We start from the raw sequence: 144,179 nt of genomic DNA on the forward strand, positions 1-144,179 counted from the left end.
GCTAGGTAGCTAGCTGCTAATAAGTAACATATAAGTAACACATCAGCAGTAATGAATCAAGTGTACTGATATTAAATGTACTACTAAATGTACTACTAACATGCCATTCTTAAATTAAAGCCAGTGACATGATGGTTAACGATTAACGAGTTAACGATGGATACCGACAATTAGCATACCTAGCTAGGTAGCATTACCATTGGATTTCAATGGCAGTTATGCTAGCTCTGGCTATCCAGTCAAAGGAGCCTTGTTTCTGGACACGTATCACTTGACGAGCGAGGGCAATACAGTCATCTGGAAAGTTTAAAATGATACTAAACGAAGGGAAATCTACTGTATGGAGAATTTTCTGCTCAGTAGACAATGCAGATTCTAATTAGGCTGGTGGATATGTCCAATGTAAGAAGTGTGAAGTTTTAATGAAATATGATTGATGCAACTGTCGTTCTCCATAACAACTTGGATTAACCTGGATGGCTGGATGAAGTTTCAGACCGAACGTCAAAGATCTTCAATGGTAAGACTTGTCGGTTGTGCCTCTGTTGGTGTCTCGTAAAACGTGAATTTTATTAAAGCATAGCGTGTGTATTGTGTAGCTATTTCATTCCGAGATTGCAGGGGAGTGAAATGCTCCGCTCTGCTGCTGGTATACAGACAGCCGGAAAGGTTAACAAACGGAATGAAATAGCTACACATTACACACGCTATGCCTTAATAAAACCCACGTTACTCACATACTGGTTAACACTGTTAGAGCGGGTGTATAAACTGTACCTGAAACTGTTGCCACTACATTCGTTTTAATATTTTGCACTCTCTATCTAACCACTTCTGGCATTTAAGAGAGCTTCTCCTATGTCAACTGATCTAATGTCAGTTGGCTAGAGTGCGTGACGTCACAATGACTCAACCTTCCCCATGTTAGTCAATGAGAGAAAAAGGGGATGAAAAAGAGGGATAAAAAAGGAGTGGCAAAGAGTATCGCCACGAAAAGTCATAGCAACCTGCACCGGATCGGGCCGGACATTTTGGTGTTTGAATGGCGTCTCTAGCTCAAACGGGCGAGGAGGAGTTAGCTGCAAGAAAAACGGGGAGAATAAATAAATAAACTAGAATGCGTTTCGTGAACGAACTGCGAGAGTGTGCTTGCTCTGTTGCGGCCATGACCGAGAGAACAAGTGCCTTGGAATTGGGGCAGGTGTCAGCTCTCCAGCTCTCCCTGCTGGATGAGCATGCACAAATGAGTATGCACAAATGAGTATGCATGAGTGAGTATGCATGAGTGAGTATGCATGAGTGAGTAAACATGAGTGAGTATGCATGAGTGAGTATGCATGAGTGAGTATGCATGAGTGAGTATGCATGAGTGAGTAAACATGAGTGAGTATGCACGAGTGAGTAAACATGAGTGAGTATGCATGAGTGAGTATGCATGAGTGAGTACGCATGAGTGAGTACGCATGAGTGAGTACGTATGAGTGAGTAAACATGAGTGAGTAAACATGAGTGAGTATGCATGAGTAAGTATGCATGAGTGAGTATGCACGAGTGAGTATGCATGAGTGAGTATGCACGAGTGAGTAAACATGAGTGAGTATGCATGAGTGAGTAGAGCCCTGGTATGGAAGGTGTCTCTTAATATTCCTAGTTATACAGTTGAATGGAGAGGGACAGAGAGAGAAGAGGAACCGTGCGCAGGTGTCAGTGAGAGTTGTCAGTGAATCACAGGTGCAAGCCAGTTTAATGAGCCTATTATGATGTCATAATGCCTCAAAGTTCTGCCATGCAAGTCTATGGAGAAAAAAGGTGATGGAAAAAGAGGAATAAAAAAGGAGTGGCAAGGAGTACCGCCACGAAAAGTCATAGCAACCTGCACCGGATCGGGCCGGACGTTTTGGTGTTTGAACGGCGTCTCTATCTCAATCGGGCGAGGAGTAGTTAGCTGCAAGAAAAACTACTAGAATAAAAAAAATAGTAAAAAACGAAGAACAATAGTGTGCTTCCCTTCGGGCAAGCACACTAATAAAGAAAACTTGACGATAACAATACTGTGCTTCCCTTCGGGCAAGCACACTAACTATAATGCGTTTCGTGAACGAACTGCGAGAGTGTGCTTGCTCTGTTTTTCTCTCATGTTTGCTTGTTTATTGTGAAAGGGTTTAGTGTGTTCGTTGGCATAAAAAGTTAGTCTTCTCTTATAAGCCTAGTTAGTACATCTGATTAGAGCTAGCAACCATGAATTGCAGATTAAGGGGTCCCCTATCAGTGTTCATTTTGGCAGCTATTTTAGATTCAGTCTTAAGACAAAAATGCATATTAGTTTTAGTCACATTTAGTCATAATTATCCTTCTTAGTTTCAGTCTAGTTTTCGAAAACTGAGCACACTACAATAGCTACGCTGTGTCCAGGTACATCCTCAAACGTTTTTCAGGTAACCTAATGGTTCAAGGTCTCTCATGAATCATTACTCCCAGGACACGGGTTAATGTTAACTCACGCTATCGGTCCTCTCCAACCACATTAGCAACAAAATAAACTGGTGAGCTAACAAGGTAACCATTCTTTCAGTATAAGCTACTTTTGCATATCTACAACGTATAGGTATTACAGCTGCTTAACACAGCTAGGATAGCTAACGTTACCGTTGTAGGAATACAAGCCTTAACCCACTATATCAATCCACACAACTAAATTCATGAATTACTTCAAAGGTTTACTTCAAAACTTGAATTAAGGAAAAGTATCCCCTGTTACGGCTAGCTGAAACTGCCAGTGGATACTCCCATGGATGGGAGACGTTAGCTGCTACGGCTAACACCATCAGTTTCCATTAAAATTTCAGTCAGTACACTGAAAATGCTGCCATTCAACTCACCTTAACGAAGTGGAAATACGGTAGCTAGGTTAGAAACTGTAGTTACTCTTATTCTTTTTCAAAGTTGAATTGAGAGGGACTGAGAGACGAGGTTCCTTGAATTTGGCGCAGGTGTCAGTGAAGCACAGCTGCAAGCCAGTTTAATGACCCTATTATGATGTCATCATGGCAGAGCGCTCTGCCATGCAAGTCTATGGGGGAAAAAGGTGATGAAAAAAGAGGGATAAAAAAGGAGTGACAAGGAGTACCGCCACGAAAAGTCATAGCAACCTGCACCGGATCGGGCCGGACGTTTTGGTGTTTGAATGGCGTCTCTAGCTCAATCGGGCGAGGAGTAGTTAGCTGCAAGAAAAACGGGGAGAATAAATAAAGAAAACTTGACGATAACAATACTGTGCTTCCCTTCGGGCAAGCACACTAACTAGAATGCGTTTCGTGAACGAACTGCGAGAGTGTGCTTGCTCTGTTGCGGCCATGACCGAGAGAACAAGTGCCTTGGAATTGGGGCAGGTGTCAGCTCTCCAGCTCTCCCTGCTGGATGAGCATGCACAAATGAGTATGCACAAATGAGTATGCATGAGTGAGTATGCATGAGTGAGTAAACATGAGTGAGTATGCACGAGTGAGTATGCATGAGTGAGTATGCATGAGTGAGTATGCATGAGTGAGTAAACATGAGTGAGTATGCACGAGTGAGTAAACATGAGTGAGTATGCATGAGTGAGTATGCATGAGTGAGTAAACATGAGTGAGTACGCATGAGTGAGTACGCATGAGTGAGTAAACATGAGTGAGTAAACATGAGTGAGTATGCATGAGTAAGTATGCATGAGTGAGTATGCACGAGTGAGTATGCATGAGTGAGTATGCACGAGTGAGTAAACATGAGTGAGTATGCATGAGTGAGTAGAGCCCTGGTATGGAAGGTGTCTCTTAATATTCCTAGTTATACAGTTGAATGGAGAGGGACAGAGAGAGAAGAGGAACCGTGCGCTGGTGTCAGTGAGAGTTGTCAGTGAATCACAGGTGCAAGCCAGTTTAATGAGCCTATTATGATGTCATAATGCCTCAAAGTTCTGCCATGCAAGTCTATGGAGAAAAAAGGTGATGGAAAAAGAGGAATAAAAAAGGAGTGGCAAGGAGTACCGCCACGAAAAGTCATAGCAACCTGCACCGGATCGGGCCGGACGTTTTGGTGTTTGAATGGCGTCTCTAGCTCAATCGGGCGAGGAGTAGTTAGCTGCAAGAAAAACTACTAGAATAAAAAAAATAGTAAAAAACGAAGAACAATAGTGTGCTTCCCTTCGGGCAAGCACACTAACTAGAATGCGTTTCGTGAACGAACTGCGAGAGTGTGCTTGCTCTGTGACAGAGAGAACAAGTGCCTATGAATTAATATGTATTTACATCTACTCAATCAGTGTAGTGGGGCCTTCTTCCAATATATTTTAGCAAGCAACCAAGCTCAACCATTATATTTTGGCTCCACTGACGTTTAGACATATGAGGGTATCTCAGAGTTTCGTTATACTGACTTACTGAGCTAAGTGAATTGTTGAAATTGCTATCTTGGTAAAAGGAAACATCTCTGCAACAATATTGGAATGAATGCGGTTACATAGCCAGCTTTACTTAAAGTTTATTGTAAGATAGGCCTATATGTTAGACTTAATGCAGTTAGAGTTAGACTGTAGGTCTAGTATCAAACGTAAGCAACACTTTTACTGTATAGATAGAGAGCACGTGCATCACATTGGTTTATAGTCTGTCAAATTAGTTCTAGTTATTGGTGTTCGTTATAAGCTAGTATAATGCCAGACAGTTGTTGCTTGGTTGGCTGTTTAAATCGGCGAAGAGACAAGCCCGAATTACCTGTGTGAAGTTGGCCCCCCGTCTCATTCAAAATATTAAAATAACACTGCTGTTCGTTTGTGCTGGTTTGTGCCGTAAAAATTATCGTTTGTGCTGGTAAGGATTTTGAGTAATTCAAAATTGCATTTTCTGGCATGTGACGTCACCCAGCCCCCCCGTTCACGCCCAAATCTCATCAAAATAGTCCCAATCGTTAGTGCTATGTTTGTGCTGGTTTGTGCCGTCAAAAGAATTTTTTTGTGCAACTATAGTTTAAAAGGTATTCAAGTTTGATTTTTCTCACGTGACGTCACTCAGCCCCCCTTCCATCTTCAAATCGTGTCAAAATGGTCTCTATGTTTAGTGCTACGTTAGTGCTGGTTTGTGCTGTTAAAATAAATGTTTTTGATACTTTACTTTTTAATTAATTAATAAAACTTTATTTTCCCTTCTTGTTATGTAAACAGACCACTTGTTAAGCAACCAGCACCCCTAGAACGTTCAAATCGTGTCAAAATGGTCTCTATCGTTATTGCTACGTTTGTGCTGGTTTGTGCAGTCAAAAGAAATGTTTGTGCCACTATAGTTTAAAAAATAGCCCTGTTTGATTTTTCTCATGTGACGTCACTCAACCCCTCGACCACCTTCAAATCGCGTCAATATGGTTTGTCTCCCTTGTGTTGTCACGTGTTCTTTCTTCCTGTGTTTGTTTACCTTCGTCTCCTCGTGTCTGACTCCTCACGCCCCTTCCCCTTCATTGTCTGCCCCGCTTTGATTGTTTTCACCTGTCCCTCGTTATCCATGGTGTATAGTCTTGTATTATTGTTTCTCGTTGCGTTTTCGTCATTTCAGGTTATGTTCATTGTATTTCTCCGTGCTCCGTTCATGGTTTAGGCTACTCGTGTTCCCGACCTCGGACTGGACAACGACTATTCTATTGCCTGTGTGCCCTATTTGGATTATGTTTGCTTACCTGTGTACCGTATTCTGCCAGTAAACGTTTGTTCTTTATTCAACTGCTGAGTTCTGAGTCGTGCATTTAAGTTCGGCACATCACCTTCAATTCATAACAACTATAGTTTTTAAGTTAATATTAAAGGGTGAGTTTACACTGTGCAGCCACTTGTTTGTGAGTCATCTCATGATCCTGCTACTGACAGCTGATACTGTGACAAAGTGGCTAATAAAGAATATTACATCCAAATCAACACCAGACTGAAGTGAACCAAACAATCACATTTATTTGAAAATAAACACACACAAAACAAGCACACACTTAATGTAAAACAATTTAAAAAAAAGATGTGGAGGATAACCAATCTGAAAAATCGTATTCCAGAGGGCTACAAGCCTGACGTATGCCTGGCTGATGATATGGGCCAAAGTGGATTGACTGAAACATCCAGCCATTCAGTGACTGAATGCAACACGGATGCAAAATCTTGGGTTGCCGAAATCTGTGCTGAGAGCAGAAGACTTGTATCGCATAGGGGTGACCGGGATAATCTGCATTTCCTTCCTGAGCTGCTTCCTCACTTAATCAGGGTGTGCTCATACCTACCAATATGGACTGGTGTGATGGTCCAATATTTTGCAGGCATAATTGGCGATTGGCGGCCATCTGAACTGGGAGACTCCTCAGGATGTTCCTCCATCTTCCCCAGCTTTTCCCAAATGTCATGCCTATTTAATTTCACATAGGTGTACAGGGCTTTTGGTGTCATTCTGCCTCCAAGCTCCTCACTTAGATTTGCCCAACTTGCATGTGAGGGTGGCACAATGTCCTGGCCGTGCAATATGTCGTCCTTGGCTGCCAACATAACTTTAGTGACCTCATCGTGGCCACAAGATGGGATCCTCGGCATCTAAGGGAAAACCATTACATTTGTAATTAATGTCTTTGGTTGAATTTTTGATCACAGCATGTACGTCTATTACAAGAAGTAATGTTTTGTAATTTCAGTTTTAATGTAATTTATGTACAAGGCTTGCTTGTTATGTTGTTAGTTTGTGTTAATAAATGTGATGACTGTTCAGTTAGATCTGGTTGTCATTGAGATGCAATATAACTCTCTAGATCTTCAGAATGGTTTGACAATGTCTCTTACAAATCTGAGGTGTTAAAGTATTGTATATGGTAAAACGATGTGTAACCAGATATCCAATTTAACATGAGATGCCTACATTGGTTTGTTATAGATATATTATACTAACCATATACAGTAAAAAAATAAATAATAAAAAAAAGTGGTTACAGCTGTTAAAATCTTTGATCCATATCAGCCTATCATATGCTATCAACACCTTTGCATTTGGGCATGTGATGAGGTACAATGTGCCCTCGTACTCCTAGCGCAAAACGTTCAAGCAGCACTAAGGAGTTTTTGGCTCCCCTAGTAAATTCCCTACCGACACCCATGGCAAGGCCGGAGATGCCATTCTCCGTACTAAAAGTAATTGATAGTGGCACAATTTTTTTCAAGTTGTTATTTTAAGGTAGAATTGTTACAATTTGTTATTTTAATTTACTGATATTGGTGCGCTACTATACCACTTACTGGATAAACGGTACCTCCACTGTACATTAGCCATGCCCATCCCCCACTACTCGTGTCAGCTCCAAATTGATACATTGAGTTTTTCTCCCACGATTAGCTGTTAGTTTGCTAATGACTAGCAGCTTTATTTATCATATGCATTTCATTTCTTATATAAAACGAATGTATTTAAAACATAGTTCAATTTGAGTAATTTCTGGTCAAACATTAAGTTTTACTAAAGAAATGTGTAATGTTGGGTGCTATATCTTACCTCTGACAGATGAAGTTCTTTGCAGTAATTTGGGGCTTCTTTTTTTTCAAGAACAATCACCAGAAAGTAGGCTACAGATTGGTGCAATAAGTATATCTCTCAAGTTTATTGTGGTGTTCAGCAGGGATTAGGAACGGTTCAAAGAACGAAAACGAAAACCGGTAAAGAACGAAATTTTGTGATGAACGTAATCGAAAACCGGAACAAAAACAATTTCAGCTGTTCCGGAGTGAAAACAATATTTTCAATTTTATATAACCGGTTAATAACGTTATTTTTCGTTCCAAATAACCTTTCTTGAAATATTGTGGGAATAAAATAATTGTTAAAATAAATCTTGAAATAAAGTTTTATTCCGGAAGTGATGGGCTTGGCTACCTGCCCGCTAAATGTTACCCAGACCGCCTGGCTGAAGTGAAACTACTGCTGACACTAGCGAGCTGCGAGTAGCCTAACAGATCTGCAATGATTGTGCTGCCTGTGCCCGTTACTTAGGTCAGTGCAGAGCGTGCCTGTTCGCCTCTCAAATATATCCTGTCTCCTTTGCGCAGCAATCTGAAGGAGAATGTTTTGGAGGACATACTTTTCCTTAAACTGAATAAGCAATTTGGTATGTAAGCTATCTGTTGTCCATTTCAAATAGGCTAACTCTCGAGTTAATAGAAGAGAGTAGGCATAGGCCTCTCTAGCTATGGACATGAGTTGTGTTTATTTTGCGCGTAATGGAGAACGTTTTGTTGGAGATGCTTTCCGAATTTGAATGTAGGCCTAAATGTGACCGGCTGAGTTTGTTGTCATTTTGTTTTGAATAGCCATGGGTCTAAGCTGCTGCATTTCTTGCTTTCTTTTTTTTGAACGGACTTCAGTTCGAAAGACATGTTTGCGTTTAAATGGTCCTGCAGCCTAATTTCATGTTGCCGACTGGAAACAAATAAAATTGAACTGCAAGGTGATATAATGTTGTTTCATTATTTATTATAAGTTGTAGGCAAACTCCGTTTCCACAACGTTGGAAAAGTGCGCATTGCATTTAGCCTTCAGGCTTCACGCACGCACCCGAATAATGACAAACATTAAGCACGCCCCCCCCCCCCCCCCCCCCCCGCATAATGACAAACATTAGGCACGCGCAGAAGCTGGAGGAGAGCGTCATCATTAGCGTGTTCATCAGTCAAATCATGTTCATCCTGCCATCCATATCTTGAGAGTGTGTGTGTGGAAATACATACCGTTCTTATTTTGTTATTAGGACTTTGACATCATCTGTTCTTAGCGGACAATCGGTGGACTGCATACAAATCCTTTTGGGATTCATTCATTCACATATCCCCCTTATTTTATCACTTCACAATAGTTTATTAACATTTACTAATTGGTACAAATATTAATTTTGACAGCAGACAAAAATCACAAACGTAGGACAAACAATTGAGACTATTTGTATGACATTTTGACGTTGACAGGGGGCTGTTACATAACAAAACAACATAGCAAAATCAAGTTTTAATAATGACTTAAAAAGTATAGTATCAACAACATTTCTTTTAACAGCACAAAAGAGCACTAACGAAGCACTAACGATAGAGACGATATTGACACGATTTGAAGGTGGTTGAGGGGTTGAGTGACGTCCCATGAGAGAATTCAAACGGGAATATATTTAAAAATATAGTGGCACAAACATTTCTTTTGACTGCACAAACCAGCACAAACGTAGTGCTAACGATCGAGACCATTTTGACACGATTTGAACGTTCTAGGGGTGCTGGTTGCATAACAAGTGGTCTGTTTACATAACAAGAAGGGAAAATAAAGTTTTATTAATTACTTAAAAAGTAAAGTATCAAAAACATTTCTTTTAACAGCACAAACCAGCACTAACGTAGCACTAAACATAGAGACCATTTTGACGCGATTTGAAGATGGACAGGGGGGGGCTGAGTGACGTCACGTGAGAAAAATGTAACTGGAATACCTTTCAAACTATAGTTGCACAAATATATCTTTTGACTGCACAAAGCAGCACAAACGTAGCACTAACGATAGAGACCATTTTGACACGATTTGAAGGTGGACGGGGGGCTGAGTGACGTCATGTGTGAAAAATCAAACGGGAATATCTAAGAAACCATAATAGCAAAACAATTTCTTTTGACGGCACAAACCAGCACAAACGTAGCACTAACGATTGGGATTATTTTTATGAGATTTGGGCCTGAACGGGGGGCTGGGTGACGTCACATGCCAGAAAATGCTATTTTGAATTACTCAAAATCCTTACCAGCACAAACGATAATTTTTACGGCACAAACCTAGCACAAACGAACAGCAGTGTTATTTTAATATTTTCAATGAGACGGGGGGCCAACTTCACACAGGTGCCCGAATTTAGTTTTTATCGCACTTATAACCCGCCCACGCTCCTGCCAGTTGTTAAAAAAAATGTTTATTTCGCCGTGGGTGCCAGCTGATTGTACGTAGACGTCTTCTGGGTCAACTTTTCTCGGGCACACAGTAAAGTAGCCTTACTTTTGGAGCTGGAAATAAAAGCAGTCACCCTGTTCTGGTCGCCTAATTTATTAGAATAACTACCTAAAATGGGAATAGATTAAGTAATAAAGACAAGAAACAAAGCATCCACACGATTCAAATTGGATTACCAAGCTGCTGGTCCACCTAAGTACCTAAGCAAGCAAGTAGGCTAGGCTAGTGTATTTTGTTATTCAACTAGTAATACTACAATGTCAGTAGAAAATATATGGGAAGATCATTTAAGTTGTCATTTGCCAGACCAGGTTTTCGTACTTGTTTATACCAGGGAATTGTGTCAAATAATAAAGAACATCATTGGGTAGGCTAACGGCTGCTAGCTTCCAGCAGGTACCTCGCCAGCTGGTACCTAGCTATTAAATGGCACTCATCTTTGCTCTGATTATGAAGATGGTTTTTAGTTTTCACCTTCCAGACGACATCGTTGTGAACCCAACCACTTCTGAAAATTAAATAACTATCTGTGCTTTTGAAGGCTTTCAGTTTTTGAGATGTGTATGGGGACGGATTTTCTATTAGATAGATGTAAATATCTCCACACTGGAGCTTAGACAGGGACTTTGAGGAGGTTAACGAAATAAAAATGCCAGGACACCTGCAGTAAATATATTACAAGTTCCTAATTTGTTTTCCCTTCTGAATATTTCTGTCTGGCTATAGTGGTATGGTCTGTGGTTGATGGCAATCGTATTTGTGTAGGCACTGCTCGAAGTTTTCCACTGTTTCTCGCTGTTTCGCTGTTCTTTTTGCCCGTCAGCTAACAATTGTAGTGACGTCACTGAAAACTATCAATAGCCTGAGAGATGATGAAATGTATCTAAAATGTTTAACACATGTGGGAGAGATTGGGCTGGGTCTGAAATGTATAAAAGTAGGTAATCTGCATATAATGAAACTTTTTTGTTCCTGACCCTCTGTCATAACACCTTTTATCAGTGAAGTCTGGCTCAGAGTAAGTGACAATGGCTCAATGGCTAAAGCAAAGAGCAAGGGCAATAGTGGACAACCCTGTCACGGCCTATCTGAAAATATTTTGAGAAGGTGTTATTGGTACAAACTGAAGAGAGAGGAGAAGTATATAGTAATTTAACCCAAGAAATAAACATCTCGCCAAAACCAATGTCATGATAAAAACTGACCGGGGGCGAAAAAGAGCCTGGGTGATGTAATATCTCAGTTTCTATACCAACGATAGCATTAAGTAACCCGGGCACAACGTAGCCCGGGCTCTTTTTATCAGTCAGAGCCTCAAGTGTCGTTCGAAAGCCATCAGCTACTTTTTAGTTGCTTACTATTATACGGCTCTTCAGAATGTTCCAAAAAGTACCGTTGATTTGAATTGGCCATCCCAACGTTCGCCGGTGAATATTTCCTGATATTCACTGCTGCAAAAAGATAATGATCGCTGTCATTGGCAACGGGTTTTGTGCTTCTAATTCACATCTTTCATATCATTCCGCAAGAAGTCCTGTCATTTAACGTAACAGATTCATGGTAATTTTAAGTCAGCAAGTAATGGGTTGCTACGCAACACCTGAAACTTAAAAGTTCTATTTGCTTGAAGAACTATTTATTTCTAAACGGGAATCATGAAACGGCAACTAAATCATTAAAAAGAGGTATGTTGGAGGAATGTCTTCTATCGTTTTTGGCAAGTAACTGTATAATAAACGGGATAATGTATTGTTCAAAAACATTCAATCCCTTACATATTGTGCCTAAAGGACACTAGTACCCGGACACATTTTGGCTATCAGTCAGAGAGTCTCAAGAGTTGTTTAAAAGCCACCAGGTAATTTTTAGCTGCTTAACCCTTTGGTGCCTGTGTTGAACATTCCGTTTTTTGCTGCTTGATGTCCACCTTTCACAAAAAGGTCTAATTCTCAAGCCTACTACACACCATCAATTAAATAAACATATCATTTTAATTAGAAGAATCAGCTCTATTAAATTAGGTAATATATCTGGTAATTTTGATGAAGTAATGAGTAGTCTTTGAAAATCCTCTCCAAATATTTGTCATAAAATCGGAAAAAAATCACTTATCTGACATTAAAATACATTTTCAGTATATTTGTCTACAAGATAGATAAAAATGTAGAGTGTATGAAATATTCAAAATTTTGTTTGCTATTTGAGCAAAAAAACTGAAGGTAAATATTCTATACTGTTCAAAAGTTATGATGAGTTTAGTGATTAGTGTGAAATACAAATAATATGATTTAGAATGTTTTCCGAATTCTTACTCAAACACATTCTCTCCACGAAGATACAAAGGCATGAAAACTGGCAATGAAGACCAATACAATGTTTGTTTGTTTTTATCTGGTCTATAATAATGAACCACTCCTTTGTTTTAGTATAATTCACTTTGAATATAACTATTATTTACAGAAATAAATACAATATAAATCAACTTACAGTATGGCATTTATTCAAACAACCCTGACTAGGGATGGTCTAGGACTAGGCCTACACCATCAGCCCACCACCCCCAACTACTATAGAAATGTCCCATTCTTATATTAATTTTAATGAATAACAACAAAACAGAAAGTCAATTCAAGCTGCACAGTGACAGAGGAAGAAAGAGAGAGAGAGAGAGGGGAAGAGGGAGAGATAGAGGACATAGGCATACACGAGAACCCATTGCCATGCATGTTTGTCAAAAAATCAATTTACCACATTACATTTCATTTTGATAATGTTTGCTATGCCATATCGCAAAGCAGTTTTTATCTGCGGTGCAATGCAGGTAAGCTAACGTGTTCTTCGCGGTAGAACGTCACCTAATGTCAGCTAACAAGCAAGTGGCTCGCTCCGTCTCTTGCCTGGTTAATACTACGATCATTCACAAAAAGTTAACAGTTCAAATGAATGAAACTAGGCCTATTTTATATTTAACATGCTAGGGATCCTTACGAGCATCGTTTTACATAACCACGGGGGAAAGAAACAAACTGTAGAGGCAAAATGCGAAGTCGTATGAGTCGACAGATGTTAACCACTGCCATGTTCTTCGCGGTAGAACGTCATCGGCTTAGCTGCTCCGTGTCTTGCCTGGGAGGCTACTACGATCATTCACAAAAAGTTTCCTCTGCTTGCCGTTTACAGTTCAAATGAATGGAACTAGGCCTATTTTTAAACTAACATGCTAGGGATCCTTACGAGCATCATTTTACATAACCACGGGGGAAATAAAACAGAGCCAAAATGCGAAGTCGTATGACAGATGTTCACCGCTGTCATGTTCTTCGCCGGCTACTGAAGATTACAATTTGACTCACCTTGTTTCAGACTCAGGATCGCTTTATTGACCTTATAATTCCTGGTCCAAATCCATCTCCTCATCACTGGAAAGACCACCAGTTTCACTGTCGACATTGCTGTCAATTTTGCTGTTGCCATCTAAGATCATTGACCTTACTTGTTCAGCCGTGAACTTTTTACCGAAGGACGCCATCTCGAATCTACCGCTTCCAGATGGGGTGGGCGTTACTCAATCATTTTGACAGATAAAATCAACCAATCACAAATTAAAGTTTTCCTATCCTAGTATTTTAATTGGCTATGGTATGGAGAGGATTTTGCAAGATATATTTGGCTTTTTAAGACGATATTTAGTTGTAAGTAAGAACATATCAACAGGTTTCGCCGCTAGCATCTCTATAGCGATTAATATTTCCTTGTTGTGCGACAATATTAAGCGACTAAAAAGTAGCTGATGGCCTTCGACTCTTGAGACTCTCTGACTGATACGTAGTTTCCATTTAGGCACAATAAAGTATTCCGTTTTAGCTACACCTGCCTGCTGGTATCCTTTAAGTAAACAATGTCAATAAGTTTCGCCGCTAGCACCTCGTCAGCGATTAGCAATCCCCCCGTTGTTCTATAGTAAAAGGTTTTGCAAACAATTCCCTGTTTTGTTAAAATGAAATTGTGGGTGCCGTCAGGTTTGTCTAATAATCACAACACATTAAGGACTTTCTTAATTTAAGCAAAACAACTGAGGAATTGCTGATTGCTTACGATATGCTAGCTGATGAAATGTGCTAACTTTAATACTATAACAAACCAGCGAGTCAACAACTTTCCTTACACAGTCAAACATCAAGCACATGGTTGTTTTGCTTGTTTTATTGAAGGTAAAATACAAGCAAGCTGCTCTCAGGTAGCGTAGTATAATGCAAGATGCTCTGGGACAAATCGCGTTATTGAGGTATTTTTTTTTTAAATGTAAGATTTGTTTTTGGCTTTTTTATGCCTTTATTGGATAGGTAAGTGGAGAGTGGGACAGGAACTGAGAGGGCGAACAAGTGGGTAGTAGACTGGAGAAATGACATCGGGCCGTATTCGAATCCGTGTCCTCCATGGGCATCAAGCCCGAATGTGGTCGAGGCTCCTGTGTGAGCTACAGTGCCCCCCGTTATTGAGGTATTTAATGCAGCGCAAGTCTGACTTCCAAAAAGGGGCCAGGTGACGTAATGCTATCGTTGGTATAGCAACTGTCACTCAAGAGTCGTCACCCGGGCTCTTTTTCGATCCCGGTCACTTTTTACCATGACAGCTCCATTCAAACCTGTCAAAAGCCTTGTAGAACCTGATAATGTAATAATTTCCTGATAACGTAATAAGCCTGATAATGTAATAAAAAATCCCTCATAAGTCCCTAAAAGATGTAATAAAACCTGATAATGTAATAATATCCCAATAATGTAATAAAGTGCATTTCCCAATAATGTAACAATCGCCATACCAATAATGTAATAAAATGTTACATTAATTGGAAGTTATTACATTATCAGGTTAGCCTCAATTTTGCAGAACCTGATAATGTAATAAATTCCTGATATTGTAAAAACTTTGGTCAGTGCTGAAATGTTGGGACACCAGTTATTCAGACCAAGTAGTGATGCTGTGTAGACAACCACCCACTATTGTTTTGCTCATATTTTGATCCCAATGGTATAGGCCTTTAGCCTCGCAAGCCAAACCTGTACAGCAAGAAGCTGTACAAGGGTCTGGCACAACACGATTTTCAGTGTGGGCGGGATTAACGGTTGTCTGTTAAGTTGCCTCTGCACGCAATGCCACGCAATAGGAATGGCGCTACAACCAATCCGAGCGACTGACGAATGACAAAAGACGATTTGATTGGCCTGGTACAGTTTGGATTTTCAGCCGCGCAAAACCACGACAGTTGACCAGATGGTCCCTGGCTGCAAATTAAATTTGCTGCCGCTAGGGGCGTCTAGATTTCTAGGCTAATAGGCCCCCTCATGATTGCTTGCCATTATTGCATGATTTACAGTGCCCAAACAGTGTGACTGTTCGGACCTCTGAAACTGGAGACCTGATGCTACAGCACCAACCAAAGTTATTACAATATCAGGTAATTATTACATTATCAGGTTCTGCAAAATTGAGGCTAACCTGCTCTTTATTACATTACCGGGGTATTATTACATTATCAGGTTTTATTACATGTTTTAGGGACTTATGAAGGAATTTGTATTACATTATCGGGAGTTATTACATTATCGGGAAATTATTACATTATCAGGTTCTACAAGCCTTTTCGGCATCTAAGGACACTACAACTTCTGGAATGGGAGATTCAGATGGGTGGTATATGATGTTGAATAAAAAATGAAAATCTGTTCTTGATGAAGCCTGTTTGGTCAGCTGATAATGTCAGGTAAGATTCTTTCCAGATTCTTTCCTGATGACGGGTAAGGACTTTTGCTAAAATCTTTTCATCCACGGAAATAGGGCGATAGGAACCACAGCAGTGAGGGTCTTTGTTCTTCTTCAGAAGTAACGAAATTTCGGCAGATCGTAACGTTTTGGGAAGAATGCCTGAAGCACGAGACTCAGTGAACATGTTGTGAAGCAGAGGAATGAGCCTCGCAGAAAATCTTTTGAAAAACTCAGCTGAAAATCCTTTGAAAAAATAAAAAGTTTTGAACGCTTCCCATAATGTACTATGATTTGTTTCACCCTGCATTGACCAGTATAACAACTCCATTTGTTTTTCATGTTTCATATTTCCATTTTTTACACGTTTACAATTAAATAAAAGATTTAAAGCTATAACATTGTGTCTTTTTTGGTTTGGCTTAATGGTATTAACTTTGTAAATAATCCCTGGTAGATATCTCTGGTCGTCCGCAGAATTGTAAGATAGAGTGTGAACAGTATTCCAGACAGTATGCACAATAAGTACACCAACCTTTCCAATTAACAAATGTTGTTGCTTACTATATAACTATTACTAGTAGTGACATGTAGAGGCATTTATTACCAGTAGCTATTTCTTTATCAAAATAGCACAGCCTAGACATTGAGAGACAACCCATTGCCCGAGTACTTTTACTTTTAATACTTAAAGTCAACTTAAAAGTAAGTACTTTTTACTTTTACTTAAGTAGGATTGTTATTTTGCTGGGTACTTGTACTTTTACTTAAGTACTAAACTTCAGTACTTCCTCCACCACTGGAAATGACAATACAACATTTGTCTCCTACAATACAGAGTTTTTGCCATGAGTCAGTTTTATTTAGAAGTAACTAACTACAAAGGTTTCATTTGGGGAGCTGCATGTGGGGCGCACACCATGTCATTTGTAGGGGATGTCATGCTGGCTTGTGAATTACATTTTAGTAAGACCTCTCCCACCAAGCTCTCTGTCATCATCTTCCTCACAGATTGAACAATAATGTTCTGTACAAACGGGTCCTGCATATAATAATCTGTCAAACTGATCTGTGGATTAATTCTAAAACACTTCATCAAAGGAGTCAAGTGATGTATGTTGGATTGATCAGCTTTGTGTTCTCTGTTGATTCATCTGTCCATTTATTTTTTTGTCGTAATTACTTGCAGCACATGACAGAATGAAACCCGGCCCTTTGCAGAGAGCGTGCCGTGCGAGCAGTGGGTTCAAGTCTGAGACAATCAAATCCCTTGTTTGTGTTCCGTGTTGAGAGAACCCTGCCAGGGTGACGGATTAAGACAATGACCACATTGAGAATGCATTAAATTATCCATTTGCTTCAGGACCCAATAACTTATCCAGACCCCTTTGGGAATACTGGAGTGAGAAGCAAAGGGGCACGGCAATCTCGAGCTGCAGCAAATGCACAGAATTCTGCTCTAGGGTTTAAAAAAAAGTAATAATAAAACACCCTTTTAGTCCCCAGACTGTGGCGGAATTGTTTCCCAGCATATTTCATGATATGAGAAGCAGGGATTAGAAACGGTTCAAAAAACGAAAACGAAAACCGGTAAAGAACGAAATTTTGTGATGAACGTAATCGAAAACCGGAACAAAAACAATTTCAGCTGTTCCGGAGTGAAAACAATATTTTCAAATTTAAATAACCGGTTAATAACGTTATTTTTCGTTCCAAATAACCTTTCTTGAAATATTGTGGGAGTAAAATAATTGTTAAAATAAATCTTGAAATAAAGTTTTATTCCGGAAGTGATGGGCTTGGCTACCTGCCCGCTAAATGTTACCCAGACCATAGACATGTATACATCTATACATGTCTATGACCCAGACCGCCTGGCTGAAGTGAAACTACTGTTGACACTAGCGAGCCGCGAGTAGCCTAACAGATCTGCAATGATTGTGCTGCCTGTGCCCGTTACCTAGGTCAGTGTAGAGCGTGCCTTTTCGCCTCTCAAATATATCCTGTCTCCTTTGCGCAGCAATCTGAAGGAGAATGTTTTGGAGGACATACTTTTCCTTAAACTGAATAAGCAATTTGGTATGTAAGCTATCTGTTGTCCATTTCAAATAGGCTAACTCTCGAGTTAATAGAAGAGAGTAGGCATAGGCCTCTAGCTATGGACATGAGTTGTGTTTATTTTGCGCGTAATGGAGAACGTTTTGTTGGAGATGCTTTCCGAATTTGAATGTAGGCCTAAATGTGACCGGCTGAGTTTGTTGTCATTTTGTTTTGAATAGCCATGGGTCTAAGCTGCTGCATTTCTTGCTTTCTTTTTTTTGAACGGACTTCAGTTCGAAAGACATGTTTGCGTTTAAATGGTCCTGCAGCCTAATTTCATGTTGCCGACTGGAAACAAATAAAATTGAACTGCAAGGTGATATAATGTTGTTTCATTATTTATTATAAGTTGTAGGCAAACTCCGTTTCCACAACGTTGGAAAAGTGCGCATTGCATTTAGCCTATAGGCTTCACGCACGCACCCGAATAATGACAAACATTAAGCACACGCCCCCCCCATAATGACAAACATTAGGCACGCGCACCCCCCCCCCCCCCCCCATGACATTTTTGAAAAGAACGTTATTAACCGTTCTTTTATAAGGTTCTAACCGGTTAATAACATGAAGAGAAGCATAGGAACACTGGAACGGAACAGAAAAATAACGTTTCTGGTCAGAACGAAACGAAATGAAAAATATTTCGTTTTTAATCCCTGATGAGAAGAAGGTGAGCTGACACTGTAGCGTAGACGTGGGTAGCGTACAGAAGCCCATTTCAAATGACCCATTGATGTGCAATAATAGTATTATTTGCTTCAGTCGTTTGATATCCTTCTCTCCACTGTGAATAACACCTTTGGGAGAGCTGAGCATCACAAGGTAGAGGGTAATCTCATGGTGTAAATGTCCGTCTGAATGGTTCATTAATGCGGTTCATTGATGAAGTTCATTATTAAAGATTGGCACAGATAATGCAGAGGTTTTGTTAATTATATTATGCATTTGCTGCTTATGGAAGAAGGTGAAAATATAGCATTATCTTGCTCCTGATCAGTGGTATCATGCAGGTGTGAGGTTTATGGAAGCACTCCATAGGCTGTGAGTTCTTTTGAAACGATTCTTTGGCCTGATCCCCCTTTTCAGAGGAATATTATATTTTCACCACTGCTGAAAATGTAAAGCCATCTCGAAGGCCCAGAAATGTATGTTGTGTTTAAGCCACAGGCAGTGTCTCCTGGACAAACAATCGTCCGGGGGATACACTGACTCAGAACCTAGAATGGCAGAACGACATCTAGCGAAAGCAAACGTTTCTATTCCGTTATGGCATTAGGATACAAATCACCTGAGACTCTCAGTTCAGTGTGTTTGTATGTTTACCTCCCAAATTTGGTTCTCTCCTGGACATACCTGTGTGGCTACAGGGAAGGAAAAAAAATCCTTTTGTTTGGCCTTAATCTTGAAAGATCCTCTTTGTGTGTGTGTGTGTGTGTGTGTGTGTGTGCGTGCGCACGTGTGTGTGTGTGTGTGTGTGTGTGACCCTTTTCGACAGATGTCTCTGACTGAATAAAAGAATAAACTATCAAAAGCAAATCGCTGTCTGTTCCTCCGTGCCCCTGTCATGCCTGTGAAGAGAAGTAACACAAGCAGGTGCAGAACGGTCCTCAGTGACATCTCACGCGGTCACAAGTCATTCATTAATTATAATAATAATTTGCTCATTTGGGGGGGGGGGCATGTTAAAGAATACTATCTTGTAGTCTATCTTTGCGTGCTGGTTTAAGGAGAAGAGACACCGGACGAAGCTTCTTTTGTAGCAAGATGAGTTTACTTGGTATTCAATAGACACAATACAGCCGTCAATGCAAATGCAGTCACAAGTGATACATTCAACACCGAAGACTGGAGAAGGCCTTCTGTCTAACACCCCAAAAGCTTTGGCTTTTAACCTCTTGTTCTGCCCCTCTTTCTGTGATGTCATCGTCCTTGGTCAGCAACTAAAAAGCCCCCCTCCTCTAATCATGGGATGCAGTTTCATATCAATGTCTGGTGCTCTTTGTAAACAGTAGAACACCTGACAAATGTGGTTTGAGCTTGTGCCCATAAAAGCACATTTGCCCTTAACGGTTTGTAACTGCTGTGCACCTCACATTCTCAAGTGTTTCTTCCTGTCCTATCAATACCATCCTTTTCCTCCTATTCTATCAATACAGCCTTTTTCCTCCCTAGGTCAAGGCCTGTTTGCCTTATCTATCAATACAGCCTCTAGACCCTTTCTTACTCTGTCTTAGTCAGAGAGTTACAGCCTTGTTGTTCTGCTGAGCTGTGTTTTGCAACTGCTAGGTGTTTACCAGCTTCCTGTAAACTTACTTGCCATTTTGTGATGCTATGGATATATGTTTGATTTTATCTTACACGTCCCCCAAGCCCATTTGTCCACCATGGGTTCCAGAGCCTTCAGCCACTCTGCCCCTCACCTCTGGAACTCCCTCCCCCCTGACATCAGGAACATTGACCCTAACTCAATCGCCCTTTTTAAAACTCACATCAAAACACACCTGTTAAGGCAAGCCTATAACCTGTAAAGGTGCTGCCAACTGAAGTTGTTGCTGTTGCTGTATTATGTATTATTCAATGTTTTATTCACTGTTGTAAGGCGACCTTGGGTTTCTTGAAAGGTGCCCTATAAATAAAATGTATTATTATTATTATTATTATTTAACCATGTGTCTACTTGACTATCTCTCTCTCTCTCTCTCTCTCTCTCTCTCGGTACCATTACATGTGTAGCTACTCTGATTCATTCAGCCTCCACCAAATGACTCCTTTTTTCCGACACCATCGCCATTATCGCTGTAATTTAAACTATGGACATCTTGTATTTCCATCCCAGGAGGCCATGTTTGACAATGTTTTCCTGTCATGAAAGAGCAGAGCCTTAAAAATGGTGAATTGTAACCAGACCATGTAATTAAATGGCTGTTAGAGAAGAGGGTGGTGGTAATATGATGATCAGTGTGTGACAGCAGATGTGAGTGAGATAATGGCTTTAATCTTATTAACAGAGATTTTTTTTTTTCAATTTGCATATTCACATTCGACATGCAACAGCAGGTCATTGGCAGGAGACAGTGTATCAGTCACAGCAGCTGATGTTTACATTTCTGAGATGCAGTCTGATCTGGCAAGTATAAAATATTTTATTCATTTTTGACATTAGGCAGATGGCTATATTTGTAATTTGTCCTGATGAAAATGAGCCTGAATGTAGGTCAGACAATGAATATGATGAGTGAATTTGGTGTATCAAAGGTAGACTGCTGTCTGCCCTCCTGCTCTTGTCGTGGCTGTCATTGTTTCTCTCTGTACAATAATAATCTGCAGAAGTTATAAAGCCTACATGTAGAAAATTACAAAATGGATGGCAGTGACTGGAGTAAGCCAAGCGGTATTCTATCAGTATTCAAGGGATGATGTTATTTGTGTGCCTTCCCTAATAGTTTTGATAATTGGAGTCCTGCATGGACTCATGCACAGGCTTTGAATGTGACTAACTTAAAAGACAAACTGTGAACCTGGATTAATGGGGGGGGGGGAATGAGTGAAAGTAAGTCTTTTATTTTAGGCCCATCACAGATCAAATGTTTTGTATAAGATGATTTGAATGTTTCACACAGGTAATGTCTCTTCAAGGGCTTAAATCAGGACCACCCAAATGTTCTATCCCTGTAAAACTTGTCTGAACTTTTGGCCTGAACAGATTGACGCACACATGGATGTGCATACCATCAATCTATCTTTTTCTCTCTCTCACTCTCTGTAACACACACACACATACAAACATACACCATACACACACACTTCTATCTTTTCCTCTTGTGGGGGCGTCCATTTCCCTGTGCTGGCAGATGTTGATGATGGCTGCTGTAGATAATCCCGAATCCTGGGCCTGGTACAAGGCGGAATTAACTCTGGCTATGATCACAACATCTGTCGGCTCCTCGCGCCGAGTGCCTGCACGGAGAGGAGGAGCGGCAGACCCTCGGCACCAGCGTCTCCAGGAGGAGGACGAACTCACGTCTGGCTCTCACCGTCCCACACGGCCGGTAAGTTTGCACACACAGTGGGTTTGGTAGTTGTGCAGACTTGGGAATGGCACGTTTTTAAGTGGTTCTAAATTGGATGTGTGTCAAAACTCTCAGATGGATTGAGCAGGCTGATGAAGGATATTTATCTGACATTTATCTGAGTAGTCTGGCACCTTGGTTTCCAAGTTAATGTTTTTTTATATATTTGAATTAAAAAAGACGAAAAAGACAATAGTTGAATGATTTTAGTATATATTTAAACAGTTCATAGATAGTGCAGCATCGTGCGCTATTGGGGTCAGCTTAAGCATTTGCGTGTTGCATGCTTTCATTTAGCACATCAAGGATTTGGGCCAAAAAGATGTCTGTCCCTGTGCTGTTGTCCTGTCGGTTCTGCCTAGTAATTCCAGAGATCATGCAAAAAGCATCCATTTAGGGATCAGCGAGAGAGGCAGGCCAGTTTTATAATGTTGGCAGCAGAAATTTCAAGGTGCATCTTAAAATGATGGGTCATCGCTCGTAGCATGTTTTTCAGCCTTAGCCGTTTGATGATAGAGGCAATATGACACAGGCTCAATCAACGCATACGCTACAGTCAAGTTCTGTAAAACATAGATATCTTGGAACATGCTTTACAACAACACGCTCCACTGAATCACTCACGGTGACGTAAAGGTCATAGTATCTACTGAATGGCGATGTCAGAACAGATGTCCATAACGCGTTGAGCTTATCTTCCTTAAGACGGCCAGTGCAAGGTGAACATATTCGCAAGAGTAAACATCACATGGGAAATCCACGTGCTTGTCGGGGTGCATAGCGAACAGGCAAGAATAGTGTTAGAGGCGGCGCCATTCAAGCCACCATGTTTGTGATGGATTTACAGAGCAAAAGCTTCTTGCCCAACTGAGGTTTGTTTATTTGTGTTTACCATGGGAGAAGTCAATATCTGAAACGCAGCCACAATTATATGTTTCCAGGAATAACAAAACAAGTGAAACATCAAAATTAAATATGAGGTATAGTGCAGTCTAAACCCTGGCTGCAGAAAGCATTATTCAACTGATGAATGTGTGCCTCATCAAAGCTCGGCTTTCTTTTACAAATGATGCAGTTACGTAGTTACGAAAAGATTTTCGGTAACACTTTATAATAACCCACCATAATAAACCATTTATGAAGCATTTGTTCATAGTTTGTTTATCATTTACAAATCGTTATCCCAACATTTACAAACCTTAGTAATGTATTTGTAAACGAGTAGTAATGTATTTATGAACCTGTTTTCTAATGATCTATAAGAGTTTTTTATAAGGACATTAGTTAGCGATTAATAAATGAGTATTAATGTATTTACAAACATGTTTAAAATGATCTATAATATCATATATAAGGACATTAGTAAGCTATTTTTAAATGAGTATAGATGTATTTATGAACATGTTTCAAATGATTTTCTAACAGTCTAAAAGACCATTTATAAGGACATTAGTTAGCTATTTGTAAACGAGTAGTCATGTTTGTATGGACATTTTTCAAACCATTTTCTATTTATTTATAAGATCATTAATAAGGTATATAATAATGGTCTGCTCACATTTTGTAAATGATTTACAAATGAGTAAGCAAGCAGGTTTCAATGAGTTAGTAATGATTCATAATATCCTTTAAAAGGTATGTGCTGATGGTCTGCTCACCATTTATGGGTCATCATGAATAACCTTTGTCATGCATAAGCTATCATCCAATTCATAAGTCTATACTTTATAAGCATTTACAAATGGCCAGTAACTGAGGAACATACTCTAGAAACCATTTACTTACCATTAGTAAAGTGTTTTGCATGGGTTGATATAAAGTTGGCACTGTCTATACTTTATAAGCATTTACAAATGGCCCGTAATTCAGGAACACACTACTGAAACCATTTACTTATCATTAGTAAAGTGTTTTGTATGGGTTGATATAGACAGTGCCAACTTTATACTTTATAAGCATTTACAAATGGCCCATTACTGGGGAACATACTATAGAAACCATTTACTTATCATTAGTAAAGTGTTTTGCATGGGTTGATATAAAGTAGGAGCTGTCTATACTTTATAAGCATTTACAAATGGCCTGTTACTGAGGGACATACCATTAGTCGACATTTCTGCAGCAACAACTCCAAAAATGACTTCAAACGTTAGGTTGTTAAACATATCAATGGCAAAAACACACAACACAGCATAGAGGGAATGAAGTGAAATTGGAAAACATTTATTTAAGAAACTACACTCACAATAAATTCACATTTAAACATGCATTCTAATATGCTAAACACAACAGCAACAACAACAATGGAACTTTAAATAAGGGGATCAGCTAATTTGCTTTATTTATTGGCAAAAGTTTGCCAGACTCTTTATATGCTTTTAATTTGGTTACAATGCTTTCGTCCCCCTCTATTGCATCCTTACACCTCCGTGTAAAACTAGAGAGCTCCTCCGTGGAGGAAGAGTCGGAAGAAGAGTCGGATGACGCGTCGGAGGAATCAGGCCCTGACTTGGATGAAGCGCTTGAGTCGGTTCTCTGCGACTGACTTTTCTTCGCCTCTGGTGGACTGCCCTTGTCCTTTTTTCTTGCTGCTAAAAACAGACTATGACAGAGGATGATTAGTAGAAAATATAGGCATGTGGGTGGCACACTAGTAAGTGTGATGGTCTTTGGAAGATAGTTTTCTGAGTTCAAAATCATCCCGTTGCTGTTTTTTGTTTTATTATTTACTGTATTAAAAATATCATAATTCATTAGTTATTATTAATTAAAGTTTGGCTTTCTGTAAAATAAAGAAATACAGAATACAGAAAATAAATATACATATGTAGCAACCTGTACCAATATCCTTAATATTTAACAATATACATAATTACATAGTAATTATTCATTATTTATAATATATAATTCACTATTGTGCAATTACATATTAATCATTTTTAATATATAATTCACTATCATGCAATATACAGTTTGCTATGCAAACAACTGAAATAATAATAATTGTTGTAATACCAATCACCTGCACTCAGTGTACTATAAACACTAGAATTACAATGCAGTTACATAAATATACCACAAAATGGCACTCTAAGACCACAAATGGAAAATACATGCATTGCCTGGGAGTCTAAACTCTAGCTACCACCACGATCCGAACACGTGGATCTCCGTGGTACAGTGTAGGAGACAGGCTAGAACAGGTTGGTGCAAACGTACGTGAGGAAATGAATAGTATGAAACCACTACTGTCAATCAACAACACGAAGAGAGTAATGCTAGCAGGAAAATACAATTATGCACTTACATCATCAGTAACGCATACGGCAACACAATGTTAACTTTATGTTAGCATTAGAGATTATAAGCACGTGGTATTAGACCATGAGGGCACGTATGGGCTGGCACGAAAAGGTTTCACGTTCCCAAGTGTATTGTCAAATATGGCAAATTGACTTACTCATAGCCAGTTGTTCCCTCAGGAAGTCCCTCTCAAATAGTTATGTCTTTCAGCATCTCCTGCTGCCAGTCCAATTTCTGCCTGGCCATCTCCAGCTCATGGCGCAGTCTAGTTGACGTCAATTGGGCATTAGGAGCGAGTGTGGTCCTAGCTAAATGTTTGGGGGAAAGAATACAACTTTTCAATAAAAATGTTCACACCACTAATTTCCAATAATGAAGGTTAATCATATGCAAATTCAGCAAGAAGGGAAATAGTTTTGTTAGTCTAAGGTTACTAGCTACATAGTGTAACAGGTGGAACCAACCATAGGAAAAAGTTATATTAAATGTATTATTTAATTAAAGCTTCAAACAATTATTTCACACTGAAACACTTTCCACCCTGTTCATGACAATATTCTGAACACAGATACCTGTCCTACTCACCGGTGAGTTCTTCTAACTGAAACAAAAGGCACAATAACCAGAACACAACATATCATTGCCCCGTACCAACATGGACTAAATCCACTGTGTGTTAATAACACTAGCAACATACATTCATAAATGCAATAAACGTATATACATTAATGCACCAAAAGAAAGTTTTGCCCATTAAACACATTACACAATCAAAATTCAATGTTTTTCACATTCACTATGCTGTTCGTTGCACTGTTCTGTTCAACGTTTAGTTCAAAATGGTTGAGCCACAGTCATCACAGTGTATGGAAATGTTCCCAAGATGGATATTACCGTCCCGGACACTTTGCAGCTCATTGACGATGTGGAGTCACATGTGGGAGGGTATTACTTACCACAACATCAATCAGTAGCGTGGGAGAGGGAGGGAGAGAGAGCAATAGCAAGTGTGCTGCACGCACATCAGGGGCTGTAGTGGTGGAAACGGCTAGCTGTCCTCGTTCGTTGGCGTGGTGTAGTCTCCGATGTTGGCGACGAGCTAGTTTCTAAATATTAATACACTTTGCAAACTAGTGAGGACATTCCGCCTCACACTACAACGTGCTGTACTTCTTAGCAGTAACACCGGGCGATCTTCAGAGCTGGTGATGTAAATTCTTGCTTCCTCCACACGGCCACTCTACCGTAGTTCATCCGTAACATGGACACTAACAGACCTAACAAACTTGGAGCTAAACTTGCAATTAACTGACTTATCCTACCGTCACGCTTTCTCAATCACATGCAAGCTCTCCGGGCGCTGCCATCTTCTCTCTTAACATTCTCCGTCTGCCCCTTGTCCCGCCCTCTCCGCTCTCTCCATTGGCCAGTGCACCAACTGCGATAACTTTGGGATATCAACCTCTGTTCCACACCCAATAGCACCACAGAACTTGACCATAGGTCCAGCCAATCAGTGACTGGAAAGTTGGTGCACTGGCCAATGGAGAGAGCGGAGCGGGCGGGACAAGGGGCAGACGGAGAATGTTAAGAGAGAAGATGGCGGCGCCCGGAGAGCTCGCATGTGATTGAGAAAGAGTAGGATAAGTCAGTTAATTGCAAGTTTAGCTCCAAGTTTGTTAGGTCTGTTAGTGTCCGTGTTACAGATGAACTACGGTAGAGTGGCCGTGTGGAGGAAGCAAGAATTTACATCACCAGCTCTGAAGATCGCCCGGTGTTACTGCTAAGAAGTATAGCATGTTGTAGTGTGAGGCGGAATGTCCTCGCTAGTTAGCAAAGTGTATTAATATTTAGAAACTAGCTCGTCGCCAACATCGGAGACTACACCACGCCAACGAACGAGGACAGCTAGCCGTTTCCACCACTACAGCCCCTGATGTGCGTGCAGCACACTTGCTATTGCTCTCTCTCCCTCCCTCTCCCACGCTACTGATTGATGTTGTGGTAAGTAATACCCTCCCACATGTGACTCCACATCGTCAATGAGCTGCAAAGTGTCCGGGACGGTAATATCCATCTTGGGAACATTTCCATACACTGTGATGACCGTGGCGCAACCATTTTGAACTAAACGTTGAACAGAACAGTGCAACGAACAGCATAGTGAATGTGAAAAACATTGAATTTTGATTGTGTAATGTGTTTAATGGGCAAAACTTTCTTTTGGTGCATTAATGTATATACGTTTATTGCATTTATGAATGTATGTTGCTAGTGTTATTAACACACAGTGGATTTAATGCATGTTGGTACGGGGCAATGATATTTTGTGTTCTGGTTATTGTGCCTTTTGTTTCAGTTAGAAGAACTCACGGTGAGTAGGACAGTTATCTGTGTTAAGAATATTGTCATGAACAGGGTGGAAAGTGTTTCAGTGTGAAATAATTGTTTGAAGCTTTAATTAAATAATACATTTAATATAACTTGTTCCTATGGTTGGTTCCACCTGTTACACTATGTAGCTAGTAACCTTAGACTAACAAAACTATTTCCCTTCTTGCTGAATTTGCATATGATTAACCTTCATTATTGGAAATTAGTGGTGTGAACATTTTTATTGAAAAGTTGTATTCTTTCCCCCAAACATTTAGCTAGGACCACACTCGCTCCTAATGCCCAATTGACGTCAACTAGACTGCGCCATGAGCTGGAGATGGCCAGGCAGAAATTGGACTGGCAGCAGGAGATGCTGAAAGACATGACTATTTGAGAGGGACTTCCTGAGGGAACAACTGGCTATGAGTAAGTCAATTTGCCATATTTGACAATACACTTGGGAACGTGAAACCTTTTCGTGCCAGCCCATACGTGCCCTCATGGTCTAATACCACGTGCTTATAATCTCTAATGCTAACATAAAGTTAACATTGTGTTGCCGTATGCGTTACTGATAATGTAAGTGCATAATTGTATTTTCCTGCTAGCATTACTCTCTTCATGTTTATGTTGATTGACACTAGTGGTTTCATACTAGTCATTTCCTTAGGGAACGTTTGCATCGACCTGTTCTAGCCTGTCTCCTACACTGTACCACGGAGATCCACGTGTTCGGATCGTGGTGGTAGCTAGAGTTTAGACTCCCCGGCAATGCATGTATTTTCCATTTGTGGTCTTAGAGTGCCATTTTGTGGTATATTTATGTAACTGCATTGTAATTCTAGTGTTTATAATGCACTGAGTGTAGGTGATTGGTATTACAATTATTATTTCAGTTGTTTGCATAGCAAACTGTATATTGCATAATAGTGAATTATATATTAAAAATGATTAATATGTAATTGCACAATAGTGAATTCTATATTATAAATAATTAATAATTACTATGTAATTATGTATATTGTTAAATATTAAGGATATTGGTACAGGTTGCTACATATGTATAATTATTTTCTGTATTCTGTATTTCTTTATTTTACAGAAAGCCAAACTTTAATTAATAATAACTAATGAATTATGATATTTTTAATACAGTAAATAATAAAACAAAAAACAGTAACGGGATGATTTTGAACTCAGAAAACTATCTTCCAAAGACCATCACACTTACTAGTGTGCCACCCACGTGCCTATATTTTCCACTAATCATCCTCTGTCATTGTCTGTTTTTAGCAGCAAGAAAAAAGGACAAGGGCAGTCCACCAGAGGCGAAGAAAAGTCAGTTGCAGAGAACCGACTCAAGCGCTTCATCCAAGTCAGGGCCTGATTCCTCCGACGCGTCATCCGACTTTTCTTCCGACTCTTCCTCCACGGAGGAGCTCTCTAGTTTTACACGGAGGTGTAAGGATGCCATAGAGGGGGACGAAAGCATTGTAGCCAAATTAAAAGCATATAAAGAGTCTGGCAAACTTTTGCCAATAAATAAAACAAATTAGCTGATTTAAAGTTCCATTTTTGTTGTTGCTGTTGTGTTTAGCATATTAGAATGCATGTTTAAATGTGAATTTAATGTGAGTGTAGTTTCTTAAATAAATGTTTTCCAATTTCACTTCATTCCCTCAATGCTGTGTTGTGTGTTTTTGCCATTGATATGTTTAACAACCTAACGTTTGAGGTCATTTTTGGAGTTGTTGCTTCAGAAATGTCGACTAATGGTATGTCCCTCAGTAACAGGCCATTTGTAAATGCTTATAAAGTATAGACAGCTCCTATTTTGTCAACCCATGCAAAACACTTTACTAATGATAAGTAAATGGTTTCTATAGTATGTTCCCCAGTAACGGGCCATTTGTAAATGCTTATAAAGGATAGACAGTGCCAAATTTATATCAACCCATGCAAAACACTTCACTAATGGTAAGTAAATGGTTTCTATAGTATGTTCCTCAGTTACTGGCCATTTGTAAATGCTTATAAAGTATAGACAGTACCCACTTTATATCAACCCATGCAAAACACTTTACTAATGGTAAGTAAAGGGTTTATATAGTATGTTCCTCAGTTACTGGCCATTTGTAAATGCTTATAAAGTATAGACTTATGAATTGGATGATAGCTTATGCATGACAAAGGTTATTCATGATGACCCATAAATGGTGAGCAGACCATCAGCACATACCTTTTAAAGGATATTATGAATCATTACTAACTCATTGAAACCTGCTTGCTTACTCATTTGTAAATTATTTACTAAATGTGAGCAGACCATTATTATACCTTATTAATGATCTTATAAATAATTAGAAAATGGTTTGAAAAATGTCCATACAAACATGACTACTCGTTTACAAATAGTTAACTAATGTCCTTATAAATGTTTTTTTAGATCGTTAGAAAATCATTTGAAACATTTTTGTAAATACATTAATACTCATTTATTAATCGCTAACTAATGTCCTTATAAAAAAACTCTTATAGATCATTAGAAAACAGGTTCATAAAAACATTACTACTCGTTTACAAATACATTACTAAGGTTTGTAAATGTTGGGATAACGATTTGTAAATGATAAACAAACTATGAACAAATGCTTCATAAATGGTTTATTATGGAGGGTTATTATAAAGTGTTACCAGACTTTCTTTTTGGGGGGGGATTGCCGTGTAGCCCAAGAGCTCCACATTTTTAGGTTGTGAGGTTATGCAAATGTAAGATATCAAATACCGAATGGATATCGAAGATATTCATACTAAGGTTTTAAAACTGTCCATGGGGGTCAATAACATAATGAATTATTCAGCAGTGAATTGATGTCAAGGTTCAGGCACATTATTACACATATTGAAAGACAGGAAGCAAGAGCATGGCTCAAGGCCAGTAGTCTGCATTGGGGTGCAGTGCAGTGTGGGTAAATCCATTACATTATTCTAATGCTGTGCAGGTAGTGAGAAAAAGTCTATACTTGATCATATTACCATTTGGTCCTGCAAGCCATATTATTCCCTTCCTTCACCTCTCAATATCTGTGTGTAGGCTGGCTGTAGGATTAGCAATAAAACAATGCTTTAGAGCAGGGGTCCCCAACCTTTTTTGCACCACATACCGGTTTAATGTAGGCAATTTTTTCACGGATCGGCTTCAAGGTGTGGCAGATAAATACAGCAAAAGTAAAATTACACAGCCGGTATAAAAACGAATGTTAAAGTAACAGTATGCAACAATTATACTTCAGGATTAGGGTTAGGATAAGCAGTTTTACCTTAAAATAACAGCTTGAAAAAAATTGGGGCGCTACAATGACTTTTAATATGGAGAATCGCCTCTGTGCCATTGCTATACCAGGGTCCATAAGCGTATAACTGCTAAATGTAAGATTCCCTGACGCCGAGCGGACTTGGTGTGTGACAGTCACCTGTTGCGATAAACCCGTTTTTTAAGTATGACTCCTGGTATTGTCTGTTAAAAGAAGCTTTATTTTTCTTGGAGGTCGTAGGCTCCTCTTTTGGCTCCTTAGGTGGACTTTTCCCCTTTGCAAAGAAGCTCTCGAAAGACATTTGTTCCTACTCATTTTCGCTAGTTTGCGGGTTTATTTTTTGAGTGACGTATCACGTGACCGAGAAAAGCGTCTTGACGTGACAAGAGGCACAGGCGAATGTTACATACGGGAAAATCCGGTCGTTTTTTCAAAATGAAACACCTTTCAGACTCTAATAATTAATTCAGCAGAAAAAATATAAATTATGTATTCTTTCTGTGCGGCCTGGTAACAAATGCCTCACAGACTGGTACTGGGCCGCGGCCCGCTTGTTGGGGACCACTGCTTTAGAGTTTGATAGGTTAAGACATATTGGCGCTGTTCAGCCACACCTTCTTCTATGCTGAGCATGCTACTTGTGACGCTTGCTTTGCCAAGAAAAGAGAGAACAACCACATTAGCTTAGGAGAGGCCTACAGCTGCTGTTCCGAGCAGAACCCGCCCTGGCAATGCTGATTTAGATATTCAATCATGAGAGCAGAGACAGTGCCTTCCCTCCTCAGCCCAATAAATATAAGGGCTAAAGCCTCCAGCCAGGATTTGGCTTTTCTCACATCAAATTCTCCCCCCTGCCCCAGCAGCTCTGATGCTATCCTTACATTTTAATTGGAAGATGAGTCAGCTGAAAGACTGTGTGTCTGTGTGAGAAAGAGTGTGTCTGTGTGTGTGCATGTGTGTGTGTTCAGCTTTGAAGATCTCACCATGAAGGATGTCTTTTCCAGTCTGGCGGCGTCTCTAACAGCTCTGGTGCCGTCTTCCTGCTGTGGCTCACGAGTACATCACTGGTAGACTCCAGCTGAAGCACATTTAAATCTGCATTAAAAACAGCACACTGCTTTCGGTTGACTAAACTTTTCATTATTGATGCCGATTTGAATGGAGCGGTCAGAGGCTGACAGATGTAATGTTCGTAACATTCAGTGGCAACAAAAAACAGCTAGCTGAGGAACATGCAGTTACGGGCTGTGCAAATGCCATTGACAATGAATTGACAGATTGAGCAAACATTTACCCTTCCACACACATCCCTGTGACGCCACGCGCTATGCTATGTTTTTTGATTCTCTTACCCATTCAATGAACTGCTGTAGCAGCAAACAGCGGTTTCAGATAACATTGGCCCAGACCTTGAATAGACATGGCCCAATGATACACAGTCTGTTGCAATAGCACAACAAGGATCCATGGTCTTCAAGCCTGATGTTCCATGTTAAAAAGAGGCTGGTACAAAGGCAATCTAAATTAAATCATTAGAAATAGCTGCAAGAACTATAAAAGTCTTTTGAGATTTGATGGCAAAAAAACATGGATGTGACATGAAAGCGTATTTGAATACCAAATTCTTCCCACAGAGCAGGCCGTAGCAATTTTGTGATGCCATTTTTGTAACGGCATTTTATTTTCACATTTTGACAGTTTATAGAGGCATTTAGGCATGAAAGGGAGCCTGAGATTGCACAAATAACACATTTCTTAGATTTGAACTTCTGCAGGTTGAACATATGGAACAGAAGGCTTTGTGAAGTCTCATTACCACAGTTCAGAGTACAATTTTTGCCTGGCCATATGCACCTGCAACTGTTCTTGTTAACTGTTTTTTTTTATTTGAAAAAAAGAAAGAAAAATAAACCTACAACAGAGCCCACACTGAGGTCAATCGAGGCCACTACAAAATAGTTTATATTTTTTTTTAATCAAAAACATCTAAAAAAAAAATATCTTTTCTTTTCTGTGTTTACTATAAAAACAGCATTTAAGCATGTATGAGTTCGGAAAAAGTTAAGTTTGGAATTAAGTTTGGTGACTGAAGATCTGATACTTTGATCGTCTTTGCTCTGAACTGTAATTCACAGAGGCCCAGCCCACCTTCAGTGCACCTTTGGGTACAACTGTTCTGATGGGAAATTAATCCTCCATGCAGATAACTTCAAGTACTTTAACTTTCACTTCCACTTTAACTACAAAACCTTAAGTTCTAAGGAAAGGATGAATAAGACTGTAGGGGTTTCCTGCCCAGCTCTCTGAGTAGACACAGTGCAGCACTCATCTTTCCCTCATCAACCTCTCAGAGAAGGCCTTGCAGGATCGCAGGTCCCACTTATCTGTGTGTGTGTGTGTGCGGCATGTGGGTGGGTTTGTTTGTGTGTGAGTGTGTGTGTGTTTGTGCGGCATGTGGGGGGGGTTTGTGTGTGTGTGTGCGCGACATGTGTGTGTGTGCGGTGTGAGTGTGTGGAGTGTGTGTGTATCATGTGTTTGTGTGTGCGGTTTAGTTTGTGTGTGTGTGTCTATGTGTGCTTGTGTGTGTGCATATGGTGAAGTGTGCACAAAGGTGTGCAGTTGCAGGCGAGTGTGTGTGTGTGTGTGTGTGTGTGTGTGTGTGTGTGTGCGACATGTGTGTGTGTGCGGTGTGAGTGTGTGGAGTGTGTGTGTATCATGTGTTTGTGTGTGCGGTTTAGTTTGTGTGTGTGTGTCTATGTGTGCTTGTGTGTGTGCATATGGTGAAGTGTGCACAAAGGTGTGCAGTTGCAGGCGAGTGTGTGTGTGTGTGTGTGTGTGTGTGTGTGTGTGTGTGTGTGTGTGTGTGTGTGTGTGTGTGTGTATGTGTGTGTGTGTGTGTGTGTGTGTGTGTGTGTGTGGATGTATAGCCTTTCTGTGTGGGTGTGTCACAACATAATCAGCAGGCACGTGCACAGATAGACCCCCAGTTATGCTCAAGCACCTGCCTTTTTGCCCTGGATGAGAAAAGTGCCCCTTCTGCTGGAGCCCAATTTTTTCTTCATCCATCAGTATTTTTTTTTTTTTTTATAAGTATGTTTTTGAGCATTGATGATACAAAATGAGGGCATAAAAGAGATACTGTACAATGCTCACATTTTTCCCAATTTTACAATTTACAGTACCCCAGCCCCAGCCCCCCTCCCACTCACCCACCCCTACCTGTCTCTATGTGAAGGGAAAAGATAAAATAGAAAATAGAAGGAAAGAAAAAAAAGAGAGAAAAGGGAAAAAATTATAATACACAGAGAGAGTAAACTAAAGAAAAACTAACATTTTGGGAATGTAAGTTTTAGTGGTCGGTCAGCAGAACTCAGATATCTGACTCCTCAGGTGTTATATCTAATGAGTCTATAATGAACAACAAGGGGTTCCAGATTTTGTCAAATTTCCTTGAGGGAAAACCTTAATCTCTCCAACTTTAGGTTGTGTAGAACTTCCTTAACCCATTGAGCATAGGATGGGGGTTCAGCGAAGTTAAGCGCCTCGCCAACAGAGTGCAAAAGGCCATAGAATGTCGTGCCTCAGCGGTTAAGATGTTGGTGTGTGGGATACCAAAGAGAACATATAGGGGATGAGGGTCAGCCACAAAATGGTAAGCAGTTTGAAGGGTATTGAATATTTTGGACCAGAAGTCTGTAAGCTTTGGACATGACCAAAACATGTGTATGAGATTGGCAGGGGACTGGTTGCATCTATTACAAGTGTCAGTTACATTGGGATAGAATTTAGACAGTCTATGATTGGTGTAGTAAGTCCTGTGTATGAGTTTACATTGAATCAGCCCATGTCGGGCACAGACAGAAGTGTTGTGGACCAACTCTAGGATATTGTCCCACTGATCTTCTTCAAAATTGAGCCCTAGATCCCATAAATGTTTTGTGTGTTGTGGGAAAACTGAAGTGATGCATTGCTGAAGTGATGCATTGCATTAAAATGGGAGATATTCCCTTTCTGATTGGGGTTTATCCTGAGAAGGGTGTCTAACAGACTCTGAGGGGGAGTGTTCGGGAAATCAGGGTAGTTTTTCTGGGCAAAATGTCTAATTTGAAAAAAACGGAAAAGAGATGAGGGGAGATTAAATTAAGACGATAGGTCACTGAAGGACATGAAAGTACCATTGTTGTAGAGGTCATTGATAGATGCTACACCTTTCTCCGACCACAACTGAAATGCAGAATCCATAATGGATGGTTTAAAACTGTGATTATGGGAAACTGTGGCATAAATAGTGGAACCTTTCAAGCCAAAATGCTTCCTGAATTGCAACCATATTTTAAATGACTGCCTAACTACTGGGTTATCGCTGGCTTTAGTGGCTGACACAGGAAGAGGAGAACACAGCCATGACCACAGTGAGACCTGGGATGATGACATTTCAATATGGACCCAGGCAGGCTGGTCGGTGGTAGGTTTGTCAGTCCAGTTCAAAAGCTTGTGAATATTAGGTGCCCAATAGTAATATAAAGAATTGGGAAGAGCAAGGCCCCCTGTGCTCTAAGGAAGCTGCAATAACCTTTTCTGAATACGCACAGGTTAACCTGCCCAGAGAAATGTTGATATTGCCTTATCCAGTTTAGCAAAAAACTTTTTTGAAGTAAGTACAGGAATATGCTGGAAGAGGTAAAGGAATTTTGGTAGAGCTGTCATTTTGATGAGGTTCACTCTACCGGCCAATGATAGAGGCAATGTAGACCATCTATGAAAGTCCTCCTCAACTCTACCAAGCAAGGGGACAACATTTGTATTGAAAGTATCTGTTACAGACCTTGTTATAAGAATACCCAAATATTTAAAACAGTTATCTACTCTTTTAAAAGGAACTATGTTTTCTGGCAAGTCACCAACTAAGTTATTCATTGCAAATAACTCACTCTTTCCAAAGTTGAGTTTGTAGCCAGATGTGGATGGATTTGATACATAGAGAAGTAAATCATCTGCGTATAGTGACAGCTTGTGTACTAATCCTTGGCAGGAGATGCCTTCAAATCCACTCTCAGATCTCAGCCAGATGGCCAGGGGCTCGATGGCTATGTCAAATAGTAAAGGGGATAGTGGACCCCTTTGCCTTGTGCCGCAGTGTAGCTCGAAGGGGGTGACACTGTATTGTTTGTTTGCACAGACGCTACTGGTATGGAGTATAGCAATTTCACCCATGAAATAAAACCTGAACCCAGGCCAAACTTCTCCATCACCTCAAATAGAAAGTCCCACTCCACCCTATCAAAAGCTTTTTCAGCTTCCAGCGACACCACTACCTCTGGGGTGCTGGAGCTGGGCATGTTCAGTATGTTAAACAGCCTCCCCAACATAAAGCCATCCATCAGCATTTAAGAATACAAATTGCTCGCTCTGTCATCAATTCCCGCCAAATGTGTTTTGATATCTAACGGGGCATTTATTTGAGTTATTGTGAGAATTTCGCCCCAACAAGCTCCACGGCGCTCACAAGCCCCCGCCACACCCCTCCCTCCTCCTCCTCCTCCTCCTCCTCCTCCTCCTCCTCCTCCTCCACTTAGTGCTCATGCAGTGCTGAGCGCCATGCTAAACAGGTGCCGCCTACTTCTACTCTCACCCGCAGCATCAGACAAACAGGTAATGTTGGTGATAAATTAACCACAACATTAGTGCCGCTGAAAACATTACGTTGCAACTGGTCCGACGTTTCCTACAAAAATAAACAAACAAAAAGATCAATCTTGTATGAGTAATTGCAGAGAGTGAAAAGAGTAAACGCATGAAAAAACAACACTTGTAATAACTACTTACTAACCGAGAGTGAGGTCATTCGTTTTTACGGAAGTTTGATATTTCTCTGCATGACCGAACGGTCGAGGTTAGTAAGTTGTTTATTATATGGCATTTTTCGCTCCTATCATTTTGTAACTGAAAATAAATGAAAAATGTATCTTTATTCAAAAGGAAAATGTAAGCCAGCTGTCGAATCCTGCCAAGAGGAAATGCAGGTCAAGGACAGCATAATTTGTGTAATGCTGCTTATGCTTCAACTCTGTAAGAAAACAGTAAAAAAAGAATGAATTTCTTTATTGTTATAATTATTTTTTTTCATAATTCATTTTGGCGATGGGTGGGCTTTTGTTTTGAGCACCTGCACCCCAAAATGTCTGTGCACCTCCCTGACATATAGAGTGTAGCAGGTCATTCCTGAGCTTGTGCAGGGGCTCTGTCAACCAACCCTGGGTAAATCAGTTTCAGAAAAAGAGGAAAGTGCAGTGGAATGCAAAAAAGTGACAGTTTTTGTTGATTCACAAATTCTGTGCAAGCTTTTACAGTATGAGACTTACATCCATGATTAACAGCAGGTGGTGAATGAGACACATGTTTTGACTGTCAGTATAGTTTTTCTACCATTGCATTAGTAATTACTTAAACAATATAGCACGAGTGGGAGTGGGGTAGGTAAGGGATAATCCCGCGGGTGGTGTTCGGCCGTGGTTTGGAATTTTAAGAATTTTGAATTAACGGTTATCATCAACGCGAATTTTTCATTGCGGAGTGATTTATTATTAGCTGTGAAAAGTCCCGTAACTGTTGGTATGTTGACGAATAACCTATAGCATGGAACGTCTCTCGTCCAATCAGAAACAGCTAAATTACGCGATAGAACCCAATTGTTTTATAATTAGTATTAGTACATTTGTAAATAATGATTTAATGTTGTTGGAGAGGTATATAGTGTGAACTGTATAAGCTTTTCATAAAGTATTGAATACAAACAGTGAGCAAAGGCACCATGATTTCCAGTGGTGAAATGTGTGGCATTGAGGGTCACTTAAAAACACTGGAGAACGGAAAACACCACAATCAGTAACTGATCTGCACTAATGAATGAATGATGAGACCTAACCTCCAAGGGCACCCGCCAGAGTCTCAAAATAGACCTGGGATCTTATTGTGCATAAATAACATAGATGCTACCAAATAAGGAACACCTGAAACCTCCATAATAAGCCCTGTGCAACCACAATGTTTCAGAAATGCCATATCCTGGTAAAAGTAATCATGACAGGCAACAAGATGTCATGACCTGATTATAACATAGGAATGCAAGTTTTATGATGGGTGGTTCAAGTAAGGTGTTACTATTAAATATTTAGCCTAGTGGATGAAACAGTGTTTGTACATGAGAAATGTGTATTTGACCTGGGCACACTGTGGTTCATTGTTTCATTAAGCTGTGTTTGCCTCCTCAGGACCCATGATGGGAAAGCCAGGGAGTAAGGTCTTACGAGACCCCTCAATGGATGGAGTCCAGCCCCAGCCTCAGGTAACACTGTGTGCTATGATGACGTGTGTGTGTGTGTGTGTGTGTGTGTGTGTGTGTGTGTGTGTGTGTGTGTGTGTATGTGTGCATGTGTGTGAGAGACAGACAGACAAACAGGGAAGGGACGCGGACAAGAGAGAGGGTTTGTGTGTGAGAGTGTGTTTGTCTGAGAGAGACAGACAGGTTTACATTTCAGTCCCAAGAATGTCACACACGTTCCCAGTGTTGTGAGTAGCCAGCTCTACCAGTGGACACAATATGAGCACATGTGTACAGTAGTGTGGATGAACCTGCCAACCAAGTCTGTTTATATTGCACAACATGGATCAACTTCTGCTTAGTTTCACAGTTTAAAATGCAAAGCGGAAAACTGCACTACCCTGTGGGCCTAATACCAAACAACTTTAGCTGTGTCAACAGGGATTGAATCAACCACATCAGAATGTTAATAGATTGCTGCAAGTCTGCACTTTGAAAAATATTAGTTTCATAATCCCTGGTTACAAACCCAAGCACAATTTTGTTTATCTCACCAAGCAATTTATCATAGGAACATACATTTCTCGCTTTGGATCGATAGGTAGATAAAAAGAAAGATAGATAGATAGAAAGATAGATAGTACTTTATTGTTTCTCAAAGGGAAAAATACAGAAGACGTTGCTTACTCAAATCTGATCATTCGTTTGCATGTTTGCTAAAGAAAACGCACTGATCATCTCACTTATGAGAATTACTGACTTGCCCACTGCTGCCAGCCCCAACACTAATCCCTCTGTGTGGGAAATGCCCCTGGCTCACATCAGTGGACCAATTAGTGACCAGACAGACTAAGCTCCTACCTGTATTGTGAAAAGCGCTGGTTAAAACAGGCTGTGACTGACCACTGGCACACAAGATCTCCGAGCAAGATAAGGCCAGTTGAGACCGTAGAAATAGAGGTGAATCATGAGTGGTTCGAGGACAGACAAGGAAATGGCCGTGTCAGGTTCATGAAATATGTTTGTGTGTCAAAAATATAGATTATACTACATTATAGTATGTTATCTGTAGTATTGGTAGTAATTAGTATTAGCCTGTTAATATCATATACTGTACATTTGTGCTTTTAATGGGTATTTTCAAGTCAGAGAATCTGAACTAGCAGGTGATGGATGTGCTATCAGTCTTTGGTTTTCAGTCTTTGGATCAGTGTTTGTTTTTAGGAGTACATCTGATAGTGAATGCTTTATGTAATCTGCCTGCTCTGATGACCCGTCACATCTGACACACGGACTGACAGAGTTAACACTCCCTACCCCCCAGCCATCTTAAATTCCCCTCACATGATAATCAGAGCCGGGAAAATCTCTATTGTCTTTTTTGGCTCCCTGGTTGTAATCCTACCTCGCCAAAACAGTGGCAGGGAGACCCCATGTTGTCATCCCAAAGCTCGGGAGCTGCAGCACCAGGCTACAGTTAGTCGCAGGGGGGAACTGGAGTGAAGAGAATTGAATTGTCGGGATTAAGATTAAGACTCTCCGCTCTTTGATGGGTTTTAGCAGGGTAAATCTGGGTGGGATTATGATGTCACTAGGTCCCTGCTGCTGTCAACAGAGAGAGAGAGAGAGTGAGAGAGACAGACAGACAGACAGATAGAGAGAGAGAGAGAGAGTGAGAGAGACTCAGGCAGACAGAGAGAGAGAGAGAGATAGAGAGCAACTGGGGGAGGAAATGTAATTGTCAGGGGAGCTGCGCTGATGGCCAGGATTACGGCACGGTCGGCGTGGAGATGGTGAAATGCCAACAGCCGATGCCACACCACTCTCACCAGCGAGGTCTGGCACCTGACACAGGGAGAAACAAGCACTTAAGGAGAGCAGGATTACCAGTGCAGGGCCGGAACCGGCTAGAACTAATGACACCTGCAGAGGAAGCAGAGAGGGCAATGCCATTTCCATCACCTTACACATTTCACCAGCTGTAGCTCCTCACTGTACTGTGCTTGTGGTGAGTAGACTGTTATGGTCATTAAGCGTCAGTGCTTTCACAGAAGGAAAGCCGTGTCCAGCGAGTGCCTAGACAAATTGGATTAATTTACCGTAAGCTTGAAGTGTGTGTGTTTGCGCTGTAGTGCCATTTCCCCTTGTGTTGCTGAATCCAGTGTTCTTTGCTTTGTGACTGCGTGGTACATTATGGCTTCCTGGAGTTATTTTAAATATGTCAGGGCTCCTCAGGGATAAGACCTGAGTTGCTGGATTTGGGATCCAGCGTTTAGCCTACTGAGGCAGTGAGGACCCAATTGCAGGCTGGTGTTGAAACTTAACTTTCTTTATTTTCAAAAACAGAGATAATTCCAAACAAAGGTGATCCAACGCACAGAAGATAAATGGTAACTCCAAACGCAACTAATCAAGAACAGGGCAAAAGGCCATAAACTAACCACTAAGAACTAATGTGCTTGAGAGCACTACAACTTAATGTGCTTGAGAGCACGACAAACTATAGTGCGTGAGAGCACTTCTAGCAACCAAAAATAATCTATATCACAGTGACGCAAAGACAAACTAACAGACAAAGACAATCTAACGACACGACAAAGGGCAGGGAAACTAGCCAGGTATTTTATCTCCTGGCTAATTGTGACAATGTAACACAGGGCACACAACGAGAAACAGGTGAGGGAACACAACGAGAAACAGGTGAGGGAACACAACGAGAAACAGGTGAGGGCACACAACGAGAAACAAAGGCACATGTGAACACAAACATCGAGTAAAATGTCATTTTGGCCACTAGATGCCGCCAAATCGTGGCAATGGCTGCCACGATCGTGACAAAATAACATTGGCGGTGACAAAGTTATGTAAATTATGTAAATGTTATCAGGCTGTACGAGAACTCAACATCCATGCAAAAACAAAAGTTGCTTCCTCATGACATAGAACAGCTGTGGTCTGCTGCGGAGGGTCTGCCAGGGGAACCCTTGGCTCTGAGAGCTAAATAAGCACCTTTCATTTCGGTCCAGGCACCTGCAACTCACCTACACTTCACAGAATGAATCATGCAGCCTGCTGTGGCACACCTGCCAGGGGGAACTCTGAGCCTGTCAGACAGAAATGACCAGCTCTCTGATTCAGCCTAGGCACCTGCAACTAGCTGAAACTCCATCGCACAGAGCTTTTTTAATTTTTTTTTATTTGCTGTGAGTAGCCAGCAAAGGGGACCTGTGATACTGAGAGAAAAATGACCCACTTAACCCCAATTCACCCCATGGTTCCTGTAGCTAACCTCACCCTGTGTTCTCTTCTCCTTCTAGTCTACACCAGTGGTGGCACTCGATGGGCTCACCAAACCCAAGAAGATGAAGGTGAAGTGGACTCAATTGGGTCTAGTCTTCTTCCTGCTCCTGTCTGTGGTGATGACTGCTTGCTTCATCTGGCAGTATCAGCTACCCAAGATACTCAGTGGTACGTTTTGACATGAGTCAGACCACCCACAAGTCTGATTGCCATTCATGAGTAACCTGATATCTTTCAACTTTGACCTGCATAGATATAGTAATAGATATAGATGTAGTATAGACCCTGAGTGGGATTCTTTTTGGTTTGAGAAACAGTGTAAAGTTATTCTGCGGCTAGTATATCTACTGATGTACTGTGGGAAAAATAGAACTTTTTAATTATATTATGACATTGCAAAGTGAGGTTGGGTTCCCTACATTCCCCTGTCATGCTAAGTGCTTCGTATGGATTTATTGACCCGCAACGGTGGATGGTGGAAAGCCTTCCCTTTCAAACCCAAACCCTTTCAAATTCCCCCGCATATTGTTTTTGCTCTTAGTAAACACACACCACACTTTCATTTAAATGCAGAGAGTCACATTATAAATAAAGCCTGTAGTGAGCTGAGTGTTTCTGTGCAGAACAGATAGGAGTAGCGGAGTCTCCAGTTGATATATCCTATTGAGTGCTCAATTGAGGGAAGTGGAAAGCGGTAAGAAACACAGACAGGTGCATTTCCTTTTGTGAATGACAGAACAGACAATGGAGCAGAGGCACTTAGAGAAGCACTGACTGCCAGGTCAGCCAGATGTCTGCTTCAATCACCCCCAGGGTGCAGTGGATTTGACCGTAGCAGGCTATTTATTTTTCCCTCTAACTGAACTGATGAATGTTCCAGTGAAATGCATGGATTTACAGGCCAATGTGTAATTTCACCACACATAAGCCTATCTGAAGTCTCTCGGTCCATCCTGAAATGACCATGAGAGATAAAGTGTGTTTTCGAGGTCTGAGATATCCCTGTTAATGGACAGTAGGAAAGTTAAAAGCGTCGGCAATGAAAGCGCGGGTAGCTTGCAGAAACACGGTGCTGTTCAGTGAGCTTAGGAGGTTTGTTCCAGGTCAGAGGCCTAAGCTGGAAATCTATATCGGTCCAGTAACAGTATGCACTGTCTTGCATATCTGCAGAATACTAATAAAAAACTCTTCTTGCCATTGATTTTCAAAGGAACTGTTTTTTATTTATCACATAGCGAAGTGAAAAGTATAAGGAGAAGTGTTATGTGCAAATTGTCGTGAGGTCTGTACAGTGTGCTCAAGGGAGGGGGTGAGACAGAAAGATAGAGGTAGGAAAAATACAGACTGCTCAAGAGACGTAACAGGCTCTTTCCTTCAACCGTATCAATGTCAAGAGTTCAGCTTGACGAGACGCGCCGCACAGAATTAATGAGCCTGGCGGCAGCCACAAAAGGGGCGTTGGATAATGAATGTTGTCACAAAGAGCTGTTGAGTCTCATATCACTTCTTTCCCTGTTGTTTTCATCAGTCTCATTTCATCTCATTCGCTAGCCCTTGGATCTCGTCATGTGTCTTTCACCGAAAGGAGATGTCATGAGCATAATGTTTCCTTCCGGTGAGTCTCTCTGTCTGTCTCTCACTCACTGGCCCTCTCTTCACAGATGACGCTCTGGGGAAGAACGCCAACGCTGAGCGAATGTGTCCACGCTTTCCTGAGCCCGCCACGCTCGAGCACCCCATTCCTGTTCTGAAAGAGGCGCTGGAGAAGGTAAATCCTGGTGTGTAATATCCATCACAGCAGGCGCAGAAACTATTCAGGGATCGAGGGGGAAGAAAAATGGCCCACAAAGTTGCTACTAAATTGCCTCTGAGATGAGACCGTGGAGGGAGCATATGACACTGTAATACATAAATTAGATCCATATAAGAATGTCTTAGCACTGTGGAGTCTTGGACTCTGACATGCCTTGATGTTTTTGTATATTTCCCCTAACTAAAATCATTGAGGCAAAAGTGACATGTATGATTATATTCTAGAAAGACCTCAGCAATTATAACGAGAGAGTAAAAGAGTAAAAAATAATATAAAATCTAATCATACCCTTACAAAAACCTCAATAATCCCCACAGGGAATAAGAGACTTCTAAGGGTTTAAGATGACATATAGACTGTTTTTGTCAGTTGACACACTGCTGACAGTGACAGCTGCAGAAATACGTACTCTTAGGTTAGTCAAAGAAAGTTGGTTTTAACAAGTTCATAGACTGTGGTTGTAATATGTCTTAAGCATGGTTGTAATATGTCACTGACATTTCTTAGACGTGAAACCAATAGGCACAATTCTTCCTTAGCATTTTATGCAGTGGTTTCTTGTCAGGTTGTGTTTAGCAGTTGTGTGCTACAGGCCGTGTACTGTATGTTGTACTGTGAAGGTTTGCATGTTACTCATATTGTGGCTGGCACCAGCCAGTTGTGCGTTATCGTTGTATCCTGTTGCTCAGGATCTATGGTTGGGAAGTTGTTGTATTGGTCAGATTAGGTTGTTGGCTATAAGTACCTGCTTATGACAATGAGAGGATTGGCTGCTGTGGGAAGTCCCCAACCAATAGCACAAGGAATTCAACGTCTGTTCCTGTGTATAACTATAAAATAAATGTAATTTCCCAGGTTGACGCAGTGCTGCGTCAAAGCATCAACCCCATCAGCCTGCCTGCTATTTCAGCCATAATCATCTACAACGACACTGTGCTGTGGACAGGAAATTTTGGCAAGAGAAATGGAAGCGACCCTACCTCCACCCTACCAAATGAGTACACAATCTACAGGTATGCTTCCAGATTTAGGGCGCAGGAGATGTCAGAATTGGACACATTTTTGGACACAGTTTCCTCCTGTTCTCTTTGCCTTTCTTACTTAGCTGACATGAAGTATTGATTGTAGTATGAGACTGTGCAATAACAAAAAATAACTGCATACATTAGAGATTAAAACACCTAGGTGGTAGATGTCTGGACTAAATTTCACAGTGCTGTTGTTGTTTTTAAAACAGATATAACCCCTCCCTTGGAGAAAAAGAAAACACCTTTAATATTCAACAATACAGCAGCACAGTACAATATTCCTGTATCTTATGAAGAGCTACGTCACAATCTGGCAACATGACAAAAAGTTTAATGTTTAAGTTTTGTGAGTTTGGCTAATTAATTTGGCTTCAAAGCAATACGTTATGGGTGGCAGGTGTTAAGACCATATGTTTTTGCTGAAGGTGTTTGTTTATTTCACCAAGAGGCTTTCCCTGATACCACTGGTGCACCTGTCAGCATGCCTATGTCACCGGCTCTCGTGGGGCGACGAGAAGGAGCCTGACAATGTTTTTGTGGTCGCCCATGACCTACTGGAAGACAGATTGATCACGTTTCCTGCACACAGTCTGTCTGGCATTTTGGTAGAGTAATGGGTATCAAACCACACAGCAGTGTTCCTCAGCATCCCCTCCCTCCCTGTCCACAGCCTGCCAGTTAAGCCAGTGAGGCAGATCTCAGAACAGCATATTGCCTCAAGAAATGTTCAAGGCTGGACTTCATACATTTAGAGACACACGCAAGAAGACTAGTTTAGTTTTTGGGGGAAGGCAAACGAATCTCACTTGTACAAGGAAGCACATGTAGACCACCAGTCCTCTATCATTCTTATCCTATCAGATCTAGTCATATCATATTCATAATAATTTACTAATGTTTGTTTTAGTTGGCTTGTTTACATAAAACACTGCATACAAATGAAAGGAAAGGTGAGGGTAGATGCCAGAACTCTTGCTAGGACTGACATCAGCTCTGTATACCCCTGGAGCCTAAGGCTGTGACATAAAAAGGCTGTGAAAAATAAAATAACAAAAATTAAATTAAATCTTTCAAAAAATTGCTCAAGTCAGTTGTTAACAGAACCACTTGCACTTACACAAAGATGACACCCAAAACTGAGATACATGAGTTAATATGTTCGATGTTTGAAAATGTTTGATGACACATACTGTAGTAGTACTAACTATAGTCATCTTTTTGCTGATTTTATTTCATTTCTACACTTTAACTGTCAGCTTCTTATAAGCTGTGACTTTCTTGTCGTGCAGTAATAGGTCAAACTAGAATGCGTTTCGTGAACGAACTGCGAGATTGTGCTTGCTCTGTTGTGGCCATCAAGCACAAGCAACTGCAGTGGCCGAGTGCGCATATGTTGTTGAGGGGCCTCACAGACTGATACCTGAGAACAAAATCTGTATAGTACTGTGTTTTCTGTGTTCAGTACAACGTTGAATGCAGGTTGTAGGATGAATCTGCCAGCCTTCCAGTGTAACCATCTGCAGTGACACTGAATACACCTCTTTGTTTTCAACCAATATATTTTAGCAAGCAACCAAGCTCAACCATAATATTTTGGCTCCACTGACGTTTAGACATATGAGGGTATCTTTGTTGTTCTGTTTTTGTTTGTTTGTTTGCTTGTTTATTGTGAAAGGGTCTAGTGTGTTACATTTAGCTTGGAGAAGCCTTAAAATAGGCTCCAAGTGACATTATCTCTTATGGGGTGTAATTATTCCTCCAAAGGTCGTGTGAGGGAGACTTGGGCTTGTTTTGATTTTGTATTGGTTGCGGATGCAATAAATCTTGTCTGTGCTTCAAATGTAAATATATTTATTGTCTCTCTAAGGTGGAAATCAGATGAATTATGAAACTTGCATATTTACTAAGCACAAACATTTCAGGTGTCATGGTCATAATAGTTCCAGAGTTTCGTTATACTGACTTACTGAGCTAAGTGAATTGTTGAAATTGTTATCTTGGTAAAAGGAAACATTTGTATAGCTAGAGAGCACGTGTATCACATTGGTTTATAGTCTGTCAAATTAGTTCTAGTTATTGGTGTTCGTTGGCATAAAAAGTTAGTCTTTTCTTATAAGCCTAGGTAGTACATCTGATTAGAGCTACCAACCATGAATTGCAGATTAAGGGGTCCCCTATCTCAGTGTTCATTTTGGCAGCTACTCTCGTTCTCCACAACAACATGGATAAACCTGGATGGTTGGATGTAGTTTCAGAACGAAGGTCGTGTGCAAAATGATCTTCAATGGTAAGACTTGTCTGTTGTGCCTCTGTTGGTGTCTCATAAAACGTGAGTTTTATTAAAGCATAGCGTGTGTAGCTATTTCATTCCGAGATGGCAGGGGAGTAAAGTGCTCCGCTGCCCAAATAGATAACATGTTTTTAACTTCGGGGTTAATTCCCTTTCCTTTACGTCTGCTGCTGGTTAGTAAATACAGACAGCCGGAAAGGTTAACAAACGGAATGAAATAGCTACACATTACACACGCTATGCTTTAATAAAACCCACGTTACTCACATACTGGTTAACACTGTTAGAGTGGGTGTATAAACTGTACCTGTAACTGTTGCCACTGCATTCGTTTTAATATTTTGCACTCTCTGTCTAACCACTCGTTCAGGTGTTTTCTTGAGTTGGTACAGCCAACTACTGCACACGTAGTTCCCGAACCAATTTTCCTCGTTAAGTTTTCCATCCTTTTTCACACTGTGTCTCTGCGTCGATATCGGAGATACCTAGCAAAATAAACCTGAGGCTGGGTGAAGGCTAAATAGCTCGCTAGCTATCATCACTATAGCTTGCTCAGTAGAGTGCTAAGACACAGCAACTATTCACGATTGTATCAATTGTATATCTAGGTTTTCTTTGGTGACTGTTGTCGCATTCAACAGCACAACATATCCCGGGTCTTTTGAACTGTCTGTGGGTTGTGAACGTAAACAACTCGCTAGCTATTACTACTACTGTATCATGATATAAAGCTTGATGGTGGTTTTACATTTACATGGTTTTTATGGCATTTTAAGAGGTATGAAGCTTGATGGTGGTTTTCGATTTACATGATTTTTATGGCATTTAAGAGAGATTGGAGAAGGCTAATTTCAGTTGGCTAGAGTGGGTGACGTCACAATGGCTCAACATTCCACCATGTTAGTCAATGAGAGAAAAAGGTGATGAAAAAGAGTAATAAAAAAGGAGTGGCAAGGAGTACCGCCACGAAAAGACATAGCAGGTTGCACCGGATCGGGCCGGACGTTTTGGTGTTTGAACGGCGTCTCTATCTCAATCGGGCCAGCCGTAGTTAGCTGCAAGAAAAACGGGGAGAATAAACTAGAAAATGCATTTCCTGAAGGAAATACCAGTGCATGAAATGCAAAAGTTAGGAAAGGAAGAAGAAAAGAAAGAAGAAGGAAAGAAGAAAGGAAAGAAGAGTGGAAGAAGGAACGAAGAAAGGATAGAAGAGTGAAGAAAGGAGAGAAGAGAGGATGAAGAAAAGAAGAGTGAAAGAAGGAAAGAAGAAAAGAAAGAAGAGTGAAGAAAGGAAAGAAGAGTGGAAGAAGAAAAGAAAGAAGAGTGAAGAAAGGAAAGAAGAGTGAAAGAAGGAAATAATAGTTGAAGAAGGAAAGAAGAAAAGGAAAGAATAGTGAAAGAAGGAAAGAAGAAAGGAAAGAAGAGTGAAGGAAGGAAAGAAGAGTGAAAGAGAAAAAGAGAGTGAAAATATTGAAAAAAGGAGATAAAAATGGAGTGAAGAAGAGAGATTGAGTGTGAGAGAAAGTAGACTGAGAGGGATAGAGAGAAAGATGGAGAGATGGAGAGAAAAAAAGTAGAGAATGGAAAGTGTCTTAATGTTCCTAGTTACAGTTAAATTGAGAGGGACAGAGAAGAGGTTCCTTTGATTTGGCGCAGGTGTCAGTGAAGCACAGGTGCAAGCCAGTTTAAAGACCCTATTATGATGTCATAATGGCCCAATGTAAGTCAATGGGAAAATTTAGATTCGTTTTTATGTAATATCTTAAAAAGTATAAAGTTCAGAAAAGTGAAAAATACATAGCATAAGTGTCCTTTGGAATTGGGGCAGGTGTCAGCCGTGCGCGCCTACCACACACACTCTCCCTGCTGGATGAGCATGCACACATGAGTATGCATGAGTGAGTATGCATGAGTGAGTATGCACGAGTGAGTATGCATGAGTGAATAAACATGAGTGAGTATGCATGAGTGAGAATGCATGAGTGAGTATGCACGAGTGAGTATGCATGAGTGAATAAACATGAGTGAGTATGCATGAGTGAGTATGCATGAGTGAGTAAACATGAGTGAGTATGCATGAGTGAGTATGCATCAGTGAGTAAACATGAGTGAGTATGTATGAGTGAGTATGCATGAGTGAGTATGCATGGGTAAGAAAACATGAGTGAGTATGGATGAGTGAGTAAACATGAGTGAGTATGCATGAGTGAGTATGCACAAGTAAGTAAACATGAGTGAGTATGCATGAGTGAGTATGCATGAGTGAGTAAACATGAGTGAGTAAACATGAGTGAGTATGTATGAGTGAGTAAACATGAGTGAGTATGCATGAGTGAGTAAACATGAGTGAGTATGCATGAGTGAGTAAACATGAGTGAGTAAACATGAGTTAGTATGCATGAGTGAGTATTCATGAGTGAGTATGCATGAGTGAGTCAACATGAGTGAGTATGCATGAGTGAGTGTGCATGAGTGAGTATGCACGAGTGAGTTAACATGAGTGAGTATGTATGAGTCAGTATGCACGAGTGAGTAAACATGAGTGAGTATGGATGAGTGAGTATGAATGAGTGAGTATGCATGAGTGAGTAAACATGAGTGAGTATGCATGAGTGAGTAAACATGAGTGAGTATGCATGAGTGAGTATGCATGAGTGAGTATGCACGAGTGAGTATGCATGAGTGAGTATGCACGAGTGAGTATGCACGAGTGAGTAAACATGAGTGAGTATGCATGAGTGAGTATGCATGAGTGAGTAAACATGAGTGAGTATGCATGAGTGAGTAAACATGAGTGAGTATGCATGAGTGAGTATGCACGAGTGAGTAAACATGAGTGAGTATGCATGAGTGAGTAAACATGAGTGAGTATGCATGAGTGAGTAAACATGAGTGAGTATGCATGAGTGAATAAACATGAGTGAGTATGCATGAGTGAGTATGCACGAGTGAGTAAACATGAGTGAGTATGCATGAGTGAGTAAACATGATTGAGTATGCATGAGTGAGTAAACATGAGTGAGTAAAAATGAGTGAGTATGCATGAGTGAGTATGCATGAGTGAGTATGCATGAGTGAGTAAACATGAGTGAGTATGCATGAGTGAGTGTGCATGAGTGAGTATGCACAAGTGAGTTAACATGAGTGATTTTGCATGAGTGAGTATGTATGAGTGAGTATGCACGAGTGAGTAAACATGAGTGAGTATGCATGAGTGAGTAAACATGAGTGAGTATGCATGAGTGAGTCAACATGAGTGAGTATGCATGAGTGAGTATGCATGAGTGAGTAAACATGAGTGAGTATGCATGAGTGAGTGTGCATGAGTGAGTATGCACAAGTGAGTTAACATGAGTGATTTTGCATGAGTGAGTATGTATGAGTGAGTATGCATGAGTGAGTAAACATGATTGAGTATGCATGAGTGAGTAAACATGAGTGAGTATGCATGAGTGAGTCAACATGAGTGAGTATGCATGAGTGAGTATGCATGAGTGAGTAAACATGAGTGAGTATGCATGAGTGAGTGTGCATGAGTGAGTATGCACAAGTGAGTTAACATGAGTGATTTTGCATGAGTGAGTATGTATGAGTGAGTATGCACGAGTGAGTAAACATGAGTGAGTATGCATGAGTGAGTAAACATGAGTGAGTATGCATGAGTGAGTAAACATGAGTGAGTATGCATTAGTGAGTATGCATGAGTGAGTATGCACGAGTGAGTATGCATGAGTGAGTATGCACAAGTGAGTAAACATGAGTGAGTATGCATGAGTGAGTAGAGCCCTGGTATGGAAGGTGTCTCTTAATATTCCTAGTTATACAGTTGAATGGAGAGGGACAGAGAGAGAAGAGGAGTCTTGAGAGTTTAATGACCCTATTATGATGTCATAATGGCACAGAGTTCTGCCATGCAAGTCTATGGAGAAAAAAGGTTAGAGGTACAGACGCCGTTCAAACACCGAAACGTCCGGCCCGATCCGGTGCAACCTGCTATATCTTTTCGTGGCGGTACTCCTTGCCACTTGTATTCCCACTACCGTAACGTTAGCTATCCTAGCTGTGTTAAGCAGTGCTATCCTAGCTGTGTTAAGCAGCTGTAATATCTGAGTACGGGGCTAAAGGCTAACTAACACTACGTAACGGGAGTATCCACTGGCAGTTTCAGCTAGCTGTAACGGGGGATCATTTTCCTTAATTCAAGTTGTGAAGTAAACCTGTGAAGTAATTCATGAATTTAGTTGTGTGAATATAGTGAGCTAAGGCTTGTATTCCTACTACGGTAACGTGAGCTATCCTAGCTGTACGGGGCTATGCAAAATACTGAAAGAATGGTTAACTTGTTAGCTCACCAGTTTATTTTGTTGCTAATGTGGTTGGAGAGGATTAAGCGTGACCGATAGCGTGAGTTAACATTGGGAGTAATGATTCATGATTCATTGAATCATTAGGTTAACTGAAAAACGTTTGAGGATGTACCTGGACACAGCGTAGCTGTTGTAGTGTGCTCAGTTTTCGAAAACTAGACTGAAACTAAGAAGGATAACTATGACTAAATGTGACTAAAACTAATATGCACTGAATCTAAAATAGCTGCTGAATCTAAAAAACTGAACCTAAAAAAGCTGCCAAAATGAACACTGAGATGTATTCATTTTGGCAGCTATTTTAGATTCAGTCTTAAGACAAAAATGCATATTAGTTTTAGTCACATTTAGTCATAGTTATCCTTCTTAGTTTCAGAAGAGGTTTTTCATGGTTGCTAGCTCTAATCAGATGTACTAGGAGACTAACTTTTTATGCCAACGAACACCAATAACTAGAACTAATTTGACAGACTATAAACCAATGTGATACACGTGCTCTAGCTATACAGTAAAAGTGTTGCTTACGTTAGATACTAGACCTACAGTCTAACTCTAACTGCATTAAGTCTAACAAGCTATATCTTACAATAAACTTTAAGTAAAGCTGGCTATGTAAGATACTACTAATAACAATTGATAACAGGTCAACCAAAGCGTTGTATGAACAAATGCAGTAATTTGATCAATTTACCAGCTAAATTGCTTTGGAATAACTGAACATGAATGGGGTTAAACGTTGGAAAACACAATGTTTGTAACTATAGGTCGCAAATGAGTATGACATGCTTTGCTTCCGCGTAAAAAAACCCTGCTGTGCTCCTAAATTTCTTTTGTGTGCTCCTAAATTTTTTCATTTAGGAGCACATGTGCTCCTTGGGAAAAACCTTAGCGTAGAGCCCTGCAAATACTCTACTTTTTTTCTCTCTCCTTCTTTCTCTCTATCCCTCTCACTCTACTTTCTCTCACACTCCATCTCTCTGCTTCACTTTTTTTTCTCCTTCTTTCAATATTTTCCCTCTTCACTCTCTCTTTACTGTCTTTATCCAGAGCCATTCTTGTTCACTCTTTCCACTCTTCTTTCTTTTCTTCTTTCCTTCTTCCACTCTTCTTTACTTTCTTCACTCTTCTAGGAGACTAGGAGGGGAAGAGACTAATTCCAAGGCACTTGTTCTCTCTGTCATGGCCGCAACAGAGCAAGCACACTCTCGCAGTTCGTTCACGAAACGCATTCTAGTTAACTTGAACTAACCTTAATTAGTAGGCAAAGATAACATCTGATAAATGTAAGATGTACCCTCATTGTTAAGGGTTAATATGCGTGTCATGTAAAACATAAGTTGAAATTAAATTAAGCTGTATTACTCAAGCAACTTTGGTGACATTACAGAGGTATTCATTTGACCAAATTCTTGAATAAAGGTGCCTTGAAAAATAGTGCAATGGTAGATTATATCTGTGGTACTGTATGCGCTAAAACAAATTAAACTATAAAAAAAAAGGCAGACTGGAATTCTTTTCAGGTGAGTGAACTGAACAAACGTGACATTGCGTCTGACAGCAGAAATCAAGGTTGGCAATTGATGTTGCCTTGCTTGAATACAGATGGCCTGGTCAGCTCCCGCTCATTTATACACGTGGGGTGCTAATCCTCGGTGAGCCCGGCTTATGCTTATGAGTTTCCGTCCGTGCCAAATGGTCTGTGCAACAGAGCCCACACATACAGTTCAGAAGTCACTGGGGCACAGACAGGTGCTATCTTCCTCACTCTCTATCAGTCTTTATCTATAGACATCCCCTCCCCCCCCCCCCCCCCACACACACAATCTTATCCAAAGACGCATGTGGCCATCTTGACTTTAGCTGCTGTCAGTAGATATATAGTTGACTTACTTACTGACTTACACATGTTAACATTGCGTCTGAACTGGAAGCTTTTAGCACCAAACAATCAGTCTCAGCCCTTGTAAAGCACAGCAGGGATACTGATGGGGATATTACAACGCCTTTTCAGACGTGGGGTCCTATTTCATCTCAGTCCCTTGACACTCATTTGCATTAATGCTGTACAATTTTAAGGGCCCACTTAAAACCACAAAATGGCTTCTCTTGACCCCTCATATCTCTCCCTCCCCAGAGTATGTGCTTTTTGTTGTGTGAAACTTTAGTGTTGCACAACCAGACTGCTAAAGTCTATAAGCAGATGGCAGACCTATGAGCTATTGTGTGTGTTGTTCCGGCCCTAAAGAATGCTTTCACAATGGAGATCAATGGCCCAGAGAATGGTGGCCATGTTTCGATCTCACCTTGGGTCCTTTCCACTCCATTTCCCTTTCATCAGTGGGCCGCTTCCACGAAAGTGACAGTGGCGTCATGACCACTGGCAGCAAACTGTTGATCAGAGGTGGAGTTGAAACCCAGTTTGAGGACACACACCATTGTGGAGGCACAATGAGAGAGAGTGGTCCAGCCGATATGAAGTCTCAGACGAGGCCTGCCCTCTGAACTCTGTCTGTTTTGTATTCCCTTCTTCTCTCTCTCTCTCTCTCTTTCACCCTGCAACACCTCTGTCTTACCATATCTCTCTTTTATGTCTTTGTTTCTCGACACCCCAACCCCCCCAATCTCACCCATTCTCTCGACCCACTGTCCTGCCCACCCCTCACTCTCTCTCTGTTTGTACATAGCAAATGTTTGATTTTCATGCTTGTTGGAGTTTGTGTTATTAGAATACAAGGGTTCAGTTACCTTGATGGAACAGGAAGATACGATTAGAGGAGAAGAAAACTGAACTGAATCTGATCACTGTGTCCATGATGCTTATGAGGGTAAACAGACCCAGGATGGTGTTGGATTTATGATCATGAACCCACCCTTGAAAATGGTCCCTGCCCTTGAGGTGAGGCATGTCTGAGCACAGCTGAGTGTGTGGAAACAGATGTTCATATATCGGTGCTTCAGTTGTTGTCTTTTTCCTAGCTTTTATTGTCTGGTGGGTCATTTAAGATACCATGCAAATGTGGGGAAGCAATATTGTCAGAAATATAGTGCAGTCTGGTCTGCTGAAGTTCAAAGAATTTTTGACTTGCTATGAATAATTTGTATTCTTGCATCAAAGACTGCAAACCCAACAATTGTATATATGGTAGTACTGCATATTGTCTTAAATTTTATAGCACAGTTAAAACATTGTTAACACAAACGCACATTATTCCTTTCTTTTACTTTTTGGGCAAACCCATTTTCATGCATGTGTAACCAGAATTGCAAGCTTGTCCAAGATCTTCCCTACGCTGATGCTGTACAAGCTGTGGGAGGATGGTAAGGTGGGCTCCCTGGACGATCCTCTGGAGAAGTATGTGGAGAACTTCACCATCAAGAACCCTCTGGGAAAGGCGCCCAATTCGGAGCTTAAGTACGTGACAGACGGCCTGATCTTCCTCGACAGCGGGGAGGTCCAGATCCGCTCCTCCTCGGTCACGCTGCGTAGGATGGCCAGTCAGCTCTCTGGTGAGTTGCGCGTGTGTGTGTGCTTGTCGTTTAGTTTGTGTGTGCACAAATGTCTGTGTGTGGGTGTGTGTGTGTGGGTTTATAGCCTTTATGTGTGGGTGTGTCACAACATATCAAATCATAAACACCTGCAGGGGGGTAGATAAAAGGGTTCTCTAAAGCTGAGATTTGCACAGTAGTGCACTCACTTCTCCCATAGGTTTTTTTCCCAACTGAGTAACTGCCCAATAATGAGCATATACCAGCTGCAATTATTCTGTGCAAATGTATTTGTTATTTTTCAATGTAAGCAGAATAACAGAAAAATTTGATAATTACAGCAACGACAAATGTCAGAAGTGGTTGTACATTTCCAACCACTCACCGAGCCAGAGTGCTATTGGCCTTTCAGCACAGGCAAGAATGCAGCCATGAAACATAAAAGCTGGTTTAATATTGTCTGTGAAATCATGTGGGGAAAATGGCATGGGTGAAATGTCATAGGCGATCTAATACACATGCGGTACTGCTGGTTAAAAAGGGTTTAAAGCTTAAGATTGAAATTCCAATTTCACAGTATCAGCAAGAGCAGACAGAGCTCATGTTTGATGAGACCCATTACCTATTTGTCTCTCTCTCTTTCTTTCTGTCTCTCTTTCCAACATCATCTTTTTCTTTTCATTCATCGCATATTATGTGCAGGTCTTCCAAGGCGACTACGGGCCACTAACCTGTTGTGGAAGGGGAAAACCCAATCTGCCATCAATTTACTGCAAGATGATGTCCTCGTGGCAGACCCTGGCACTAAGTGAGTTATATTTCAGAATGATTTGTGTTGATATCATTCAATTCAGGGCAATGACCAATGTGCAGTGAGTTCAAAATGGATCATTATTCCCATGGGTGGTAAAGCAAATCACCTGTCTGACTACTTTTCTCCATCAATGATTTCATCTGACCATAAGGAGGTAATTTAAACTGTCTTCTTCCCCTCCAGGTGTCATTACAGTAACCTGGCCTTCTCCTTACTGGCTCACATCATGGCAGAGAGGGTGTTGGGTCTAGACTACCAACGGTGGATCAACGACAACATCCTGGACCGCCTGGGCATGGAAGACACGGGATTTGACATCACGTCAGCGATCCAAACCCAGATGGCTGTGGGGGTGTACAGCAACGGGCAGGCAGCACCGCTCTATGACCTGGGATGGTACCGGCCCTCGGGCCAGATGTTCTCCACAGCAGCCGACCTGGCCAAGCTGGCCATGATGCTGCTGGGCGCCTATCACCGCAAGGTCCTGGAGCCCGACACTCTGAAGATCATGCTGACACCGCTGTTCCGCTGTGAGAAGGACTACTTTGCCAACCGCACCGGCACACCCTGGGAGGTCAACGAGGTGCTCGGCTACGAGATGCTGCGCAAGGACGGCGACTTAGACGGCTACTCTGCCACCTTCTCGCTGGTGCCGCGACTCAAGATGGGTATGGTGGTTCTGATGGCCGGCACCAGGCCCCAGAGCCAGGACGTGGTGGCCAAGGCCTACACCCACATCATTCCGGCCATGGAGCGGGCTTTCCGGGAAGCAAAACGGGTGCTGGTTCCCCCGCCAGACCCCGGGCCGTATGTGGGCTTCTTCACCTACGGGAACATCACCTATTATGAGATCAAAGCCGGCTCAGATGGAGTTCTGATCATGCAACAGTTTGGGCCCCAGATTGCAGACCTGATTCCGGAGCGGTATCGGACGATTAAGCTGAACTACCTGGTGGACCGAGTGTTTCGGGTGGTCTTTGAAAAGGAGTACCCCTGCGTACTTCGCGTCAGCACTGCCTCTGTGTCTCTGGAGGCGCAGGACGGACAGCTCTTTAACTTCTATGTCTTTGACAAGAGGGGGCTGTCTCCCGGTTTCGACGCCCCCGGCCTCAACACGTATAACGTGGTCCGAATAGCCCGCCGACCGACTTTCACCAACTGAGCTCAACGTTGGTGAAAGCTTAAAGCTTACCAAATGGGATACAAGATGTGTGTAGGATGGCAGGCAAAATTAACTGTACTGACTCCTTTTAAGCAAACATATATCCATATACCATTCTGTGCAAAGTTAGTAGTGCAAGGGCTGCAATAGAGCAACTCTGAGATACAGGGACACTTAATTGACAGAACTATTTTCTGATCTCTTTTGTTCTTTCCCTCATTCTTCTTCTTTTGTCACTATTTGTTTATTTATTTATTTAAACTTTGCTGAGCTGTATTTGATATCCTTTTTATACGCTTGGCTGACCAAACCTCAGGCCTGTTTAACATGTATATTGTCTTGCCATTCCTGTGTCGATCCTTCTGGATGTTTTTTTCTCTGTGTCTTGCAGTGTCATGCACTTCCAAACCAGCACATACAAAAATCCCTTACCTGTTTTATATTCGGATTGATCCTCTCTGTTATTAGTAACAACAGCCTTATTTCATCAGGGCTTCCTGGAAGTATGACTAATAGATGCTGTTTTGAAACGCATCCTTCACCCAAAGGCCAACTGCACCCCTAATAGAGACTTGCTCCTTGCTTTTGATTATTTTTTTGTTGGTGTTATTTCTGATGTTGCTGTTATTTTCATGTCATGAAACAAAAGAAACATTCTTAAGAACATAATTCTTCAATTATGTTGGTTTTTATTTATTTTTTTATTCCGTGAAAACAGCTGTGGGTGAAACATGTACATTTAATCTTCTATTTCTAAACTCTAGAACACTTGATCCCTCTCCATTGTAGCCTTTTGATAAGGGCCAGTTACATCAGCACATCAATGCGCTGCCTATTACACCCATCACATCACTGACTCATCATTCTCCTGTGCTGACTGATTCATGTGACTTATGGCAAATGGCAAACATTCATGTCTCTTAGCACTGTGTCAACAACCCCCTTCACATACAGAACATGCTCTGCACAAACTGTGGTCCAAGTCAGGCACAGATCATTTTGATACCAATGCCCTCTGAAGACCATTTAAATAATGTTGGTCAAATTGCCACTGATAGTTTGGTGATTGGGATATAACGGACTGTTTAAACAGTCCAAACTGTTTAAGTGTGGCCAAGTCTTGTTGTCACAGGCTCACAATGTGAGTGCTGTTATCACCAGAGATAAAATATTAAAATAAATGTGAATTATTTTCCAGCAAACACAACGAAAATGCTTTCAGCAGACATCTTTTTGTCTCAAACAACACAAAGCTCCATGGTAAACACCATCAGTAGTGGTTTATTCAGTTAGGCTTTCTGACACTCCATTTGTTCGAAGGAAGCCTCATCCCCCCTGAGAAGTCAACACAGAATGGATTGGCTGTGATCGGGCGTATCTGTAGAAAACTCCCTTGTCGTACGTCACAGACACACACATACAAATGCACATACACAAAACAAACTCACATACACTTACACACAGAACCACAAATTCACCCACCATCACACAGTCAGCCGCACACTTTTACACAGACACAGACACTCACACAAATGTCACATACACAAATAAAAAGGGGATTGCTCTCATGATGTCTATCATCAGGTTTTTCTTATTAAGGGAGGAAACACAATTGTGTCCAGTCCCTGGGTGTTTTGTTCTCACTGTGTACCTTCATCTCACACTTTAAGCACACACACACACACACACACACACAGACGCACACAGACAAAATGGCAGGGACTGATAAACAAGCAATAACCAACCACACAACAGGAGAACCATTAAGGCATTGGCTCAATCAGCCGGTGCCTTCGCACCCAATTAAAAAAGGATGATGATAAAACAATTACTCTCTCTTTGTAGAGATGCGAGGACAGCAATATATTCATGAGGAGAGAGTGGGCAAGGGAGCATCTTCATACTTCACCAAACACTGACATTCAATATGCCCAGGGCCCACAATGGCATCAACTCACAACTGTAGATGACAACATGGCCCACAGCTCATTGCCCTCCAGCTGTGGGTGTAAACACTAAAGAAGGACAATCTATCAGAGCCTACACAGATAAAACCAACAGACTCATCAAAAGCGTTTCTCTTGCTCCATACAGAAGACAGGGTGAAGGTTAAAAAGGAGCGAGGAACAGTACATAGATCATTGGCATTTAAATGACTAGCTCTTAAGCCATAATCAAACGTACATTTCTTTGCAACCTCTGTCCCATGTTACTTTGAAAGGTTCTTTTGAAGCAATGCAGTCAATGATTTCTTACTCCCAATTATGACCCAAAAAACGTTTGCAGGATCATCTACATACACAAAACACACAACATTGTTTGGTTGTTTTTACTATGAAACAGTTTATACACCCATATGATGAACATACCTGTATCAACATCCAACACATAATCCGATTAATGTTGTATATTCCCTCTGAAATTAACGGATGACAGTGCTTCAAAAAGTTCATTAAACAGACTATCTACAACTGTGTGTCTTGCTTCATGTCAACAATACCCTCTTATTTCCCTTTGCCATGTTCAACATTTGTTTTGGTTACACCTGCAATCTGTGTGGAGTTAAGTGTTCGACCCCTTGGACACACATTCCAAAAAACAAAAGCCAATCTAATTTTGCGTTGACATTCAGCAGCAGAGTGTTACATGTGGTAAGAATTCCAATAAGGTGATCAACGGCCAGTTGTCAGTCAAAGGGACTACCACACATGCTAGTCACCTCACTCCTGTAATAGCTCAGGCCCACAGGCAGATCCGACAAAGTAGTGCGTACAACTAGGACAGAACAGCTGCACACCACATTCACATTAAATAACAATCCACGATCACACCTAATACAAAGGTTAAGTTCTGTATTCAAGGCAGCATGTCACATACTGATGATGTAACACAGGTTTCAGCAATATTTGTTTTCTGCAAGGCAACTTAAAGCACATATACAGCAGGTTCCAACAATGTCTGCACTGCCTGGGGTGCAAGAAAGACTTCGACACTCCCCCTGTCTGGAGCCTTGCTCGACCAGTCAAACTAATGGAGACAATTCTCCATCATCGGCCTTTCACATGAAGGTGGTCTCATCCTCATGCTCCCAGTCACTGTTGGAGGCGACATATCGGGGACGGCTGCTGCTGTTGCTGGAGACGTGGATGGTGCAGGACGAGCTCTTGAGGATCTTGCGGAAGGGTGGCGGGCTGTTGTGTGAGGCAGTGGTGGCGCTGCCCTGGGGGCAAACAAGCTCGCGAAAACGCTCGCGGAAACGGCTGGAGAGCAGGTTGTAGATGATGGGGTTAACAGTTGAGCTAAGGTAGAAGAGCACGCCTGACAGGATATGCACAGTCTCGTAGACGTAGTGCATGTGGTCCGTCCATTGCTTCCTGTCCGTCCAGCTCCACAGTAGACGGTCCACGTGGAAAGGGGCCCAACAGATGGCAAAAACCACCACCACAACAGCTGGAGGAGAGGAAGAGAGAGGAGAGAGATAAGGGGGGGGGGGGGGGGGGGCACAGATATAAAGAGAGACAGTGGGACTGTTAAAAAGGCCATAAGAACTATTTGTTAAGTTGCTCAGTAGAGCATGTTTCACATGACCATATAAGGTATTTACATTGGTCATGTGACCAAACGGTATTATTTTTAGGTTTTGCTTAACGGCAGAAATAGTTGGAGTGGCAGTTGGCTTTGAGCGATTACTTCATATTTTTGTATATTGGACATGGTTAAAGTTGTGTGCGTCCATGAATAAAACCACACACACATTTGACACACAATCACACACACACACCCTACAATTCATACCATGTATTTGTGTGAGACCAATACAAGTGCAAATAATTCAAATGAACATCCCGAGTCTCTATTCTTCCTCATTCTTACCGGATGCCCCTCAGGGATAACACATTTCCCGACCCCCCTCAATTTGGTGCCGAAACCCGGGATAGGTTATTACTGAGGAAAAATATGTTTGTAGACGAGAACCAGTTTGATCCGGAGGCAGGACATCACTCAACCTGCATCATCCGACCGCCAGTTCGTCTGGCTGACTTTGAAGTTGAGTATGCAGCTCATCGTCGTCAGCCCAGCTACACCCAGTTATTGGAGGATGATGAGGAAGAGTATGAGGATGAGCCTAATGCTACGCGTGGCAGACTGAACAACGGAGGCCTGTGCAAGGAGCTGCCGGCGCAACCAGAGGTACTGTGCACACACCCCTAGCACCTGCAAATGCAGCCATAGATGCGCCCAGCACAATCCACGCCCTGAGTGAGCACAATAGGATACTTATGGAGACAGTTAAGGTTCTGACGGAGAGGATGCAGAGCAGAACAGTTAATTCTACCCCTCGTCAGCACCTCAAATTCACATCTCAAACAGCATATCCTAACCCGCCTGCTCATCCAGTGAGACACAGCAGCACCCCTTCTTTCAGACCTTAATTGCCAGTCTATGCCCCACTCAATGTGCCTCTTTTGCCACCCTCACAGCCACCCAGCTATAGGCGTGCTGCACATATCCCGTCGTTCCAAGACCCACTGCCACAAGCTCAAGTTCATCAGTCAGCAGAGCCAATTGGACATGAATACATCACTGAGGCCATGGAACACCTGAACCCGCATGCAGTCCGCCATCAGTGTAAGGTCTGTGTTCTGTCCCTGTCTTGTTTCATTGTATGTATCCCTTGTGTTCTCACGTGTTCCTTCTTTTGTGTTTGTTTACCCTTGTCTCCTCGTGTCTGTCTCCTCACGCCCTTCCCATGTGCTTCCCTGTGTTTGTTTGTGTATTCCATGTGCCCTTGTTGTTGTCCGTGTCTCCACCCCTCACCTGTTCCCAATAATCACCTGGTTTGTTTGTCTTATTGGTTTCTCCTGTGTCCTGTCAATTCACCTCGTTTAGTCCACCTGTGTCTCCTTGTCTGCCCTGCCTTGATTGTTTTCACCTGTCCCTTGTTATCTGTTGTGTGTGTATATATAGTCCTTGTGTTCTTGTCTCTCGTTGCTGGTTCGTCATTAATGTTGCGTGTTGCTTCTCAGTGTTCTCAGTGTTCTCAGTGTTCTCAGTGTTCTCAGGGTTCTCAGTGTTCTCAGTGTTCTCAGTGTATTTCTCGTGTTGACCCTGGACTGTTTTCGACTTCTCTATTGCCTTTGCCCTTTTGGATTGTTTGCCTGCCATTGGACTGCTTACCCGTGTACCGAAACCTGGACAGTAAAAGTTTATTCTTTATTCTACCCCTTGTGTCTGAGTCGTGCTATTGAGTTCACACCCCAACCCCAATTCGTAACAGTACGAACCAGCCAAGATGAACTCAGCCGACTCAGACCCAAGCCTGATGGATGACCCTTATAGCCAGTTTTTTGATTTTGAGAACAAGGCCATAGATCTGCTCCCCTGGGAGATCTTCTGGCATGGTGATTCAGCGAGTGAGGACTGGGTCGACGATGACGAGCTCTCAGAGGGTGAGTGGCCTGAGAGAGAAGTCATTGAACCAGTTCCCACACCCGGTCCCAGCCGAGATGCTCGGTTTATGGGTAGCCGGTTGGCCATCCGGCGAGCCCCATTCAGAACACCACCTCTGGTCTCGTCCCCTCCGCTTCCAGCACCCCCGTGTGTTATTAAGGAGGATGATGTCAGTGGCTGGATTGATGGGGGTTTTATATTAGGGGATCGGTTTTTTGAGAAGCCAACCTGTGCTGATGACTGGGAGGATTATGACTCGGAGGATGATTCGGATGAGAAGGAGGAGATGGACACAACTCTCGTCCCTGCTCAGATGACCTCCGTTGCTGCAGCATCTAGGACTCTATCTCCAGCACCTCCTGCACCTCCCACACCAGTACCAGTGCCAACTCCCCGGCTGACTCCTGCACCTCGTCGAGCCCCAGCTCCCCGGCTGACTCCTGCACCTCGTCGAGCCCCAGCTCCCCAGCTGACCCCTGCGCCACGTCAGGCTCCAGCTCCCAGGCTGACCCCGGCACCTCGTCGAGCCCCAGCTCCCCAGATGACCCCTGTTCCTCGTCAGGCTCCAGCTCCCAGGCTGACCCCGGCACCTCGTCGAGCCCCAGCTCCCCAGATGACCCCTGTGCCTCGTCAGGCTCCAGCTCCCAGGCTGACCCCGGCACCTCGTCGAGCTCCAGCTCCCCAGCTGACTCCTGCGCCTCGTCAGGCTCCAGCTCCAGCTCCAGCCCCAGACCCTGAGCCATTCCACACTCCTGCAGCTCCTGCTGCTGCTGCCTCCGCAGCTGCTACCCCTGTTGCTGCGCCTCCCGCAGCTGCTCTTCCTGCATCCACTGCAGCTACTCCTGCTGCTGCTCCCTCAGCAACCGCTGCAGCCACTCCTGCTGCTGCTGCTCCTCCTGCAGCTCCTGCTGATACTCCTGCAATTGCCCCTCCTGCTTCGTGCGGGGCGGCGGCCTCCGTACCTGCTCTGCAGATTACTGCCGACTCAGACACTGTGCTTGCTGCACGGGTGGTAATGTTGAGTCAGCAATCCACCTCCATCTGCCTTGTTATGAGGGGAATGACGGAGCGAGAGGAAAAGGCCCGGATTTTCTTCAGCCTACTAGCGGCGGAATTCCAGCAGCTCCTGGCATGTTGGGATTCTCTTGTTGCACCCCCTTCTTCTCCAGCTCCAGATCCATCTCACCTGGATTCCGTCTCCAGGGTTTCAGCTCCACTCTCCACTACGGCTCTGGCTTCAGCACCAGTTTCATGTCTCCTCGCCCCCGCAGCTGTAGCTACTGCTGCCTTCACAGTCGCCTCGGCTACACTCGAAGCAGCCTCTGCTGCTGTCACTCTCGAGGCAACCACTACCGCTGCCGCCATGAGGACCGTCTCTGCCGCCCTTGAAGCAGCCTCTGCGGCTGCCACCCTCGAAGCAGTCTCGGCCGCCCTGGATACTGCCTCTGCAGCTTTAGAAGCAGCTTCTGCCGCCCCCGAAGCAGCCTCTGGTGCTGCTGCCCTCGATGCGGCCGCTGCCGCCCTTGACGCAGTCTCGGTCGCCATCAAAGCAGCCTCTTACGCTGCCCCTGATGTCCCTTATGTAGTTACTGCTGCTATCGCTCCCGAAGCAGCCTCTGACGCTACACCTACTGAAGCAACCTTTGACACTGCCGCCCCCGTGGTCATCCCTGATGTCCACGATGTAGCCTCAGTTGCTACCGCCTCGGAAGCATCCTCAGACGCTGCCGCCTCCAAAGCAGCCACTGACGCACCCGACGTAGCCTCAGTTGCTACCGCCCCTGAAGCAGCCTCTGACGCTTCCGCTGATGGTGACCCCACTGAGGCCTACGCCACAGCAGATCCAGCCGTTGCAGACCCCTATCTCGCAGTCACCGCTGCAGACCCGGACCTCGCAGTCACCGCTGCAGACCCGGACCACGCAGCCACCGCTGCAGACCCGCACCTCGCAGCCAACGCTGCAGACCCGCACCTCGCAGCCACCGCTGCAGACCCGCACCTCGCAGCCACCGCTGCAGACCCGCACCTCGCAGCCACCGCTGCAGACCCGCACCTCGCAGCCACCGCTGCAGACCCGCACCTCGCAGCCGACGCTGCAGACCCAGACCTTGCAGTGTCCCGTTCAGCTGCAGGACCAGCAGAACCCTCTGCCGGCACTGGTCCAGCAGCACCTCCTGAAGGCGTCGCTGCTGACGACTCTGCCGCCCATGTCCCCAGTTCTCCTGTCCCCGGTTCCCCTGTCCCCGGTTCCCCTGTCCCAGGTCCCCCTGTCCCAGGTTCCCCTGTCTCAGGCTCTCATGCCCCTGTCCAGAGTGCCCCTGTCCAGAGTGCCCCTGTCCAGAGTGCCCCTGTCCAGAGTGCCCCTGTCCAGAGTGCCCCTGTCCCGATCCCCCCAGATCTCCTCGCCCCCATCAAGGCTCCTAGTCGCTTGCCTCATTTTGGGCTCCTAGTCGCCTGCCTCATTCTCCTAGTCACCTGCCTCATTCCACCCGGCCTGCCGCCAGAAACTCCGTCCCTGTTCGGCTGTTCCCCCGGTCGACCACCAGAGACTCTGCCCCTGTTTGGCCTCCCGACAGCCCAGCCACCAGACATTCTGCCCGTGCTTGGCCGTCCACCCAGCCATCCACCAGACATTCTGCCCGTGCTTGGCCGTCCACCCAGCCAGCCACCAGACATTCTGCCTGTGCTTGGCCATCCACCCAGTCGGCCACCAAATTCTTCAGCCGTCCACCCGGCTTGTCACTGGACTCTTGGTCCCTATCCCGCCTGCCTTGCTCTTGGCCCCCTCCACCCACTACTGGGACTTGTTAAGTTTGTTTTGGGCCGTCTGGCATCCGGCCCTTAGAGGGGGGGTACTGTAAGGTCTGTGTTCTGTCCCTGTCTTGTTTCATTGTATGTATCCCTTGTGTTCTCACGTGTTCCTTCTTTTGTGTTTGTTTACCCTTGTCTCCTCGTGTCTGTCTCCTCACGCCCTTCCCTTGTTATTGTGCTTGTGCTGTTCATTAGTTTGTCTCCCTTGTGTGTCATGTGATCTTTGTTGTCTAGTCCTTGTGCTTCCTTGTTCCCACCATGTGCTTTCCACCATGTGCTTCCCTGTGTTTGTTTGTGTATTCCATGTGCCCTTGTTGTTGTCCGTGTCTCCACCCCTCACCTGTTCCCAATAATCACCTGGTTTGTTTGTCTTATTGGTTTCTCCTGTGTCCTGTCAATTCACCTCGTTTAGTCCACCTGTGTCTCCTTGTCTGCCCTGCCTTGATTGTTTTCACCTGTCCCTTGTTATCTGTTGTGTGTGTATATATAGTCCTTGTGTTCTTGTCTCTCGTTGCTGGTTCGTCATTAATGTTGCGTGTTGCTTCTCAGTGTTCTCAGTGTTCTCAGTGTTCTCAGGGTTCTCAGTGTTCTCAGTGTTCTCAGTGTATTTCTCGTGTTGACCCTGGACTGTTTTCGACTTCTCTATTGCCTTTGCCCTTTTGGATTGTTTGCCTGCCATTGGACTGCTTACCCGTGTACCGAAACCTGGACAGTAAAAGTTTATTCTTTATTCTACCCCTTGTGTCTGAGTCGTGCTATTGAGTTCACACCCCAACCCCAATTCGTAACAATCAGCCACATCCACCTCCACCACGTCAGCAGGATGCCAGGTCTGGCCATTCTGATGAGGGTCCATACAGGCCTGTGCCACATCGTGTGACTCGCCGGCCACTACGACCAGCAAGCCCTCCACAGTCCAGCGTCCATAGCCTCTCACGCTCCGCCTCCCCACCCAGGAGAGAGACAACCTACCGTGGCCCCAAGCCCTCCATACCGCAGTTCACCAGTGATGATCCCCGTCAGTTCGCTAGGCTAAAGCTGGCCTTAGAGAATCTGCTGCCAGAAGATGCCACAGAGAGGTTTAAATATCAGGTACTGGTTAGCTCTGCTAATAGCTGATTCATTCTGTAACTCACACCGTCCTTATAATGACACCATGCGCTCACTGATAGAGCACTATGGACAGCCCCACAAGTTATCACTAAAGAGAATAGCGGAGGTGATGGATGAGCCAGATGTTCGCAGGGGAGACCTCAAAGCCTTTCATGGATTCGCACTTAAAGTACGGGCCCTGGTTGGACTGTTGGATCAGATAGGAGAGGAGGGAGCCAACAAACTCCATTGTGGCTCATATGTTGCCAGGCTTCTCTCTAAGTTGCCACACGACTTGCGCAGCAATTTTAGGAGGCATACCCATCCACGGAAGCAGCCTGTGCCTACCTTATTGGACTTCGCTGACTGGCTTGAATTTGAACTGGAGGTGCAGGGCACAGAGGTCAAACCAGCACATGCAGACAGTGGAGATGCATTCAGGAAGGTGAAAGAGAAGAGGGAGCGCAAGTCAGCGGCATATTCCACCACAGTGATGGAAGTCCCCTATCCTACAAACACCTCACCATCCACAGCCCTCCGTGATGACTCAGCCGGGAAGACTTCAGATACAACTAGAATGCGTTTCGTGAACGAACTGCGAGAGTGTGCTTGCTCTGTATCAGTGAAGCACAGGTGCAAGCTAGTTTTAATGACCCCATTATGATGTCATAATCCACAGAGTTCTGCCATGCATGTCTATGGAGAAAAAAGCTGATGGAAAAAGAGGAATAAAAAAGGAGTGGCAAGGAGTACCGCCACAAAGTCATAGCAGGTTGCACCGGATTGGGCCGGACGTTTCGGTGTTTGAACGGCGTCTGTACCTCGAACGGGCGAGGAGTAGTTAGCGGCAAGAAAAACGGGGAGAATAAATAAAGAAAACTTGACAACAACAATACTGTGCTTCCCTTCGGGCAAGCACACTAATAAACTAGAATGCGTTTCGTGAACGAACTGCGAGAGTGTGCTTGCTCTGCAGTGCAGTGGCCGAGTGCGCATATGTTGTTGAGGGGCCTCACAGACTGATATCTGAGAACAAAATCTGTATAGTACTGTGTTTTCTGTGTTCAGTACAACGTTGAATGCAGGTTGTAGGATGAATCTGCCAGCCTTCCAGTGTAACCGTCTGCAGTGACACTGAATACACCTTTTTGTTTTCAACCAATATATTTTAGCAAGCAACCAAGCTCAACCATTATATTTTGGCTCCACTGACGTTTAGACATATGAGGGTATCTTTGTTGTTCTGTTTTTGTTTGTTTGTTTGCTTGTTTATTGTGAAAGGGTCTAGTGTGTTACATTTTGCTTGGAGAAGTCTTAAAATAGGCTCCAAGTGACATTATCTCTTATGGGGTGTAATTATTCCTCCAAAGGTCGTGTTAATCAATGAGTGCACCTGAATTGTGCGGTATTTGTTGAGGGAGACTTGGGCTTGTTTTGATTTTGTATTGGTTGCGGATGCAATAAATCTTGTCTGTGCTTCAAATGTAAATATATGTATTGTCTCTCTGTATTATGAAACTTGCATATTTACTAAGCACAAACATTTCAGGTGTCATGGTCATAATAGTTCCAGAGTTTCGTTATACTGACTTACTGAGCTAAGTGAATTGTTGAAATTGTTATCTTGGTAAAAGGAAACATCTCTGCAACAATATTGGAATGAATGCGGTTACATAGTCAGCTTTACTTAAAGTGTATTGTAAGATATAGCTTGTTAGACTTAATGCACTTAGAGTTAGACTGTAGGTCTAGTATCTAACGTAAGCAACACTTTTACTGTATAGATAGAGAGCACGTGTATCACATTGGTTTATAGTCTGTCAAATTAGTTCTAGTTATTGGTGTTCGTTGGCATAAAAAGTTAGTGTTCTCTTATAAGCCTAGGTAGTACATCTGATTAGAGCTAGCAACCATGAATTGCAGATTAAGGGGTCCCCTATCTCAGTGTTCATTTTGGCAGCTATTTTTAGATTCAGTCTTAAGACAAAAATGCATATTAGTTTTAGTCACATTTAGTCATAGTTATCCTTCTTAGTTTCAGTCTAGTTTTCGAAAACTCATTACAATTTAGTCTAGTTTTAGGCACATTTAAAATTCCATATTATAGCCACATTAAACTCCTTCCCTTCCCTTCTCAGGCCCAGGGACCTCCTGTGTTGTGTCAACTGCATAGTAGTCTAGCTTGCAGTACTTAAATTGTGGATGCAATTGGTCCCAAGATACAGATCTCATGCCTACAGCTGAATTCGAATTTGTTTGTAATAAATAATCGAATGTGATGATGAAGTACGGTACGCAGCGTCCTAACTGAAGTTCAACTCAACTATTACAGCAGCTAGCTTGCCGCTAACACTAACTGAAAACACATTGGAACACATAGTGGCTAGGTAGCTAGCTGCTAATAAGTAACATATATAAGTAACACATCAGCAGTAATGAATCAAGTGTACTGATATTAAACGTACTACTAAATGTACTACTAACATGCCATTCTTAAATTAAAGCCAGTGACATGATGGTTAACGACTAACGAGTTAACGATCGATACCGACAGTTAGCATACCTAGCTAGGTAGCATTACCATTGGATTTCAATGGCAGTTATGTTAGTTCTGGCTATCCAGACAAAGGAGCCTTGTTTCTGGACACGTATCACTTGACGAGCGGGGGCAATACAGTCATCTGGAAAGTTTAAAATGATACTAAACAAAGGGAAATCTACTGTATGGAGATATTTCTGCTCAGTAGACAATGCAGATTCTAATTAGGCTGGTGGATATGTCCAATGTAAGAAGTGTGAAGTTTTAATGAAATATGATTGATGCAACTCTCGTTCTCCACAACAACATGGATTAACCTGGATGGCTGGATGTAGTTTCAGAACGAACGTCAAAGATCTTCAATGGTAAGACTTGTCGGTTGTGCCTCTGTTGGTGTCTCGTAAAACGTGAGTTTTATTAAAGCATAGCGTGTGTATTGTGTAGCTATTTCATTCCGAGATGGCATGGGAGTAAAATGCTCCGCTCTGCTGCTGGTATACAGACAGCCGGAAAGGTTAACAAACGGAATGAAATAGCTACACATTCCACACGCTATGCCTTAATAAAACCCACGTTACTCACATACTGGTTAACACTGTTAGAGCGGGTGTATAAACTGTACCTGAAACTGTTGCCACTACATTCGTTTTAATATTTTGCACTCTCTATCTAACCACTCGTTCAGGTGTTTTCTTGAGTTGGTAAAGCCAACTACTGCACACGTAGTTCCCGAACCACTTTTCCTCGTTAAGTTTTCCATCCTTTTTCACACTGTGTCTCTGCGTCGATATAGCTATTACTAGCTATTACTACTACTGTATCATGATATAAAGCTTAATGGTGGTTTTCGATTAGCATGATTTTTATGGCATTTAAGAGAGCTTCTCCTATCTCAACTGATCTAATTTCAGTTGGCTTGAGTGGGTGACGTCACAATGGCTCAACCTTCCACCATGTTAGTCAATAGCCCCTTATACATGCGTCAATGTAAAGCTGTTACATCGCGTCTGCACCGATAGAAACTCGCGAACGTGTTACAATTGCCTCATGTATAAGGGGTCTAGATGTAAACTGTTCGTTTTTCCGCCGATCGTCTGAGCCTTTCGAGAGAGGTGGTTTACCACTATCGTTCGGCTTAGAAAAGGGCGTGTCAAATCAGGCCGATGTGTCATGGGGGAGTCGGTGCGTGACTGGGGGGAGACGGTGACAGGAGGCTAGAAAGTTAGAGGCTAGAAAGTTCTTGCCTGTTCTTGAAAGGAGACTGATCCAATAGGCTAGTAGGCCTACAATTTTTTTATCAGTAATAAAACGCAATTCGGTACACCATTTTAATATGGTAATATAGCCTACTGTTTTTTGCAAAATGAAAGAAAGCATATTTAGGAAACGCCACTGGAGCCTATTCATTCCGAAATTTCACCACATTGTAGGCTATATACTGTAACAACCCCAACACTTGCCTGCTTCCCTTGCAAATCAAAGTTTTCCGACTATTTTTCTTACCTTCTTTCTTAGCTGTTGATGTTACTGAGCAAGAAGTTTAACTTGTTCTGAACATCTGCGCTGCCAATGCCCAATGTCACTTCTGAGTCAAATCACTCCATCATCTCTTTGAAATTCCTTATTCCACGAGTGGTAGGCTACAATGGCTGTTTTAAAATATAACTAATAGCCTAACGAAACAAAATAACCCAGGCAGTTTAATATTCGAGACGTTAAGGCTTCTTCCAATACTGACAGCTGACTCATAGCTTGCAGGTTTGCGGGAGACGCGACATTTGAGGGATCGTCACTTAATTTAAACCTTTTTTGCTTCCGTTAGTGTGTGTGTGTGTGTGTGTGATAGAGACAGAGAGGACTCAGTAAAACATCGGAAAACACCGTGTCTCGAAAGCCTTAAGCTATCAATCACCCCCACAATGAAATATCACAGTCGCGACAAACTTCTTGGCATTGTGGTGCGCCCAAAACGCAAGCTATAAACGTAGCCATCCTATAACCAAAATATACCTCTGCTGATATGCCTAACCTTTGTTCTATTTATAATTTGTCTTGCACTATGCAGGAATAAAATAGCATCTACAGTGTCAGGATTCATGTGAGAGCGCCTGGCTTTTATAACGCGCCCTGCTGCACTGAAGGAGCGCTCACTCGCAGCACTTGTTGCTGGAACGCATATAATTCGTTTTGCAAGGTGCTGTAGTCGTGGGAACGACTGGCCTGGTTTCTCCCAAAAGGAAAGTAGATTTTCCTCTGCTGATCCCGCGTCTATATGGAAGTTTGTAGAGAGAATGCGAGGGAGTTAAATGCTCCGCTGTTTTAATAAAACCCACGTTACTCACACACTGTTTGTGTTTGTGTTAACACTGTTTGTTACAGCACGTAAACGTTTGTCGCTACATCCAAACTGCGTCACCGTTGTCCCTCCCTGTATCTGCTCCAGCCGCACCATTTTACTTGCAATGTGAATCATTTAATTTAAATATGCTTATTGCCATTTGTTGCACCTTAATCATTTTCTACAAACATGATATGCTATGTATGGTGTAGTAGACTGAGACTCTATTCACTACTGCACAAAAACTAGACACGTTTGCAAAACTAGACGTTTGCAATGGTAAAACAACTTTCGCCAATATCTCCGTAAGGGAGATGGGATGTGTGCTCAAATTTCCTGGGATCAAAGAAGACGTTAGTATTCATGTGCAAACTAAAAATCACGTCTCAGGATTGCTGCGCATGCAAGTTATTTCGGGTGTCTCAACTGTAACTAATACCACTGTCAAATAATTATGAGTTCAGTAAAAGACGGAGCAAACACAGTTTTCTACCGTTGTTGAAACACATCCACGCGTAGACTCGTTTTCTTTCCATCTGGGAGTGGTTATTCAAAGAAAATATTAAGAACTATATGCTGATAGAAAGAAGGGAACTTTAAGCCACTACACTGCCTGTGCACGATGCGGATCCACGTTGATGTTGTTAGTAAACAAACCAGGTGGGAGCACATCTCCGTGGTCTTTGCGCATGCCCGAGGCAATGTAAACGGTTCACATTTTGCACATGTAAACACGTAACGACAAGAGCCGTTTCCCTTGAAAATGTTCACACCTACACGCGAATACGATCCGATAAACTGTTCTGATCGCAGTGGCACATGTATAAGCAGCTATATGAGAGAAAAAGGTGATGAAAAAGAGGAATAAAAAAGGAGTGGCAAGGAGTACCGCCACGAAAAGTCATTGCAGGTTGCACCGGATCGGGCCGGACGTTTCGGTGTTTGAATGGCGTCTCTATCTCAATCGGGCGAGGAGTAGTTAGCTGCAAGAAAAACGGGGAGAATAAATAAATAAAGAAAACTTGACGATAACAATACTGTGCTTCCCTTCGGGCAAGCACACTAATTAAGAGCGGCTGTCCTTACTGTGACAGCAATAGTCACTATCTTAATCAGTGCAGTAATTTCAAGGGGTTAACAAGTGTGCAGAAGACAGCCTGGATCAAGACCAATGACCTGTGTAGGAAATGTGGTCGGAAGTGCAGGTTGAAGGTCACCTGCCAAACCTGCAAAGGGAAACACTTAACAGCACTCCACGAAATCAACCCCAGACCTCACTCTGAAGGTGAGAAACCACCAGTGGTGGCAGAGACTTCAACTGGGACACTGTACTTAGACAGACCAGGTCACAACAGTGTTCTGTTGAAAGTAGTTAAAGTACTCCTGTACCATGGCCCACGTGCACTGACCACTTATGCCATATTGGACGATGGATCTGAAAGGACCATTTTGCTGCAGGCTGCTGCCAAACAGCTTGGCTTAGTGGGACAGCCAGAGAACCTCTCTCTCAGGACTGTGAAGAATGATGCACATGTCATAGCAGGAGCGACTGTCAATTTCACCCTCTCACCCGCCTCACAGCCTAAGAGGAAGTTCCAGATAGAGGGTGCCTCTACAGCTGAGGCATTGGGACTTGCCCGCCACAGCCATCCAGTGGCAAAGTACCACTTGCGAGATCTCCCACTCCAGCCCCTCGACAATGTCCAACCACTGCTCTTGATAGGATCAGACTACCACTTGATTACTCCCTTAGAGCCAGTGCGCCTGAGACCACCCGGTGGACCTGCTGCCATAAAGTCCAGGCTGGGATGGACATTACAAGGACCAACGAAGCTACTCCCGCTTGTCCCCTCAACAGTGTTTATTCACAGCTCTTAAGTCTCCTGCTGTTGAGCTGCGTGAGCACGTAGAGAAGCTGTGGCAAGTGGACATACTTCCGTAAAGGAGTGAGAAGGAGGTGGTTAATTCCAGGAGTGACCAAGAAGCAGTGCAGCTGTTACAGGCTAATACAGTGAGAGTGGACGTAGATGGTATACTCAGATATGCAACCCCTCTGCTGAGGAAGAAATCCACACCACTGTTAAGGGCTCCACCTCAAGCAGTCCAGCCAACGCTGCGAGGAACTGAAAAGCACCTGGGTAAAGCCCCAGAGCTCGCCAAGGTGTATAATGAGGAAATCAGGAAGCTAGAGGATGCTGGATATGTCACCAGGCTGCCCTCAGACAGGCTCAACGAGTCTCCCGAGTCGTGGTACATCCCACATCATCTAGTCAGCCACAATGGAAAGCATCCGGTAGTTTTTAGCTGCTCATTCAAGTACCAAGGTGGCAACCTAAACGAGTGTCTGCTGGCAGGGCCGACTCTGGGTGCATCCCTCCTAGGAGTGTTGCTACTCTTCAGGGAGCACACAGTTGCCTTTGCTGGTCACATTAAGGGGATGTTCCACCAGATATGCGTGTTGCCTGAGGACAAACCCCTCCTCCGATTAATATGGCGAGACATGGTCCATGACGCTCCAGTATCTACCAGTGGAATGTCCTTCCCTTCGGCACGACGTGCAGCCCGTGTTGTGCAACATTCGCCCTTCAAAAGCATGTCATTGACCACAGTATGACGTACGCAATGCAGTGGAGCACCATTTTTTTTTTTGGACACCTGGCTGCAGAGCTGTGCCATAGTGAAGGATGCCAAAGGGTTGGTTGACAGACTCAGAGTGCTGCTAGAAGAAGGAGGGTTCTCTCTGTGACATTGGGCCAGTAATGACCCTCAGGTCATCTGTCATCTCCCAGCCGCAGACCGGTCAGCCAGGAGTCCCAGCAGTCAGATGCCAAGGAGTCAACCCTGGGCCTACAATGGCACTGTCAGTCTGACACACTGACCTACAAATGTCGTCAGATGGAGAGCCAGGCAGCCCCCACTATGAGGATCATCTACCGTATTTTGGCCAGCCAGTATGATCCTTTAGGATATATCATCCCATTCACCACCTGAGCGAAGATTCTCGTCCAGAAGCTGTGGGAGAAACAGAGAGACTGGGAAGATCCTCTGCTGCCAGCTGACATTCTTCAAGCATAGAAGGAGTGGGAAAGTGAATTGAAGCACATAGACAAGATCTCCATCCCCAGGGGCCGGTATTTCAAAATGATCCCACAGGATTAATCCACCTGGATTGGATTAAATCCTGATCAGATCCTAAAAACGGGTATTTCAAAGCAAATCTGTACCTGAAGATTCAGATTCAGATTTGGGAATCCAATCCTGCCTTTGATCCAGATTAAAAACTGCTTTTGAGTATTTAAAAACTGAAGTGGGAAATCTGGATCAGTTTGATCCTAAAAATCAGGATCACCCTGATCCCACCTCAGAGGTGGATTTGAGGGAGATTACATGTAAAGGTTTGAACAGTTTAAGTGTAACTGCTCCCAAAGTTCTTTGTTTGATACAGTAGCTATGCTACACTGCTTTTTGAGCTTTGCACGTTCCTTTATTTTTTTTAGCACCTTGAAAAACTGTTAAGTAAAATAACAAAAAAAAAAATCAGTCAAATGTATTTTTTAAAACGCATTTAGCACACACACTTTATTTTCATAGCCAAAGCTCAAAAGGTTATTCAATTCAATTCAATTCAATTCAATTTTATTTGTATAGCGCCATAACAATACAATTGCCTCTAGGCGCTTAACAGAGCCCAGAGCCTAAACCCCCTTAGTGCATGCACAATGGCAACAGGGGCAAGAAAAATCTCCCTGTTAGGCAGGAAGAAACCTTAACCAGAACCACAGCACATAAGGGGGGACCCATCTGCTTGAGGTCGGCCTGGTGGAGATAGGAAGGTGGGAAGGGTTGTGTGGCAGAAGGGGAAAGGAAGCAACAGGGGTTGTACACAGCCAGCATTTGGTCGCTGGACATAGTATGTATACAGACATCCGGTGGTAAATACATGATACAGGCAAGACCAGTTTACTGTGCTAATAGGGTTACTGTTACAGGGGTAAGGGATGTAGGGACAGAGAAACATTTCAGTGGTGGCAATAATGTATATTGTATATAAATGCTAGCATAGGGTATGGGTTAGAGTAAGTGTACGGCAATGCAGTGGCGGTGGGTGCAATTGGCCAAGGGTTTCTCCAGGTAGACCAGGTGGAGAGACTACAGCAGTGTCCCATGGCGGCTGCAGAAGTGGGTTATTTCCGATGTTGGACGGAGTTCTTATTTCAAGTTGAATGTAATTAGGTGGTGATCTGAAAGGGTAGTATTTTGGGGTAGAACTATAGGGCGGTCAATTTCTAGGCCATGTGTCAATACAAGGTCAATGGTGTGATTATGGTAGTGAGTTGGTGTGTTTACATGTTGTGAGAACCCGATAGAGTCTATCAGTGATTGGAATGCAATTGTAAGGCTATTATTTTCATTATCCATGTGGATATTAACTATCCCACTATCTGGTGGTCTGGTGGTCTATATAGTGTCACAAGAGTGACCGGGTTAGTGGCTTTTGAGTTTGAATGCATAAGATGAAGTACGAGGACTTCAAATGATGCAAATTTAAATTTAAATGTATTATTATTTAATAAGGCCCAGTTTTAGTATATAAAGTTTCATTTTGTGCTGATAAGGTTTGTATCTTTATTAGGTTTTCCTGATTAATACTTCTTCTAGTGTGATTTGCGTTGGGTTTATGTATTCTGGGTATAGATACCGTTTGTATGTAGTTTAATATGGGCAGAGAATGTACTGGTGCAGCAGAAGTTAGTGTGGGGTAATAGGTCTGCCTTCCAGTTCTAGTTATTGGTTTTCAGTAATATGTTTGGGTTAGGTGGTGTTTTAAGTTTTGAGAAAGGAGGCTAGCACCCTCTTTGGAGGGGTGGATGCCATCCTTCTGTAGTAGCCCAGGCTAAGTTGGCCAGTTATTCAAATTTGTCTTACCGTCGGTGTCGCGTCTTGTGTTTGTTTGTTCATAAATGAATGGCCGCCACCGTACCAGGTATTTTTAAAAGGACAATGACTTCCTGGACAACCGGAAGTGAACCGGTTTTAGTATAAAGTATTTGTATGCTGAGAATCTATATTGGCTATGCCTTCAAGCAGCAGATCTATTGTATATTTATTAATGTATTTTTCCAGCTATGTGGAATTGTTTTGTGGCTGTTTTAGTCAAATGTGTTTATGTGAATTGTATGAACCATTTGAGGGCGCACGGGCAGGCCTTACTTATACTAGACTCTTCAGTCTATCGGGAGAGCTGAGGATTAACGGACATGCGTCCAAGATTGCTCTGTTGCTGAACAGCTACCTTGTTCAAAAAGCTATAGTAAGTTGCTAGCATATTTGCTTCATTGTTTTGTGACTATTAAGTCCATTTTATTTTCTATTTTGCAAAGTTTTTTCTTTATTCTTATTTTGCTTGTTTGTTTGTTTATTACTATCCTGATTCATATTTTTGCCTTCACGGCCTTAATTTGGGACAAATAAAAACTCCCAACTTTCACCGCAAAGCCTCCTGAGAGTCTTTTCCATCCTGCTCGACCTCTCAACCACGTCTACCTTTAACACTGCCATTTGTGTTGCGGTAGTGAATAACGATTTAAAGTTTAACTTGGTCGTTTCCGATTGCCGTAGGCGGACATCGTTCGCGAGTTGGGTTGCGAGTCGGGTTGCGAGTTGAATATGCCTCAGGGTGGAGTCACCAATAACGAGAACTTTATCATCAGCATCGGTGGTATTAATGGGAGAGAAACGGTTTGAAGTTGGGATGGGATTGGGATACGGGCTTTGAGTTTCTTGTACTACTTCCTCGTTTTACAGTCACCCAGTTATCGTGGGGTTTGGGTTGCGGTGTTATCACGGGTGAGCTAGAAGGCAGAATAGCGTCGGTTAATGTTAGATCTGCATGCTGAATTTCACTAGTTTGGGTTAACGAAGTTATAAAGTCTATGCTGAGGAGACGCGACTCAAGTAGAGATATCCTCTCTTCGAAGCTTGCCAGTAGCCTACACTTAGTGCAAGTATTGTGGCCATTGAAGGTTGTTAGGGAGTCGCTAAATATATTACATGCCGGGCAGCGGACAGGGGTCGAATGATACGCCATGGCCAGCTAAGCGTTAGCTGAGAGCGACAGGAAATAGGGAGGAAGAGAGAGAATTCCCAGATTCGATGTAATGTGAAAGGTAGTGATAGTGAACGCAGTCACTGGGATACTTAAGTACAAAGCAGATAAGCAGCGTCCCAGCACGACTCAGTAGCAAGCCTTTTAGCAGGAAGTGGCGTATGCCAATTGGAGCAGGTCTGTGTAAACTGGCTGTCTTCTCTTCCCACAGACATATAAAGAAAATCAAATATTAAGGTTTTAGGGCTGTCCCCTTTGTTGACAACTGTTTCCTAAAAAAGATATGTACAACACATTTTAAAATCTACACACAATGCCTTGCGAGTAAATGCATTCAAATGTGCATCGTGGACCGCGACATACAGACACTAGCCTATTTACCAACTTGTTAGCTCCTTAACACAGAAGTCAATGGAGCAGCGTTAGCTCGCATTAACGCAAACTCAGCTTTATTTGAGATCGCCGAGCTCTTCTTTCAACTTTGTGCTGATTTACGTAATTAGTTAACTCAACATAATGATTGCCTTTCATCTAGTTTTAGGACGCATCAACACTGACTAAGATTATACTTTTATTTAGAGACAATAGATGTGCTAGCTTATCCTTTTTCTGGTAAAATGTTCACTCCATTTCCTGTTTCCTGTCTGTGATCCAGGGGGCGGGACGGATTTGGACATTCCAATCTGCCGGTATCAGGATCACTCAGATCCAATCCAGCAAAGTTTTGAAATACCGGGATAGATCAGGTTGATCCGTGGCTAAGGACAGGGGGATTTGGTTATCCGGATCATTCTGATCTGGATTACAAGTTTTGAAATACCGGCCCCAGATGTTATGTCACAGCTGTCTTGAAATCAACCAATGCCTGGAGATACCCACATATTTTGCGATGCCGCAGGTAGGGTACCTGCGCACAGAGGATGCCTCTGGACAAGTACAAGTGGCTTTCCTAGCAGCCCGCTCCAGTCCAGTCCATGCCTAGATTAGAGCTCTGTGCCGCCCTCACAGGAGCTCAGCTGGCCACAACGCTCAGGAGAGAGCTCACTTTGGACCTCCGCAATCTTCATATGTGGACTGATTCATCCACCATGCTCACTTGGATAACATCTGATTCATGTCGATATATATTTTTGTCGGCACACGGATTGCTGAGATACAAGAGCTCACAGACATCTACATGTGGCGTTATGTCCCTACGAACGCTTACCCAGCTGATGATCTCACACGTGGTAAGACACTCCTGCAGCTGGCAGAGCCATCCCGCTGGAGTCAGGGCCCAGCCTTTCCCAGCAGTCTGACGCCTGGCCAGCATCCCTCCAGATCACTGCGAGTGGCAGTGACGAGGAAGAAAGGAAGCAGACATTCTTTGCACACGTGGTGGCAGGCAGCAATCAGCCCGGCATCACACAGTTTCAAACCTTTCAAGATCTTGTCGATGCTACAGCGCAGGGCCTACATGGGGCGGGCGGCCAGCAGGGGGATCCTCCGGCTGATACCTACAAAGAGGCCGAGATAAGCCTATACAGAGATGGCCAAGCATCTACATTTCCAGAAGAGGTCAAAACCCTTTCCGCAGGGAAACCAGTGCCATCCACGAGCAGACTCCTGACCTTATCACCTTAGCTGGATGCTGGCGGGCTTCTCAGAGTTGGTGGGCGCCTGCGCCGTGGAGAGGGACTGGACCAAGAAGTAACACACCCAGTGGTTTTAGACCCTAAACACCCTCTCACTGCCCTTATCATGAAGAAGTATGATGAAGACCTACATCACCCAGGAGTGGAGCGGGTCTTCGCTGAGCTTCGCAGGAAATAATGGATCCTGAGAGGGCTGGAGACCATCAAGCGTCATCAGCACCACTGCACACAGTGTCAGAGGTGGCAAGGGAAACCAGAGTTTCCAAGGATGGCTGACTTGCCCCCCTCCCGCCTCCGCCTGTTTAAGCCGGCCTTCCACTCTACTGGTGTTGACTGTTTCGGGCCCATCATCCGGGTTGGTCGTCGCAGAGAGAAGAGATGGGGCATAATATTTAAATGTTTGACCACAAGGGGAGTCTACCTAGACCTGCTGAATAGCATTGACTTATCAATTGACTTATCAAAGACCACAATAGGAGGGAGAGCCTTTAGCTACCAAGCCCCTCTCCTCTGGAACAATCTCCCTGCCTCCATCAGAGCTGCAGACACCGTGCCTATATTCAAATCAAGACTTAAGACATTCCTCTTTAGTGCATCCTACAGCCAAAAGTAACCGCGCCAACAAACCAATCACCTGGGGCCGGTATTTCAAAACTTGTAATCCAGATCAGAATGATCCGGATAACCAAATCCCCCTGTTCTCATCCACGGATCAACCTGATCTATCCCGGTATTTCAAAACTTTGCCAGATTGGATCAGAGTGATCCTGATACCAGCAGATTGGGATGTCCAAATCCGTCCCGCCCCCTGGATCACAGACAGGAAACAGGAAATGGAACGAAGATTTGAGCAGAAACAGGAGAGCTAACACAACTATTGTCTCTAAATTAAAGTATAATCTTGGTCAGTTTTGATGCGTCCTTAGACTAGATGAAGGGCAATCATTATATTGAGTTAACCAATTACGTAAATCATCACAAAGTTGAAAGAAGAGCTTGGCGATCTCTAATTAAGCAGAGTTCGTGCTAATGCGAGCTAACGCTACTCCATTGACTCCTGTGTTAAGGAGCTAACAAGCTAGTAAATAGGCTAGCGTCTGTATGTCGCGGCCCACAGACCAGATTTGAATGCATCCACTCGCAAGGCATTGCGTGTAGATTTTAAAAGTGTTGTACATATCTTTTTATGAAACAGTTGTCAACAAAAGGGACAGCCCTAAAACCTTAATATTAGTTTTTCTTTTCAGATGTCTGTGGGAAGAGAAGACATTAACACAGACCTGCTCCAATTGGCATAACCTTTGGAGTTTTGGCTATAAAAATTAAGTGTGCTGAATGCATGTTAATACATAAATTTGACTGATTTCAGTGGATTCTTTTATCAGTAGGTATAACTTAACAAAAAACTGTTACTTAAATAAGGCATTCATATTCAAACTTTCGCTGTGTTTTCTGAAAAAGAAAGAAAGTGCAACGAAAATAAACATTGATCAAACATCAGTGAATTACTGTATCAAACAAATAACTTTTGGAGCAGTTACACCTAAACTGTTCAAACCTTTACATGTAATCTCCCTCAAATCCACCTCTGAGGTGGGATCAGGGTGATCCTGATTTTAAGGATCAAACTGATCCAGATTTCCCACTTAAATTTTGAAATACTCAACAGCAGTGTTTAATCCAGATCAAAGGCAGGATTGGATTCCCAAATCTGAATCTTCAGGATCAGATTTGCTTTGAAATACCCGTTTTTAGGATCTGATCAGGATTTAATCCAATCCAGGAGGATTAATCCTGTTGGATCATTTTGAAATACCGGCCCCTGCTGTACCAGCCACCCAGACATATCCGAACACAAATTAAAATATTACTTGCATTTAGTACCGCAACATCAAATGTGTTTCCTGTTTGCCGAGTGGATGCATGTACGGCCCCGGCAAACAGATCACAACAAAAAACAAATTAAATTACTACTTGTAATTTAGTACCGCAACATCTAATGTGTTTCCTGTTTGCCGAGTGGATGCATGTACGGCCCCGGCAAACAGATCACAACCAAAAAACAAATGAAATTACTACTTGTAATTTAGTACCGCAACATCAAATGTGTTTCCTGTTTGCCGAGTGGATGCATGTACGGCCCCGGCAAACAGACCACAACAAAAAAGAAATTAAATTACTACTTGTAATTTAGTACCGCAACATCAAATGTGTTTCCTGTTTGCCGAGTGGATGCATGTACGGCCCTGGCAAACAGATCACAACAAAAAAACTAATTAAATTACTACTTGTAATTTAGTACCGCAACATCAAATGTGTTTCCTGTTTGCCGAGTGGATGCATGTACGGCCCCGGCAAACAGATCACAACAAAAAACAAAATGTTAATGCCAGAAAAACTAAACATATCTAAGTACTGCAATATGCAACAGGCAAACCGACACACAGGTGACATGTCCCTGGTTGGTGAAATGATTCATCTGTGTGTTTGTTTGTGCTGATTCCCGACTGACAGACCTGCAGACTGATTCGTCATTTCCTGTTTGTTAGATGGATCAGGAGGAGCCTCCTGGGCCTGATCACTCCCCTCCTCAGCCCGCCCCGAAACGCCCCTGCAGACCGGCTCCAGAGCAACACCAGCATCGCCCACGCCGCCCTGCTCCCCATCCTGGGCCCTCAACTCAGTCATCATCCCCTTGACGACTTCTCCCGCTGGATGTGACGACCCCCACTCTGGTCATCGGCAGCTCCATGGTCCGAGATGTCCACACCCCCCCCTTCAACAAGCGGCCCCTGCAAGGTCCACTGCCTCCCCGGAGCCAGGCGTGTTCCAATCGCTGATGGAAGTGGAACTTTCCCTCCCCACCCCCACCACTCTGCACGTAGTCTCTCTACCTGGTCTACCTAGAGAAACCCTCGGCCAACCGCACCCACCGCCACTGCATTGCCGTACACCTACTCTACCCAATACCCTATGCTAGCATTTATGTACAATATACATTATTGCCTCCACCAAATTGTTTCCCTGTCCCTACATCACCTACCCCTGAATCAGTAACCCTATTGCCACAGTAATCTGGCCTTGTCTGTATCATGTATTTACCACCAGATGTATGTACACATATATCCAGTGACCAAATGCTGGCTGTGTATTGCCCCTGTTGCTTCCTTTCCCCTTCTGCCACACTACCCTTCCCCTTCCCCCCGTCCCACCTTCCTGTCTCCACCCGGCCGACCTCAAGCAGATGGGTCCCCCCTTATGTGCCGTGGTTCTGCTTAAGGTTTCTTCCTGCCCAACAGGGAGTTTTTCCTTGCCCCTGTTGCCGTTGTGCATGCACTAAGGGGGTTCAGGCTCTGGGCTCTGTTAAGCGCCGAGAGGCAATTGTATTGTTATGGTGCTATACAAATAAAATTGAATTGAATTCAATTGAATTCAATTGATATGAAATGTGAAAAACAACCAGTTGTCAATGTGCAAGCTGCCAATTGAATGGTGATTTAAGCTACTCTATTGGGTTCATATATTTGTAAATCTGACACTGAAAAAGTCGGTGCAGCCACGAACCTCATCGCTAGTCACTGGTCAACATTGGTAACGGCATTTAAAAAAAAAAAAAAGTACGGCCAATCCTATTGCCGCAAGGGACGAATCACCAATCCTATTGCCGCAAGGGACGAATCATAATACGGTTTATGTGAGCTTAGGGCTGGTTGGATGTCAACCCATGCACGTGGCTGCCTGCTAGAAGAATGATATGGATTTGTTGGGAAATGCGTAGGATATTCGAGTCAAGCGTAGCAGCGTAATTGGGGTCTGGAAATCGTATCTGCTCCGCCAAAATCGTGTATGTTGGCAGCTCTGCCCCCCCCCCCCCCACCCCCCCCCCCCCTTCCCCCTATTTTTTTTTTCTCTTCGGATCTGAATTGATCTCATTTTTGGCCTTATGCGATCCGAGTTGACGGAAATCCGTCATAGCGACGGAAAACTTTAATCCATGGAGGCATCCAAGCTTGCCACGCTCGCTCCCATGACTCAGAGCCTGGGAGATGCAGCGAGTGATACGCAGTGAGATATCGGTCGCGCAACAGAGCTCTACTACAGTCTCAAGACTGCTCCCTAGCAATGCTTCCAGTCAGGAGCTTCGCCTGGTAGCGCTGTAGTAGCGCAGCGTGTTCGTAGAACAGGCCACCTGCCCAGCCACTAAATAGGCTTTCTCAACCAGAGCCGCCTGATGCCTGACCATTCGCGTGGGCAGGAGGGTTTCTCTGGCCAGGGCGCATCGTGGGGGAGGGAGAAGGGCCGAGGTGGCGAGCATGGTGGATGTAACCGGGGGCGAGCTAGCCCGCGGCGCCACATCCAGCTCCATATGCGCCTCCTCCTCCACGCCTGAGGCATGTTCGTCGGAGTAGTCGGGCAGACTCTCCGACTCCAGCCCCAAATCTATATGTGCTCTGGCGAGATTGTAAAAAACTGAGGGTAGCTCCACTATCTCAGGTTCTGGGGTGACCAAGAGGGCATCAAGACCCATTTGTTATATCGCAGTATCCTGCGATAATGAACATGATTATGGTATCACAAGGTAATCAACAGAAATTCATACGTAGGCCTATCTGTGGTAAATACATGTAAAACTGCTGTTTACATATAGTATAACTGTGGTTCTTTAAAGAAGTGGAAGACTGACAATCAATAGATTAGTGGAAGTCCTCATGTGCATTGGTTTATAAACATATATGTATAAACTTCTGTCATTAAGTGACCAACCACGAGGTACGTACAGTATAAACCAGTAAACATCTCATGACGTTCTCAATGGCCATTCTCTTTTTTCTGAGGCTTTTCCAGCCAGGTTTCATGACTATCCTCGGGGCCCCAACTCATATACTCAGGGCTAATTGACAAGGCATGAATTTCATCTACCCGCCTAGCATAAAGGCAAACAAGAAGATGGTTTTATATATGACCGACTTGTTGTGAAAAGAGTCCATCAGCTTCAGCTACAGATATGCCATTCAATACTGGGAGATCCCATAGTGGATAAAGGCATTATTATTAAGATATTTCAATTTCACAATGAACTTGTTCCAGTGTGTCAGTGGTGATGAACTAAGTGTACCCATTCTTTTATTTACAAATCCACATGCTTCAAAACCCACCAGATTTGTTGTGGCTACTTGGGTTTGGTGTGTTTAACCTTCTACTCTAAACGTCCTGTCTTCGTAGAAAGAAACAGGCTTCAGGTGGAGAATGGGAATATCATGTTGTTTTGTCAGCTTGATAAAAGAACAACACAATATTCCGAATGAAACTTGGATGAGCTGATTATGCTGTCCATCATTTTCCTCTTACTCACCTCTACCCCAGCGCTCCCCACAAGCACTATCAGAATCTGGACACTGTGGATCAACAGGGTGGCCTCACATCCAGCTTTTAGTTGGTCAGACAGTATCTTCCAACCCCGACTTAGCCATAAGCCAATTGATTGTCCACCTTTTTGTATGTTATTAATAGGGCTGGGGCTGGCAAGTTAAAACGTTAATCTCGCGTTAATTCATCAATTATTTAATGCCGACAATTATTTTATCGCGTGTTAACGCAGGTTTTACTATTTTGCTCAAAGGCTTTTATTTTGTAAAAGTCTTCAGCAAAACCGGAAACGGATAAACCATAGATATACAGCCGCGGAAAAAATTAAGAGACCACTTCAAAATGATCAGTTTCTCTGGTTTTACTATTTATTGGTATGTGTTAAAGTAAAATGTACATTTTTGTTTTATTCTATAACCTACTGGCAACATTCCTACCAAATTTCAAATAAAAATATTGTCATTTAGATCATTTATTTGCAGAAAAATGACAATTGGTCAAAATAGCAAAAAAGATGCAGTGTCTTCAGATCTCGAATAATGCAAAGAAAACAAGCTCATATTCATTTTTAAACTACACAATACTAATGCTTTAACTTAGGAAGAGTTCAGAAATCAATATTTGGTGGAATAACCTTGATTTAAAATCACAACTTTCATGTGTCTTGGCATGCTCTCCACCAGTCTTTCACATTGCCGTTGGGTGACTTTATGCTACTCCTGGCGCAAGAATTCAAGCAGCTCGGCTTCTTTTCATGGCTTGTGACCATCCATCTTCCTCTTGATCACATTTCAGAGGTTTTTTATGGGATTCAGGTCTCGAAATTGGGCTGGCCATGACAGGGTCCTGATTTGGTGATACTCCATCCACACCTTTACTGGCCTGGCTGTGTGGTATGGAGCATTGCCCTGCTGGAAAAAACACTTCTCAGAGTTGGGGAACATTGTCAGAGCAAAAGGAAGCAAGTTTTTCTTCCGGGACAACGTTGTACTTTGCCTGGCTGAGGTTTGTAAAAGACCATAAGGATTGAACCAAAGCGGACTGGAGGGTCACCTAGTTCGTCTTCTCTGATGAGTCCAATTTCACAGTAGGTGCAAGACTCTGTGGCTTGTAGGCCTCTCCAGGTCTCCGTCTAACCATCAGACGACCATGTGTTGGGCAAAGCTGAAAATTGAACTAGGAGACCCTCCAGTCCGCTTTGGTTCAATCCTTATGGTCTTTTACAAACCTCAGGCAAGCAGGCAAGTGTTGGGGTTGTTACAGTATATAGCCTACTACAATGCGATGAAATTTCGGAATTAATAGGCTCGTGTCGGCATTTCCTTAATTCTTTCATTTTGCAAAGCCTGTGCATCGATCGGAGACAGACGTCACTTCACTGATAATATTCTTGGGATAGGCTACAACATAGCCAATAGGCTATCATACTAGGGACTTTATCCTTTAAATATCTTTGCGGCATTGGATCAGTCTCCTTTCAAGAACAGGCAAGAACTTTCTAGCCTCTCGTCAGCAGCGCCTGTACCTAAAAACAACAGGCGCGGATGGCGGATGGGTGCGGTTTTGAAAATTGTTTGAAAAATGGCGGACGGATCATGTGTTTTTTGATGCGGTTGCGGATGAAATAATAGCCCATCCACGCATCTCTGGTTGGTAGCGGTACATGTACTTTTTAAATAACCATAACTTGCTCAATTTTCAACCGATTTTTAAACGGTTTGGTTTATTATAAACGTCAGAGATGTAGTTATGACACTGCATACTTATGAATCATTATAATAATCATTACAATTATAACTATGGGTTTTCATATGAAAAAAACATTAAACAGAACAGATAGGTGCAATAAATAAATACACACACATGCAAGGTATTAATGTAATTTATGTTAAATCAATATATAATCAATTTACTCAGCATACAGAATGGCAACATGAGATACATGTATACTTTTATAATATAGGAATATTACTAATATAATACAATAATTTGAATTTTGTTTAAACAAGTAATATTTCTGTAGGCTAGTAGTAACTGCTACTATATAAAAACTGCACTGAAAGTGTTTTCTGGTTTCTCACTCTAACAGGGACATTTGGTACTGAATATAGACTGGTTATGCTGCTCCCTGTAGTAAAATGTTTCTGCTATTACCTAAATTGCCTGTTTTAATGAGATGATTGTTGCTCAGGATTTTGTGGCCAGTTTAGTTTAAACATTCATTTGAATTTTGTATTTGCTTTGATAACATTGTTTAAGTTGAGATTTACACTGAATATTTTATTTACCTGCTGATGTTAAAAGTGTTTGCACAACACATGTTATGGCACTTTCGTTCATATGGCAGAACATTAAAATAAAAGTGCACTGTACACTACTTTTTAATTCATTATCGGACAAATGCAATTAATCGTGATTAATCATGGAAATCATGCGATTAATCGCGATTAAAAATTGTAATCGTTGCCCAGCCCTAGTTATTATATAACTATTAACCTGATCCTAGGAATCACTTACATCAGCAGAATAAAATAATAAATCATGTCAAATCATTATCTGGTGTCGATTTATTAGGGCCCCTGGGATGTTAGAATTTAATATGTATCTACATACAGTCAGCCAGTCCTTTCTGAAGTACTCACTTGTTCTGTGCAAATAACCCTTCTGTACTTCAAGAAATGTTAGTAAAAATAATATCTGATATGGGTTAGTTGTTTACACTTGTCCTATTACAACTACTGTTAAGGTTACAGTTTTCATTTCGAGACTTTTACGTAGTCATGTCCTCTTTTTGAATCTGTGTCTTCCTTATGGGGGTCATGGCAGTGGCCTCCTTATCAAACACAACACATAAAACACCATGCACATTCTACAGTATCTATCCAGCTACAGTTGTAGGTGCAAGGAGGGACAGTGTTGAATAAGCACAAAACCAGGATCAAGGCGGCATCTATTTGGAACAGTAGCAGGATCTAGACTGTGGCAATCAAGCAGAGTGGTAAGAGAGAGAAAGAGAGAGGTTGGAACTCACAGAGCATCTTAGTGACCTGCCTCCTCTTCCCTCCCTCCACGTGGATGGTCCAGCTGACATCCATGCCGGTGCTCTTGCCCGACTTGCCCCCTAGCGACCTCTGCTCCTGGCCCAGCCGCACAGCGATAACCATGTACAGCACACTGATCACCGTCATGGGCACAAAGTAGAAGGAGATGGTGGTCACCAGGATGACCAGGTTGTAGATCCATAGTGGCTTGACCACGTAGCAGGTGGCCGACTCGGGCACGGGCACGCCGTCCAGCTCGAGGTAGTGGATGCCGTGCAGCGAGGTGTTGGGCAGGGCACAGAGCACGGCGCCCAACCACACGGCAGTGATGACACGCTGGGCGTGTCGCGTGGTGACAGTGTAGCGCGTGCGCAGAGGGTGCACCACGGCCATGTAGCGCTCCACACTCAGTGCCGTCACGTTGAGCACCGAGGCGAAGCACACCGTCTCGAAGAGGAAAACCTTGAAGATGCATCCGCCCTCGCCAAAGATGAACGGGTAGTTCTGCCACAACTCATAGGTCTCCAGTGGCATGCCTAGAATTAGAACCAGCAGGTCTGACACAGCCAGGCTGAACAGGTACAGGTTGGTGGGGGTACGCATCTTCGGATGCTTGGCGATCACCGTGCAGGTGAGCAGGTTGCCCGCCACGCCCACCATGAAGATCAACAGGTAGGTGAGAGTCACTGGCAGGAAGAATGGAGACCTGCGCGGCCCCAGGCAGTGGAGCACGATCTCCTCCAAAGTCTCAAGTGCACTGTCATTCCCTGAGGTATTGCAGAAGTTGATGCTGTAGGCACTGCTGTTAGAGATGTTTAGGAAGATATCCTCAGGGCTGCCAGTGGCCATGGTGGTCTTTGTGAGGGCAGACTGGGTAAGTGGAGGGCGATGGAACCTTGGGAGTTGTCAACAATGTATTCTGGGACCCAGTAGCCTTTTCACTTCCAGTATCTGAGGCACCTAGAGTAGCGTGGGAAAATTAAGGCTTTCAGTAAACAGCACAGTTTTCACACAATTCATTATGCCCTTTTGTGTTTGTGTGTCTTTCTCACACTTTCTCACTTTGTTATAAGACATTTTAGGTGACAGTGGAGCTATGGCGCAAGCAGCAGCCCCGACCATGAATGGGCTTGAACGACCACAGGGACCCGGGTTCGAAACCAGCCTGCGGTCATTTCCTGATTTCACTCACCACCTCTTCTCTCCAGCTTATTTCCTGCCAAACCTTCGCTGTCCTTTCTAATTAAAAGGCAAAAGCCCAGAAATCATACTTTAAAAAAATTAAATTCTAGGTGAACCCAAAATCTCAAGTTGTTGTACAGTATTCTTTTATTTTGAAATGTTGTTTCTTAATTTGAGGTAAAACAGTTACTTATGTGTTCACCACACTCCTACATGAAATTGTGGTAATTTACATTAGATCTGTGTCGTCTCTTTCATGGGGGTTTTGTTCATCAATTCAGTTCAGAGTTCAGTGTAACACACACAGACAGATATGAGAAGCTGGACATAACCTGGAACAAAGCCACTCTGGAAGAAACACTGTTTTGCAGTGCAACCATAAGAGCCGATGAAGAGACACTTGAAGAGGGTGGACCTGACTGAAATAACTATATGATGCATCTTGACACCACATCAGTCATGGTGAATCCAAGACAACACTGCCACTCATAGTTGGTATTCACCTCACACACTGGGTTCAAAAATGCATCTCTTCTTCTTCTTCTTTGTCCTCTGTGATCATTTAGAGTGACAGTTACAGTTAAGATCTGCATTTTTTGATTGCTTAATGGTTTCATCGTTATTAATTAGTTTAGTGATTCCATTAGTTAATGAATGAGTGAGTGGTAGAAGAGGCAGGTTGTGTTCAAAATGGTATCATCGATAACTCAGACTGGCAGTTGGCCAGCAGCCAATTGGCCAGCTACAATGCATTGACTTTGTGTGTGTGTGTGTGTTTGTGTGTGCGTGCGTGTGTGTCGTCTATAATAAAAACTCGTCTTTAGGTATTACCAACACAAGCCAGTGGAACAGGTTAGAAATGCAGATTGAATAATTGCACAAATAACCTGTATTTCAGTTTCTTTTTTATCTTTAATTTTGATATCACATGCATACTGATTTTGGGGGTCTCTGTTAGCCCCCCTGCCTCCCCTTGAATTGTTCCTCTCTCCACCCTTCCTCTTTCCTGTTTGATTTATGCTGGAATGAGGCAGGTGGTGGAGTTTCAATATTATTACATGTATTATATCTAAACTATTTATAAGAAATAACCTTTTGACATATTGTTTTTATGATTTTCCTTTTTGCTACATGTGGGGGCTAGCATTTATAAGTGAAGCTAGAAAGCTGGAGACCAAACTGTTTCTGTTAGTGTGCTTGAACAGGTGTGATACCGTTTTCAATGATCTTTCTTAATGTACATATTCTTTATGTATATATTACATGTCTGTTTGTATTTGCCTGTTTGATTTATGCTGGAATGAGCATGTTAAGTGAAGCTAGGAAGCTGGAGACCAAACTATGTTCTGTTGGTGTGCTTTGTACAGGTGAATAAATATCCATCTTGCAACAGTTGTCCACAAATCAAATCAATTACACAACGCAGAAGTTTACACCGGTTACATTGGTGCCGTGACCGTCGGTTCATCAGATATACGCTCGCTAGATCACCGGGACTGTTGCTACTGCTGCTAGGCTACCGCTGCTATCCCACTGCTGCTGCTGCCGCTGTGGCTAGCTGCTGTACACTACCTCTGCTGCGGTATTTAAGCTCTGATGTGCGTGTTGTGATTAGGAGAGTCCATTATGAATTTTGACGTAAACATTCTATTGCTGGGCTGTCTAGGGTTGACAGACTGCTTATGTTAGAAGGTTATAGAGGAAAATTTCACTTTATTGGGATTTTGTCTCATTTCATTGTCCTGATAGTTTTCATTGATAATAATGGTTATATGTAGCCTATTGATTTTATTATAGCATCTTCATTTTGAATAAGGTTTAGTGTTACATGCCCGTAGCCGGGGGGGTTCGGGGGGTTGGGACGAACCCCCCCACACACTGGGAGGTACCAAAAAAAATTTCAATCAAAATTATCAAATTATCCTGCTTGACAGCCCACTGGCTATAGTACTCAGGCGGGAAGCAATTGGGAGTGGATCTGGGACACGTGTAGGCCTCCTTCCTTTGCAAACAAAACAATATACTACCACTGAGGAGAGCATGATGTCGCAACATGTGCTCTTGATTAGGGACAGTGCTATATATGGCAGGGAAAGGGCTGGGAAGGGCAGGTTGTCTAGGGGGATTCCTCTGAAGCCCATAGAAAATTCTCTTGACCCGGGTCATTTTAAAAATTTGCACTAAAATGATTCAGGGTTTAAGTTTGAAGTTCAGCGTTTTGCGACTATAAAAAATGACTCTCATTCTATTAATCTTTTCAACAATCGGGACCATGAAATTTTGTATGGGCCAGGGATTAAATAATTTGATGTCCAGCCTCCCCCCTCTAATATCGTACAGCCCACATCTGAGTTCACTCATCATCAGACTCCGATTTGATGAGGTGTCTCCACACACGAGGTGTCGAGAAGCGTCACTTTCTGTCCTTCATCTTGTGTTAGTGATCAACCAGTTGCCTATAGTCCTGAATATTTAAGTGAGTCCGTGTCTGTGCACAGGTACAGCCTCCTATTATTGTTATTATTCCAGTTGTGATATCTTGTCACATGTGAATCCTCATGGGGCGACGAGAGAAGAGGGAACAAGAGAGGAAACGGGCAGCACCTCAATGCTTCAAGCTCGACAAATTCCTACCGACAAAAACAAGGAAAGCTGATGACCACGATTTTGATCAGCCGCCAACTTCGGAAGCTCAGTCGTCAACTTTGGAAGCTCAGCCGTCTACTTCGGAAGCTCAACCATCAACTTCGGAAGCTCAGCCATCAACTTCGGAAGCACGCGAACTTGGGATTAGTGAAATCCACTTCGCACCACACGCTCAAAGTAGCACTAAGGAGGTAAGTGGCGAAGTCAGTTGTCATCATGATGACAGAGACAGCAACATTGTCGACATTGGTGAGATGTACCTCCGTTCTAAGTCGCCTACAGAGTTTTGCAACAACATGCAGGCTTTAACGACAGCCCAGAAATACAACTTCCTGTGCCACCACAGAAAACCACCCAAAGATAAAGTATTTCCGACTCAGCGGTTGTAATCACTCTTTCCGTTACACATGGCTTGCAGACCACGAATGGATGGTATATAGCGAGAAAGTAGACGGTGTGTTTTGTATGCCATGTGCGATATTCTCTGGTGAGCCCTCAAAGGGAAAGTTTGTTACCAAACCGTTTCGTGTATGGAACAAAAAAATCTGAAAAAGTGAAGGATCACGAGCACTGCACATATCACAACAAAGCGATGGAAAAGGCTGCAATGCTAAAGAAAACAGTACAGCAACCACACACCAGCATCATCGCCCAGATGGATGCACGAAAGGCAGCTAACATCCGGAACAACCGAGAGGTCCTGAAGTCAATATCAAGTGCAGTACTCTTCTGTGGCAGGCAGTGCATTGCGTTACGTGGTGACAAGGAACACTTAGACTCTCCTGGCAACCCTGGGAAATTCTTGGCATTGCTAAAGCTGATGGCTGTGAAGGACGAAGTTCTTCGGAAGCACCTCGAAGCACCTGTCATGAAAACTGCCACCTGCATGTCCCCTCAAACACAAAACGAGATACTGGAAGTTATGGGGAAGCATATGATATTTAGAGGCATTGTGGAAGAGCTGAATGCGGCGCCTTTCTATACCATTCTCGCAGATGAGGTTACCTCCCACAACGCAGAACATCTGGCGATCTGCGCAAGATTTGTCGACAAGGACATAAGAGAAGAGTTCCTCACGTTCGTTAAAGTCGATAGGATAACAGGGGAAAGTATTGCAAATGCTATACTGGCATTCCTGACGGAGAGTGATATCCCCACTGGTAACATGCGAGGGCAGGGATACGACGGTGCCAGCAACATGTCATCCAAATCTGTTGGTGTGCAGGCGCGAATAAAGGAGGTGGCTCCTCTGGCGACATATGTCCATTGCAACGGGCACTGTCTCAACCTCGTGATAAGTAAGTCGTATGCCTTGCCTCAAATCGAAACGTAATCGACCGTCTGCGGGATTGCTGCCGATATTTCCTGAACAGCCCAAAGAGAAACGGTGCACTTGAGATGGTCATCAAGCACAACCTTGGTAATGAAGTCAAGAGGAAGCCTCTGCTTTATCTCTGCAAAACCCGCTGGGCAGAGCGTCACGGCGCCTATCAGCATTTCTAACAGGCATATGTGTTCATCGTAGAAACCCTGGAGATGATTGCCTACAGTCGTCACCTGGAAAAGTACGGCGACACCTATGCTGACTGGGACCCCGGTAACCGTAGTGATGCTCATCAAATTCTGAAGAGCATCACCTCCTATGAGTTCATCATAGTATTCCTGATCATCTACCAATACCTTTCACACCTAGCAGGGATGACGGTGAAGTTGCAGGGAAGGGTGGTTGATATTGTAGAGGCCCACGGCATGGTGACAGAAGTTCTCTCAATCTACCAGAAGGAACGGGAAGATGTTGACAAAGGCTTTGAACACATCTTCAAGCAAAGCCTTCGGATGGCCGAGAAGGTTGGCAGTGCTGCTGAGATGCCCCGTATCGCGGCTCGACAACAGCACCGAGCAAATGCCATGGCGACGACTCCTCGAGAGTACTACCAGCGAAATGTAGTCATCCCCTTTCTCGATCATACAATAACATCCCTCAGTGAGCGCTTTGCCCCTTCCTATAAAGGGAATTCTCTCCAGTCACTGTTTACGCTCCACCCCAAGCTGACACCTTCGGTCACATCCCACGCCCCACTGTTCCCACACTGTACTCCTCTAGGAGCATAGTCTAGGTGTTGTCTTTTCTCTCCTCCCCTCCCCAATGTTATGCTGTAATTCTTACCTATCTTTAGCCAGTTTCAATCTGGCAGGGGGACTGCCAATGAAAACTAGCCTTTTGGCTACAATTGGGTGCATTTACATTTTAATGTTTATTAATGCACACTATTCCTCTTCATCAAATAAATAAACAAATCAATCAATGTCATTTGTAAGAATGAGTGATGTTTATGTATCTAGTGGGCTGGGGAGGGGATGCCATATGGGGTTGGGCTGGGGAGAGGCCAGTGATCCGAAGAAAGGCCAGTCAGGCCTGGCTTGCGTTTGGAGCGTGCGTGGAAGTGCTTACGGAAGCGCTTAGTAAAGCGCATAGTAAAGCACAACAGGAAGGGAGAAGGATAAGCCCAAGCCTGAAATGACCGGACTGCCCACTGGAAACTGACCGACAAGGAAAGAAGTTTGAAGTTTATGATTATTTGAAACAACCCTGAAGGAAGAGGGGGAAAGATCATTTTGTGTTTGGACTTTAAAGGTGTATTGGAAGAACCTTTGCCTGAGTTTGAAGTGATGCCTGAGTTGTACCTGTTTCAGTGAGAAAACCGAATTAAAAACCTTCTTTTAATTGCCAATTGTGACTGATTCCTCAGTTTACTGCACTGCCCACCCTGCAACCTGTTACAAGGTGAATAAATATCCATCTTGCAACAGTTGTCCACGAATCAAATCAATTACACAAAGCAGAAGTTTTCACCGGTTACACCAACTTAGCAACATGGTTTCCATCCAAGCATGGGCCGTTCTGTCTGCTACACCACAACCAACAGAGGGAATCCATTGCCCATATCCTCACCTGACCTGCCTACAAAGGACTATATAACGCGTGTCATGACCAAATTGTGGAGCTGGGCGTAAAGAAGCTCCGTGATAACACCAACTTCACAACAATCCATATCAACGAGTCAGTAAGAACATACTGGTTCTCCATTCCCCAAGATCAGCGGAACGCAATGAAAGCTGCCACTAAGCATATCCTAAATACACCAGACCTTGTGTCAATTGATGAAAAGAACAAAGCAATCAGAATCATTTAAATGAGTTGCTCTTATGTCGCATACATGGACACCTGCTATGTGTCAAAACTGTTAAAATACCAACCATTAAGTAATGTTTTACCAACCATGGCTACTCATGTACAGTCATTGCCTTGATACTGTATTTGGTAGCTTAGGTCATAAGCATATGACGTGTGCGTGAGGCCTGAAAATCTGTGGACTCTCTCAGAAAAGGGCAAAACACTTCACAAAATACTGCTCTACATCAGCAGTAATTGGTAGCCTCTTCATCTGGAAGCGCAGGTGTCAACTTTACCTGTAATGAACAATATAGACTGAAACTTTGACTGCAATTTAATACTTCCTCTAAGCGAGATTTTGACATGATATGTACTTATTTATCAAATCCAAATAAAGAAGTAAACTGTGTGTGTGTGTGTGTGCAATCTGCAGTATGCTTTATAACAGCTGTAGGCTACAATTTCTGTGGTATACTACAACAAAATGTCTGCAGATGCGTTTCATTTCCAGTGCAATCCCACATGCCCCATAACTTTCAAACCAAGAGGCTATCATGACCCCAAGAACAAACTGTTTGATCTGTTGGTTTTCCTGTCACACTACTGTAGATACCTATATTGAGTGTGATTGATTTACTGTATTTGTAGTCAGTAATAGTGGAAAAATCAATTCAGCAAAAACTACATCTATATTTTCCCTTTATACATGCACATTTCAATGCAGATATGATCACTTTTGCATAGAACAGTGGTTCTTAACCTGGGTTCGATCGAACCCCAAGGGTTCGTTGAGTCACTCTCAGGGGTTCGGCTGGGGTCAAGACTTGCTGCCGACAATTTTTCCTCGTTGTGTTAGACTACAAATATTTAGTTGCTTAGTAAAAATGTGCATTTCTGAACTTGTCTCTGAAAGGCAACAGCAGAAGTCACATTGATTTGCAGTAAATATTCATTAAGTTATGTTTTTGTGTGAAATTCATGTTTTGTTGGTTAAGTTCTTCCTCTGAACACAGTGATTTTGTGTGCAACTGATGCCTGGTTCATTTTGTGCACTAATAATACCTATTAGGGGTGTAAAAAATTATATCCTTTTTTAGCGAGTAAGATACACTAACATCGATGCGTGAAGTCCCGTTAAAAATGCCTCCTCCTCTCAGTCTGATAGTGAGCTGTCCTCTACATGAACCGGTCTTTGCCCGATTTGCATTCAAATCAATTGCGTGGATAAAGCGGAATAGAATGGACACATCTACATCTTGCAACAGTACCTCCACCTCTGCACTGGTGAAATTAGGTCTGGGTTTACCGGTGCTCGCTTTGACATAATTTTGATCAGTCTGAAGTTGCTTTCGCGTTGCCTGTGGAGTGTGCACACATTGAGATTGCATGCCCTTATAAGGAGCTGGCGTTTCTGTATGCAAGTTCAGGTGCATGAGAAAGCGTGTTCAATTCAAGAATCAGTGCACAGCGAAGAAAACGTTGGCGGTTTAAGAACACCTATCCAGGCGTTCATAAATCCGGCGGAGATCTTTTCTTAGGTTAGTCTTTCAGAGTTGGTAACAAGGTATTTAAGAACACAGTTAAGAAAACATTCGAGAATGAGGTCCACTGTTTCTTCATAACGCTTAATTGTTTACAATTATTGAACTGCATTGAACTGCATCGAATCGCACTGAATCGTTTTTTTATCAACATGCATCTTTTCTTGTATCGTATCGTGCCCATGTATCGAGATACAAATCGGATCGTCTTTTTCATGAGAGATTCACACCCTTAATACCTATGTTTTGAAGAAATCATATTTTATTTTTCCAATTACGAAGGGTTCGGTGAATGCACTGATTAAGCTTGCAGGGTTCAGTACCTCCAATAAGGTTAAGAACCACTGGCATAGAAGGTAACAAAGTGCCAAGGCATAGAAGGTAACAAAGTGCCAAACAAAAACAATACATTGTCCCCTAAATTGATTATAATTCTTAAGTCCTATTTCAAGCGTATCATTTTGTATAGTTAGGGTTACTGTTTTGAACAGAGTATCTAAATGTCTGCAAAAACAGAGTTTTGTTGGTGGTGAACATTGACTAACTGAGTGTAACAAAGCTGGCTCTGGGCCTTGTTACAAGAACTGAGAATACAACAAGGTTGTCCAAAGAATAGGGTTTAATTAACACGATTTTCCAAAGTTAAGATCACAATTCTCTATAGCAGGTTGCTCTCCTTCTCTTCCTCCGCGAATCCAGGAAAGTGCCCGCTTTTAAAGCGCCGTGACACGCTGGTTGATCACCCGCACCTGGAAGACAGACTGATTGCAGCAACCCACGCACTCAACTTGCACCCATACACATTCAGGCACCACCACAAAACACAGTCAAGGCGGAGAAGAGCAGACGAGCCCAAAGGGGTTCGTCACACCCTCCCACTTACAAAGTTTAGCACAATACAACGCTCCGAGTACATCTACATATAATCAATCAAACAATTAATTCCGACCCCATAGCTATCCAAGCAATCACTCACAACCACCACCATTATCCTAGGTGACAACTTATCTAATAAAGTGACATGAACACCAAATACCTATCCCTCTAACCCAACCCAAAGTGTCTCTTGCAGCACCAGCGAATCCCGGCCCTGGGAGGCTGAAGACAAGACCAAACAGGTTAGAGGACAGACAAAACAAACTTTTAATCGGGAGGGCGCAAAAGCGCACCTGCCATAACATTTCCACAGACGCACTTAACAAGGACATGCTTTACATTGTGGATAGACTCACAGTTCGGCACCCTTGTTTTCAACACCACTGGCCATCGCAGGTCTCCCACCTCCTCAAGACCGTCTAAGGGGTCAGGAGAGGAACCAAAGGAACCTGGGAAACCAGCCATTAACACAGGCCTACCCACCTTCCCGTTCTTTGTAAAGGGCTGTAAAGACAGAGCTGTCTTTGGTTTATGTGCGAGCTCCTCCCGCGACACCAATGGGGGAAGTTTTTCCCCCAAGAGCCAGGACTCCGGAGAACCACAAGCTTCCCCATCCACATCCTGCTCTTTGGCAGCGCGGAGGGCAGCTCGTGTGTTCACGCAAGCAGCAAAGACCCCAGGGGGGTTCCCTGCCAGAACAGCATGCTCCTCAGGGAGAGAGGGTGTCTCTGAAATCACAAGAGGTGGTAGGGAACTGGCAAACACCTGGCTTCCGGCCAAATTGTTCCCAATCACGACCGCAACACCTTCTACAGGCAAAGTTGGGCACACACATAAGGTTACTTTCCCATGCACTAGCGGTGATTGTAAATTCACCCTATGCTGTGGAAGACAAAATGTGCTAGGACCAAAAACCACAAACCCAGACAGCTTTTCCAGTGTAAGACTGGCTATTGAACGGAGCCTAACACGAAGGACTCAGACGAACCAGTATCCCTCAGTATTTTAACTGGAACCGTGTCTGTACTTCCAGGTAACGAAACAAGACCCTCAGACATAAAAGGCAAATACTAGCTTTGAACCAAACAATCATCCTCTGATATCCTACAAACACCTAAAAAACTGCTAGGACCAGCAGACCTGTCAGGGGTAGCACGCGGTTTAGCCTTTTGCCTAAGGACAGGGCAGTCTGCCTTCCAGTGTCCTTTGCCAAAGCAATAATTACATACCCTGGTAGCAGGTTCTTGTCTGCCAGCAGGCAACCCCTCCCCCTCAACGGGAGGTGGGTGGACGGCAGGATAAACCTCGTGTGGGTATGGCACAGGACCACCTGCACCACCCTGATACCAGTCAGGCCTTCTATGACTCACCCGCAACTTATGTCTCAGTTCGTAATCGTCTGCTAGTACTGCAGCCTCAGAAACATTTTCCAAGTCATGTTCCCCAATGTGCGTGGCTAGTTGCGCAGACAAAGTATTCGTATATTGCTCAACCAAAATCAAATTAAACAAATCATCATAGTCTTTAACACTAAAAGGTCTATATCCCTCGTCCGGGATATTTTTTTTTTTGAGTTTTCGTCTTAGAGACATAAAAAGAACAACCACGGAAACATTGAACCCTTTTCTAATATTATTGCTGAGGTCTTCTAGAATATAATCATATATTCCATTTGTGCATCAATGTTTTTAGTTAAGCAAAATGTACAAAAACATCAAGGCATGTCAGACAACTTAGAAAAGTCTAAAAGGCCTTAGACCTTAGAGTGTTAATATCAGAGGCAGAGCACCAACGCTGATATTGCAGTTTTAATTCCTGCGCAAACTCCACATGAGTTTGGTCCCAACGTTTCTTTAAGGTACGGAAGCGTTGCCTGTAAGCCTCCGGAACCAGCGAGTAGGCTTTCAACACCGCAGATTTGACTTTCATATACTCACGGCTGTCTTCAAGTGACAAAGCAGAATATACCCGCTGGGCCTTATCCCTGAACACACATTGCAGCATCAGGGTGCGATCTGCATCTGGCCAGTCCTGTGCATCCGCCACACGTTCAAACAAATCAAAAAATGACTCCAAATCGCTCTCATTGAACGGAGGCATCAAACGCAAATTCGCCAAAATATGAAATTTGGGAGGAGGAGCCTCGAGAGAATTATCAGGCCTCATCTTTCCAGCACCAATCAACTCTAGCCGTTTCATTTCAAGATCAGCGTGCTTGTGCTCTAACTGGAGACGAAGTAATTCGTGTTGCTCATCATAAGTGAAACTACCTCCTGGAGGTGGAGAAAGTACCTGAGACGTAGAAGGCGTTCTCTTAGGAGAGGGAGTAAGTCCCCCAGTATCCTTATCTAAGAACCCCTTCAAAAGTAATCCTGCACTTACTGCTTTTTTAAGATTGCGTTTTTGTCTTTTGTCCCCTTTGCTCACGTCAATTTCGTAGTGCGTAGCAATCCGATCTAATTGATCTTTTGTAAGACCATTAAATAGATCCCAAGAGGGACTTTCGATTAATTCCTCTACCTCGCCCATCTCTGCCAACAAACACGATTATCCAATACTTTACAGTCAAAAAATTCCCTCTAACAAGTAAATTCTAAATAAGTCGTAGACCTATCTTCACACGGGTACGGGTACTTATGCACGCAACAAAAGCCCAGCGGTCCAGAAAGCCTCAAAATGAAACCAACTGAACCCTGGAATGTGCCCCCGAGACAACCGCTCTGACCACGTACCCCGTGTCTGCGACGACGTTACACAAAACCAAAAACGACGTTTTACAATCAATATCACACGAAAAATTATACTTTCCAAACGATGCAACCTAACTAAGGAGTTTTTAGAAATAACACAAAGATTTTTAGGCTGAATCCAACGAGGAAACCTGCGTGCGAACCAACAAAAACTTCTCCAGCCACGAATACAAGGTTTACAAGTAGTTTAGTCAAGCCCCCACTTGTAACAAAGCTGGCTCTGAGCATTGTTACAAGAACTGAGAATACAACAAGGTTCAATCAGGACGACACCTGTTGTTAACTTCAGCAGATAATCGTGCGCTGGGCGCTGCCGCTGATTGGTTATAGTCGCGATACACTTTGACCTTTTGGTATTTTATTAAAAATAAAAAAGGTACGAGTAAGGAACGAGTGTTTCTGTAAATGTAAAGAAGTGAAAAGTAATAATTTTCGCTTTAAATGAGTGAAGTAAAAGTATAAAGTCTTACCAAATAAATGTACTTGAGTAAAGTACAGATACATGGAAATGTTACTTAAGTACAGTAACGAATTACATGTACTTCGTTACTGTCCACCTGTTACGGCCCACCTTGGGCACTAAACAAAGAATTGAGGTCCAGGCGAGAGGTAGAGTTAACCAGGGGTATTTATTAATTCCCGCACAAGACCAAAAGACCCGAAGGCCAAAAAAAGGTAAGCTCTCACGCAGGAGAGCGAATTTGAAAAGGTTTAACGGAGGCGGTGGCGAAGCCGAGACCAGACACGCAATCCTTCCGTTGGTGGTTGAGAGAGACAGCTCAGGTGGGAACTGGGCTCTTAAATAGGGAACGCCAGGTGCGCCTGATAGACACAGCAATCAGCCTGGAAAAGACGGACAAAAAGGGTGAACGCAATAACTGCCCCAGCAGGGGGTGCTAAAAATAAACCACAAAAATATGAGCGTCCGTAACACCCTCTCACCGAAATGGTGGCTCTAGCCAACATAAATTAGCTGCAGGTACAGGAGGAATACATCCACATTCAAACACACAAGTTTTAGATGTTCACAAAAATTAGGCGTTTTCCCGGGACACTTTCCCGGCATGTCACGTAAGGACGGTTTAATTAAAGAGAATAAACCCAAATGGCCATAACCAAAGCCTAGACATCACAAGAGAGGAAGCAAAAAGAAATAACCCCTTCCCTCAACCTAATGCCCACGAGATAATGCATCAGCCAAGATGTTATCTGCCCCGCGCACATGCACTATCTCGAGGTCGTATGGCTGGAGGATAAGGCTCCAACGCATAAGGCGTTGGTTAGAGTTGCGCATTTTGTTGAGGAAGCGCAACGGGTCGTGGTCACTGTAGACCGTGATGGGATACGACGACGAGCCGAGGTAAACCTCGAACTGTTGGATTGCGAGGACGAGGCTAAGTGCTTCCTTTTCAATAGTAGAATATACTCGCTGATGTTGATTAAACTTTCGAGAAAAGTAGCACACGGGATGCTCGACATCGTCAGGACCACGTTGAAGGAGGACAGCGCCCGCACCTACGTCACTCGCATCGACCGCGATGTTAAAGGGTCGACTGAAGTCGGGGGCTAGCAATACGGGTGCGGAAATGAGAAGACCCTTTACGGTCTCAAACGCACATTGACACATTTTAGACCACACAAACGGAACCTTAGGACTGAGTAAGTCAGTTAGAGGCGAGACTACGGACGAAAAGTTTTGGCAAAAGCTACGGTAGTATCCTACCATTCTTAAGAACCGCCTCAGACCGCGTCGGTCATCAGGCGCAGGGAACCCCAGGATAGCTGAAACTTTAGCCTCCACTGGCCTAACCTCATCCCCACCAACTACATGGCCTAAGTAGGTAATCTTTGCTTTCGCGAACTCGCATTTTGCTAAGTTCAGTGTGAGATTCGCATCGGAAAGCCGCTGGAACAGCTCACGCATTTGACTCATGTGTAGCGACCATGTCTGACTGTACGATGTCATCAAGATAGGCTTCACAACAAGACATGCCACTTAACACAATATTCACGAGCCTCTGGAAGGTCGCAGGAGCGTTTCGCATTCCGAACGCCATGACGCGATAACTTAGGAATGAGTCGGGAGTTACAAACGCGGAGACTTCTCTGGCGCGAGCGGTTAACGGGACTTGCCAGTAACCTTTAAGCATGTTGAACTTACTGACATAGACAGCAGCCCCCACCCTGTCTACACAGTCATCCGCACGAGGCAGAGGGAAACAATCTGGCCTAGTTACAGAATTAACTCGACGATAGTCCGTGCAGAAGCGCAGAGAACCATCTGATTTACCTACGAGCAAGCAAGGGGAACTCCAGGCACTAGTGCTGGGTTCAGCTATGTTATGGCTCAACATGTACTCGACTTCACGTTGCAGAAGTGCCCTTTTCGTTGGGTTAACCCGATAGGGATGTTGTTTTATCGGCGGAGTTGACCCAACACGAGGCAGATAAAACAACATCCCTATCGGGTTAACCCAACGAAAAGGGCACTTCTGCAACGTGAAGTCGAGTACATGTTGAGCCATAACATAGCTGAACCCAGCACTAGTGCCTGGAGTTCCCCTTGCTTGCTCGTAGGTAAATCAGATGGTTCTCTGCGCTTCTGCACGGACTATCGTCGAGTTAATTCTGTAACTAGGCCAGATTGTTTCCCTCTGCCTCGTGTTGGGTTAACCCGATAGGGATGTTGTTTTATCGGCGGAGTTGACCCAACATCGATGTCATGCTCGAGCACATTCGTTTGCGACGGTACGTCACCGAAAAGATTTCCGAAAGCACATATAAGCCGCTGGACATCCTCACTCTCACTAGGCGACAGATATGACAAAAACTCTGGGAGTTTTGCAAGCATTTCAGAGTTGCTAAGCCTGCCCACAGGGACAGACCTACTCGGGTCTGTTATGTCATCTTCTTCGGTTCCCACCAAAGACGACAACATAACAGGTGTTACTTTAGGAGGCGGAGGATCCGGGTTCAGGACCCCGGAGAGCGCCGCAGTATCGCTTTCTCGCTCGAAGTACGGTTTTAGCATGTTTACATGACACATACGGGAGCTTTGGCGTCGATCCGGTGTTTGGATCACATAATCACGATCAGACACTTTCCGTTCGACGGTGTATGGACCGCTAAAACGAGATTGCAAGGAGGAACCAGGGACAGGGAGCAACACGAGCACCTTGTCACCCGGCTTAAACACGCGTTCTTTCGCTTTGATGTCGTACCACCTTTTCATTTTTGATTGCGCACCTCGGAGGTGCGTTTTCGCCATTTCACGCGCAGTAAACAAACGTGACCGAATGTCGCCGACGTGATCTAGCACACTTCGGGGGTTGGACTCACTTAACCAGGCCTCTTTGAGAACGGCCAGCGGGCCGCGGGGCGTGTGGCAGAACACTAGCTCAGCCGGGCTGAAACCAGTGGACTCCTGGACCACTTCTCTCGAAGCCAGTAGCAACCAGGGAACTCCCTCCTCCCAGCTCGCCCCTAGTTCAAGACAGTAAGCCTTGAGCATTGACTTAAACGTTTGGTGATACCTCTCCAATGCTCCCTGGCTTTCGGGATGGAATGCACTGGAAACGTTGTGCTCGATCTTGAGCTGTTTGAGAACTCGGGCGAAAACACGAGAAGTAAAGTTAGTTCCCCTGTCGCTTTGTACCACCCTGGGCAGTCCGACGAGCGAAAAGAACTTAATCATGGCTTGCACCACGGCTCTAGTTGTTATTTTCCGCAGAGGCACGGCCTCCGGAAAGCGGGTATTAGCACACATAATAGTGAACAGATAGAGGTAACCACTAGTGGAACGTGGGAGAGGACCTACGCAATCGATGATTATGTGCTCAAATGGATCATTGATCACAGGGATCGGAAACAGCGGAGCGGGAGGAATCTTTTGATTCGGCTTGCCTATGAGCTGACAAATATGGCACGTTTTACAGAAATGCCGAACGTCTCTCTTAAGTCCAGGCCAATGAAAATGACGCAGGACGCGATCATATGTCTTAGTGACACCTAAGTGTCCTGCAGCAGCGTCGTGGGCTAATTTGAGTATTTCCCCTCGATAACCAGTAGGCACGACGATTTGCGACACTACCTGCCAATCATCTGGGACGTTGCGAGGCTTCCATTTTCGCATCAGAACCCCGTCGCGAAAGAAGTAGCCTTGAGGCTGCGACACAAGATCAAGGGAAGGATAAGCCGACGCAATAGACGAAGCGAGCGTAACATCCTTCGTTTGGGCTTCAACCAATTCCGCTCTGGAAATCGGAACTTTAGCAGTTTGAGTCAACTGATGACTTTTCGTATCACCGCTTACAGTAGACGGCACAGACTGAGGAATGTTAGATTTAACAGTTACTTTTGACGGGGCCAAATTGAGATCTGCCAGAAAGGTGTTCTGTAAATCATCAAAGACATTGGCACCGGTCGCGTCTGTTTGCTTGGACATCGAACGGGTGATAGCGCAAGACGGGAAAACACTCGGGAACAGTTTACCGCACTCGTCCCGGTTAGAGGACAGTGGTACAGAAACGACCTCGGGTAACTTAACAGACTTTCCCCAAATATCCCCACCCGCAATATCGTTGCCGAGAAGGAAATCGATGCCTGGCACTGGCAAAGACGGTCGTACTCCCACTACGACGCAGTCGGAGACAAGGTCAGACTCGAGCTGGATTTTGTGAAGAGGAACTGGAATGAAAGTCATACCAATACCACGTACCAATACGCTACTCCCTAGTGCAGTCTTGTTAGATAAGGGCAGTACTCCCTCTAGTAGCATCGATTGGCTAGCGCCTGTATCGCGAAGAATCCTGACAGGTTTTGGTTTACCGCTGCCTAAAAGCGAAACGTAGCCCAAGCGCACGAATGGCTTGTAACCCTCCGACTGATCACTCTCGACACCCTTGCTCGCAGACGGTAAAGTTTTTCGCTCAGTGACAATCAACCCTGTACCCTTGGCGTTTCTCCTTTTGAGGGTCAGACAGTCCACCACTAGGTGACCGGGTTTCTTGCAGTAATTGCACTTAACGTCGGAGCTCGGACTCTGGAAACGATCAGTTTGGCGTGGGCTACCCCCAGACAGCGAGCTTACTCTGTGCGAGGTCTCAGTCTTCCGCAGCCGGTCGCGCATCCCTACTTTATGCGTGAGCACGAACTCGTCCGCTAAAACAGCGGCTTTCTCAAGGGTCGTAGCTCTTTGTTCGTTGACATACATAGCGACGGTGTCGGGGAGACAGTTTTTAAATTCCTCGATCAGGACTAGCTGACAGAGTTGCTCGTAATCACCCACATTCTGTGCAGCGCACCATCGTTTAAAAAGCTGCTCTTTCTCTCGAGCGAATTCCACGAAAGTCTGTTTATCGGCTTTGCGAAAGTCTCTGAAGCGCAACCGATAGGCTTCGGGTACTAGCTCATACGCTCGCAGGATGGCGCTTTTTACTCCCTCATAGTCTGCACTCTGTTCCACCGAAAGTAAGGAGTAGACTTGCTGGGCCCTCCCTACCAACACACATTGGAGGAGGAGCGGCCAAGCAAACCTGGGCCAAGACAACGAAGTCGCGACGCGCTCGAAGTGGACAAAGTGAAGCTCAAGTGGTTCATCTAATCTAGGAATGATACCTTCCTCAACTAGACCAGTAATTAAGGCACTCAACGTGGTATGCTTTTTACGCCGTACATCGTAAGTAAGAGTAATATTATAATGAGCGGCTACCTCGACCAGCTGATCCTTCGTTAACTGTTTCAGTAACGCCACATCAGGTTTATCAATAAACTCTTTTACAGACGCCATCACGTACACTGAATTACCTTTTACAAAATATGATTTAACCCTAGGTTAGACCAATGCTCTCTAGAAGTGTGCCCGCAAACGACACACGGGATATCTAAACGATTTCGGAAGCAGCACGTAGCTACTGATTTAAGCAAAGCTTAAGGAAGTGGCGTTAAAACCACTGGTGAAGTGTAATACTGACAGTTACTATACTGTTCTCAAAATATGCTCCAGTGTCATTAGCGCGTTTCCATCAGATGTCTGTGTGCTGAATTTATTTCCAGTGATCACTGTTATGATGTGGAAACTCCAAGCTCTTGGTATCAGTGCAGAGCTAATTTCCTGTGTGTGTGTGTGTGTGTGTGTGTGTGCGTGTGTGTGTTTGTGTGTGTGTGTGGGTGTGTGTGTGCGCGTGTGCGTCATTGTTTTGGGCCCCTTCAAATTTACACTCTTTTTCCCCCCAGGTCTTACAAACCCTTGGTGGTACTTTGGGGTGTTTTTTATTATTTTGCTGTAATCAAAAACTTTTTTGTCCTTTTGACATCCAAAGCCACCAGTTTGGCTGGCCTCCCTGCACGCCGTCAATCAGTCAGACAGTGCTGAGTACTGGACCTGCTACATGATGCCAGATCTTAGCAGGTATGACAGCTATTGTTGATACTAGGGAGGCACCGATACCGATACCAGTATCGGGTCGATACTTCGTTAAAATACTCATACTCGTTTTGAATCACCGATACCCAGTGTTGCGTCTGAACGCGTGTGCTTTCTTCTCCTCTACTGTCTATGCCTGGCAGGTGTGAGAGCGCCGAAGTTGCATAGAGGCCGAGAGCGGTATTGCAGACAGATAGAGCTTAAAAATATAGCTGGCAACAAATTGAAAAAAAGAACAGAACTTCTTAATTTTGTTGTAGCTGTGAACTAAGTTAAACATTTTGAATTATGAACTCTGAACTGAACTAGTTCATTTAAAAAAAATTGTTAACTATGAACTGAACTAGTTCATGTAGAAAGTGAACTTCCCCAACACTGCTGATAACACTTAACAGTATTTCACTACATCAAACTGGTCGCGCTATGCGGACACAAAATGTGATTTGTTGTCCTAACTGACCTACCACTCTCTGCCCTACTAGTAAGTAGCTTATTTGCCGTCTTGTTTTGTCGTGTGTTGCACTTGCTTGATGTTTGACTGTGTTGGGAAGTTTGACATAGTGTCAAAGTAGGTATATGTCAACAGATTTCGCTAAATTTAGCCATTAGCATCTCTTTAGCTATTACCAATTCCGTTTTGCTGCCTTAACGGCGATTTGGGCGCATTTTAAGATAAATGATGACGACAGGAGTAAGGCACAGTGAAGATCTGCACTGCTACAGTGTCGAGGGGCGGAAAGGAAAGTACTTCGTTTGACACAAGCAATTTGATTAAACATCTGAAGACGCACAAAGTTCCCTCATGCCAGGGGCGCAAGAGACCAAAACGCGAAAAAAACGCGCACGCACACAGACAGAGAGAAGGGGAGGAAGAGAGACAGACTTATAGTGCCACATAGGTGATCGTTTGTACTTGAGCCGGAGACTCTTTTGTAACTGAACTGTGCTCATATGCTTATCCAGGAATAGTTCTGTTCACATTTTGTTAAGCAGACTGTGTTGTTAACTATGCAGCAAATTGAATTGCCTTTATCTGGTTATATTTACATTTTGTCTAATGTGATGATATTGACTCTTTATTTTGTTAAAACCAGAAAGCTCTGTTCATTTTTGGCTTGGGATAGCCTTCTGTTGTACTATAGGCTTGACATATTCTGCAGAGGGTAAAATTAAATATTTCATGGAAACCAAATCTAGGAAGTATCGGTATCGGTACTCGGTATCGGCAAGTACACAAATAAAAATACTCATACTCGTATCGGTTTGTAAAAAAGTGGTATCGGTGCATCCCTAGTTTATACCTTCTGTCAAAGTCTTTAAAAGTGACAGTAAAAGCCCAGAGTAAATGCCAAGGCCATTTTCTGCATTATTACCCTTTCGAATTATGTGTAAGTGTAGCGAAGGGAAAGCATGGTCACCCGACCAGTACTCGAATCCGGGTCTACAGGGTGCCTGAACGTCACATCAAAGAGCCCGGCTCGATGGCATGGCAGCCAGAGCACATATTCATCTGTAGGGACGATCATATGTCCTCCGGTGCAAGATTTTGTCTGGTGAATGAATACATTACAAATCTGAGATATTCCTGGAGTGTCTCACATCTGACTCACCCCCATGACAGTGACTAACTACGCTATTGGAAAGGAATTACAGAAATTTCCATTAAGTCTTTATTATGAATTTTCCTATAACATTACTATAACAAGGCATAGTATTTCTGCATAAGCTGTTGCCCAAGAGGGACTGACAAAATGTGATATCTATCCTAATAACCCAGTCTGGCCAGGAATACATTTTCAGAGCTCTACCTTTTCATCCCACACACAGCCATGCCTACACATGATACACCTTCCATACACAAGCTCTATCTTTTGTGACAATCTTTATCTTAGCATTGTGGCTGCTTGAAAGAGCTATGGGTCAGAGGACTGTGGGGCTCGACCTTCATTAAAATCGCTGCAGTGCTCTGAGCTACTGCTGACGCACAGTAAGAAACCTCACGGAGCGAGGTGGCAATGATTGGCCCAGCTTCTCCACTTCAGCCACATTGACAAATACTCTGATGTGTTTTGCCCGCGGACTTGTCTAAAGCGCCACATGAACAGCATAATCTGCCAGATTAAATCTTGCTTGTGCCACTCTTGTAGTGACACCAAGGCAGTTGATGAAAAAAAATGCCCATTTCCTATGATGTGCTCATATCAGCTTGGATTAGTTGCTCTGACACAAACGTTTCCCTGGGCCATGCATGGGATTGCTGAAGTGTATCTGATTAATGACTGACAGGCTGGTTGGTAAAAAAGTACCCTGGATAAAACCATGGCTAAATATTCAACCAACGGCTATATAATATAATATAAATGGAATGTGTCTTGGAAGTCTAAATGAAATATTAATGATCACTCAAACTGAAGCATGATGATCCCCAATTCGATCAGAGTTATGACATTAACATCCAATTAAATCCTTGGAATGTTGCAGTTGCTGACAACAAGCTTGAATAATGATCCTTAGCATCATAAGCAACTAGAAAATGCATTTCCTGAAGGAAATACCAGTGCATGAAATGCAAAAGTTAAGAAAGGAAGAAGAAAAGAAAGAAGAGTGAAAGAAGGAAAGAAGAAAGGAAAGAAGAGTGACAGACGGAAAGAAGAGTGGAAGATGGAAAGAAGAGTGGAAGAAGGAAAGAAGAAAAGAAAGAAGAGTGAAGAAAGGGAAGAGTAAAGAAAGGAAAGAAGAAAAGAAAGAAGCGTGAAAGAAGGAAAGAAGAAAGGAGAGTGAAGAAAGGAAAGAAAAGTGAAAGAAGGAAAGAAGAGTGGAAGAAGAAAGGAAAGAAGAGTGGAAGAAGGAAAGAAGAGTGAACAAGAGTGGCTCTGGATAAAGAGAAAAAGAGAGTGAAAATATTGAAAAAAGGAGATAAAAATGGAGTGAAGAAGAGAGATTGAGTGTGAGAGAAAGTAGACTGAGAGGGATAGAGAGAAAGATGGAGAGATGGAGAGAAAAAAAAGTAGAGAATGGAAGGTGTCTTAATGTTCCTAGTTACAGTTAAATTGAGAGGGACAGAGAAGAGGTTCCTTGGTTTGGCGCAGGTGTCAGTGAAGCACAGGTGCAAGCCAGTTTAACACTTCCAACCCCAAGGGCTTTTTTTGACTCTGTTAGGTAGTTTGCCATGCCTGATATTTTTGTATATTTTATCTAACTAAAACCCATGAGGCAAAAGTGGCATTTATGATTATATTCTAGAACAACTCAGCAATAATACAATGAGAGTAAAAGGATTGTAGTAAAACAAAGTTTTGTATTAAAATGAAATATAAAGACACTAAAATGAAATCTAGTTTTAGAGGTGCTCAAACTTTGTACAAAAACACATTGTAAATATTTTGGAAGTTTTCTTTTTTACTCTGAACCTTGTAAACAAAGGTGTTTGCTCCAAAAAGGTGAGTTTAGCATTCAAAAAGTGTGTGTGGTTTCTATACTTATTATAAGTAATATAGAAAGTGACACTTTTCTTCACTTAGACCACTATGCATATTGATGAGAGAGGTGTGAACATTCTGGGACACCTTGGTCAAAAGACAATGGCCAGCACGTAATGGCCCTGGAATGTCTTTGTGGCCCTCTACCCCCTTCAGGTTTTCTTGACACATCATGAACCAATGGTGATCACTGAATTACCATCCCCTTATCATATGAATAGTTGTAATTTGCTAATGGGAGGGTCAAAACCTCACTCAGATGCTGAAATGTGCAAAGGATAAGTTATGCTCTCCTTACAAAGTGATTATTTAAACTTTAGTTTCAAACTGTATATATTTAAAAAGAAACAGGTTCAAGGTTGCTGTGGGTGTTAGTTTTATGTTTGTAGGACAAAAACTTGCGGAGATTTTTAATTCTATTAATAAAAATACCACCAAGTGCCCCACGGGGCCCCTTCGTTTTGGAAGGGTTAAAGACCCTATTATGATGTCATAATGGCCCAATGTAAGTCAATGGGAAAATTTAGATTCGTTTTGATTTAATATCTTAAAAAGTATAAAGTTTAGAAAAGTGAAAAATACATAGCATAAGTGTCCTTTACAAGACCTACGCGACAAAGTTTGAATGAAGTTTCTACGTTAAGCGGTTCGGGCTGAATTAATCGCAGAAAAAGGTAACAAGAATAAGAAGAAGAAGAAGAAGCCTAGGAATAACAATACAGGGCATTTCATGCACTGTAATAATGACGTGTCATAATTGTCACATTCACTGACAAATTAAGCAACAGGCAGTTTTCAGAACTTAAAATACTTGTTCATGTCTGCTGGATATGTTATTTACATTTCATGATTCATGTTTCTTGGGTCAATATCCTGCACATACCGGATGCTGTTAGATCTTTAACTGTGTAGCCAGCGAGTGAACAGAGCTGTGCAGTGAGTAGGGCTAACAATAACTGCATCACTGTGAAGGAGTTGGAAATATCAGAATCAATTGGTCAGAGTTTATGATTGACAATATTTAATAATCCAATGCATCTTATATTAATTTGTAACTGTTGCTTTTATTTGGACATAGGCTAAAATGTTAGACTTCTGGTTGTAGATTCGGTTAAGGGAAATGACCATGTCCCTCCTCTTGGACATGTCAAAGTGACTTTGATTGCCCTTGAATTCATGAATTCATACAGGCCTCTGAGACAGTGCTGACAGCTGGATCTCTTAACCCATTTCCCCTGTGTCACAAATGGCTTCGAGCCTTCTCGTCTCCAAGACAATAATCTGATACATATTCATGAAGGGATGGGACTGAGGGGTCACACCCCTTAGTTCTATGAAATGTATAAGAACTGTAATGCTACAATGGCTGACAGAAGAGATTTAAGTGTAACCCGTGAGGGAAACCTCTGTCTTTCTCCATCACTGTACAAGATTAAAACCTGTTTCTTGACTGAGTATCCAAAAAATATTTTGGAATAAAATATTAGCATCAACTGCCATACAGTACAACATCACCGCCATTACCATCCTGACAGCTTTTTCCCCTTTATCTGAGAGTGCTGCTATCCTCATGTAGCTTGTGGCTTGGTCTTTAGCCTTGCTACACGTATCTGGATATTTTCTCAAACTTTTTTGGATCACATCCACAGTACACAGGTTTCTTTTATCTCTCCACACGAGAACAAGAAAACTAGCCTAAAACAGCCAAACCTCTACATTGAGCATAAACATTAACAATTGTAACCATCTGGTCGACTGACCAACTGATTCAAATAAATGTGAAATGTAGGGCTGGGCAAGTTAACGCGTTAATATCGTGTTAATTCATAAATGTATTAACGCCGACAATTATTTTATCGCGCGTTAACGGAGGTTTTATTATTTATTTTATTATTGTAAAAGTCTGTTGCCTACAGGCTTTTATTTTGTAAAGGTCTGCTGCTGACTGCTGTGCAACTGGAAAAGAAAAGAATGGGCGGATAAACAAACCTGGAGAAGGGCATAGACATACGTAACGTATATACTTGAAAAGTTGAACACACGCAAGTTAACGCAGATACACGAAAGCTAAACTTCTCAAAATAATGTGGCGATTCATTGCCTGTGCATCACCTCCAGCAAAGGTTACCGTCAGTGGGCGTTAACCGGTCAGCTGTAAGCTAGAATCTAGAAGTTCGTTGGTTCTGAATGATGTAAGCAGCAGCAGCAGCTGGCTATCCTAGCCTGTCACCCTACTGGATCCATCATTAAGATCACATCAGGATGACAAGAAAATGAACTATCGCAAAAAATATTTTGAGCTTGTATCCACTATTGTTGTGCAATGATACCCCCTGTCCTCCCGGTATGTTAAGCTAACTAATTTTAACGTGCTAGCTATCGCTAGCTAGCATGCGGAGTTGCCATTAACTAGCGAGCTACAAATTACATCCAACAATGCAAAATCAAAAGAGATAGAAACAACGTCATAACCAGGCTGGTTTGTTACATGACAGGGAAACCAGCCATCAAGTATGGAGGACCAAACCTGCCATAATTACAAATGAATGAATGAATAAATAAATGTCCACATCCATGCATTTAGACAGAAATAAATGAATACATGTATTTATTTATTAATTTATTCCTTCCAATTCCTATTTCTATTTCTATTTCTTTTTCTATTTCTTTTTCTATTCCTATTTCTTCTTCTCAATATGTTAATGAGATGAGTCAATCAAAAATAGGTAGGCGGTATTTGACAAACCATTGGCTAATCGTTTTCAATGCGTTGTATCCGATTATGTTAGCCTTACCTTGCTGTAATGGAAGACATAAAAAGGGCAATTGCCAGAGACTTGGCCAGGCTGGCTGATCTTGTTGAAAACTAAAATGTATATTCAATCATACCTTAGCAACCGCTACTAAGAAAAGAAGGTCCAACAACTTTGAGGTCTGAGTAGCATGGCGAAAGTGTGCCTACGTGACTTGTAGATCTGACACAAGGTACCCTGAGAGATTAGAGGGACACGTCGTTTTTCTTCACATTTCCAAAGCCCAAAACATAGGAGGAAAGTTGCCACCTGTGGATTAAACAGTGTGTGAGACCCCACTCCGAACTCAATACATCGCAAAATACACATACTGTATGTCTGCTCCAAATCAAATGAAGCTGCTTGCAGTTAACTAGCTATCTATCTAGCAAACTGCGCTTTCGCTAGTTATGATGACCTAACTATCTAGTTGAGAGAACATCCCCTAACATAATCGAATACATCGCATTGAAAACGATTAGCCAATGGTGTGTCAAATACCGCCTACCTATTTTTGATTGACACATCTCATTAACACATTGAGAAGAAGAAATAGGAATAGGAATAGGAATAGAAATAGGAATAGGAATAGGAATAGGAATAGAAATGGGAATAGGAAAAGGAATAGGAATTATTTCTGTCTAAATGCATGGATGTGGCCATTTATTTATTCATTCATTCATTTGGAAATATGGCAGGTTTGGTCCTCCATAATCAAGTACATGGAATTGAGTTGTAATATTGTCAACACAACTTTTTGGTGCTTCACCACACTCTAAACATTAATGTCCTGGCGGCAATAAGCTTTAGTTTTGTATTTGTTTTGATAACATTGTTTAAGTTGAGAATTGTATGAGTATTTATTTTATTAAAGCCCCATTATGCAACAATTATACTTCAGGGTTAGGGTTAGGATAATCAGTTTAACCTTATAATAACAGCTTAAAAAAATTGGGGCGCTACAATGACTTTTAATATGGAGAATCACCTCCGTGCCATTGCCATACCAGGGTCCATAGGCATATAACTGCGTTCTGTAGTTTTGCCTGCCGCAGCCCGCCAGCCTGACTTGTTTACTTTCTGCCGATCTAGTAAGTAGCTTATTTGCCGTCTTGCTTGATGTTTGACTGTGTAAGGACAGTCGTTGAGTAACTAGTTTGTCATAATGTCAAAGTCAGCACATTTCAAGAGATTTCGTTAGTTTTAGCTGCTAGCATACCTTTAGCGAATAGCTATTGATCCGTTGTGCTGCTTTAAACTGCTACTACATAAAAATGCTGATGTTAAGTGTTTGCAAAACAAAGGTTGTGGCACTTTTGTTCATATGGCAGAATATTTAAAATAAATGTGCGCTATACACTACTTTTTAATTGATTATTGGATTTTGCGTATAGAAATGCAATTAATCGTGATTAATCAGGGAAATCATGCGATTAATCGCGATTCAAATTTGTAATCGTTGCCCAGCCCTAGTGAAATGACACAAACATGACTACAAGTCGCTGTGTCCCTAGTGATTGCAACAAATCCTAATTACATCATGGCAACATTGACAGACAGTCAGTAAGTCAGAAAACCATGCAGAAATAATTTGTTTAATTATGTTTAATTTTAACTCCTTAAACACTTTCAGCTCAACAGTGTCAACAAATTAAAGGACAAGTAATGTCAAATGAATGAACTAGAAGGGCACTCAGAGAGCACACACCTCTGCCAAGGCAAAATGCCATCTCCCACAATGTTACCGAAGTAAAACTAAATTTGTGGATCCGGGGTTCGGTGGTAATACTGCAAACTGCAAGGTGGCATTTTTTTTTACATACCACAGTAAGGACATTTCTATACCTCTGTAGCCATATCAGTGAATAAACCTCACTACCCTACACCTTAAGAGATGTGCTAACAGTAGGCGCTAGCACCCATGGATTTTAGCCTCCTTGCTGGCACATACGCCTCCCATGCCCGAGGTTGCGAGATTTCCAGGATGAACCTCTATGAGGCATTCGACAAACGTTCATTTTTTACACGCATTTCCCAAACAAGCACGCAATGCGCCAGCGTGTTCCATGCGCTGCTGATTTTTTTTTTACCATTTCCGCTTATGGGCTCCATATGTTCATGTAAACCTAAGTTGGTGATATCAGGGGACATCACAGCTGGCTTTTGAAGGACCTACATGCAGATTGACTTAAAGGTGGATAAACTTTAACATCTGCATATCAAATTTAAGAATGAACCTCTGAGTAGACCTGTCAAACACACACACACACACACAAATAATGCTAATAATAAAAACATATTACTCCATATTCAGATTGTCTGTTGCATGATGTGTCAACATCTTTTTTTTTTCTCTCTGATGGAATTTCGTTTCCCACTCTCCTCTTTTTTTCTGCACCAACTTCTAGGCCCTAAAACAGTGGTTCTCAACCGGGGGTACGTGAAGGTAGTCCAGGGGGTACGTGAGATTTTTAAAGATTTATTTAAAATTAGCCTTCATTTAAAAAATCCTTTAAAAATTGTTATTATACAGCTCTTCAGAATGTTCCAAAAGTTCTGTTGATTTGTATGGGCCATATGTGGGTTAAATGTCTGCGTTCGCAAGTTTGTAATTTCTTGATATGCGAAAAGTTTATGACCGCTGTCATTGGCAACGTGTTTTTTGCTTCTAATTCACATCTTTCATATCATTCCGCAAGTTGTCCAGTCATTTAACGTAATGGAAGGTCATGGAAACTTGAAGTCAGAAGCTGGGTTGCTACGCATTTGCGTGAAGAACTGATAGAGATTATTTACAAATACTGTTAATGACTTAAGAATATAATAATCAAGTGACTTGTATTAATATATTCCTTGTATGAATCATGTGCTTATGAAAGCAGGAGCATGGCTTTTCTCTCTGTGTGTGTAACTAGAATATTAGGTGCCACTAAGTCTGCATATGAACAAGAGCATGTTTAGACCAGAGGAGATAAGAAAGGAACTGTGCTTCTTCCGACCTTGTGCAAAACTGCCATCCTTGCAAGACAGGGAGCCTCGGACGTGAGAAATCCACCACGTGATCATCCCTGCTGAAAGCTAAACTTCTGACTATATAAACTTTGTGCGATGGGTTTATCAGGGCCTTCACTGTCAGCCTCGGCTGGGAGGGGAGCCCAATTGCAATTATCTTTGTTTGTTTGTCTAATAAATATACTTTCATGCAGCTCCGGAGTCCTGAGGTAACTAGGGTGGTTCTTGTTTTGTTTCGGTTTTGCATACACTTGTCTTCAAGTGGGGTTGAGACTAACTTTTTGTATGTTTGCTGCGGGGTGGAGAGGGGAACAAAAGCACCTTCCTGAAGCAAGGACTTTGCCTGTTTGCCCCGTGTGTTGAACGAATTGCTAGAGTTAGAGAGACACCTGTTTGTAGTTTTCATGTTTTGGAGCACTCAAGGTTAAAAAGCACCCTCCTGAAGAAGAACTTTTTCTGTTATATATAAGCACTGTTCACCTTCCTGAAGAAGGGTAGCGTTCATTTTTGGAAACGTTAAAGGTTATATATAAAGAAGACCTGTTGCCATGATCACCTTCCAGAAGAAGGAAAAGGCTAGCGCGCGCTAAAGATTTAAAAGCACTGCACCTTCCTGAAGAAGGGTTACATTAGCTCAAGGTTAAAAGCACCTCCCTGAAGCGAGGACTTTACTGAAAAAGCAGGCCTGTTGCTATGGTGTAACGCAAAAAGGCATAATGATAGCGCTTTATCTGAACTTGAAAACTTTCTAGGCCTATTTTCTCCGGATATTTCTGTATTCATTCCTGTTCGCCTTGGATGAAGGGAACACACTTTTCACTTTCTGTTTTCCTGTTGGGCCTTCTGGTAGGCCTTTTGGTGCATTGTTAAAAAAGAAAAAAGAAAAAGGGCTATAAAGAAGGATCTAGGCTGAAACGTAGAGAGACATACCTGTCTAGCCGGATTTTAACAATAAGAGAAAATGGGAAACAAGGGATCTAAAAATGATGACATATCCCAGTTAGAAGGGGACATGAAACATATGGCAATACAAGGAAATGCTGACTGTGTAATGCACAGACATTTTAAGGAGTCTCCTTAAGAGATAAAGAAAAAAGAGTCAGAGATACTCCTAATACTAATACTTGTGTGTTATTTTTCTGCGGGGTTGAGACGAACTGTTTACAATGGGTAAAACACTGATAATTATAGTCATAATTTATGCAATTAAAGGACTGATTTCGCATTACTGAGATGCCTTGACCCGGAACCAGAAGGGGACTGATCACCCCAGGGAAATTCCCTGGCCTCAACCTCCTCAAAAAACGAGTGAGACGGAGGACCTCTGGTCGGGCTTGGGTTGACTCAGCATTGCGATCTCAAGAAAAAACTATGAGAGTCTGAAAATAGAAACATAACTAACCCTAATGTGAAGAATAAACTAACGGTAATTTAAAAGGTTTCAATATCTGTTAAAGGTATTAAGAGAAATACATAAAATGACTTAGGAATGGGGAAAAGTGCGTCAAAATCAGAAGACTTACATGATAATGGCAATAAGAGGTGATTTAAAATGACTACAACAAGAAGAAAATTGTAAACACAGATTTGAAAATGTTTTTACATTATTGGTTGCGCAAAACGATTTTTTTGTTTAGTTTTGTTTTGGCAAGAAAGCCAATGATTTTTTGTTTTGTTTTATATGACTCAGATACCTGCCACGAAGTAATTAGAGAATTGCATGCACAGAACAGAAGAAGAAAGAGACATCTAAAAACAGTCATACACATAACCCATTACTTTTGAAGAGTCTAAAACGGGACAGATATTTAAAATGCAGATTATGTTTCAAAAACATGCTCTACAAACTTATTAGGAAGAGATATGATGTGGGTTGGGCATTAGAATTGTTCCAACAATACATGGGTTTTAGAATAAATTAAACAATGGTGTCCCAAAATGTTATTACGTATAGAACATACACTGTTAAGCCCAACAAAGATTTAACGTGAAATTTAAGGCTGTCACACTAACTACATTAACCTAGATTGATGCATTGGACTAGCACAGGCTGGGTGGGGGCTGAGTGCTGGCTCAAAAGAATCTGCTGTTCCTCCAGATAAGAAGACCTGTAGACAACATACCCTGGCGTTGTTAAGATTTAAGCAGAAACAAGGCCACAAAATTAGCAGCTGTGGTCCACTAAAGTAAAGCTATCTTTAAAAAGCACCTCAGCCAGAGACAAAGAAATAAATTATGTATTTTCTGAGAATGACTAACTTCTGTAGATAATGTATTCCTTACCATGCGTTAGAAACACAAATGTTGCAGAGTTTACTTTATTCTTAGCCCGTTGTCAGCTGGGGATATTATTGCAAAGCCTGAAGATGGAAAGCAGGCATTTGAACAGTTAAAACAACTGTTAGTTAGATCTACTGTCTTAGCACATCCATGACATGACAAAGCTATTCGTACAAGCTGTAGACTGGAAAATAAATAAATAAATAAAAGGTTATATGATATTTGTGTTAATGCATAAGTGGGGACTTAAAGTTGATACCAGTGGCATCAGTGGTCAAGTTGTAAAAAAAGCCAGGGGGGATGGTGGATCTGTGATCCTGCTAGGGGGGTCCGGGGGCATGTGCCCCCTCCCCCCCCGGAGATTAAAATGGTGACTTATATTTTGATAATTTTTTAAGCACAAAGATAATTATTATATTCTATTACTGTAAAACAACATGCATGCTATGGATATATTACGTGTCAGATAGTCCTGTCATTGATCTTGACCAAGGCACCTCAGAATTAGAGTTGGTCCCATGGCTACCACTTAGGGTAAATGCAGAGGACAAATTGGTGCAAGTGCAACTGGGTGCAAGTGCAACTTCATACTCATGATACCTATAAATCTACTGGGAATTCATCCATTTTATGTTGAAACAAAACCTCACAAAACATTTTAAATGAACATGAATCCTCTCAAGTCAAGTCCATTTAAAGTGCAAGAACATGGATTAAACAAATATATAATTTACAAAATCTGAATATAATATAATATACTACATATAACATGATATCAGGAGGTTTTCTAGATAAAAAATAGTATCAGGGAGCACACCCCGTGCCAAGCCGATATCAGGTTCATCCTCATCAGACGGTTCACTCTCATCAGTTTCATTTGGCCTCTGAAAAAAGCTTTTAAGGCTAGTCTGCTTGGCCATGTTTGATCCTTCTCACTCAGCCGCTCCTTGTTTGTAACCAACGGTTTGCGCTTGATTTAAAATGCAGCATATGCGTGTTGTTTAATAACTTTCAGACGGCAGAATAGCCTGTTCCATTAAAACATAATATAGGCAGTGCACGTTTGCTTATTGTGTTTGCGGGGCGGGATTTTTAAGAAATTCCAATCAGACAATTTGACCGTGACTATCGCTGACGCTAACTGACGTGATATATGTGCATACATAAAAAATGTAGAATGTTGAAAATTAAATAGTGGCAATATTTCCACATGAATTGATCAAATAACAGGGGATGGGAGAAGGGGGGTGGACGTTTCATAAGGGGGATGGTTTTGACCATTTTAATACCTAAGGGGGATGCCATCCCCCCTCAACTCGACTACTGAGTGGCATACAATTTTACATGGCTAGATCCAGTAGCCCAAGCAATGTCTGAATGTTTACAAGCAGTAGTGGCTGCAGCCCTGGCAGTGCAGGCCTCTGCTCCTATTGTACAAAACAGACACTTACACTGAAAGTTCCACATGCTTATTTTTTATTAAATTTTTTTCTTTGCTTTCACAGCCATATCACTATTGAGCACTGCGTGACATTTAAGCCAGCTATACTTTTACGTACAGCACAAACAGATAAAAACTATGGCAGCCAGAGCTGACCTACGAGATATGCCTTTTTCCAGAAGAGATTTAGATATTGTTTGTTGAGGGTTCAAGCAAATAAACCTTGAACACATAGCCACTACTTCCACACTATTCCGCACAGGCAGCGGAACTGATTGCCCTGATTGCGCACACACGTGCAAAATAGTTTAATTGGGAAACCACAAAGCAGACAAGGTCACTAACCAAGCAGAAAGTTTTATTACTTTTATTATGATTTTAGTAATCCAAGAAGCCTATTGGAACAACAGGTTCTGATACGATGTTGACCATTATTTAAATCCATTGCTTTGCTGCTTGCTTTTATTGATTTTTGTGTAAAACACTTTCAACTACAACAACCATCTGAAACACATATACATTTGAAGAATTAAAACACACAATACTAAAAGATATGCTGCAATATTGAGCCATGGTGAAAACATGCCTCAATAAGAGGGGATAGTATGCATATATTTTTAGTTCTTGTTTTTATTTTATGAGAAAGAAGGTTAATCATTTATTATTGATTTTGTATTGTTTGACCTCTTATTCAATTATTTAGTTTGAAAGATGTTTAAACATTCAGTTATAGATTTTATTGAGTTAAATCCCAACGAAAGAAAGAAATATTGTCTAGCCATTGACAGTCACTGCTCATACAACCTCCAGTCAGCAGGACTGGTAGAAAAGAATGAACCGACCTATTAAAAGCAGTTTGAGAATCTTAGAGTGAAATTAGTGAAATTGAACAAGCATGTTGTTATCACTGTTGATGTATGTGTGAAATGATATATGGAAGAATCTACACTGCCTAAACCATTTGTTAAAACAGACGAAGAGATTGAATACACACTTTCAGAGTACGTGGCAAAGATGATGTTGAAATGAAATGCTCTCAGACTCTCTCCCCTACAAAGGAACACAGTGAGGCTGAATTCAAGGTTGGACCAGGAAATTGGGTCCTCTAAACAGCCTCTTAACAGCCTCTAAAGAAAACACTTCCACTTGCCCAAGTGGGACAAGGCATACCAAGAGCTACTGTCAACATCTACCACAGTCAAAATAGCTGAGAGAGCCACGTGGATACATTTGACTCACTGTTAACGGGTAAGTCTGCATACGACTGAGACAGAGGAATAAGGACCATCTTTCTTTGCTGTTTCCAGGTATTGCCCGCAGTGACAGAAAGACCAGTTTACAAAGGGGGGTTGATGTATAGATTCTTCTCGCCTCAAACGCTGGCAGAAGATACAGTACTGTCCTGTGGGATTAGAACCGAGTGGAAATTGTGGAGTAAAAGGTCTATTCCTCTGCAAAGTCATGGGAGGTTGCGCAAAGTGGGCCAAAGTATGAGGGGGACTCCTAGCAACGACTGTGGGATTTTACATTGTTGGTCTAATAACATGCTTATGAATGATACAGCTATACAGCATCACTGTTCACATTTTAACTGGCCCTACATGCCAGACAATGCTTCACCACCTCCACACATTATTAGCTAAGATGCTCTGTTTGAATGCTATTTAAAACCTGGGGAAAAGAACGATGCACACCTAGGACACTGGACACAATGTAAAACCATTACATATGTGCTTGATAATGGAAGAGAAATACAGTTAAATACTTTATCTGAATGTAAAACTGCGGGGATGTGTTTGAATGGCAGACTTCTTGAAGTACAGGATATAGCCATAGCTGATATGTGGTGGCTATGTGGAAATGGTGACTTAAGAGCTACACTGCCTGTGCAGGTAAGAACTAGTATTCAATGAGAGGAGGAGCGCACGATGCGAGTCGACTCACTTGGTGAATGAGACGCGCATTGCATGCGATCTGAGGCGTAGCGCACGAAGAGAGTCGCTCGAGGCGCATTGCGTGCGCACATTGCCTAATAAACGTGGTTGACTCTTATTAAAGCTCGAAAGAAAAATAAAATTCACAATGCAATTTATTTCAATGTGATTTATTTCTTTAAAAAGACTTTACAAGATCAACATCACAATGACTAATGGTGCAACAGTGTCTTCAAGAACTGTCCGTCGAAAACTGGGAGAAGAAGGTTTTTTTGGCAGAATAGCAGCAAAGAAACATTACTGAAAGAGAACAATTGAGTGTAACGCCTGAATTTTGCAAAAGAACACAAGAAATGGACAAAGAAAGATTGGTTTAAGTGTTGTGTACTGATGAGTCCAGGTTTGAATAGTTTGGCAACAAGCAAAGCGTGGATGTTCCACGAAGTGAGGGGGAGAGATATAAAAATTAGTGTCTCTTGCCAACAGTTTACAAGGAGGGGGTAGTATTATAGTGTGAGGTGCAATTTAAGCCTCAGGAACAGGTGACTTTGGCTAAATTGATGGCATCATGGATACAAAAGTATACCACAACATTCTGGTGAGGCACAGAGTTCCTTCTTGGAGACATCTTATTGAGCCTGGATTTATTTTCCAAGAGGACAATGACCCTAAACATTATTTTAACTATTGCCGGATCTACTGGCGACAAGGAATCTGCTGGAACATTGAAAATGATGGACCGGCCCTCTCAAAGTCTGGACTTCAAACCCATCAAGCAAATTCGGGGCTAGTTGGAAAATAAACTCGACAGATCTATTGGAAATTCCAAGGAAAGCCTTTGGCTTGAGTTGCAGAAGGCATTGGATAACATTTGTGTTGAAGTTCTCAAGAAATATATTGACTATGCCAGAGAGATGTTGCTGCTGTAATTGCTGCAAAAGGTGGGCGTACCACATATTAAATAATAAAAGTGGATAAAAACAGTAGGACTCACTTCATCTGATATTTGTTGTGCTCAGAACAGCCATCTGCATGTTTCATGAACATTATGAAATTAAATCATGTTTTGGAGGCAAAAAAAAGGTAATCATTCTCAGATCTGTCAGGTGTTCTAATAATTTTGGCCACCACTGTATATCTTATCATGCCTCTTACCTCATTCATAACTTCTATTGCTACCTTCACATGTACTTACTCCTGCATCAGCCCTTTGCATCTACCTATATCATATCTGCACTAATGACCAACTATTGCTGCCAATGTTACTACTGCTCATACCCCATATATCTTGTACTGTCATATCTGTACTGTATAGGTACATCCCATCTATTTATTTTATATTACCACTATAGAATATAGAATAGCCTACTCTGAACTCTTGCTATCTGTACTTCTGGTAAGAACCCGTTGTCTCAGTACTTGCACTCTGTGCAATGACAATAAAGTTGAATCTAATCTAATTAATCTAATCTAATCTAATTTTTTGACCTCTTGATTTTTGGGGAAGTTCATGTGTAAAGCTGACCACAACCCCCTGTGTGCGCCAGTGTTGTCAATCACATGTGCGCGCTGAAGGGACTGGTTAGTTGCATTAATTCCAACTTATTTATACCTAGTATAAATATATTACTTTTATTGGCATTTAAACATTTCTTGGTGAGGGCTCTTTGTTCAGACCTGGGGAAGGAGGTGAGAACTCCCTTCCCCCCAGGTTTGGGCAAAAGTGTCTGCAGCCATGGCCTATTTTGAATAGCTGGTAACACCCCTTAACCATTATGTATATAAGAGCCTGTTCTCTAAGGAGTAGGTTAGATAAGCTAAGGTGAAACACTGTGAGTGAGTGTGTGACTTCAAGCCTCTGTCTCAACAATGTGTGGCCGCCATTGTTAAGAATAAACCTGGATCATCACTGACAAATCCATGACTGAGTCTTCCAATATATGGTAGTAAACTAATTACCATCAGATGGAGGTTCCACCGAGATATACATTCTTGTATTTGCTGAGATTCGAGTTTGCTGTAAAGAATCCTCTTCACCGCGTTTGTGACACAACACTTTGGTAAGTACATTTACCTTCTCTTGGGAAGATATGTGCCATAGATTTTAGTACGTTTGACCCAGAAGTGTCAGACAGAATCTTGCCAGAAGCCTTGATTTTAGTACGTTTGACCCAGAAGTTTCAGACAGAATCTTGGCTGCTATATTTAATCCCAAGAGAATATAAGTGTTTGTGTTTCAAAACGGGTGTTGTGAAAACAGGAAAAACAGCATTATTTTAAATTTTTGAAGTTAATTTGTACGTTGTTACACTAAATTATGGAAACTCAGTTCTTGGATTTGACCAGTCATGTTTCAAGACATAAAAATTCTCTAAATCCAGATTTCACAATGCTTTTGATTAAGTCAGAGTTTAGACTGCTAAATGTTACACTGTGTCTATTCACAAAAAGTTTACAGACAGCTTTCACACATTCAACTTAATTCACACGTCAGGACCCTCAATAGCCCATCAGGCTGAGGTGACCACACCCAAGCCACAAGACTAAGCATTTTTTATGACTACACATAATTGATTTAACCCAAGTTAAAATCATTGAAGGAAGTGTTAAAATTACAAACAATTGCAAGCATATCCCTGAGTAATGATCTTACAGCATCAGAAGTGCTGTAACATCAAAAGGGGGAGGAGATGAGGCTTAGCTTCAAAGCAATGTAGGTAATGCATACCCTGATAAGATGATAACTGCAAAATGTTTTTTGTTTTTAAGCAGGTCTTAGCTGCTGAATTTCTGACTACCAAATGACGCCAGGAGCGCTGAATTAATTAAATGCCTTAGATGGTTTGGCTTTCACTGGCCCCTGAAATCTGGATGATAGAAGGGTTTTTATAACATAATGCTTTAACGAAATGTTTAACTACTGTAACTGGAACTCTAAGTAACTTATTTTCTTGTAGGAATGGAAACATTGTCTCCTGAGCAAGCAAATTAATCTGTGTATGTGTGAATGGGCTGGCCAGCCATGGAATGAATGAAGTTACAAAACTGTTCCCAAATGTGACCACTGCTTTTGTTTTCAGGTGAAATTGTTTGATTAACTTTCAAATATTCAATGTCTTGCTCTAAAGGATATCTGTGAATCTTTAATGACATTTGCTAACACTGTTTCTTCCTGAAAACCTGCTTCTTAAACCGCAAGGGCGCCACATACATTAACATCCAATGCGGATCTGGGCGCAGACATACCATCAACAGTCTTTCACACCCAATACCAAATGTCTATTGTCTGATGTGTGGAGTATGCTAAGAGGCTTCCTGCCTCATGCAGGTTTGTCCAGTATTATCACCCAAAATCTCGTTACAGAATATGGAGATTAGCGGAGGAAGGACAGCAGACCCATTCAGCCTCTTGACGATAAGCAGCATCATGCCAATATGTCCAAAAGGGGACCATCAGATGGGATCCTGACACATCAACCCCCCTGAAGGAAGCCAAATCACGCTAAGACGACAAAGAGGGAGGAACAAAACCATTGGACCATCAGACGGGACAGCCAACACTTTCAACCACTCAAAGACGATCAACACCTCTTAACTTGAAGGAACCACTCAAAGACGATCAACACCTCTCACCCTGAAGGAATCACTCAAGAGCCATATCCTGATATGCTAAGGAGTGAATGGGCTGGACGACCCCATATGGAGCAAAGAATGGAGACACTCACACAAGACACACACACACACAAGGACACTCGCACACACACACGGAAAAACACAAGGACACTCGCACACACACACGGAAAATCACAAGACACCACACACGCACACACACATACACACACACACACACACAGACTCACACACACACGGACACTTGACTCAAGACACACACACACACACGGACACTTGATTACAAGGACACTAAAGCGTATTACCCTTCAACCGACATTATAATAAAGAAATTTTACATGGCATGGACCACTTAGTAACCAGAAAGGAAATGTTTTAAAATGTTCTGTCTTTTGTTTAATCCTAAACATTTTTGATTTGTTTGTTTTGTTAGTTTATTTTAGTTTAGGATTCATGTGATTTGATTTTTAAGCTTTTGGTTCACTTTTTAATTTTATTTCCCTGCTGGCTACAATGTACTGTACATGTATTTATTACTGCTGAGAATACTATGCCCCATTTGTGAGACAGAGATTGAACAAAGCCACTCACACAAGGAAAAGAAGAAAATATAGTTAATATCTAATGTTATGTTTAAGACATTCTGTCTTAAAAGGGGGAATGAAGGGACTGGTTAGTTGCATTAATTCCAACTTATTTATACCTAGTATAAATATATTACTTTTATTGGCATTTAAACATTTCTTGGTGAGGGCTCTTTGTTCAGACCTGGGGAAGGAGGTGAGAACTCCCTTCCCCCCAGGTTTGGGCAAAAGTGTCTGCAGCCATGGCCTATTTTGAATAGCTGGTAACACCCCTTAACCATTATGTATATAAGAGCCTGTTCTCTAAGGAGTAGGTTAGATAAGCTAAGGTGAAACACTGTGAGTGAGTGTGTGACTTCAAGCCTCTGTCTCAACAATGTGTGGCCGCCATTGTTAAGAATAAACCTGGATCATCACTGACAAATCCATGACTGAGTCTTCCAATATATGGTAGTAAACTAATTACCATCAGCGCGCAACATTTGCGTCATGTTATCATTGTCAACTTGTGGGAGTTGTATTGTTTAACGGTGAGTTCTTTGGTAGATTAAATTGTAAACTTTAAATACAAATGCTAGTACAACTTATATACATTATCTGTAAGGTTGTCAGTGTGCAGTGGTAATGTAAGTTGGATTCGTTTTCGTTTTTTCCGTGGAAATAAATGACAATGCTTGACCATATAGCTATTTGATTTGTCTCTTTAAAGAAATAAATGACAATGCTTGACCGTGTAGCTATTTGTTTTGTCTCTTTAAAAAAATAAATGACATTGCTTGACCGTGTAGCTATTTGTTTTGTCTGTGAGAAAGAGTAAGAGCTTTAATAAGAGTCTCAACCACGTTTATAGTAGCCTAGGCTATGTGCGCCGTGTCAACCACGTTTATTAGGCAATGCGCAATGCGCCTCGATCGGCCCGCTTCGTGCGCTACGCCTCAGATCGCATGCAATGCGCGTCTCATTCACCAGGTGAGGCGACTCGCATTGTGCACTCCTCCTCTTAAAGAAATAAATGACATTGCTTGACCGTGTAGCTATTTGTTTTGTCTCTTTAAAAAATAAATGACATTGCTTGACCGTGTAGCTATTTGTTTTGTCTGTGAGAAAGAGTAAGAGCTTTAATAAGAGTCTCAACCACGTTTATAGTAGGCTATGTGCGCCGTGTCAACCACGTTTATTAGGCAATGCGCAATGCGCATCGAGCGGCCCGCTTCGTGCGCTACGCCTCAGATCGCATGCAATGCGCGTCTCATTCACCAGATGAGGCGTAGCGCATCGTGCGCTCCTCCTCTTATTGAATACCGGAACTTAGCTCGCCTGTGGGTTGGTCTGGGACTTGTGCTAGAACAATGTTAGTACAACCTTTTCAGATTACCCCCAGGTCCAAGATACACCAGTACCTGAGGAACGTTCCAATGCATTCCGTATGAGCAGTGGTGGAATGTAACAAAGTATTTTGACTTCGTTACTGTACTTCGTTACAGTTTTACGTATTTGTACTTTACTTAAGTAAAAATAATAGTGCATACTTTTTACTTTTACTTCGTTACATTTTGCAGCTATTATCTATAATTTTGCTCACATTTCTACAATATGTATCGTTATTCGTTAATTTTTTTTGCCAAAATGTTGCCTACACAAAAATATGGATTGCGTTGCTTTAGGACGTTTCAGCCAATCAGGTGGCTCTATCAGCTCCAATGACAGCAGAATGTGTATTTGGCAGCAGCACTACGGTAGCCTTGCATGTTTTGCCTAAACATTCGACAAACAGCCTGACTAAAGGCCGAATTATGCTCTGTTTTAGACGTAACGCGTAAGCACGTAAGATACATAACCCCCCCTTGCGGGGTAAAATATCCCCCCTTACGTGCTTAAGTGCGTCGCCCAAAATTCCTGACTATGCGACTAAAACACTACGGCCCTACACAGCTCGCAAAGGCTGTGATTGGCTGGCTACCACAACCTTTCACAGAGTCTCACGTTTCCGGGTTAATAGCATACTACAGCCTTTTTTAGACCCAGACATTTTTTAAAATCATGAATACCCTGCAGACCGTCTCACAAGCCTTTTCTTATGGATTAGGAACAAACATAACAGAAGAGGTCCAAAGACATGAACTCCTTTACAAATCCTCTTTAAACACTTATAGAATGCTTAAATTACCGCGAATTTATGGAGAGAATATCCCATTCTCACCCGCGATTGTTTGGAGAGAATGTGGTCATTCACGAACAAATAGGTACTTTCATATTCATTTTCCGCCACTTGTGAGTCATGGTGATATCTTTCATTGAGTTCATATTGACGTGAATCATCAATTGCACCAGCGACATTGATAGAATGAGCCCGGTCTGCTCATATACAAAAGTTAACAGTAACCTGCCGTTACCTTAGAGAATATCCCATTCTCACCCGCGATTGTTAGGAGAAAATGTGCTAATTCACGAACAAATACTTTCATATTCATTTTCCACCACTTGTGAGTCATGGTGGTATCATTCATTGAGTTCATATTGACGTGAATCAATCAATTGCACCCGCGATTTTGATAGAATGAGCCCGCCTGCTCATATACAAAAGTTAACATTAACGTGGGCTTAACTGATGGCCAGCACCATTGTAGTTACAAGCATTGACAACATGATGAGATTCCCTCACCGTTTACCACCTCATCTTAAATAATGTAACTCATAAACACATCGTTTTAAAGCCTGTCGCAGTCATTAAAAGATGTCAATAAACGAACTTTTGCGTCATGTCTTTTTCGCCACTGGTACTGAATTGCCAACATTTGTATTTTGTGTAACACATGTATTCATAACATCAAGCCTTTCGCCCACTACACTTTCATTCTCCGGTAAGTTTTTTTCCTTTGTCCTGCTGCAATAAATAGGCTTACTTAACTCAAAATAAATCTACAGTTCTGGCGTCAATTTGCTTTGCAACACGCAACACAAGCCTTGCAACACGCTCTGCGTCTAAAACGAACCTTAAATCAAAACTTGTCTAAAACAAGTTCCTTGTGTAAATTACGTGCTTAGGCGTTACGTCTAAAACAGAGCATAATTCGGCCTTAACAAACAACTTTCCAGCATGGATTCAGAGTCAGCCTCATCTAAGGACATGTTCAAGTTCAGAGGCCCCAAGAATAACTCGTGGAGCTTTCAGTGCATTTCCTGTCTACCTCAAAAAAGGAATTGCTTAGTTATGCGGAGTTCTTGCTATGCTAAGTTAATGTCTATGACTTTTGCATATCATATGCGTTACTGACATGATTTTATACTGTTATCTAGCAAAATACATGTTGACATACAGCAATAGCATCAAAATAACACGATTGTACCTTGATTATTTATTTAACGTAGTGGTAAGATAAAGCTGGTAGTTTAGCAATGTCAAGCTAACGTGAAGATTTGCCTTTTTTATTGACTGGTTATTGCCTGGCGTGCAAACTTAATGCCTAGTCTTGGGTTACTCAATATGTTTTTTTCCCTTTTCTGCAATCAATAGAGTATGAAACTCTGCATTGACCAGTTTATCAACTCCATTAGTTTTTCATGTTTCATATTTCCATTTTTTACACGTTTACAATTAAATAAAAGATTAAAAGATATACAATTGTGTCTTTATTGGTTTGGCTTAATGGTATTAACTTTGCAAATAATTCCTGGTAGATAACTTGTTATCTGCAGAATTGTAAGATAGAGTGTGAACAGTATTACAGACAATAGGCCCAATAAGCACACCAACTTTTCCAATTAACAAATGTTGTTGCTTATAATTATTACTAGTAGTGACATCTGTAGAGGCATTTATTACCAGTCGCTATTTCTTTATCAAAATGGCACAGCCTAGACATTGAGAGACAACCTATTGCGTGAGTACTTTTACTTTTACTTTTAAAGTACATTTAAAAGTGAGTACTTTTTACTTTTTACTTAAGTAGGATTGTTGATGTAGTACTTTTACTTTTATTTTACTTCCATTTTCCTGGGTACTTGTACTTTTACCCAAGTACTAAACTTCAGTACTTCTTCCACCACTGCGTATGAGGTAGGAGAGAAGCAGAGGATGACAGCGGGATCTGGTTCGACAGCCTGGGCATTCCCAGAGGCATTCCAGACGACTACAAGGCCTTGAACCCAGCAGCGAATGGCCTGGCATCTACCCTCTGCCCCTGATTGGATTAATTTCCTTTACTACGCTGAGATGGAATTCCAATACCTGACTAGAGATGGACTACAAACGATCAGAGAAGAACTACACGCCAACTCCAGGGTAACACGGCAAAACACGGCTTTGCTTGAGATCCTCACTGCCGAGAATGGAGGCATTTGTGTCGTGCTTGGTACTGACCAATGTTGCACATATGTCCCTGACAACACCGGAAATGGGAAAGACTTACATCTGATCCTACAAAAGATGCAAATGTTGTCAAATAAAATGCAAGCTAGTTCTGGCACACATGATTGGGTTAGTGCCCTGTCGACAATGTTTTCCTCATGGGAAGGAATGTTGATGTCTTGTGTGGGAGTGATTTTGGTTATTCTTTGTGTGTTGGCTACCTGTGCATGCTGTGTAGTACCCTGTATATGGAAGATGGTGACTGGAATGATTAAAACTCCTGACGACGAATACCTTGCCTTACAAATACGGAGCGCCTGTGCCTCTGATAGAAAGTTTGCTTAATAATTACTTACTAAGGTAGATGAAATAATGCTCATTAATTACCTCTGTTCCGACAATCCATGTGATGAAGCTCAGAATTATGATTTTGAAGTTATCCATTGAAATTGATAATTAACGCTTAAGAAAGATGATTTGTGATTGTGTTTGTAATTTTTGATTATCCATTGAAACGGATAAAAGGAGGGATTGATAGAGATTATTTACAAACACTGTTAATGACTTAAGAATATGATAATCAAGTGACTTGTATTAATATATTCCTTGTATGAATCATGTGCTTATGAAAGCAGGAGCATGGCTACATGGCATGTACACTGCATGAAATGTGGGATTTACGGCAGTTTTCGACCCTGTGTATTGCCGTAGAAGCCCACATTGGTGTGAAAGCCCCCCCCCCCCCGTTCTATAGGGAGAAACGATGCTGGGTGGGTGGTGTCTGCTCCCTGCAAACTCCAAACTTCTACTGGCTTTAGAGTCAAGAACTGCTTTATAACAGCTGGTCTTGGTTCAGATAGAGGGTCAATGATGGGCACCTCAAAACGGTTAGTGTTGGCACACCACTTATTATATACATACGCTGATCTCTTAGCTCTAGATCCTTCTATGGAGTAATTTACATTTAGATATGAAACCCTTTTGCATGTCATGCTAAAACAGTCAACCTCAATTATACAGTTGTTAGGGTACATCTGGTGATACATTGTTCGCAAAGCACATCTGTCATGCTTATCCAAGATAATCTTATGGAATGGAGGGATTGGCAGCATGTTACAGTTTTCTAAGACACGTTACAGTTTTCTGAACACAACATTAGTTTGTTTAATCAAAAGCTACATTGAATTGAGTAAATCTTTACATTTTAATCTAGTGCAATTAACTTTTACCCAGCACCACTTTTTACAGTGTAATTGAGTGTTGGCACTTTAGAAAAGGATGACACACAAGTGATTATGTACTGCATAAATACCAATGTCTGTTTTAAAGATAGCTGCACTAATATACTCAAAATCATACATTGTATATTCTTCATGCAGCTTTGTCCCCAGCAATTTAGACCTCCATAAAAAAGATTATAATTCCATATTTTTCCCAAGCTTATGTGTCAGGTACTTTAGATTTATTTGTTGACTAATAGCCATCGTCCAAACACACGCGTTGTGGGCGCACGAACGGTCTCGCGAGACAAATGAGATCACTCCCGCCAACAATTTCAACCTGAACCGCGGAATTTAAACTGCTGCCAGAATGCCAATGCCAAGAAGACGTCTCCAGTCCTCCACTCCAGTTCCCTCTCAACGGGAATCTCCTACCGCCGCATCACAGCTGCAGCTGTCCGGAGCCGCCCAGGAAACGAAGGGCGTATAATCCAAAAATCGCCGTAAGTCTATTTATTTTTAGGTGATTTCTTCTTACAGATATACAAGGCCTCAGACTTTGCCCGCAAGCAATGTAAATTATTCAGGGAAATCATTGTGAAACGTGCCAGACTGTCCATGCCTGTTGCTTAGCCTAACTCTGAAAATGTGTATTACAGGCTACTACTACAGGAAACAGTGAGGCGTTTACACAACAGAGAGGATAACGCCTAGCCTGGCCATTACCAGCCTGTGACTCCATTTCATTCCGTCTTTCAGTCTGGGCCAACCCAATGCATTTTGGTTTCCGAGATGGGCGGGTGCTTATCTTGAGGTTTAAAATCATTGGAGTTCCCTTAACCAATCAGCAACGTTTAGTAAGCATTCGGTAGATTAAACTCTTCCCAAAGCCAGTTGGGAGAAGAGCTACGACGTCCTTTCCAATCATAAAACTTACAAGAAAATACTCTTGTTCTCCTTTTAATTTTCTGATGTTCTCGAGAGTTGAGACAACTTTTCCGATAGCTTTTCGTGTCTTTTCCTCCAAGGCGATTTTTGCGTCACAGCTCTGAACTGTTCGCTGATTGGTCCTGCAAAATTTTGACGCTTGTCACGATTGTCAATGGGGTTGGGCCAGACTGAGTATGAGCTTGAAATCAATTCAGGCGGAAATACGTAGGCTGGTGTCACCAGGCTAGATAACGGCATGCAATATGACCCAATGCAAGGGTGAGATTTAAAGACAAATACAGGATCTGTTCGGCTAAAGTAGGTGTATAATTCTCTATCATTCAACTAAACTATTGATATTTTGTTTTTCACAGATTGAGCTCACCGCATAACACAGCAGTCACAACGGATTTGGTGGCAGCCTGTCCCAATGTGCGGACATGAGCGGTGTGGACCATGAAATTATTTTAAGTAAGTGACCTTATATATTACTTTTGTTTTCAGTTTGTTGTTATCTGTGGCATCTGAGGTATCACAACGATGTTATCTGTTATTTAACTTTTAACTTAGCCTAACTCTAACTTTTAACTTAATTATTTATTTTCCAGCGGCTTGTAAGACGTATTACGAGACTGTCCGGAGAAATTACCGGTACAGCCAGCCAAGCCTTGCAGCCCAGGCAGCGGCCACAAAGTCTGCAGCCCGTCTTCGCCAGAGAAGAAAGAGGGTAAGATTGATAAGGATTAGATCAGCTGTAGGCTACAGTAATTGCAGCGCATGGTCCTATGTAATCGTGTTAATAAACTGTGACGTTTTTGCATCAGAAACGATGTCCTTTAAAAGCAAATGTACATCCCAGCCGTTAAACACATTTGATGGACGAAGTATAGAAATATGCGTTATTGTTGCGTCAGCATAGCGGCACTAATTTGGTTTATCTTTACAGCTGTTGGAGGCGAGGATGACTGTCTTGACGAGGGACGAAATGGACCTATGGGAGGACGTAACTGTGGACCTGATGTCCGATGAAGAGGACGGCACAGACGAGGGGGAAACTGGCTGGATCGTCCGGCAGCCAGTTTTCAGAAGCAGCGAGCTCTCTGACCTGTGTGCGGCTCTGCAGGGAAGACTCGACCTGGACCCGTGATATGAGCTGACGCACCATAGAAGGCTTCGTGTCGGCACACCGTCGCCAAGACTACCACCACCGGTGTATGACTCTGAGGCTGCAAAGAGACATTTCCGCCACTATTAAAGCCGTTGCAAAAATATTTTGTCCCAGTGCTGTGTTGCTGTTATTAGTGTGCTTGCCCGAAGGGAAGCACAGTATTGTTATCGTCAAGTTTTCTTTATTTATTTATTTATTCTCCCCGTTTTTCTTGCAGCTAACTACTCCTCGCCCGATTGAGCTAGAGACGCCATTCAAACACCAAAACGTCCGGCCCGATCCGGTGCAGGTTGCTATGACTTTTCGTGGCGGTACCCCTTGCCACTCTTTTTTTATTCCTCTTTTTCATCCCCTTTTTTCTCCATAGACTTGCATGGCAGAACTCTGTGCATTATGACATCATAATAGGCTTATTAACACTAAAAGGTCTATATCCCTCGTCCGGGATATTTTTATTTTTGAGTTTTCGTCTTAGAAGAACAACCACGGAAACATTGAACCCTTTTCTAATATTATTGCTGAGGTCTTCTAGAATAGAATCATATATTCCATTTGTGCATCAATGTTTTTGGTTAAGCAAAATGTACAAAAACATCAATGAAAGACAGACAACTTAGAAAAGTCTAAAAGGCCTTGGACCTTAGAGTGTTAAACTGGCTTGCACCTGTGCTTCTCACTGACACCTCCGCCAAATCCAAGGAACCGCATTTTCTCTGTCCCTCTCAATTCAACTTTGAAAAAGAATAAGAGGAACCGTATTTCTCTGTCCCTCTCAATTCAACTTTGAGAAAGAATAACTACAGTTTCTAACCTAGCTACCGTATTTCCACTTCGTTAAGGTGAGTTGAATGGCAGCATTTTCAGTGTACTGACTGAAATTTTAATGGAAACTGATAGTTAGCCGTAGCAGCTAACATATAAATTAACGTTACGTTAACGTTGGAGACGCCATTTTCCTTAATTCAAGTTGTGAAGTAAACCTTTGAAGTAATTCATGAATTTAGTTGTGTGGATATAGTGAGCTAAGGCTTGTATTCCCACTACGGTAACGTTAGCTGTGTTAAGCAGAGCTATCCTATCTGTGTTAAGCAGCTGTAACATCTGAGTACGGGGCTAAAGGCTAACTAACACTACGTAACGGGAGTATCCACTGGCAGTTTCAGCTAGCCGTAACGGGGGATCATTTTCCTTAATTCAAGTTGTGAAGTAAACCTGTGAAGTAATTCATGAATTTAGTTGTGTGGATATAGTGAGCTAAGGCTTGTATTCCTACTACGGTAACGTGAGCTATCCTAGCTGTGCGGGGCTATGCAAAAGTTGCTTATACTGAAAGAATGGTTAACTTGTTGTGGCCGATAGCGTGAGTTAACATTAACCCGTGTCCTGGGAGTAATGATTCATGAGAGACCTTGAATCATTAGGTTAACTGAAAAACGTTTGAGGATGTAGCTGTTGTAGTGTGCTCAGTTTTCGAAAACTAGACTGAAACTAAGAAGGATAACTATGACTAAATGTGACTAAAACTAATATGCACTGAATCTAAAATAGCTGCTGAATCTAAAATAGCTGCCAAAATGAACACTGAGATGTATTAATTTTGGCAGCTATTTTAGATTCAGTCTTAAGACAAAAATGCATATTAGTTTTAGTCACATTTAGTCATAGTTATCCTTCTTAGTTTCAGAAGAGGTTTTTCATGGTTGCTAGCTCTAATCAGATGTACTATAGGCTTATAAGAGAAGACTAACTTTTTATGCCAATGAACGAACACCAATAACTAGAACTAATTTGACAGACTATAAACCAATGTGATACACGTGCTCTCTATCTATACAGTAAAAGTGTTGCTTACGTTTGATACTAGACCTACAGTCTAACTCTAACTGCATTAAGTCTAACATATAGGCCTATCTTACAATAAACTTTAAGTAAAGCTGGCTATGTAACCGCATTCATTCCAATATTGCTGCAGAGATGTTTCCTTTTACCAAGATAGCAATTTCAACAATTCACTTAGCTCAGTAAGTCAGTATAACGAAACTCTGAGATACCCTCATATGTCTAAACGTCAGTGGAGCCAAAATATAATGGTTGAGCTTGGTTGCTTGCTAAAATATATTGGAAGAAGGCCCCACTACACTGATTGAGTAGATGTAAATACATGTTAATTCATAGGCACTTGTTCTCTCTGTCACAGAGCAAGCACACTCTCGCAGTTCGTTCACGAAACGCATTCTAGTTGCTTCTGCTGTTTTTCTGTGTAAATAAAGCTTTGGTTTTCAATTCCTGACTAATGCTCGATTTGTCTGAAGCAACTGCCTTTCTATTAGGCCTACTATGATTATGATTATGATTATGATACGAAAATTTCGGGGGAATGTCCGATATCAACCAGGAATGCTCATCATTCGCGGCAGTATCACAGCGTTTACGGGCCCGACAATCTTGCTTTTCGTGCAGTGTGTAACTAGAATATTAGGTGCCACTAAGTCTGCATATGAACAAGAGCATGTTTAGACCAGAGGAGATAAGAAAGGAACTGTGCTTCTTCCGACCTTGTGCAAAACTGCCATCCTTGCAAGACAGGGAGCCTCAGACGTGAGAAATCCACCACGTGATCATCCCTGCTGAAAGCTAAACTTCTGACTATATAAACTTTGTGCGATGGGTTTATCAGGGCCTTCACTGTCAGCCTCGGCTGGGAGGGGAGCCCAATTGCAATTATCTTTGTTTGTTTGTCTAATAAATATACTTTCATGCAGCTCCGGAGTCCTGAGGTAACTAGGGTGAATTTTCACCTATCAAGAACTATTTTTTTTCTTAGTGGAAATCACGAAATGGCAACAAACTCATTAAAAAGAGGTATTCTGGAGGAATGTCTTCTATCGTTTTGGCAAGAAACTGTATGGGACATGGGAGCTGAACACACACAACTGCTGCTCCACACAGAAGTGCGTTGGCTCTCCAGGGAAAATACTCAAACGGCTATTGGAATTACGATCTGAAGTACACACCTTTCTGATTGAGCACAGAACTCCCCATGCCACACAGACTGGCTTGCAAATATGTGCTATCTGGCAGATATATTCAGCAAACTGAACAAATTGAATATGTCTGCAGGGAAAGGACACCAGCATTTACAACCTGTATGACAAGGTGGGAGGCTTCCTGAAGAAAGCAGAGCTGTGGAGAAGAGTCTCTGCACAGGGGGATTTCACCTGCTTTCCTCAGATGGATGATTTTCTCTCTAGTGAGGATGTGGACAGAGCTCCAGTGAAGTTGGTCATCGTGGGACATTTCACCAATTTGATTCAAAATTTTAATTTTTAATTTCCTACTTTACTGACATGGAGGAGAAATCTACACGGCTGGATTGGGTCAAAACCCCATGTCTCTTGTCATGCATGTGGAAGCTAACCTGTCACTAATCAGGAAACACTCCTGGAAGTGTCATCTGACCTCCAGATGAAGTTTGCCAAATCCACACTGAGACAGTTTTGGATGTGTGTGAAGCAGGAGCACCCTGACCTGAGAGAGAAAGCTTTTGAGCAGCTACTACCCTTTGCCTCCACATATTTATGTGAGGCCTCCTCTGCAATGACTGTGATCAAAACAAAGCAGAGGAACAGACTGTGCCTGGAGAAGAACTTGATCACAGCAGTTGCCTCCCTGCCACCAAGACTGACAAAGATTTTCAGTGAAGCACAAGCACAAGTTTCTTACTAAAATGTAATTGCAAACGCACTCAGTTCAATGCAACAATGTTCAATCTTCAGTGTTGACAGTTTAATAAATCAGACAATGATGGCATAGCGCTGTGTATTACAAAGCACAAATTATTTGCGCTGGTTAGGGGGAACTTGGCTGAAAAAAACATTTCACAGGGGGTACATCACTGAAAAAAGGTTGAGAACCACTGCCCTACAATATGCCCCCTACTATACTACTACAGTTTAGATAAATGGAATCAGAAACAACTCTGCCAATGTCTCATTTCCTAACTTTGCCAATTATGTTTGAGGATGTAATGTTGTAATTGACCTGTACTGTACCCCAAGTAGAAAGAAATATACTGGTGATTCAGTATCTTAACTGAACATCCACACCAATTATTATGACTGATCTGTAAAAACAGTGATTGACGCAAAACAAATCCTGGGTCCTGGCTTTAAAATGATGTAAGTTAAACTACATATTCTGTATGACTATATAAAAGTGGAAATATTCTAGAAGACGTCGGCTGTTTGATTAGGTTACAATTTTTTTTTTTTTTTTTTTTTACAATGTCAGCGTGATAATGTGACTTTAATAATGTTGATGTTCAGATGAGTGATTTAACAGTCACAGCTATTCTTCAAAGAGATTTCGAATAAACAAGATACATGTTTCCTCTGCTCAAAATACGATTGTGTTGCCATAGCCTAATCTACAAATCACAGAGCATATTCAGTGCTATTGGTTTTAAGGTACAGGGCTGTCTACTGTTGTCTTTCTACAAAGCCATTCGTTTTTATAAAGATCTGTGTATGTAAGTAAAAATCCAAACAGCTATGGTAATGTCACCACCTTAAGTTTTACATTAGAAGAGATACTTACCATGCGCTCGCCAAATGTATGTCCCGGGCGCGAGGGTGAGCATACAAAACGTCGAAACTTGTCAAAGTTGAGTCAGATCTTTCCGTGTGGGGAAGAGCTCAAGTAATGAAAGAACGGCACACGGCGATCTGTATTAGTACAGTGGGAAGATGCGCGCAATATTTCATGTCACTACTTGGAGATGGTCGGTTACGCTGACATACATAAGCTAACCACTGATGTTGCGCTCTGCTGCTGCCTCACTCAAAGCTGACCAAACAGTCACAGCACCATGTAGGTAGTCTGAAGCCAAGACTATAGCACGCAGGTTTGCATCCCTACACTCATCAGTATTCCAAAGCAAAGCGACTGCTAATGGATCTGCCGAGACGACGGTGTCGAGAGAGCGCATAGCAGGTGCTGAAACAGTGGAAGTTGCCGGGGGAAGCAACACCACTCGCAGACGTTCGAGCGACTGTTGGTCGGGCAGAATTATCGTATTGAAAACAATGGCATCTTAATATCAGTTTTTGGCAAAGATTAGCGTATCATTGAAGCCGCCCAAATTGCTGAAATATATATAAAAAAAATTGTAGGCTAGTCTTTGGTGAAACAGTAAAACATGGCATATCAAGTGCAGCTCAAATGCCAATTCAATCAATAATCACATAAGTGAGTTGTTTAAACAAAATGCAGTGTCTGGGTAGAATGCATAACATAAATTAACTGACATTAGAAAAGCACTGAAGTGGCGCAGTGGACCATAATTCACTTTAGTGGTGTGGATATTTTGAGCACTTCCTGTCTTTTCTTTTTATTCAGCTAACCACCAGTGTAGCAGTAGCAGGGAATAGTGATAAGAAACATGAGTAAACAGCATGACGCATAGGCTCACTATTTCATGCCTGCAAGTTGGTGTACTGACAAGGGACACATGGACATCAGAAACAATCCAAGCAAAGCACCACTGTCATAGTATAACAGTATGGGCTGTGAAACAGAAATTAATACATTTACGAGGTTTGCCTGATGAAAAGACGTTTTTGTCATGCTGGGGGTTTCCAAGATTGGAGAAGAAAGTCAGGTTCAGAGCATATGCATTATATATGCATGCACACACTCACAGAGAAGAGAGAGAGAGATGCACACTCAGAGAGAGAGAGAGAGATGCACACTCACACAGAGAGAGAGAGATGCACAGTCACAGAGAGAGAGAGAGAGATGCACACTCACACAGAGAGAGATGCACACTCACAGAGAGAGAGAGATGCACACTCACAGAGAGAGAGAGAGATGCACACTCACACAGAGAGAGAGAGATGCACACTCACACAGAGAGAGAGAGATTATAAAAACAATAAATGCTGTGTAAAAATTCACAACAGACTAACAGATTATTTTGATCAGACAAAAGGAGTTCGACAAGGCTGTTGCTTAAGTCCAACCTTATTCAATATATATATATAAATGATTTGGCCACAAAGATTGAAAGATCTTTATCCCCAGGTCTTAAACTTCTACATAAAGAAATTAAATGCCTGCTTTTTGCCGACGATCTCCTCCTACTCTCCCCTAGTGCAGAGGCGCTTCAGGAAAGTCTGAATATTGTCAATGAATACAGTCTAACATGGGCCCTTCCAATTAACCTGGATAAATCCAAAATCATTGTATTCCAAAAGAGACACTCCACTCCACTCCACTCCAAACACAATAATATTTACAGCTTCACAATTGGCGAAGAAAAACTGGAACTAGTTAAAAAATATTGTTATTTAGGACTAATGATTTCTTCAACTGGACTTTTTGATGGAGCAATAACAGATCTAACGGAAAAGGCAAGAAAAACCTAATACATTCTCAGGAAATCCCTACTAAAATATAACCCCCCCATAAAACTCGGGCACATGGGACAAAAGCCACCCCGAACTTTTCCATTTGGAATTCTGCAAAAATATACTAAGTGTAAACAGGAGTTTCCCTAACATAGCGTGTAGAGCAGAGTTGGGAAGATACCCACTCCTTTAAGACACACAAAAGAGAGCAGCAAAATTCTGGAACCATCTGCAAACAAGCAAACCAGACAGGCACCACCACACTGCTGCCCAACTGAGGGATGGACACCCTGAGAGAGACCCCTTCAACTACCTTGTCCAAAAACATGGGCTCAGCTTGAAAGACTTAAGCATTGCCTCAAAACTAAGACAGTTAAAAGAATGCAGTAAAAAAAATTACACTAACTGCTGGAAGAACCAAATGAAAGAGTTCAGCAAGCTAAATGTATTCAGAACATTAAAATAGGACTACAAATTGGCACCGTACTTAATCCAAATAAAAAATTATAAACGAAGAATTATATTAACAAAGTACAGGCTCAGCGACCATAGTCTTGCAGTAGAGAAAGGGCGGCACAGACAATGCTGGGTGGCTCCCGAAGGGAGACTATGAGTCCACTGCAACATGAACGCTGTTGAAAATTAGCCTCATTTTCTGACAGAGTGTACAAAATACCACAATATTAGAAATGCATATTACAACCAAATCGAAGACATTCACCCTGGTTTTATAAACCTAAACGAACCAACAAAAATTACCATTCCTCCTGGGGGAAATAGAGACATGTAACATTTTAGCATCTGAATATGTGCAGTCCTGCCACATCTTCCGAGAGCAAGCCATACCACCTATAAACATAGGCCTGAACTCATAGGTTTTTAATCTATTCTTATCTATTACTGTATTTGTTTTTTTTCTTTTCATTACGTAATTATTATTATTGTTATGGAAGCCCGTTTCCGCCATGTAAAAGAAAAAAAATGCAGGTCACAACTCATTATTTAGAGATAGTATCTCATTATTTTGAGATAGTATCTCGTTATTTTCACTGCACGAAAAGCAAGATTATCGGGCCCGTGTACGTGTGATACAGCCGCGAATGATCACCATTCCAGGCTGATCGCGGACATTCCCCCGAAATATCCGTCTGCCGCATACTGACGGAATTTCCCGGGAAGGAACCTGCGAGGGGAGGGGGGCCGATGTGTTTAGCATTCTCACCTCCCACTGACAGAGGTGCAGAATGCTCTTATTAGCATATTGACTGTCAGCAGTCTAGCCACACACACCCTGCTGCAGCCATTGGTTGAAAACGACAAGGAATTGAATTAAAACGTCTTGTGATGAGACGGAATGAGATTCTGTCTATAGGTCAGCTTTCAACTGACAAAACGTATCCCCTCCCATTTACAGCTATTGCCCCATAAAAACAAAATTAAAATGTACACGATAATAATTTAATTAATATTCTGTCTGTTTTGCTCCAGGGTTATCACATTTCTGGATTCGACTTCCGTTTTCAGAGTTTTGTCTTTAGGGTTTTGATTTCGGGGATATCACGATTCTTGCTTTGCCTTTCATTTGCAGAGTTCGAGGGTTACAATGTAGTTTGGAGGCTGTTCCACTCATATTCCGGAGCTTCCTCTCTGTAATGTTCTTGAGATTCACTTTTGGCATGTAATTATACAGAGTCGGGCTTACTCTGATATTGAGATAGTCATTTCGCAACTTGGGACATGTTTGCCACTCGTGAATATCTATCCTGTGTCTTTTCAGAAATCTTGCGCGAGCTTTGCGAGCTTCGAACCTGCCCTCTTCAGGTTAATGGTACTGTGTGTCTAACCGCTTAGCCACGTTGCTGGTATGGATCTAGCTCGTCGGTGCGACCAGGTACCTGGTTTATCATTCCTCCCTCCTCTGGGGTATTTCTCTTCTGTTACTGGAGCGTGCGAATTTCTGAATTGTTTAGTGGACTTATGTGACGTTTTAATTATGTTCACGTAAAGGCGCCCGAGGCAACATTAGAAACTTTAGACTCGAATAATAAACGTTCAATTTCTAGTCTTTTTTACACGTAGTAAGTTTCAATAACACCATACCATTGCATATCGACATTCACAGTGGTGTAGTGGTCCCTGGAGAAGTGGGTATACTTTTTATTTATTCATACAGCACAGGATAAACACCCTGTTTTGAGAAGTGGGTATACCCAATGCTGACTGAAAAATATAAGTGGGTATACTCCGTATACCTGCGTATACACTGGACTACACCACTGGACATTCAAGGAGCAAAGATGAGACGTCGTTGTGTGGTGAGAACTGATAAAAAGAAATCACCTGCCTTCTGTTTTCCACGGTAGATCGCATGTTATGCTAGAAATGGCTTAGCATGGGTGGGATGGGGAAAGATAACACCTTTCCATCCAGACGCAAATTTAGCTAATCGGAATCTGTAAGTGGTTTCCAGATATATATATAGTTGATCTCTCTTATTTGACGAAGCAGTGAGTTAGCTGTCTTTCAATGTCTCTTGTCGAATTATCTCACATGTTTATGGTGGTATGTGTTAAAAAGTTTTAACTTAGGCTATGTGTAATGTTCCTAACTTATATATTATTATCTCCCTCTGGAACGAAATACTGTTTTCTGATTGGCTAATGGGGTGTACATTAAGTTCGTGGAACCGCACACCTTGGACGTAGTCCCAGTAGAAAAGTTAAATCGCCGTTCCATATCAATGCTCTTGAATGGTTACCATTGACAACCAACGTAACGTTTATTTTTTGACAGCTAGGATAATTTGAACCAAGATGGCGGCGTGTTGGGAGAAGTTAGTGGGCAATGTTTTATGTCAATTAAGCTATCTACACGACTTTTTATATGTCTAAATTGACGGTCGGTTAGTTGTTTATGTTCTACACGAATGTTGCAGAGTATTGTAATTCTTAACTGAAAGTCTCGAATATTATTTGTAGGCGGCTGCTAGCGCTTAGAAAAAAAAAACATTGAAACAGATGGTAGCTCACACGGCTAACTAGCCGGCTCGCTTGTGAGCCTTCGACCAAAATTACTAAACTTGACCTCCCTGTTGCTCTGTCCAACTTCACCATCAACGGAAACGTGGAGTTTAACTGTAAATAGTAAAACCTTATGAACAATACCTGTGTCCGTGTGTCCGTTTACTTTACAGAGGTGAGCTCATGAGTGTCACTTTGCAGCAACGCCCAGGGAAACTAAAGGTCCAGTTCCACGCACTACTTTCTCACTACTTTCTCTAACAGGAGCACTAGGCTTCAAATCAAGAATTCATCAGGTTATTTTGCATATTAAATGTCCTAAAGATAAAGTAAATTCTAAATAATAATAACAATAATAATAAAAACATTTTTGGATGTTGTAAACGGGAGATAAGCGGGATAACGGCCTCCGAGCTGTGCAGTTCTACGAAGTTAATGGTTTTCTGCAGGGCAGTGAAAACTGCATTTTTTTGCGGATGTTGCGGAGTGAGGAGTAATGTTAGTCCAGAGGACTGTAATTGGCGATGGATTCAATCGGCTACTTCTCCAATGTTCGCCTTAATGCATCTTCGCCATTCGCTGATTCCTCTGAAGAGTTCTTTCTAGAGTTCTTTTACTAATATTAATGTTGTGCTCCTGAGATAATCGAGCCAAAATGTCAGCATTTGTATACCTATGTCTGAAATAATCTTCAATAATTGAGTCCATCATCTCCAGCCTATCTACTGTCATAATAGGTTATATGTAGCGCCTATGGATAGGCTACAATTAGGCTACAAATAATGAGATACTATCTCAAAATAATGAGTTGTGACCTGCATTTTTTTTTACGTGCCGGAAACGGGCTTCCATATATTGTAATTTTTTTTATGTATTTATTTGTTTGATTTTATATTTATATAATTAATTTATCTGTTCCTGTATTACCATTATTATTTTTACAGTTTTTTTTTTTAAATTATTAGTGTGCTTGCCCGAAGGGAAGCACACTATTGTTCTTCGTTTTTTACTATTTTTTTTATTCTAGTAGTTTTTCTTGCAGCTAACTACTCCTCGCCCGATTGAGATAGAGACGCCGTTCAAACACCAAAACGTCCGGCCCGATCCGGTGCAAGCTGCTATGACTTTTCGTGGCGGTACTCCTTGCCACTCCTTTTTTATTCCTCTTTTTCCATCACCTTTTTTCTCCATAGACTTGCATGGCAGAACTTTGAGGCATTATGACATCATAATAGGCTCATTAAACTGGCTTGCACCTGTAATTCACTGACAACTCTCACTGACACCTGCGCACGGTTCCTCTTCTCTCTCTGTCCCTCTCCATTCAACTGTATTACTAGGAATATTAAGAGACACCTTCCATACCAGGGCTCTACTCACTCATGCATACTCACTCATGTTTACTCACTCGTGCATACTCACTCATGCATACTCACTCGTGCATACTTACTCATGCATACTCACTCATGTTTACTCACTCATGCGTACTCACTCATGCATACTCACTCATGCATACTCACTCATGTTTACTCACTCTTGCATACTCACTCATGTTTACTCACTCATGCATACTCACTCGTGCATACTCACTCGTGCATACTCACTCATGCATACTCATTTGTGCATACTCATTTGTGCATGCTCATCCAGCAGGGAGAGCTGGAGAGCTGACACCTGCCCCAATTCCAAGGCACTTGTTCTCTCGGTCATGGCCGCAACAGAGCAAGCACACTCTCGCAGTTCGTTCACGAAACGCATTCTAGTTATTAGTGTGCTTGCCCGAAGGGAAGCACAGTATTGTTATCGTCAAGTTTTCTTTATTAGTGTGCTTGCCCGAAGGGAAGCACAGTATTGTTATCGTCAAGTTTTCTTTATTAGTGTGCTTGCCCGAAGGGAAGCACAGTATTGTTATCGTCAAGTTTTCTTTATTTATTCTCCCCGTTTTTCTTGCAGCTAACTCCTCCTCGCCCGTTTGAGCTAGAGACGCCATTCAAACACCAAAATGTCCGGCCCGATCCGGTGCAGGTTGCTATGACTTTTCGTGGCGATACTCTTTGCCACTCCTTTTTTATCCCTCTTTTTCATCCCCTTTTTCTCTCATTGACTAACATGGGGAAGGTTGAGCCATTGTGACGTCACGCACTCTAGCCAACTGACATTAGATCAGTTGACATAGGAGAAGCTCTCTTAAATGCCAGAAGTGGTTAGATAGAGAGTGCAAAATATTAAAACGAATGTAGTGGCAACAGTTTCAGGTACAGTTTATACACCCGCTCTAACAGTGTTAACCAGTATGTGAGTAACGTGGGTTTTATTAAGGCATAGCGTGTGTAATGTGTAGCTATTTCATTCCGTTTGTTAACCTTTCCGGCTGTCTGTATACCAGCAGCAGAGCGGAGCATTTCACTCCCCTGCAATCTCGGAATGAA

The 144,179-nt window shown here is 42.4% G+C and overlaps 2 protein-coding genes across 2 annotated transcripts; one reads left to right on the forward strand and one right to left on the reverse strand.

Annotated features, from left to right (window-relative positions):
* Window positions 1-38,227: 38,227 nt before the first annotated feature.
* lactbl1b (lactamase, beta-like 1b) lies at window positions 38,228-56,532 on the forward strand (the record flags this gene model as incomplete). Its single annotated transcript, XM_080845786.1, has 7 exons — window positions 38,228-38,296; window positions 41,590-41,740; window positions 43,234-43,340; window positions 44,241-44,398; window positions 54,330-54,577; window positions 55,259-55,364; window positions 55,554-56,532. The coding sequence occupies 7 exons, from the start codon at window positions 38,228-38,230 to the stop codon at window positions 56,530-56,532; spliced, it is 1,818 nt and encodes a 605-aa protein (XP_080701912.1).
* A 3,058-nt stretch (window positions 56,533-59,590) lies between these two features.
* On the reverse strand, window positions 59,591-87,760 carry nmur3 (neuromedin U receptor 3; the record flags this gene model as incomplete). Its single annotated transcript, XM_080846144.1, has 2 exons — window positions 59,591-59,982; window positions 86,902-87,760. The coding sequence occupies 2 exons, from the start codon at window positions 87,758-87,760 to the stop codon at window positions 59,591-59,593; spliced, it is 1,251 nt and encodes a 416-aa protein (XP_080702270.1).
* Between the last annotated feature and the right edge of the window lie 56,419 nt (window positions 87,761-144,179).

The sequence above is a fragment of the Sprattus sprattus genome (genome assembly GCF_963457725.1).
Source record: "Sprattus sprattus genome assembly, chromosome: 10".
NCBI lineage: Eukaryota > Metazoa > Chordata > Actinopteri > Clupeiformes > Clupeidae > Sprattus > Sprattus sprattus.